Here is a 121,896-nt window from a genome sequence, read left to right on the forward strand (position 1 = left end):
CCTCCTCTAGGAATCAGCAGAGCCTTAGACACCAGGAAGCGGGGTGGTGCCTGTCTTGTTAACTGTATCCCCAGGGCCTGGGACATTGTAGGTTGTCAGTGAATGAGTGAATGTTCTGTGGAATTTCCCTAAACTCCCTATTCTTTTTGGAGAGGGAGGGGTGAGGAGAGAGAGAGAGGGAGGGAAAAGGGGAGGGAGGGGGGGGAGAGAGAGAGAGACATCAATGATGCAATGATGAGCCCCACAGGCATGGCTCAGTGGTTGAGCATTGACCTATGAACCAGGAGGTCCCAGTTAGATTCCAGTCAGGGTACGTGCCCAGGTTGCTGGCTCGTTGGGGCGTGCAGGAGGCAGCCAATCAATGACTCTCATTATTGGTTTCTATCTCTCTCTCTCCCTCTCCCTTTCTCTCTGAAATCAATAAAAATATATTTTTTTAAAAAGAGAAAGAAACATCAATGATGAGAAAGAATCACCAACCGGCTAGAAAGAGAGAGAGAGAGAGAGAGAGTTGTTGTTGCAATTATTTATGCTTCTTTATGTGCCCTGATGGGGAATCAAATCAAACCTTGACCTCATGGTTCATCCGGCCAGTGTGGCTCAAACACTGTGACTCCCTGGCCAGTTACTTACAGAGTTTTTTTTCCTAAAAAGAGGGGTGGGGAGATGAGATTCCTGTTAGAGTCACAGCCTTACTAGGGGCTTAAAAATTATTTTATATCACATGCTAGCCCAGCAGGTCTCAGCCAGGGACAATTTTGCCCTCCAGGAATCATTTTGCAATGTCTGAGGACATCTGTGGTCGTCACAACTGGGAGGGGTGGGGCTGCTACTGGCATCTAGTGGGCGGAGGCCAGGATGCTGCTAACAGGGGATGGCCCCACAATGAAATATTCAGCCCAAATGTCAGTAGAGCCAAGGTTGAGAAACTGCTCTTGGGACTACCCAGAGCATTCATTCAGAGAGAAGGCTCTAGACACCAAAAGGACTTCATTACTTCTCTGCCCGGCCTGAGTTTTCCCAAATCATTGCTATTGATGGAGTTCCCATTTTCCCCAGCTAGTGCCCATGGCTTCTGGTCCTCCCACATTGGACAGGTAGGAGCAGCCAGCATGGACGTCTATGAAAATAAGGCTGAGTGGTGCGTCTGCCATCTGTTGGCCACGCCTGTGGGCCTCGGTTTCTCTGATTTGTGGGCTATGTTGGTTTACCCACTAAAGCCCTTTCCACCCTGGGTATCTAGGAGTTGGCAGCTTATTGCACCCAGGGCCTGAGGGCTGTCAAGACCATGAAAGGGGTTGCTCCTCAGAAATCAGAACTCTGAGGGGACCATTCCTAGCACCAGGGGCAGAAGGCAGGGCTGGGCCAGGTGCTGCACCCCCTGAGTAGGATCCAGTATTACCCCTCATCCCATCACTGCACCTACTCTACTCCTCTCCTGAACACTGGCACTGTTTCTGAGGGCCCCCTGGGCCTCTTGCCTATCTCAGGCAAGCTTCTAGATCTCTCTCAAGGTGAGATAATGCCCTGGCTGGGTAGCTCAGTGGGTTAGAGCATCATTCTGCTACACCAAAGTTGTGGGCTCGATCCCTGGTCAGGGCACATACAAGAATCAACCAATGAATGCATAAATAAGTATAACAACAAATCAATGTTTCTTTCTCCTTCTCTCTCTCTCAAATCAATTAAAAATAAAATAAAAGATGAGATAAAAGCCTTTAAGTGCCTTTTGTCCTGAGGGATTGCTTTGCTGAAAGGGAGTCTTAAAAAGTGCCTTCTCCAGCCTGGCCTGTGTGGCTCGGTGGTTGAGCATCGACCTATGAACCAGGAGGTCAGGGTTCGATTCCTAGTGGGGCACATGCCCGGTTGCAGGCTCAATCTCCGGCGGGGGGCGAGGGGGTTGGGGAAGTGAGGGGGGCGGCAGGAGGCAGCTAACTGATGACTCTCTCTCATCATTGCTGTTTCTCCTTTTCTCTCCCTCTCCTTCCCTCTCTGAAATCAATAAAAATATATTTTTAAAATAGTGTCTTCTCCAATGATTATGAAAGTGCACTGAAGAAAAACAAAAATGCAAAGGCAATAAAAATCACTCTTCTCTTGATATGAAAATGTTATTACCTCTGGAGATTAAGAGGGGGCTCTTTGGTTTTTAAAAATATATTAATTTAAAGAAAAACATTGTAAAAGTGATACATGCTCACTAGAAAAAAAGTAGACAAATATTTACCACGAAGCATGCGTTGTACTAAGAGCTTCAACTGCTCCCATTACTGCTCTAAATTCTAACAACCCTGTAATAACGACCTAACTCACTGCTTCCTTTGAGTAGGCACTCTTCCAGGTGCTTTATGTATATGATTAACTCACGTAATCCTTCCCACAATCCAATGAGTCCATTTTACAGATGAGGAAACTGAGGCCCGACAGCTTGTATGTGACGTGGAAGCCACGGTTATTACTCCATACTTCAGAAAACGAGGGCCCAGTCAGATGAGGGTGGCCACAGGCGGGGTCCACAGATCTACAGGGAGCCTGAAGGTTATTTGGGATCTGGATTAGTAGATGCCTGGAATGTCATGATCGCTGATTCCATTGGTCACAGGAGGCCATTTTGCCTGCCTTCTGGAGCCCGAAAGACCAGGTCTGGAGCCCAGCCTGTCCCTAACCACGTGGCTTTGTGCAGGCCACTCTGAGCTACTCGTTCCTCACCTGTGAAATGGGTGTGATTGCTTAGATTTAGCTGCCAAGCCTGTTAGGAGGGTTAAGTGTGGAACTCATGTATGTATGTGTGAGGTGCTTGGTAAAAACAGAGCTCACAGTTACTAAACCCCAGCTGTGTGGGGGACCCTGGGTTAAAGGGTCACCATGTCCTTGGTCTTGTTACCACATGTGGTGGTGGGGGTGGTGAAGAAGAGGGTCTGCAACTGATCTGAAGTGGGTGGGGTTTGAGAGGGGACTGGTGGTAGAGGGAGGGGCCTACTCTGTTTCCCAAATTGGGTGTCAGGGTGTCAACAAATACTGAGTGCCCACTGTGTGCCCACTGTGTGCCCACTGTGTGCTGTGAGATGTATCGATCACCGCCCCAGAAGTAGAGAGAAATCAGAAAGCAAAGCAGACCAGAATGCTCTTAAGAGCAGTACTGGGAACAGATCAAGCTCTTAGTACAATGCATGCTTTGTGGTCAATATTCATCAAAGGTTAGCCAAGAATGCTCGTCTCCCTTCAGAGGGGCAGTGCAGCAACTTCTAAAGACATGCTTCTTCCTCGAGGAACTTTATCGGGACATGAGCTAAGTCACACTTTGGTTTGGGATGCACCCCGCACCTCCTTCTGTCACCCAGGGCCCCAGACTCATATTTTTGGTGGCTCCCCCATTATTTGTAGCAAAGGAATTGAAAGTCCCGGTATACAGGTGTAACCACTTAAAGTTTACTTTAGTTGCAGTAGGTTAGTTTGTAAGGTATTACATTGAGGGACTCTTCAGTTACATAGGATTTTTAATTGCCCTCTGTCCCCTCACCACTATTCATTTTCTTGTTAATCCTCACCTGAGGGTATTTTTTCCATAGATTTTTAGAGAGAGAGAGAGAGAGAGAGAGAGAGAGAGAGAGAGACGCAAGGTGGGAGAGAGAGAAACATTGATGTGATAGAGACACATCCATTGCAGGATCAAACCTTCAACCCAGGTACATGCCCTTGACCGGGAATCAAGCCGGAGAGCCTCCCATGCACAGTGAATGCTCCAACCACTGAGCACACGGACCAGGGCCACCACTATTCATTTTCTTTCTGTTCTCAACATTTTATCAGGCCCTTAGAAGTTGGTAGGCCTTAGACACTGTGAGAGAGTGTGAGCCAGTGAGTGTGGCTGAGGGTCTGGGTGAAGGAGTTGGGGGTGTGAGATGTGAATCGGTGTGGTTAATGTCTGAATGAGTGAGAGGGCGCATGTGTGAGCCCCAGAGTTCGTGGAGGAAGTGTGAGAATGAGAGCGTGCAGGTTTGTGTGTGTGCACGAGTGTGATTGTGACTCCCAGGGATCCAGGTGGGAGAGTGACAGTGAGTGAAGGGTGGCGGGGAAGTGAGGCAGGGTGTGCCCCTGTGTCCACTGTGATTCCTAGGGGCACACATGAGTGAGGCCTGAGATCCAGGATGGGCACATGAGGGTGAATATTGGGGTGTGTGCATGTGTGATTGTAAATATTGGGGTGTGTGCATGTGTGATTGTAAACGTCAGCGTTGGGAGTGAGGTGGGAAGCTATGCTGGGTGCTTGTGAATGTCGGATGGTGGGGAATGAGCAGGTGAGAATGAGAGCGTGTGTAGGGCTGGCGTGTGAATGCATGTTGGTGCAAGAGTGAGCATGTGAAAAAAGAGAGTGAGCATGTGAAACAATGTATTTAATGTGATGGGTGAGCTTGGCAGGGGGGCTGCGTGTGTGCTGGTGACTGTCGGATGCTGGTGGGCGGGTGGTGGGCGGGCGCGCGCGCGGCCGGGCGTGGGCGGGGGGCGCGTGGGCGGGTGGGCGCGCGTGGGGGGCGCGCGGCGCGGGCCGGGGACACTGCGGCGGCGGCGCGGGTCCAGCCGGCCGCCCTCCGTGGCCGGCGCGTCGCGGGGCGAGTGGGCGCAGCGCGGAGCTCGGGCCCATGGTGCGCCCGTGTCCGTCGGTCGGGCCGCGCGGCCGGCTCCGCGCGTGGCCCGGCGCTCGCGAGCTCGCCCCCTCGCAGCGGGCCCGGCCCGCCCGCTGCCGCCGCCTCCTCCCCCGGGGCGGCGCGGCGCCGGCGGGCGGCGGCGCGGAGGCCGGACCGGGCGGCGGCCCAGGCGGCGCGGGGGGCGCGGCAGGCAAGGCGGGCGGCGCGGGCGACATGACGGACAACATCCCGCTGCAGCCGGTGCGCCAGAAGAAGCGGATGGACAGCAGGCCCCGCACCGGGTGAGCGGGCCGTGCCGCCTTGGCGGGCGCGCGGCGGAGCCTGGCCGGGCCCGACAGCTTGGCCGCGCGCGGCGCCATGAGCCCGCGGCCCGGGAGGCGGGCAGGAGGCGGCCGGGGAGGCGGGCGGCCGGGGCGAGGCTCCTTTCCGCTCCAGCCCGGGTCGGGTCCCCCGCGCGATCCCGTACCCTGGGCCCGAGCGCCGGGCTGTCTCGCGCCCCGGGCACCTTCCTCTAGAAACCCCGAGAGCCGGCCCGCCCGGCGCTGTTTACGGCGCGTGCACTGGGAGCAGCCATGCCTGGGCTGCCTTATTGTTTTCTGGCTTCTCCTCGTCGCCGGGATTGATACGAAACCGTGCTCTGCGCGCGGAGCAGTCCTCGGACCCCGGGGTGTGCTCGGCTGCCTGGGGTGGGGCACGGCTCCTCCCGTGCCCGCCCGGGGTCCCGCGGCAGCGCCTCCGGTTCCAGCTCCAAAACGGCCCCTTTCGGCGCCCGGCCCCAGGTGGACCCGAACCGGCCGCCGCAGGAGGGTGGGAGGGGCTCTAACCGGCCGATTTCGGACCCCTCCCCGCTCCCCACCTTGAGGGAAGGAGCCCCTGGCAGGCGGGGCAGCCACCTGCGGCGCTTTGCGGCAGACAGACCCGGGCGCCCGGGCGCGGGCTTTCCTCCCTTGGAGAGGGGCCGGGGTGATGTTTTGCGCCCTTGGGTCTTCCCCTTGGGAGGCTGGCAATGACCTGTTGAGGTTTTGAGGGACCGTGGCACCAACTGCGACAGATTTACCCAGGGCTGGAGGTTGAGGGGAGCTGGCTAAAATACAGATTTTCAGCTCAGACCCGTCAATCAGTTCTTGGGGGTGCGGCGGGGTCTGGAAATGTGCCCCCCCCTCCCCCCGGCCGCCCAGGTGAGGCCCAGGCCCCTGAAGGCTGAGACCGGCAGCTGGGCGGGGCTGCGCCAGGGACCAGCCCTCCCCCTGGTGTCCTGTCCTGTCCTTTCTGGGCACCTCCCTGTGGCCGTGGTTTACGCAGCGTCAGATGCTTGGTGCAGGGGGTGGGGAGAGTAAACGCCTAGGGTGGCTTCATCAGGTGTACATTGGCGGGGGGGGGGGGGGGGGGGGCGCTGATGCCAGCTGCCATTTTGTGGGGTCTTTGTCCCTGCCTTCCTTGAATCTTCCGGCGAGGAGGCCCCATTGTTGTAACACAGAGGAAACAGTTCAGCCAGGTTGAGGACTGCCGGGAAGATGCAAAGGGAGATGGGGTTAGGGTGGCCTGACCCAGAGACAGACAGCCCTCCACCCCTTCCTTCGCTGTTCCGTGTTTTATTCCTGACCAGTCCCGGCGAAAGAGTGATGTCAACTCGAGCTCTGTGCCTGGCATAGTGCCTGATGCAATATACACCCTTCGTAAATATTTCAGCGAATTTTTACGATCAGTGGGCTCTAAAGTTTAGTTATTAATTCATGCTGCAAACAATTGTGACATTTTGCCTGCTGTGAGCCCGGTCCCTGCCAGGTGACTGGGATGGAGAGTTGAATTAATAAACAAGACGTGCCCAGCAGGTGCAGGTGCCCTGGCCCTGTCTGTGCATGGGAGCCATCTGGGGATGGTCCAGCCCCTGCCCCATTTCAGACTCAGAAATAAGAATCGGCCGTGGGACCCAGGCATGTATTTAATTTTTCAAAGCTCCCAGATGATTTCAACTGCAGTCATAGTTGAGAACCTCTGATTCAGTGCATGAGAGAAAATGCACATGATTATTCAAAAGTGATAGTCTGGAGAAGCCACGGTTGGGGGTTCGATCCCTGTAACCCGGTCAACTAGTGAATGCACAAATGAGTGAAACAACAAATCAGTGTTTCTCTCGCTCTCTCCCTCTGTCTCTCCCTCTCTCTGTCTTTCTCTCTCTCTCAAGTAATAAAAAAATAAAGATAAAAGTGGTAGTTACCAAGAAAGAAATATGCACTGTTACTGTGGGGATCTAGAGGGAGTGGTACAGGCGGTTAAAAAAGATTTCTGTGGGATAGTAGAGTGGAGTGTCACACCTCCTTTAGAATTTGTCACCATGGAATTAATTTATTTCCTAAACAGTGACACAGATTCAGGTTCAAATCATGTATCGGGGAGCCAGGCACTTGGAAATATGGTCTTGTATTCAGTCTACAGCTTTAGAAGCAGCATGTGGAGGCGGGGATCTTGGTGTATAGAAGTACTTTGGAATAACAGCTGGACCGCGAGGCTTCCTGAAATATAACTCGGTGGGGGGCCGGGGGGGGGGGGAGAGTTAAAGGAAGAAGAAACGAATATGTGAGAGGTCAGGCTCTGGCGGGGATTAAATGGTCCTGTTTTAATCCTCACAATGACTGTGAGTTTGGGGAATTAATGTCCCCATTTTATAGACGAGAAAACTGAGATTCACAAGTGTTAAATAATTTGCTGGAGACAATAGAGGTGGTCCTTGGGAGGGGCTGAATTCGAGTCCAGTCAGCTCATTTCCCCCACTGGCTCTCAGCTGTCGGGGTGGTTGGGGGGTTTTGTGGTTAAAAACCCAAAACCATAGGAGCCAGGAGTCCAGGGAGACAGAGCGTCACTCAGCGTTGATGATGTCACGTTGCCGAGAGGTGAAAGTGATTTGCGGAAGGAATCCCGTGGCCCCAGTTCTCATGCTCTCGTGAGAAGGTTCCACATCCTGCCGCTGAAAACACTGTCGCTGAGGTTTTAGAAACAAGGCATTTGCCCTGTGTCACTGGGAGCCAGTTTCTGACGTCATGTGCTTTGCTTCTGGCTGAATGGAGTTCCTTTCTTCTTGGTGAAACAGCAGAGATCGGTTGTGACAAGCGTGGGTTTGGGAATTGAGGAGCTGGGTTCGAGCCCAGCCGCCTCTCCTTACTCGCTGTGTGACTTGGGAAAATTACTTTACTTCTCTGGGTCTCTCAGGTTTTTCATCATAGAGTGGCAGTGACAAGTACACATCCCTTGCAGGGTTGTTCTGAGACTCAGCCCACGTAAAGTTTAGAAGACGAAGCACTCAGTGCACCTTCGTATTGACTGGTGTGGTGGGCAGAATAACGCCCTCCCAGGTGTCCACGGGGCAGAGGGCCTTTCCAGGTGTGATGAAGGTGACCGTGAGGTGGGAGGCTATCCTGGATGACTCGGGTGGGCCCAGTGCAGTCACCAGCGTCCTCGAAAGAGGCCGGAGAGTGAGTCTCAGAGCTGGAGGGAGACTGGAAGATGCCAGGCTGCTGGCCTGGAGGGGAAGGCGGGCGAGGAAAGGAGCCCGGGGTGGGGTGGGGGCGGCGTCAGAAAAGTCCAGCAAACAGATTCTCCCCCAGAGCCTCCGAAGGACCTGGTCCTGCCAGCACCTTGACTTTAGCCCCCCAGGACCACTCAGGACTCCTGGCCTCCAGAACTGTACGAGAGTGCACTTGTGGTGATCTGCTACAGCAGGAAGGGGAGGCCAACGCAGAGGGTGTGTCCCAGAGGCCTGGGGAACTGATTCTCCCACTGGGCTTCCCGTCCCGCCGGGGCGACGGTGGCCACCAGCCTGTGGGTGCAGCAGGGGCATCTCGCGGCTCGAGGGGGCAGAGTTTAAATGGGCGTGCTGCGTGCCTCGTACCCTGACAGCTGAGGAGGATGTTTAGGATCTGCAGTGCTTTGTTCTGACCTAGTGTTTCCTCACTCCTGCTGCAGAGCGGCCCTTGGACATGGGTTTAATTTTTATCCGTGTTTCACTGATAAGGAAACTGAGGCCTGGAAAGAGTAAGCCATTATTTGGGGCCAGAAATGCATGGCCGAAACGGATGAGAACGCAGGTGAGCCTGACGCCAGAAGAGGAGAAGTGGGGAGGGTCTCTTGGAGCAGCTGTGTCCCCCATGCCGTTTCTCAGTGTGTGTGTTTCATGCTCCCTCCAGTAACAGTGCATTAACATTTTGCAAAATGACCGCAGGATAGAGAATGTAGGAGTGGCTGTCAAGGTATATCACATTTTGAAAACTGCTGGGAGAGGAAAGGTAAGAATGTTGTAGGCTATCATTTCATTTATTTACATATTTTATGTATTGATTTTTAGAGAGAGAGGCAGGGAAAAGAAACATCGATCAGTTGCCTCCAGCACATGCCCCGAAGGGGGATCAGACCTGCAACCTGGGATGTTCATGGATTAGGAACGGAACCCACCACCTTCTGGTGTAAGGGACATTTCCTCCCACCAGCGGAGATACACTGACCAGGGCGTAGGCCTTCATTTTTTTAAAAAAAATATATTTTATTGATTTTTTACAGAGAGGAAGGGAGAGGGATAGAGAGTTAGAAACATCGATGAGAGAGAAACATCAATCAGCTGCCTCCTGCACACCTCCTACTGGGGATGTGCCCGCAACCAAGGTACATGCTCTTGGCCGGAATCGAACCTGGGACCCTTCAGTCCGCAGGCCGACGCTTTATCCACTGAGCCAAACCGGTTAGGGCCATAGGCCCTCATTTTACACACCCAGCATGGGATGCTGGCTTCCTGGCTTTGTGGCTAAGTGTTTGGGTTCCAAGGCCACACAGACTTAGGTTCACGTATCAGCGCTGTCATTTTCCTGCTGGTCTGACTCCAGGCCACTGTCCTTTCTCCTCTGGGCTCAGCTTCCTCTTCTGTAAGAGCGCCTGTGTGGTTGGGCATCATCCACACAAAGCAGTCATTGGAGAACATCAGAAACAGTTCTTCTCTCAGTCTGGAGGCTCGGGCGGGGCCCCGTGTGGATGACATCTCTTCTTCCTAGATTTTGTAGAAGGTGTCGGTGAGTAAGAACTTGGCTGGAAAATGCCCACAGGATACTTGTCGCATATCTCAGATTAAGTGTCTAGGGCAGTGATGGCGAACCTATGACACGCGTGTCAGAGGTGACACGCGAACTCCTTTTCTTGGTTGATTTTTCTTTGTTAAATGGCATTTAAATATATAAAATAAATACCAAAAATATAAGTCTTTGTTTTACTATGGTTGTTGCACATATCAAAAAATTTCTATATGTGACTTGGCACCAGAGTTAAGTTAGCGTTTTTCAAAATGCTGACAGGCCAAGCTCAAAAGGTTCGCCATCACTGGCCTAGTGACTGGGCAGCGGCAGGCGTGTGCTTCTCGGTGGCCGCCCTCGGCAACAGGCCAGGGGTGGGGTCTGTGATCTGGATTGCACCGTTTATGGGAGCTAAGAAAATAATGCCACTGTAGGGAGCTCTTCCTGCAGATATACATAATTGAATCTAAAAGTCTGAGCTTTTCATTGAAGCTGCCGCTTCTGATTTGTGGGATTAAAGTGCCCTTTTTCTTCGGAGACGGTGGAGGCCGTATCAGGCATATAGCACCGTTGACCCTTGTCCGTCACAGTGGTTACGTCCTGTGAGGCCCCTGCCAGCCGTGAATCAGCGAGCAGTGACTTCTCGCTCCCAGGGAAGATGCGGAGGTTGGTGCCTGCGAGTAGACAGTGAAAAGGACACGTGTGCTGCCTGAGAGCCCAGAGAAGGCAGGGCGTCACCTTCCCCGGCCCCCGCTGGGAATGTGGGTGGGGCGATTAGAATGTGTTGCACCCTGCACGCCTGTAAGTGGCCACCAGGGTGCTGTGGGTGCTGATTTGGAACTGACCCTTCGAGGCAGAGGGGGAATTCGCAAATACCAAAACCACGATCGATGAGGAATGACTGTATACAGGCGTGTGCGGTTTTCCAGTGTCTTCCCATTGACACGGTGGAGTGGGGTTAGGTTTACAGCGGATAGGGGCGTGCCCGGGGGGGTCCATGGGGAACCCTGCTTGTGGGTCAAGTGCAGAGACCCAGCTCTTCCCCTGACCGAGGGGAACGCACAGTTGCATAAACAGCTCCTCGCTCCCTTGGACGAGAACAGCCAGGACAAGCCTTGGCAGTGGCCCATCTGGAAATGCTCTCTGCGTCCCCTGCCAGCCCAGCTGTGTGTACTTGTGCCATTGTGTCTGGTACAGAACCCCTGCCCTGGGCCCTGCCCTGGGCTGACTGACACAGGCAGTGAGTGACACCAGAGGCAGTAGAATTACAAACCCACGCAGGGATGCGGAAGCGTGTGTATAGGAGCCAGGCTTGCCAGGGCTTCCTGACGAAGGCCAGTGAGGGGTGGCCTGCGTGCCAGTCCCCAAGGCAAGAGGGAGGCCATTTGACCGTGACTTCAGCCAGGCACACAAGTCAGAAGGAGGAGGCCAGGCGTTGAACAATCCCTCTTCAGGCTTTTGTGTGTTCCTTTTCAGAACGTTCTTTCACTACCTTTACCCAGATGCAAATGACGAATACCATTCATTAGGGCTGGCCGCTTCTTATGGCCACCTTTGGAAATGGGCACCGAGTGTCTCTGGCCTCACTCATGACAGTGAGTGGACTGTGGGTTAATTTAGAAAGAAAAAGGGTCGTGGTGAGGATTTTGTCGCTGACTTTCCCCTAAAGAGTTAGAGGGGGTGTTGATTTATTAAGCCGGGTCGGCTTTCTTCCTTTCGTGACCCTTTGAGGGACTGAGACAGGGACTCAAAGGTTGGCCTGTGGGGAAATTCCCCAAAGATCTCTGAACCAGGCTCAGGGCCAAACACTGAAAGGTTAGCAATTATTTTTATGGTTCCTTCTGTTTGTCCCAAGTGATACTTGTTTTCTCCTTGTAGTTCAGGTAGGAAGGTTCCTCTTGTGTAAGTAAAAAGGAGCAGCAACTCAGAGAAAAGCAGGAAGTCAGTAGGAGCTCATGCGGTTTGTGGATGGGCCCCAAGTCACGCCTGATGTTTGGGAAGCGGTGGCCTAGGCTGCAATGATGCTGTCTGCCTAAAAATACAGTATCATTGCTGCGGGAGAATCTGGTGGTGCTAATAGATTGAAACACTTTTATTTTGCCATGTTATCAGAAAAACATGATTTGTAAACAATGATTAGGCCCTGGCCGGGTAGTTCAGTTGGTTAGAGCATCATCCCAATTCGCCAAGGTTGCGGGTTTGATCCCTGATCAGGGCACATACAAGAACCAATCGATGAGTGCATAAATAAGTGGAATAACAAATTGATGTCTCTCTCTCCCTCTCTCTCTCTCTCTCCCTCCCTTCTCCCCCCCCTTCTCCCTTTTTCTCTCAAATCAATAAGTAAAAATTAAAAAAGATACACACTAAAAAAAAAACCAACCTAAAAAACCCCCAATAGTTAGTTTCCCAGGTTGATTGGGGATCTTAATGTTGTTTCTATCATCGGCTAAAGAGTTTGAGGGGATTATGGGAGAGTCCAGTTGGAGGAGTCCCATGGAAAGGAAGGCTTCTGTGGGAATCGGGAGGAGGGGGGCGGGCGCTGGTGCCCCCTCCCAGTGAGATCTCTGTTGGCTGCCCTCCCTGAGGAAGAAGCAGGGTGACGTGTGGACAGTGTCCTCCTCAGGGAGCTGGGCCTGGCAGGGTCTCCCACCTGCACCGGGCAGGCTGCTGATGGGGTGAAGTCAGACTTGGCCTGGTTAGACCTCGGGGATGCGCAGCCTCGGCACTGTGGACGTTTAGGGTTTGATCATTCTGGGTGTGGGGCTGTCCTGCCCCTTGTACGATGTTCAGCAGCATCCCCGGCCTCCACCCACTGGCTGCAGCAGCACCTCCCTCCCGCTGAGACAACACAGATGTCTCCAGGCATCGCCAAGTGTCCCCTGGGTTGGGAGGGAGACATGGGGGGCGAGGAGTGGGCAGTGGGACTTGGCCAGCTCGTACCTGTTAGGAACTACTGGACTGATGGAATGAATGTGCACTGAGTGGCCATGTCCCTTATTGTCTTTTTTTAAAAAAAATAAATCTTTATTGTTGAAAATATTGCATATGTCCCCTCCCCCCCCCCCCCCATTGACTGCTTCTAGCTTGCTCCTGTCCCCCGCCCCAGGCCTTCACCACCCTATTGTCTGTGTCCATGGGTTATGCATATATGTTCTTTGGTTGATCTCTTCCCACCCACCCACCCACACACCTCCGTTTTCTCTCTGAGATTTCGCAGTCTGTTCCATGCTTCTATGTCTCTGGATCTGTTTTGTTCATCAGTTTATTTTTGTTCACTAGATTCCACATATGAGTGAGATCATGTGATACTTGTCTTTCTCTGTCTGAGTTATTTTGCTTAGCATAATACTCTCCAGGTCCCTCCATGCTGTCTCAAAAGGGTAAGAGATCCTTCTTTTTTACTGGTGCATGGTATTCCATGGTGTAAATGTACCATGGCTTTTTTATCCACTCATCTACTGTTGGGCACTTGGGCTGTTTGCAGATGTTAGCTATTGTAAATTGTGCTGCTATGAACATAGGGGTGCATACATTTTTTTCTGATTGTTTTGTTGAGTCTCTTAGGATATATTCCTAGAAATGGCATCACTGGGTAAATGGCAGTTCCATTTAAAAATTTTTTTTTTTTTTTAGTTAATCCTCACCTGAGGATATTTTTTCATTGATTTTTAGGGAGAGTGGAAGAGAGAAAGAGAGAAAGATTGATGTGAGAGAAACACATTGGTTGGTTGCCTCCTGCACATGCCCCGACCAGGGCCAGGCCGGGGAGGAACCTGCAACCAAGGTATATGCCCTTGACTGGAATTGAACCCAGGACCCTTTGGTCCACAGGCCGATGCTCTATCCACTGAGCAAACCAGCTAGAGCCCATTTTTAATTTTTTGAGGAAACTCCATATTGTTTTCCACAGTGGCTGCAGCAGTCTGCATTCCCACCAGCAGTGCACGAGTGTTCCTTTTTCTCCACATCCTCTCCAGCACTTGTCGTTTGTTGATTTGTTGATGGTAGCCAGTCTGACAGGTATGAGGTGATACCTCATTGTCGTATTAATTTGCATCTCTCTGATGATCAATGACTTTGAGCACTTTTTCATGTCTCTTGGCCATCTGTGTGACTGCTTTGGAGAAGTGTCTATTTAGGTCCTTTGCCCATTTTTTAATTGGATTGTTTATCTTCCTTTTTTAAAAAAAATAAATCTTTATTGTTGAAAGTATTACATATATCCTCCTTTTTCGCCCATTGACCCTCTCCAGCCCGACCCCGCCCTCTACCCCAGGCCTTAACCACTCGTTTGTCTTCCTTTTAAGTTATAGGAGTTCCTTATATATTTGGGATATTAACCCTTTATCAGATGTATCATTGCCAAATATGTTCTCCCATATAATGTGCTCCCTTTTCCTTTTGCTGATGGTTTCTTTTGCTGTGCAGAAGCTTTTTATTTTGATGTAGTCCCAGTTGTTTATTTTCTCCTTAACTTCCTTTGCCTAGGTGTATCGGTAAACATATTGCTATGAGAGATGTCTGAGATTTTACTGCCTATGGCTTTTTCTAGGATTTTTATGTTTTCACGACTTACATTTAAGTCTTTTACCCATTTTGAGTTTATTATGTTCTAGAGGCCTGGTGCACAAAAATTCGTGCGGGGGGAGGGGGGGCGGTGTGTCCTTCAGCCCAGCCTATGCCCCTTCACAGTCCGGGAGTCCTCAGGGGATGTCCTACTGATGACTTAGGCCTGCTCCCCACCATAGTCTGGCCTCCCTCTGCGGAAGGCGACCAGGCCGCTGATCAGGGGATGGCATCGCCCCCATCACCCCGCCGCTGCCGCCCAGCCTCCCTCTGCGGGAGGCGACCGGACGGGCCAATCAGGGGACAGTGCCAGCCCCCTGCATTGCCCCTCCGCCGTCACTGGTCGGGCCTCCCCTCTCCCCCCATCGCTGTTCCCTCCCTCTGCCCGCTGGCACACGTCTGGCCTGACGCCGCCTGCTTGCCAGCCCCGCCCCCCGCTGACTGGTCGTTTCACCATTTGGTTGATTTGCATATTATGCTTTTATTATATAGGATGGTGTAAGTTGGTGGTCTAGTCTCCTTTTTTTTACATGTATCTGTCCAATTTCCCCAACAGCACTTATTGAAGAAACTGTCTTGACTCCATTGTATGGTTTTGCCTCCTTTTTCAAATATTAATTGAGCATAATGGCTTAGGTTTATTTCTGGGGTCTCTGTTTTGTTTCATTGATCTCCATATGCCATTCTTGTGCCAGTACCAGGCTGTTTTGATGACAGTGGCTTTGTAGTATAACTTGATATCTGGTATTGTGTGATTCCTCCAACTTTTTTCTTTCTTAAGATTGCTATGGCTATTTGGGGTCTTTTTTGATTCCATATACATCTTTGGAGTATTTGTTCTAGATCTGTGAAATATTCCATTGGTATTTTAATAGGGATTGCATTGAATCTGTAGAATGCTTTGGGTACTATGGACATTGTAATGATGTTAATTCTACCAATCCATGAACACAGTATGTTCTTCCACTTGTTTATTTCTTCCTCTATCTCTTTTTTCAATGTCCTGTAATTTTCCAAGTGTAGGTCTTTTACCTCCTTGGTTAAGTTTATTCCTAAGTATCTTAAATGTTTTATTGCAGTGATAAATGAGATTATTTGTTTAGTTTCTCTTTCTGAGAATTCATTATTGGTGTATAAAAAAGACATAGATTTTTGGGTGTTGATTTTGTATCCTGCTACATTGCCAAATTCCTTTATTAACTCTAGTAGTTTTTTGGTGGAGTCTTTAGGATTTTACAAAATCATGTCCTGTGCAAATAATGAGAGTTTTACTTCCTCCTTTCCAATTTGGATGCCTTTTATTTCTTCTTCTTTTCTGATCACTGTGGCTAGGACTTCCAGTACTATGTTGAATAAGAGTGGTGAAAGTGGGCATCCCTGTCTTGTTCCTGTTCTTAGGGGAAATGCTTTTAGTTTTTGCCATTGAGTATGATGTTGGCTGTAGGTTTGTCATATATGGTCTTTATCATGTTGAGATATGCTCCCTCTATTCCCACTTTGCTGAGAGTTTTTATCAAAAATGGGTGTTGGGCCCTGACCGGTTTGGCTCAGTGGATAGAGCGTTGGACTTCGGACTGCAGGGTCCCCGGTTCGATTCTGGTCAAGGGCATGTACCTTGGTTGTGGGCACATCCCCAGTAGGGGGTGTGCAGGAGGCAGCTGATCGATGTTTCTCTCTCATCTATGTTTCTAACTCTCCATCCCTCTCCCTTCCTCTCTGTAAAAAAATCAATAAAATATATTTCAAAAAAATGGGTGTTGGATTTTGTCGAATGCTTTTCCTGCACCTTTTGACATGATCATGTGATTTTTATCTTTCAATTAGTTTATGGTGATGTATCACATTTATTGATTTGCAAATATTGTATCAGCCTTGCATCCCTGGAATAAATCCCACTTGGTCATGGTGTATGATCTTTTTAACATATTGCTGGATCCGATTTGCTAATATTTTGTTGAGGATTTTAGCATCTATGTCCATCAGGGATATTGGCCTATAGTTTTCTTTCTTTGTAGTGTCTTTCTCTGGTTTTGGAATTAGGATAATGCTGGCCTCACGCAAAGAGCTTGGAAATGTTCCTTCCTCTTGGATTTTTTGGAATAGTTTGAGGAGGATAGGTGTTACGTATTCTTTGAAGGTTTGGTAAAACTCCCCTGTGAAGCCATTCGGACCAGGGCTTTTGTTTGCTGGGAGCTTTTTGATTACTGCTTCTATTTCATCAGTTGTTATTGGCCTATTTAGGTTTTCTGATCCTTCCTGATTCAGTTTTGGAAGATTGTATTCTTTTAGGAATTTGTCCACCTCCTCCACATTGTCCAGCTTGTTGGCATATAGTTGTTCATAGTATTTTCTCACAATCCTCTGTATTTCTGTGGTGTCGGTTGTTACTTCACCACTTTCTTTCTGATTTTATTCATTTGGATCCTGTCTCTTTGTTTCTTGATGGCTAACGGCTCATCAATCTTGTTTATCTTTTCAAAGAACCAGCTCTTGGTTTCATTGATCTTTTGTACTGGTTTTTATCCTCTATGTCATTTATTTCTGCTCTAATCTTTATTATTTCCTTCCTTCTACTTACTCTGGGCTTTTCTTGTTGTTCTGTTCCTTATTGTCTTTTTAAGGTGACTCATCCAGTCTTAAAAAAGGAAAAAAAAAAAAAAGAAAGAAAAACCGGTTGGGCAAGAAATTCATGTTTGGACTCTTGTTCTTATCTATGAGGTCAGCTTTCTGATTTAATAAGGATGGAAGCCTTGAGCTGTTGGAAGAGACCATTCGGGAAGTGGTATGAGCTGACTTGTAACCCCTCTCCCCCCAGGCGCCCCCAATTCAAATGTTGAAGTCCTGACTCCCAGCAGCACCTCAGAACGTGACTGTGTTTGGAGGTAGAGCCTTTGAAGAAAGGGTTACGTTAAAATGAGGCTGTTAGGGTGAGCCCTCATTCAGGAGAAGAGAGATTAAGACACACTGAGGGCAGGGAGAGAGGAAAGACCATCTGAGGACACAGTGGGAAGGAAGCCATCTGCCAGCCCAGGGGAGAGGTGTCAGAAAACCCAGACCTGCCTACACCTTGATCTTGGACTTGCAGAACTTGGAGAAAATAGCGTTCTGTTGGGTAAGCACCCAGCCTGTGCTCTTCGATTGTGGCAGCCACAGAAAGCACCTCATTCGTGGCCACGTCGCAGGTGTGGTCTCGCTTGGTGTTGCTAATAAATCATCATGAGCCCTTCAGCCATTTTCTCTAGGCCAGCGGTTCTCAACCTGTGGGTCGCGACCCCTTTGGCGGTCGAACGACCCTTTCACAGGGGTCGCCTAAGACCATCCTGCATATCAGATATTTACATTACGATTCATAACAGTAGCAACATGACAGTTATGAAGTAGCAACGAAAATAATTTTATGGTTGGGTCATAGCATGAGGAACTGTATTTAAAGGGCCAGAAGGTTGAGAACCACTGCCCTAGACAATCCAGTCTTGAGCGCTCTGTAAGCATCTTGCAAAGTCCTGGGGCTGGGGCTGACCCTCCCCCCGAGCCCCCCCCCCCGCCCCTTAACCTAAAACACTCCACGGGCTGCAGGGGGACGCAGCCCTGGCACAGCCCCCAGGTGCTTCCCTGTGCTCCACGAGCTTACAGCTGTCGCCTTTGCAGCTGCACGTTGTGTGGTGGCTGTTAGCTCTGGACACTTGGACGGTGCAGGTCAAGTATGTCAGACTGGGGCCGGCGGGCCACCCCCGCGAGTGAGACAGGCTTGGGGTAGATGAACTTTGAGCACCGCATCGCCGCTCCGCACTCAGTAGGCGGCCAGCACTGTTCTGAGTTCCATGTGGATCGCCCATTCAGTCCGCCTGGCAGCCCTCCTACCGGTGGCAGCCTGAGGGACAGAGGGTTCTTTCCCCTTTAGAATGGTTTTGCTTTAGAAGGACCAAGACTCATTTCTGTGTTTTAAAAAACTCATTTTCCCTTCAGATGAACGTAGGCAGCAAAGTGCTTTTTGCCACTGGTCTCCACGCCCTTTCCTATGCGAGTTTTCCTGTGCCGTCCGTTCAGAGCAGGCGGTTTTGTTGGGGTTTTTGCAGGCTTCTGTGCTTTGGAGGTAAGTATGTGTGTATTCTGTTATTCGCAGTGAAAGCTGATAATTAGCAGACATTATGATGTGACAGGAAAGTTCTAGAAACTTCAAATTATCCTAGTAAGTATACATTCTTTAGAAACATGGTAATTGTTTTCAGAGTCACTTATTTATCAGTGTTTTTTTTCTCACCCTCTTTGTATGAGACACATTCATGCTGGGGTGGGGGCGGGGTAAGGACAGAACACCTGTTTCTAAAATGTTTGTCCTCACCCTGTAAAAGGAAGTCATTTGAGTCTGATGAATACCTTTTAGCATTTATACAGTCAGTCTCCATAAAAATTCAAATAAAATGTAAAACTGGAGAACTTCACCCCCCCCCTCCCCCCAATCTTCTCTCCTCATTTTCCTACTCCCCAAATGAAAGGCAATTAGAGGCTTTCTTCCAAGGATGACACCCCTGTCCAGGCAAACCAAAGGACCAGGTAGTGAACAGGAAAGACCACTTGTCCCACCTGTGGATTCCGTTCCCTAAATAAGCTGATTTTAAAAAGATTATGCACATGTACTCACATATACATATACATTCACACTCACTAAAGAGCACCACTCATACATGCAGTCAGTGAATTTTCATAACGTGAGCACACTCCTGTAACAGCTGCGGCTAAGGAGACAGGCCACTACTCAGAACGTCCCCTGTACCCCCCTTCGCTACCCCCCCACCCCCCTTAACTAGACCTGACTGCTAACAGCAGAGATTCCTTGGGCCTGATTGTGAACAGATGCATCAAGCAGCAGGTGCTCCCTGGTGGCTGGCTTTACCGGCTCCATGTTCTGTTTGTAAGCTTAGACCGCGTTGCGTGCGTATTACACAGGGTGGGGCCAAAGTCAGTTCACCGTTGTTCATATGGAAAATAATCATCATAATAAAAGGTCAGGAGACGTCACGACCAAAACAACCAAACGACCGGTCACCATGAGGTGCATGGAGCACCTCTCGGGCCCTCCCCCATGGCCCACAGGCTCTGATCGCAGCAAGGCTGGCAGCCGGCGGGCGGTGGGGCGGCGGGCAGGTGTGGCAAGGCAGGCGTGGCTGGGAGCACAGTGGGAAGGTGGGTGGGTGGGCAGGGCCACACGATTCCGAGCGCTGGGCCTCTAGTAAATAAATAATAATAAAAGCATGAACTCTGTATCTAAAAGTGTGCCCACAGCTGTAAACCTACTTTTACCCCACCCTGCAGTTTGCTCGTCCCTGTGGCCACATGTAGCCATTGTATGACATGTCACCTCTCGGTCCATTCTCCTCTTGCTGGACCCTGGGGCTGTCTCCAGGTTTGGCTCTGGCATTAGTGTGCTGTGAACGTATCTTGGAGTCCATGTACTGTGTGGTTTGGCTGGGCCCTGCGGTGTATTTGAGTAAGCTGGAGTAGAAATTGATAATGTTCCAACGTGTTAGTACTCAGTGGTGTGTCCCCATCGGGGACAGTTCCTGTCGCTCCGTATCTTCACCGACACTTGGTATCGTCTGTCTCCTTTCATTTCAGCCGTCCTCGTGGGAACAGAGTAGTATCGCAAGACATGCATTCTTTTCCTTATGATTTATGTGAGAGAGGCTTCCTTTTTCTTGACCTGAGGTTAAGTTTTCTTGTCTTTTTTTTTTTTTTAAATATATTTTATTGATTTTTTACAGAGAGGAAGGGAGAGGGATAGAGAGTTAGAAACATCGATGAGAGAGAAACATCGATCAGCTGCCTCCTGCACATCTCCTACTGGGGATGTGCCCGCAACCAAGGTACATGCCCTTGACTGGAATCGAACCTGGGACCCTTCAGTCTGCAGGCCGATGCTCTATCCACTGAGCCAAACCGGTTAGGGCCTGAGGTTAAGTTTTGAGATACAGGTTAGCCAAATCATGTGAAACCTGAAGGTAAGCCAGGCAAAATAATCACACCTCAGCAGCCAGCACCCTGTCCTTGAGGAGTTTAATTAAAGGGAAACAGTAAAAAACTGTAGTTTATTTATACTCTCAACATTTATATGTGTTTATAGTTCTTAATTATATACAATTTTATGTATCAAATTTTAATGTAATATATATTTTTATATTTATTTGTACTTTATAAGTATAAAATATGAAAGTTACATGTGTGCATGTGTATTAAAGAAAAACTGGAGAACAGAGAAAAGCGCTGAATATAATCCTGGCGTTAACTTTCCCTTCAAAGAAACCACAGCTGCCCTGGCTTGGAGCATCATCCCAATAGACAGAGGTTGTGGTTTGATTTCTGGTCAGGGCACATAAATACGTGGAATAACAAATCGATGTCTCCCCCTCACCCCATCCTTTCCCTCTCTCTCTCTCTCTCTCTCCCCCCCCCCCCCCCCCCCATCAATAATAACAAGCCCTGGCCGGTTTGGCTCAGTGGATAGAGCGTTGGCCTATGGACTGAAGCGTCTAGGGTTCAATTCTGGCCAAGGGCACATGCCCAGGTTGCAGGCTCGATCCCAGTGGGGGGCATGCAGGAGGCAGCTGATCAATGATTCTCTCTCATCATTGATGTTTCTCTCCCTCTCCCTTCCTCTCTGAAATCAATAAAAAAACACATAGATATAGATATAAAAAAAGACAACCACAACTAACACAAACTCTTTAGCGGATGCTGTGTTTCTGGGCCTACATTGTCTTGCGAATGATAACCATGTAGCGTGTGTGTTTTTATTTCCTACCTTTCCCACTTAGCATTGTAATGCAGGGCCTTTTCTGTATCACCAGGTCCTTTGTGAACGACGCTTTAAATGGCAACAGAATATTTCTTTGAAAAGACTTCGCTAATTGACTTAACCCGGGCCCTATAGTTTCACAAATTGATTCCTGTTTTCACTTTTTAAATAATGTTTCCATTCTGAAGGCTGGTCCTCCAAAGCAGAGTCACCCCAAAGACACACAGGGGAATGCAGGCCCAGAGACCCCAGCACGCACCTATTTGGGGTGGGAAGAGCGCCATCTGCAGTGGGACTCTCATCAAACAGGTCCGCTCATGGCTCCGCAGAGCAGCACATAAAAGTAGCGCCTCCCTCTGTCTTGTTTACATGTTCCAGAGCTCGGCACGGATTCTGGCACGTAGTAGGTGCTCAATAAATACTTGAATGATGAAAAATAGGAGCCACAGTTTCAGTCAGGTCTGCCTGCTCCCGGTGCCCTTAGTTTTATTTGAAAACATTAAAATCCCCAAGGGACTCCGTGTTCCTAATTCATGTGGGGTGTGGATGGTGTGCGGGGCACACGGCGAGCTCTCAGTGCAGGTGTGGGCGGAGTGTGGGGGCCAGAAGGCAGAGAAGCAACGGAACAACCTTCTGCACAGAAAGAAAAGGGAGGCCTCTCCCCCCTCCCTCCCTCCCTCCCTCTCCTCCATCCTTCCCCTCCCTCCCCCTTTCTCATGCACTCAGCCTGTTGCTTTAAGGAATTAGCCACAGAAGCAGCTTGTCCCAGGCCTGGGTCACAGATGTCAAATTGATCCCAGATTTGCTGCTTGGCTGTAGCTGCCCCTGTTTCACTCCTCAGGGCTCCCAGCAACTTCTGCTGCATCACCAAGATTTCTAACATCTTTAGGCAGTGGAGACTGGGGCCGGGCCTTTGTCGGGTAGTCAGGAACAACACCCTCAGGAGCAGTGGGCTGTTTTGTGCCAAATGATGGTACCAGCAGCTTGGGGGACCAGGGCAAGCCAGACGACGCCCTGCCAAGCAGAGAGGCCCGGCGTGGCCCAGGAGTGACCCACCCACTCAGAGCGCGCCTGAGTAGTCTCCCCAGCTCCAGGGCCCTGCAGCGACTTTCAAGCTCTAGAGTTTTATTTTTCCACGATGAAAATAATAATTTCTTTTTAAAAGAGTAGTGGTTCCTGTTACAGAAAACTTAAAGATGCAGCAGCTAGAATTATTGAAAGCCCTCTGTCCTCTTGTTAACATTGAGGTATGTTACCTCCTATCTGTATTTTTATCGCATGCCTATGAATGACATGATTTCAGTTCATTTTTGCCATTATAAGTTAGAACTTAGTCTAGAGAAGATTTCTTTTCTTTTTTTTTTTTTTTAATTTTTATTGATTTCAGAGAGGAAGGGAGAGGGAGAGAGAGAGGTAGAAACATCAGTGATGAGAAAGAATCACTGATTGGCTGCTTCCTGCACACCCCACACTGGAGATCAAGCCCGCAACCTGGGTATGCACCCTGACCGGGAATCAAACTGTGACCTCCTGGTTCATAGGTTGACGCTCAACCGCTGAGCCACGCTGGCCGGGCTAGAGAGGATGTCTTGATGCGTGAACTTTATTCCTTTTGAGAATTTTCATATGCTAGACTCTAAGGCCAGTGGGTTAAGTGGACCACGGGCTGTTCTAGGGCTTTCTGCAAGGCCTCCCTCGTTTTACTCCCTGTGAGACCCAGAATCGCCCAACGTACTGGGGTTCGGGTGTGGGCGATGCCCCCACCAGCCATTCTAGTTTTGCTTATGCTCAGTGCATGCCCACAACACTGGGAACATCTGAGAGAGAGAAAGAAGTAAAAACATGTGCTTTCCTTCCTCGGTCCACCACTGGGCTTCCTGCTTATTCATGAGCGAGGTGGTGGGGGTGGAAGACAGCGGCCTGTGGTTGACTGAGGACACAATACATGCTCTGTGGATGGGCCAGGTGACCTTAGCCCCTCGGGGTGGTGTGCGTTGGTAGTTACGCAAGACGTGTTTGAGAGGCTGAGCCTTCTTTGTTGAATGAATAGAAGAAAGTCTGCACGTCGTTTCTCATGATAAAGCTGTGTGCAGACCGCAGGGCCACGAGCAGACTGTCCGCCTTCCCTGCCAAGGGTGTAGGCGGGCAGCACGGCGGTGGGAGCCCAGGGTGGCATCCCCGGCGGCACCAGCATCAGAAAAGGTGGGACCATGCTACCTGGTGAGTGTCCGCCTGTGAGCTGTCATTGCCCAGACCCCCAGCACCTTCCTGGGAAACACCTCCCATGGCTGTCCTGGTCCTGGGGCTGTCTCAGCGCCAAAGCCACACCCGAGGTGGGACACGTGTGGCCCTGGCGCTGCCCCGGTCTCCATGGGAACAGGGAGGAGCCGGATCTGGGAAGGAAAAAGATTACTAACACGGTGGTGGCTCCCCAAGGCCAGGGTAGGCTGCTGCGGCGCTGAGGGGTTGAGAATGTGGATTTAAGCAGGACTGCCAGCCTCTGTTCAAGTACTACCGGCTGTAGGACCCTGGGCATGTGAGTGCACTTCTCTGACGTGGGCATGGTTACGGAGCTCAGCACGTCCAGGACTCGATGAGTTAGTGTGTGTAGAGTGCGGAGATCCCAAAGCCCGTGGCCCATGTGGCCCACGGCCCATGGAGGGCACAGTCGCAGTGTTAGCCGTTGCTAAGGCTACCAGTGGGGTGGGGGGAGGAGCCAGGTGTCCCTGGGACCCTTGCTGTGCCCCTGTCATTGGATTTTCTCTAGGTGGCTGTCTAGGTGATCCAGAGGCGGCTTTCATAGTCTACCGTGGGCTGAGGTCTCCAAAGGCTGTGGGTCAGGCCGCTGGGCCAGCTGTAGGACAGTCTGAGGCGATTTCTCCATCTGTGAGCACCACCTGTAGGACCATTCTTTTTTAAAACAAAGCATTCCTTAAAAAAAATACGTGTGTGTGTGTGTGTGTGTGTGTGTGTGTGTGTATATATTTTTTTTTATCAATCATTGACTGGCTGCCTCCTGCACGCCCCACACTGGGGATCGAGCCCACAACCTGGGCATATGCCCTGACCAGGAATCAAACCCTGACCTTCTGGTTCATAGGTCAATGCTCAACCACTGAGCCACACCAGCGAGTGGAAGGGAGGAAGAAGGGGAAAGAGAGAAACATCGATTGGTTACTTCCCACATGATCCAGGCCGGGGATCGAGGCTGCAAGTGAGGTACGTGCCTTTGCCTGGGAATTGAACCTGAGACCCTGTGGTCCACGCTATAACCATTGAGCCAAACCGGCCAAGGCACATGTAGGCCTACTGTGAGCACCAAAGGAAGTAAGTCACACTGAGAACTTCACCACACCACCAGGCCCACATTGAGTGCTTTAAAGATGTTCTTGCTTATTGTTTTGGTGTCTGAGGAATCACTTAATTCCACTCTCTGGCATTTTGGGGGCTGCTGGTGCTGGCTGGGTGCTGTGGCACCAGACCTGTCTTAGAACCGTGAGCCAGTGACCTCGGTCAACTGTAAATGCATGAGGTAAGGCAGCAGGTCCACGCGTGCTGGGTGCCTGGGGCCTGGGAGAGAGTCATCAGCCCTCCCAGCGTGAATGAGCACCTGCTGTATACCGGGCCTGACCCACGAGCTCACGGCTGGGAGCTGAGGCTGCACACTGAGAGCCGTGTGCTGTTTGGGCGGCGGGGTGGGGGGGTTCGTTTCTAGATTTAAAAGTTAATCAGCACAAAGTCACATAGTTCAGTGTTTAAAAGGTACAGAAGTGTGCACATTGCAGACTCAGTTGCCATCCCATCCCCTCCGTTCAGCTACCCGTGCCCCTCCTGAGGCAACCACGCATCAATTTGAGAAGGTCATTCTAAAGACTTTTAAAGCATTTATTAAAAAAGCCCATGTAGCCCTCGCTGGTGTGGCTCAGTGGATAGAGTGTCAGCCTGTGGACTGAAGGGTCCTAGGTTTGATTCCGATCAGGGGCACATGCCGGGGCTGTGGGCTCCATCCCTAGTGGGGGGCATGCAGGAGGCAGCCGATCAATGATTCTCTCTCATCATTGATGTTTCTATCTATCCCTCCCTTCCTCTCTGAAATCAATTTAAAAAAAAGCCCATGTATTTTAAAAAATGTACTTTATTGTAAAAGTATTACAGATATACCCCCTTTTTTTTTCTCTTTGACGCCCTCCACCCCACTCCCCCATATGGGAATATCTTGAAGAGGACTTATCAGTCAGAGTGAATGTGCATTTATAATTTTGATGTTATCACCAAGTTGCCCTCCCTCAAGGCAGTCCTGAATTAGACACCTCCCAGCTATGAAAGTATCTGTTTGGCTGGACTGACCAGCACAGGTCATACTTTTTGATCTTGGTCATCGTGCTAAATAAAAAATGGTATTTCAGTATGGGTTTTGCTTTGCATTAAATTTAAAAATTGCACCAGTTGCCAAAAAGTGAGTGTTCGCACATCCAAGTTTGTGTTTCGTCTCTGTCTTAAAGAATCAGATGGTCTGTCGTGCTGGGCTGTGTAGGAACATATCCTGGCAGGAGCTGGGGGCGGCCACTTCCTTCCCACAGTGTGCCCCGTCCCACCAGGCCTGGTGTTCATGTTCATTTATTTATTCTTCTATGTTGCTTGCTAGGCTTCTGTACATGCCAGCTTGCCAGTCCTCGTCTAGAGAGAAACCCAGTACAGTGTAGGGGTGCTCAGAGCTGCTTCCTCTTCTCTCTGCGAAGAACGCAGAGTTGGGTTTGGAGGGTAAGTAGGTGGGGGCTTCCCGCAGGAAGTCCGGTGTGACTGATTCTTGCAGAGGGGTTGGGAGTTGGAGAAAGGGACCAGCGAGGGAAGGACTGGGCACCGGCATTCGGAGCTCACCTGCCTTCGCTCAGTTGGTGGCTTGCTAATGGAGGACCTGGGATGCAAAGGTCAAAGGCTTGGACTTGAGCCCGTAATTATTGAGCCATAGTGGGGTGGGGCGCCCTGTGAGTCTTGGTGCACTGCTGGGCAGAAAGAGACGAATAGGGGAAGACATAAGGCAGGAGAAGTAGGGAAAGGGGACAGTTCCCACCATCCATGCCTGCCCCCTTTGCCCAGGAGAACCAGAGATAACCACCTAGGTTGTGTATTTGCTTCCCAGTATTTTTCCCAGGCATAGGTATATTAGCATGTACTTTTAATTAAAATATCTCTCTATATAAAAGGCTAATATGTTAAGTGTCCTTCCCTCTGTCCGGTAATGACATCATGTGGCAATGCCCGGCTTCCTCTCCCTAGTGATGACTAGCCTCCTTGCAGTTTCTTCAGCCCAGGAACATGACTTGCTTTATAGCCAGGTGGAAACATTTCACACTTTAACCAAAGGTCTGTGAAGCGTTTTCCAGTGCCTCATCTCTTTTGATTCTCACAGAAGTCCTGGTGTAGGTAGATAGGAGACTCGGTGGAATCTTATTTTCTTTTCATTAGCCAGAAAACGGAGATTTAGAAAGCTTAGAATCTTGACCCGACTGAAAAGAAGTAAGAAATGGTAGACCTTGAAAATGACTTCAGGTTTTCTCACTGCACAGAATATAGTCAAACACTGTTGCAGTTAAATATTGTACCCTTTGTTCTCCCTTCTTGATCTACAATAATCATCTGCTTCATGTTGATATTTACTGCTGTGTTGCTGACAGTTACCTGTAAGAGAAGTTGGTGTGCTTCACTGGGCTAGAAAAAGTTTAGCTAAATCAGAAAGCAGTCTAATTAAGCAAGTTTATTTTATATATATATATATATATATATATATGGCTAGGTTGACTCACGCATGTGCAATACATATAAAGCTCTTGTTGGTGCCAATCACATGTGTGTGTTTCCATCTGTCATTGTCGATGGTGAATTTAGTTGACACTGTTATGCCCAGATTTCAAGATCCCCAGCAGACCAACAGGGAGCCAGCCAGTCCGATGCAAAAGCATAAGAGTCTGTATTTCAAACCCGGGTTTGGCTCCCCTACTCTCCTTACTGACTCAACGGCAAGCCAAGTGGCAGAGAGAGCGAGAACTCTGTGTGGAGGGGTTTTATAGGGGGTTGGAGTAAGGGGAGGAGAAAGGGCTGTGACCTTGCCGATTGGCCAGGCGCAAGTTGGTGTCTTGTTCCTGGGTGTGGCTAGCAGAGGCTTAGACTTCCGGGAAGAAGCTCCTTGCCAGGCACATGGCCAAGATAAGATGGAGGGCGTAGCACTTACCCTGGGGCAAGATGGAGGGCGTAGCCCTCGCCCTTTCAGACACTTCTATTATAGAGAAAGAGTGAATAGCGATATTAAAATATTTCTTCTAATTAATTTCCTTTCAGTGTGCACAAATTTGTGCACCGGGCCGCTAGTAGCATACTAAATTGCATATCTTTAGCTTTATGTTTTCTCCCTTCCACTTCATCACTTGGATCTGGACCTGCCAGTGTGTGACCTCATTCTTTTATTGCCACAGGTTCCGACATCTGGGCCTCTCCAGGTTTTGCTCCCTCAGTGCTGCTGTGAGCATCCTTGTGCGTTTCCTGTTGCTTACCAATCCCTGTAGTTGCCTAGGATACATCCCTCCAGGTGGATGTGCTAGGTCAGAAGATCTGAGCTCTCCATTTAAAGAGAAATCGCTACCTTGACTTTTTTCATGGATATAGTCCCATTTCTCCTCTAGCCAGTAGCATCCTGTGGCCAGAGACATGGTTGACATCAGTGACCTAGCTTCCTCCTTTGCATTCTTTCTAACTTGAGATTTGCATTCTCCTGCTTAAATAAACCACACCTAGCCACTTAGATGTTTATAGAACAAAGAAGTAAAAGTTTGGCTTTGTACCTCCCTTCCTCTTTCTCCAGCATCCTTCTCTTCTCCCCTCCGGGCACCTGTGCTTAGCAATTTGGGTTACATCCTTCTAGAACAGCGGTTCTCAACCTTCCTGATGCCGCGACCCTTTAATACAGTTCCTCATGTTGTGGTGACCCCCAACCATAAAATTATCTTTGTTGCTACTTCATAACTGTAATTTTGCTACTGTTATGAATCGTAATGTAAATATCTGAAATGCAGGATGTATTTTCATTGTTACAAATTGAACATAATTAAAGCATAGTGATTAATCACAAAAACAATATGTAATTATATATGTGTTTTCCGATGGTCTTAGGCGACCCCTGTGAAAGGGTCGTTCGATCACCAAAGGGGTCGCGACCCACAGGTTGAGAACCGCTGTTCTAGAACTGCAGTCAATGTGGTGCACTGGTTATATGTGGCTATTTAAATTGAGGGAATAACATTTAAATTTTACATTTTGAGTACTCAGTAGTCTCATGTGGCTAAGTGGCTGCTTTCTGACAAGGCAGATATAGAACATTTCCATCATTGCAGACATGCGTGGAGGATGCTGCTCTGGGCCAGGGTCTCAAATCGGGGTGATTGACATTTGGGGCTGGATCATCCTCTGTGTGGTGCTGCCTTGTGTGTCGGAGGATGTTTAGCAGCATCCCTGGCCTCCACCCACTAGATGCCAGTAGTATCTCCCTTTCCTGCACCTGCATTTGGGACAACCAAACAGCCCTCTAGACATTGCCAACTGTCCCTGGGGGTCAGAATTTATCCTCAGGTGGTGGGGCCGGGGGAGGGGAGGAACACCCTCTTCCCCCCCAACCCCCAATGCTGTAGACTATTTTATCCATATTGCTCTCAATTTTTCTTCCTGGGTCTTCCCAGTGTCAACATTGAGACGGTCACTTCCTGGACCCTGGCTTCCAGCAAGGTTGGTGCGTCATGCGGCAGCTCAGCAAATATTTACTGAGTGGGTGCCGATCGCCGGCACCGAGAGCAGGCGGGATCCTTCTCCCGAGGCCGGCTCCTGGCTGCAGTAGTCATCTTTCCAGAAACACGGTTGCCTGGGCACTTCCCCCTGTAATATTTGCTTTTCCCTTGCTGTCGGCCCGGCCGTGTGCAACCACTGCACATCAGTGGTCATAACCTTTGTTTGTTCTAGAGTCAATTTATAAGAAAAATCTACTTTGGCTTTTCTTTGTTTAAATGGTCTAAGCTGGAAGCAGTGCAGACTAAGTTATCTCTAGCCTTACATCTTTTAAATTTTTATTTTGTTATATTTTTATTGATTTCAGAGGAAGGGAGAGGAAGAGGGAGATAGAAACATCAATGATGAGAGAGAATCATGGATCGGCTGCCTCCTGCATGCCCCACACGGGGGATTGAGCCCGCAACCCGGGCATGAGCCCTGACCGGAAATGGAACGGTGACCTCCTGGTTCATAGGTCGATGCTGAGCCCGGGCCTAGCCTTACATCTTAACCTAATTGAATAGCTGTTGATACTAACAGGTGAGAAAATTGTTTCATGTTTTGTTTTTTTTAAATCTAGAAAAATAACTAGAGAAGTAATATCTACTGTTTTAAAAAATATATTGATTGATTGATTTTAGAGAGAGGGAGAGAGAGAAACATTGATTTGTTCCACTTTTTTTTTTATGCCTTCATTGGTTGATTCTTGTATGTGCCCTGACCAGGGATCCAACCTGCAACCTTTTGGGCTGATGCTCCAACCAATTGAGCTACCTGGCCAGGGCTCAATATCTACTATTAATTGAATGCCTGTTATGTGCTAGGTCCTGTCCTATCCCTTTTCTGTATAAAATCTTTATCCTCATAGTAATTCAGCAAGGCAGGCCGTATCTTTTTACAGGGAGGGAAAGTGGGCTCACAGATGAGTAGCTGGAAGGCACACAGCCGGTGTGGAGCAGGGCTGGGATGTGTTCCTAGCGTGTTCCTAACGCTGTCCATGTGGTCCTGCTGTGTTGAAACAGTGGCTCTCGCCTGTCACTGCTTTTTCAGCCTCTCCATTAATTCTCCCTCTTAGGGATTCTGCGGTGCAGCCATGTCCCCAGGCTGCCTGGGGTGTGGGGTGGGAGTTACTTTGCCCTGGCATGTGACAGACAGCTCCCTTTGGTATTAGGAAATAGCAGTAGCAATCCACGACACCAGGTGACAGCTGTCACAACATAGCTCTGGGCGCCTTCCTCCCAGACCTTGGAGGGGGAGGGGCCTGAAGTCCACCTACTAGGCAGACGGGGTCTGGCAGCGGCCTGGAGGGGAAGAGCTAGAGCTTTGCAGGTTATAAATCCAGAAGTTGAGAAGGAGCCTCGCTACCACCTCTTCTGTTTGGACGGGCCAAGGGAAACTTGGTCACTTGTAAGTTTGCCACCACGCCCAAGGCTTCTGCTGTAGGACATTGGTTCCCAAGATATGTTTCCAGACACTGCAGTGATAGTCAGAGTAATTCAGGGACAGGAGCTAAATCACATTGAGACATGTAGGAAGACACTCACTTCCTTTTCCAGTTTTCCGTCAGTATTGCTCACCCTGGCAGGGCCCCCTTTTTAACAGCAGACCCTGCTGGTGTCTCCGTGCTACAGGGAGGAGAAGCAGCCCCCGGGCCGCCGCTCAGGCATAGCCGCTGTGTCCAGGGGGAATCTAGCAGGACTTGTTAGCTTCTCATTGCTTTGATCATTGCATTGATTTTGGTATTTGCCTTCTTTGACAAAGTGTGATGCTGGTTTTCCATTTATGACAGTGACATGAAGTTACCTCTTAAAATACATTTATGTAAATGGAGTTCTGACCTGGGCACCGCTGACATTTGGGGCCTGGCCATCCTCTGTCGTGGGGCCCGTCCTGTAAGTTGGAGGACGTTGAGCAGCATCCTGGCCTGCTCTGCCTACTACCTACCAGTGGCTCACCTCCACCCCTGGTTGAGAATCACTGATGTAAGGTGTGCAAAATCATGAATTTTGACAATAGAGGTAGTTGGATGTCGCAGAAATCCTGTGTATGAAAATGGCTAAAGTTTGGGAATCTGCTTAGGAAATTTCCTTCAATGCCCTCGTCTGTCTTCTTTGGCACTGACATCAGTTCAGTAGTCAGGTGGACGGCCTGGCCGGTGTGGCTCAGTTGGTTGGAGCATCGTCCCACGGACCACAGGTTTGATTCTCCGTCAGGACACATACCTAGGTTGTCGGTTCGATCTTTGGTTGGGGCGCGTTCGAGAGGCAGCCGATCGGTGTTTCTCTCTCACATCTATGTTTTTCTCTCTCCCCTTTCCTCCCTTTCTAAAAATAAAAAAGAAAAAAGTCAGGTGGGGAGGTGTCTTGAAAGGGGAGAGAGAAAGCAGCGCTGTCCAGGAGAACTTCCTGTCATGCTGGAATGCTCTGTGTGCTGCTATGAACATAGGGGTGCATACATTCTTTCTGATTGGTGCTTTGGGTTTCTTAGGATATATTCCTAGAAGTGGGATCACTGGGTCAAATGGCAGTTCCCTATTTAATTTTTTGAGGAAACTCCATACTGTTTTCCACAGTGGCCGCACCAGTCTGCATTCCCACCAGCAGTGCACGAGGGTTCCCTTTTCTCCGCATCCTCGCCCAGCGGGAACTCTTAAGAAGCTTAGATCTCAGACACATAAATCCATTGGGGATACATCTTTAAGGAGGGCCCGGCCATGTGGCAGACAGGACCGTCAGATGGGAGGTTTGGCAGAGTGGTTAACAGATGCCCAACTGGCTTGAGCAAAGTAAAATAAAACAAAATGAATTCACTGGTTCCTAAGACAGAGAGCCCAGGGAATGGACAGACCACCAAGGAGATTTTCTGCCTGTGTAAGTCTGTATCTACATCCCTCTCAGCTCCTTCCTTTTCTTTTTTTTTTAAAAAATATGTTTTTATTGATTTTAGAGAGAGGAAGGGAGAGCTGCCTCCTGTCTGCCCCCTACTGGGGATGGAGCCCGAAACCCAGGCTTGTGCCCTGACCGGGAATCGAACCAGCAACCTCTCAGTGCTTGAGATAACGTTCATCCAACTGAGTCACACAGGCCGGGGCTCCTGGCTTTTCAATTTAGTGTATCTCTCAGTAGGGCCACCCGGCCCATGCAGCTCTCGGTCTTCAAAGACTGTTGGGATTCCATTTTGTGGACATTCCCTGTTCATTTAACAGCCAGGTTTGATGACCGGTCAGGTTTGACCACTGGTTAGGTTGATGACTGGTCAGGTTTGATGAGCGGCCAGATTTGACGACTGGTCAGGTTTACTTCCAGTCTTTTGCCTCCACAGTGCAGGCCACACGGACTGTCCTGCTGCTTTGGGCACGTGCACGCCCCTGCCAGTGAAGTAACAAGCAGTTTAACCTGGCAGCTTGCTGTCCGAACCTTCTGCTAAAACATAACAGACAAAACTTCTTTAAACAGCCAGCCTGACTGTATGTGAGTCCCTTAAATTCATTCTTTAGCTTTCAGTACAAACAGACAGCGGTGGGACCCATCATTACAGGGTTATTGTAGGATGGGGAGAGAATTTCCGGTTCTGCAAGTGGAAGGGTGTGCTTCCTATGAAATGAACCCACCCTCCGTCCCTCCGCCCCTCCCTCATTCATTCAGCACTTAGAGTGCCCACGGATGGCCAGCGTGGGTACGTCACACCCAAGAGCAGGAATGGGGTGGGACTCCTTGAGGCTTCTGTGTGTCTCTGGCCGATGGACGACTTGGGGGCGCCAACACAGATGAGTTGCTGGGAGCGAAGCCGTCCTTATCAGAGCCACACTGTACCGGGCAGCAGTTCCCTGGAGCGAGGAGGCTATTTTTAAGCAGCAGCGTCGTGTTTCAGCGTGGAAATTCTGAACATCCGAGCAGGCAGCTTGCTGACTTGCTAATCTTTGGGGTCCTGATGCCAGGGACTGTGTTTGCTCAGCCCTGGACCCCAGCACTGCACCAGGGCCTGCTTGGCCTGCAGGACGAGCAGAGAAGGGAGTTCCTCCGGGACAAGTAATTATGTGAGTCCCGTCCGGCTGGTTTCACTTCTGCTGGATGTCTCTCGGGGCCGGCCGGGCTGGGTTCCTCCCGCCAGCCTGTGTGTTCGGGGCTGTGAGGGGCCGTGGGGTGTTCCTGTTGCAGTGCTCACAGGGCTTGTAGCTCTCCGGAAAGACACACTGACTTTTGGGGGGTGTCTCCGAGTGGCTTTGTTTTGCCAGAGCCGGCCACGTTCCCAGGCCTTCCCTTAGCTTGTGCGCGGGTGGCCGGGCCGCCAGGTGGGGTGGCACTCGGGCCATCCACCTCCAGCTTGTACGCTGGCCGGTGTCCAGGTCACGCCAGGCGAGTCTCCGTCTTTCTGCATCGCCGAAGGGAGCGCTGGGGGAGGTAGACTCAGCCCCTTCTCCTTTCCACAGTGAGCGCGGTGTAGGCAGCAACCTGAGCAGCAGGGCTGTTGGACGAGACGGACACGGGTCAGAGCCAGACCGGCTGTCTCGCACATCTCGAACCTGGGGGCTGCACCCACTGTCCTGAGCTTTCTTCCCTCATCTGTACAATGCAAAAGTACTAACCATCTTGCCAGTGGAAAGTTGAATTCTGTTTTTTGAAATAAATAATTTGGGCTTGGGGGCAAAGCACCTTTGATTGCGACCCCAGCTTCTTAGGAGCCCCAGTTCTGTTCCCCATCTCCCCCGAGGATGCGCCCCACAGGTGCCCCGTGCCGAAGCTCTCGAGGAAAACGTGGTGAGGAGGGCGTGGCCTTGATGCTGTGGGCCTGTCTTTCCCGCAGGTGCTGTGAGTGGCTGAGATGCTGCGGTGGGGGAGAGCCCAGGCCCCGCACGGTCTGGCTGGGGCACCCCGAGAAGAGGGACCAGAGGTACCCCCGAAATGTCATCAACAATCAGAAGTACAACTTCTTCACCTTTCTTCCTGGGGTACGTATGGGCAGGGACCACATCCGTTTTTTCTTCCCACACCAAATGCATGCAGTGGAGCCAGCCTTAGAGGTCTGAGGTCCCCGTGGCAGGTTTTGTGAACACGCGCTTGTCTTTTCCACACCCCCTGACCGCTGGCCGTGGCTGCTGTCTGTCTGCACAGCTGTGAGGCCACCTGATCAGTTAGGTCAACTTCACATTTATTACTTACTTAGTGTGTTGTGCGGAAGAGAGAAAAAGATATTACGGGGACCTAGCATTATAACCGGAAAACCGCAGTGCTTAAATTTCCCCCCATCGTCACGAAACACATATTTAGCTGTAGGAAAGTTGGGGGATAAGAGTATAGAGAAATAAAAAAAATATATATAAGATGCATTTTAATCCTTTTACCCAAAGAATTTCTGTGAACATTTTTTGCTCTGCTAACATTTTTGCTGATGACTTTCTGGTTTGCTTGGTGTGATACTCTGCAGCCATAGCCCTTCCCATTAACTTATCCAAATACATGGACAGGGTCTCCTCCAACCTTCCCCCGACGCACGTAAATCAAACTCCGATTTTTATCCACCGTGGCCTCCAGACACTGATCGACTATAGAAGCCGCAGCAGCAGCCAGTTCCAATGCTGGAAAGGAAAAAAACGTTACTATCTTTGATTTATTGCGAGATAATACGGAAACACACATACATTATACTGTAGCTTAAGGTCCCTTCGAATGCTTTTTTTCTTTTATACCTTTATTCACAAGGCTCTTTGACCTCTGAATAGGCTAACGATGGAATCCCATTACCTTTTCTTGGTAGTCTACAGTTGCTACCTTCTTAATGTTTTAATTACATAGTTTCAGTTTTTCTTTTTAAAAATTATCTGTATTGTTGAAAGTATTACAGATGTCCCTTTTTCCCCATTGACCCCTTCCACCCTGCACACACCCTGAATGATTTTTTAAGGATGATTTTGACTACATTCATTGCTCACTGCCTCAGCCCTCCCCACCCTTCCCCCAGATCTCAGTAACTTAACTCAAGACAAACTTTATTTCTGGTTCCTGGGAATTCTGATGCAGACATAGCCACTCTCTTCCCTCTGGGAGCTACGCCTTCTGGAATTCTGGCCTCCAGCGTCCCCGTGGCTGGGCCAGAGCAGTGGCCCAGCGATCACTCTTAACCGCCTTAGCCTTGGAGAGACTCGTCATTTTCTTTTCTTTTCTTTTTTAAATATATTTTTATTGATTGCAGAGAGGAAGGGAGAGGGAGAGAGAGATAGAAACATCAGTGATGAGAGAGAATCATTGGTCGGCTGCCTCCTGCACACCCCACACTGGGGATCGAGGCTGCAACCTGGGCATATACCCTGACTGGGAATCGAACTGTGGCCTCTTGGTTCATAGGTCGACACTCATCCACTGAGCCACGCCGGCCGCGCAAGACTCCTCATTTTCATTCATTGCCCATCGGCCGAGTCGCGTGGTATCAGTCTTCCTGCCGGGGCACCTGGGAGCAGTCAGAGCCGCCAGAACCCGCCGCCACCGGGATGGGGTTCTTCTGGATGTATTTTATGGCATTGCGATCACATCGTGGAAATGACAATTTATCTTACTTTAAATTTATAAAAAAACATCTTTTTAAATATCCTGCTTTTTGGATCAATCTTACAGCATAAGCATTTCCCACTAATACTTATTCTTAAAAAGCAACATGTTGCGGGGCTTGCCTATACTTACAGAATAGATGGTTTAAGATAGAAAACAGAGCAGACAGTGGAAGCCCTCAGCGTGCCCTCCCCACCCCAGGGGTAACCACGCTCTTGAATTTGGTGTTTACAGTTTCCACATGTATTGCTATTTACATTTTTACTTAAGAAATTTTTTTTTTATTGTACAGAGAACTATTTAAACTTTATGGGAAAGATATCATGTTGTGTTCTTTTGTAGGAAAGTTTTTTTTCTTAATCTTTACCTGAGGACATGTTTTTTAAAAATTGATTTAGAGAGAGAGGAGGGGGGAGGGAGAAAGAGAAAGAGAGAGAGAGAGACAGACAGACATCGATGTGAGAGAGAAACATTCATCTGTTGTGTCCCGTATGTGCCCTGACTGGGTATCGAACCTGAAACCTTTTGTTGTACGCGATGACGCTCCAACCAACTGAGCCACCGCCAGGGCTGTAGGAAAGTTTTAAAACATTATTCACCTCCCACTCACCCTGCCCAGTCCTATCAGATAAGCCTTGAATGTCTCCTCTCTCTTCTCTCCACATTCCAGGTGCTGTTCAACCAGTTCAAGTACTTTTTCAACCTCTATTTCTTACTCCTCGCCTGCTCGCAGTTTGTACCTGAAATGAGACTCGGTGCGCTCTACACCTACTGGGTCCCGCTGGTGAGTAACGCGCCCTGTTTGCTCAGTGGCCGCAGAGCTTGGGGACAGACAGCTCTTTGTCTCTCTCGCTGTAGCATGTGGAATGGGAGAGTAGCCCTTTCAGGGAGAGGGCACCCTCACGCTAGCACATTGGGCGCCCCCAAGATTATAAGGTTGCAGCTCCATTGCCTACATCAGCAGGGTCAGACGATAGTGAGTTCTGAGCCATTCCTTCCTTCTGTCACTCTGCTCCTCCGTCATTCATCGTCTCAGCAAACAGAGTGGCAAACGAGGGAGACCAAGCCCGGGTCTCTGTGGACTGTGCTGTTTGAATTGTTTTCTGAGACCCCATGTTCTACTTACTCTGTGTATACTATTTAGGGGGAGGGTTTAAAAAAGTAACAGATTCTGTGCTTTCTGTGTACCAATGTGAGAGAACTGACCAGATTGCCCCTCCATTCCTTCCCTTGCCTGCTTTTCTTTCTTCTTTTCCTTTGCCAAATGGTAATTGAGCACCTACTATGCGCCAGGCACTATGCTGTGTGCTGGGGGTGCAGCGATGAACAAAACATATAAATTCCTGCCCTCATGGAGTTGATTTTCAGAGGGATAGACAATAAACAGATTAATAAAGTTGTTTCAAATTGTGGGAAGGTCTGTGAGGGTAACAGAATAAGGTCGTAGGACAGGCAGGGTATCCCAGGCTCCTGGAGTGTTTGCTGAATGGATGAAGTGGGGGCTGGGAGCTGTGGAGGGGCAGACTAGCCAGGATGTTCATGAAAGCCTCTTGAGAAGGTGATGGGAAGGAGAATAGGAGGGTGGGAGGACTCTGGGCAGACAGCAGCCGTGCAAAGGCCCTGTGGTAGACAGGAGCTCAGAGGACTTGGAGAACAGAAAGCGGCTCAGCATGACTGGCATTTGAGAGGGCAGACCTGATGTCTTTTTCTCCAGAGACATTATGAAATGTAATTGCTGCCTGTTTCTCTCTAAGCTGGACTCGGGGGGAACACTTAGATTTTCTTTTCACAAACATGGTTAAATTTTTTTTAAAATATATTTTTTATTGATTTCAGACAGGAAGGGAGAGGAGAGAGAGATAGAAACATCAATGGTGAGAGAGAATCATTGATCGGCTGCTTCCTGCATGCCTCCTACTGGTAATTGAGCCTGCAGGCCGGGTATGTGCCCTTGACCGCAGTCAAACCCAGGACTCTTCAGTCTGCGGTCTAATGCTCTATCCAAATTGAGCCAAACCGGCTAGGGCTAAATTTTTAATTGGAAGAAGATTTGTTTTAAAATTGATATTTAGAGAGAGAGAGGGGTAAGGAGAGAGAGGAACTTCAATTTGTTGTTCTACATATAAGAAACAACCAATGAATGCATAAATAAGTGGAACAACAAATGTATGTTTCTCTCTCTCTCTCCCTTCCTCTAAAAATTAATAAAGAAATTTAAAAAAAAGATATACACAGTTCTGAGTAATTTTTCTTTCTAATCTTCAGCATCTCTTCTTCTTGACTTTTGAACATTGACAACTCACTAAAGCAATGTGAGAGCACTGTGTGAATTGGACACGCTCTGCCTGGTGCTCCGCTAGAAGTTGTAGGAGTTCCTTAGGACCTCGGGTGGGTGGCTTTGTGCTCAGGGCACCCCACTGGGGCGTGGAATGCTCCAGACCCTACCTCTCAAGTCTGTGTATTGGTTTCTTTGCAAACCCAGATGTGCTGCTCTCTACTGCCTCCCAAGGGGCTTCTGTTCATTTTTCTTTTCCTTTTTCAATTACGAAGGGACTCTTCCTTATTGGAAAAAAATTTGAAGAACAAGTGGGGGAAACTCCCCCACACAAATGCCCCTGTGCTGCCGCCCCCGAGATACCCCATTTATGTTTCTGGTCGATTTCCTTTTCGTCTCTTACACGTGCCTGTGTTTTGTGCGCACTCTAACATACAGTGTAGTAAATTCTGTATGTTATGTAAATGCATATGTTTTGTAAGTTGGGATCCCAAGTGCTCACGAAGATAGCTAGCTGTGTGTCTCCCCTCCTCCCTGCCTCTTGCACCTCAAGCGTGATATCTGACCTGGCACGTGTCCTCGTTCTTCACGGTACCCGTCTGCCCAGCCTGTGGTATAAACCCATCATCGACAGGTTCTGGGGTACAGATCTGTTCACACCCCCACTACCTCGTCTACCTTATCTTGGCATCTATGGTGGGGAGGGGACGTCAGCCACATTGGGAATAAGCTTTTCATTCTCTTAACCAGAGTCATGTAGATACGACTAAGGGTGGGGGATGGATTTAACAGGAATTCACACGCCTGAGAAAGTTGGTGGGAATGAGATCAGCTCTGTTGAATTCTCCCAAAGGTGGTCAGCAAGGGTCCTGTGGGCTGGAGGCGGAGCGTGCTGCTGGGGGAAAGGATTCCCCGCTTGATAAGGGAGAACTGAGGGGCCAAGGAGACTGGGGAAGTCGCTTGAGGTTGTGGTCGGATGTGAAGGGTTTCGGTCTTACAGAGACGGAGCTCCCTCCTTTTCTCTGAGGAAAGGTCTTGGGATGTCAGAAGGGCTCTGGGCTGCACAGGAGGCCGTGTGTACAGGGAGATTCTTTGCGGCTTGCTACGTATAATGAAAAATTGGAAACAAACACTTGTCCCTTGGTAGTTACCCACATGCTGGTGGAGCTGAGCTCCGGGGTGCTGCCCAGGAGTGAGAAGCCGGGAAGTCACTCCGCGGGTGCTGACCCGGGAGGGTGTGACTCATGTTTTTCTTGACGTGGATAAAGCAAGTTGCAGAACATCATGGACCATATGCTTCCATTTTTATGACCCTCTCCCTCCCCCCCAACAAATACAGGGGTGGGCAAAAGTAGGTTTACCGTTGTGAGTACCCAAAACAGAGTTTATTCTTGTGTTATTATTTATTAATTAGTGTATATTTATTTGTATTGCAACTGGGGTGAGGCCAGAGGGCTGGGGGAGTGGAGGGGGCTGGGGTGACCTGGCGGGCTCCCACCCCTTCCAGTCCTGTCTCCTCGCTGAAATGTCCCTGGGATTTTCCAGGAGAAGCCGGAGACCTGATTTTCAGTGTAAGCCACTGACCCCTGGTTTTCCTGGGACCCGGCCTCAGCTAGAAGCCGGCAGATTGACAGCAGCCTCGGGCCATCCTGAGGTTTCTTACTGCATCAGGGCCCCTGGGACGGTTCAGGACGCAGAGGGGATGTTTGTCTTGTAGAAGTCCTGGCTTTCTTTCCGGGGCCTGCAGAGCAGGGAGTTTGGGGTCGAAGATGAATTGGACACCATCTATTTCTAGGTGACTGTAGCTGACTTCCCCAAAAGGCCCTAGATGTTTGTGCAGGGAATCATCGTGCAGTTCTTGGCTAGAACACATTTTGAAATGTCTCTGACCATCCTGAAAGTCCCGGCATTTCAAACCCAGGTAGGAGCGCGTGGCTGAGTGCAGGCCTTGGCCGCACTTTGACGAGAAGTTGTGTCATCTGAACAAACTGCTGAGCCTCAGTTTCCACATCTGTAAAACGGGTGATCAGGTCTATTTCCTTGGCTTGTTGGGAGGATTACGTGAAATAACAACATGGAAAATGCTTCCGATAGCTCCTGGCATATAGAAAATAGTCTCATTTTAATTTTTAAAACCTGCGCTAGTGACACTGTTGTTCACTGTCTGGATTAAGTTTTAGTTTTTAATACTTTTTTCTTGGTACTGATATAGTAGAGGAAGAATTTCTTCAGGAGATAGCAGGAATAGCCCATAACATTGTATGAAGTCCAAGTAATAAATCTAGATTTTTTTGTTATTAAGATATAATTTATACACCATAAAATGCACAGACACGGCCCAGCTGGCGTAGCTCAGTGGTTGAGCGTGGACCTATGAATCAGGAGGTCACGGTTCAATTCCCGGTCAAGGCACGTGCCCGGGTTGTGGGCTGGATCCCCAGTGTGGGGCGTGCAGAAGGCAGCCGATTCATGATTCTCTCTCATCATTGATGTTTCTCTCTCTCTCTCTCTTCTCCCTTCCTCTCTGAAATCAATAAAAAAATATATAGACACACATATGTTAAAAAAAATGCACAGATACGGAGTTTCTGATTCGGCGAGTGTTGACCTTCATCAGCACCCGTGTAAACGCCACCTCAGTAAGACAAGAACACTTCCATCGCTCCGGAAAGTTCCCAGTGCCCCTTTCCCGCCAACCCCTCCCCCGCCAGAGGCAGCTGCTCTTCTGAATTCTATCTCTTTCAGGCAGTTTTGTTTTCGCAGATCGACTTTTGATGTTCAGCATCACCACAGAGCCTTATCGACACCTTCCCAGTGGCTCTCTCTGCGCTGCCATGGCCCGCGTTTCTCTACAAGCTCAGCGTGGGCCCGACAGCCCGGGCCCACTTTCAGACCTCTTTCTAGATGTCTGTGGATGTGCAGGGCCTCCGAAGGTGGACAGCGGGAGTTTATTTCTGGACCACATTTGCATCTCGTTGTAAATAAATTTCTAGCCCAGGGAATGGCGTGTCCTCCGGAATTAATGAGAACTGTGTGTTTGGGGGCGGGGAAGGGTAGGTCGGATGAACTTGGGAGGCCGTGTTCACTGGCAGCGGGGAGGCTGCAGCTTCTGTCTTTACTTACTTATTTTTTTAATCCTCGCCCGAGGATGTTTTTCTGTTGATTTTTAGAGAGTGTGGAAAGGAGGGGAAGAGACAGAGAGAGAGATACATCGATGTGAGAGAGACACGTCGATTGGGTGCCTCCTGCATGTGCTCCGATCAGGGCCGGGGATCCAGCCGCAACCCGCACACGCCCTTGCCTGGAATTGAACCCAGGACCCTTCAGTCCGAAGGCTGATGCTTCTCTCCACTGAGTCAAACTGGCTAGGGCGCAGCTTCTGTCTCTGCATGAGCTCACACTCCCACTGTCATCCGTGGGACTCAGCCAGGCCCATGCAGGGCACAGAGAAACCAGAACATTTGAAGAAAACAAACAACAACAAAAACCTGGCCTCTGGCCCAGAACAACAAAACTGCAGCGTGAGTCCGGGGAGGAGGGAGGGGAGGAGGGGGGGAGGGGCTCTGCAGACCGGGCCTGTGGTGCCGGAACAAGCTTCCTCTCCTCCGTACGAGGTCTGCAGGTCTGCGTATGCTTTTGTTCTGAAATGGGCCCGTTCTTCACATCCGATTGGCAGCAGGAGGCAGGAGGAGTCCTGTGATTGTGAAATATCTGGGGTTTTGGAGGAGGTCCACAAAGCAGCGCCTCTCTGGCTAGATTTACATAAGGATCTGAATCAAAGTTAATGTATTTCACAGGGTCAACAGCATGAAAATGAAGTCAGCAAGCAATCCCTACTGCTACCCTCCGTGGGAAGCTTGCTGTCTGTGTTTTTAAAAAGTGATTTTAAAAGGAGGGATGATAAGGGCATCTCGTAAGAAAAATGAATGAGGCCCTGGCCGGGTAGCTCAGCTGGTTAGAGCGTCGTCCTGATACTCCGAGGTTTTGGGTTTGGTCCCGGGTCAGGGCACACACAAGAAGCAGCCAGTGAATGCATCAATAAGTGGAACAGCAGACCCTTGTTTCTTTCCCGCTCCTTTCTCTGTACCTCTCTCTCTAAAAAAAAAAAAAAAATCAATAAAATAAAAAAAATATATTTAAAAGAAAAAAGAAAAATGGATGAAGGTTCTTGCCTTTGTGGATTCAAGAGGAAAACTGGATGGAAATAGGTCCATGCTGTGGACGACACACACCTGTCTCCCCCAGAGTGTGTGAGTTGGGGTGCCTGGCTCAGGAAGATCAGACAGGTTTACATTTCCTTTTTATTAGCTGGTACTTGCACTGTGAATGCTTCATAATGTTTCTTTATAAAAATTTAGGACATTACAGACATCCTGCAGTCCAGCCCACTCCATCCGTGTCCCTCTTAGCAGAGGAATCTAACCAATAGTTAAGGAAATGGGAAAGTCTTTCTTTTAAAAAAAAAAGTTTTTATTGATTTTTTGGAGAGAGAGGAAGGGAGAGGGGGAGAGAGAAACATCAATCGGTTGCCTCCCATACATACCCCGACTGAGGGTTGAACTTGCAGCCTGGGTATGTGCCCTGACCAGGAATTGAACCAGCAACTTTTCAGTGCATGGGATGATGCCCAACCAGCTGAGCCACACCGGCCAGGGCAGAAAGTCTTTCCCAGTGTATGGAATCTTTGTTATTTCTGTGAACGGTGTTCCATTTTATGTTCTGAAAGATTGGTTTCCCCGCTGACCCCGCCCATGCAAGCAGCAGGTATCTCACTCTTTTTAGCTCCTGCTCGAGGTCCATCTCCTTGGCTCCGCCCACTGGAGTTTCTCTAGATGCAGAACAATCTGGCTGTTAAGATCTCAAGCCAGATTTCCTGTGTTAAAAATTTCTGCTTATCTATAATAATACAAGGTAATATGCTAATTAGACCAGGTGTCTTCCGGACGTCCTTCCTGACAAAGCCGGGGCCAGAGGGAAGCCAGCCAGGTCCCAGGTGCTTGCCAGCGGCTGGAGGAGGGAAGCCCGGGTTCCAGGTGCTGGAGAGAAGCTGGAGCTGGCAGCCAGAGGAAGGAAGGCCTACTCTTGCATGAATTTTCGTGCATCGGGCCTCTAGTATATCTCTCTATATAAAAGCCTAAGCAACCATTACAATTGGACAACCAGCCGGTAGCTATGATGCACACTGACCACCAGGGGGCAGACGCTCAACGCAGGAGCTACCCCCTGGTAGTCAGTGCACTCCCATAGCCAACCTCCTGTGGCCAGCCAATTTCCCGCAATCCCTCCCCCCATCTGGCCGACCCTATGGGGACTGGGCGAGACAGCTCAGTTGGCCCGATCGCCGGCCAAACCAAGGGACCCCACCCATGCATGATTTCATGCACCAAGCCTCTAGTGTATGTGTGTGTGTGTGTGTGTGTGTGTGTCTGTGTGTGTGTGTGTGTGTGTGTGTATAGTATATAAAATTCCTAAGAATTTTATTATTCAACCTCTTTGTGCCTCAGTTTCCTGATCTGTAGCACAGCGATCTCGTATGGTGAATCTGTACATAGGGTGGTTGTGAGGGTGGAATGCACTAATGGGAGGAAAGCACTTCAAGGGAGCCCAGCACATGGCGAGCGAGATTCAGATGTTAGTGGTCACCCTCCTTCAGCCATTGTCTGTGGATGGACAGTGTGGGTGTTTTGACATTTCTTACTCTCAGGAACCCTGAGACTAGGAGGTGGTGAATAGGGCTGTCTTTGTGCCCGCGTGTTGACGAGTGTTCCCCCAGGGTATGTGTGTAGGAGACCCTCGGAGAAGCGGGTTTGCTGGGCATGTGCATTTGGGACCCTTAGCAGGCCCTGCCCTGCTGCCCTCCAGCCTTTTCTGTCCCCGGCCCCAGGAGAGGAAGGTGGGTTTCAGCAGGGCTCACTCTGTCCTCTCTCTCTGCAGGGCTTCGTGCTGGCCGTCACCATCATCCGAGAGGCGGTGGAGGAAATCCGATGCTACCTGCGGGACAAGGAAGTCAACTCCCAGGTCTACAGCCGGCTCACAGTGAGAGGTCAGCTGGGGCTCCCCTGGGGCCGCCTCCTGCTGCCCGGCCTGGGCTGCAGGGCTGCAGCTCAATCATTGGTCGCTGACAGTCAGGGAGCAGAGTTCAAGGCCTGGGGCTGGCGGGAGTGTGGGCGCCGCGTGGCAGGACAGCCACTCGGTTGCTGGTACCAGGGAGGCCAGCATGTCCCCCGGGGCTTGGGGAGATGTGGGCTGCATCCCCAGGTGGCCAGGCTCTCTTAGAGGTGGTCCTGTGGGCTAACTTGCGCATCCTTAACCTGGAATTGAATTCTGTGCGTTTGGCATCCTCAGCCTGCTAGTTCCTTACCCTAATGGGGTCTGGCTGCAGAGGGCAGCTGGGAACTTGGCCCTACATCCGTTTCCAAAGGAGCCACAGCTTTAAAAGCCACTCTTTTAACACCACAAAACCAATGTCACAACTGTGCAGCATTGGTTTCTGTTAATCTGTTTATTTGTATACTTTTACATTGACTGTTTGTGGACATACAAGATGAGCCACATTCGTTTTTTTTAAAAGGCACCAGAGTTACATAAATACTGCATCTGTGAAGACTTCTTTACTGGCATCTCCTCAGTCCTTAGAACTGAAGGGGGAAGAGCCTGTAGTCTGACCCAGAGAGAACGGGAGCTAGCCTTCAGTCGTTAGCCCCGGGCCAGACACGAGCGTGTTAAATGGTGGGATTTAAAACCCACCCCAAGCCCCACAAAACTACCCGCCAAGGTTACTTCCGCTTCCCACTCCCCGTCCTAGAGTAGATTTCCTGTGAGGCTGTGTTCAGAAAGGAGGGAAAGTTACTGTCTGCAGTCCCCTAAGAGGACCGATCCCATTCAGGGATTAATACTGTTTTAGGAGAGGCTGGAGGCAGTGGGAGTTGTGCCTCGCCTGCAGGAAAGGGGGAATTCTGAAAGAGAGACCAGACAGGTGCTGGAGGAGCTGGTCCCCGGGCCTGGCGTGAACTGCTGTTGTTCAGCGCTTTAGTCTTCCCGGGTTTTCAGTAGAATTTTCCTTTTGGGAAAAATGTCAGAGGAATATATTTTGGCCTTCTCCCCACACCCCCGCCCCCCCTGCCCCGCTCCCCCCCCCAAAAAAAACATTGAAATGTTGACAAAATTCCTTGAGGGCATGGAAGTGTGTTTGTTTTAGTGCATTGAATAGATTTTCATAGTTGGTGGTCTTAAAAATTTGCAAGTCTCTGGGAGAAGGGGGACTTTAGAGCGGGTATAGAAATACGTGCTTTGTTATTGCTAAACCACTGCATTTAGGACATTTTGCAAACTAAAGAATAAGAACCCTGTATAATCTTTGCAAAGGCAGGTGGCTTGGGGGTTCCACGTGGGTAATCAGAAGACCCCTCTGGGGAGGCGTTTTGTGTGGTTTGTGTATATGAAACCCTCCCTTAATAACATATTCTGACGATGACATTTGCAATGCTTGGCAACCGACAAAAGCCCTGGCCGGCAGAGAGGGCCGCTGGGTCTGTTTAGAGGAGGGGCTTTGGGAGGCTTTCCATTCATCTGTCCAGCTCCCGCCCGCCCTTCTTTGGTTCTTTTCATATTGCAATTGCTTTTCCTGGCGTGGTTTTCGTGCCCTCCCCTGCAGGCCCCTCTCAGCTGCTGCTACCATCCCCTCCGTCCTTGCAAAGGCCCTAAAGAGAATTGGCAGATGGCTCCAGCAGTAAAAACTTGTCTTCCTTTGTCGGCCTCCTTTTGGGACCCACGGTACCCATTGTCATGCCAATTCGACAGGCGAGGCCCAGGAGCCCAGCTCTGAATATTAACCCAGGCCCTCGCCCTGCGTTTTGTTTTGAAAGCCCCAAAACGGGCGACCAAAAAACTGTCAGCCAGGGTCGTGATGGAGGTGAGTTTAGTTATTTGATCCACTTTGAGGGGGAAGGGCCAGAGAGAAAAGCCCAAGCAGAAGGCTTCAGAGGGAGGAAGAGAAAGAAGCCTTTTTTGACCTTACCGCACTATTTAATGACTCAATAATATTTTCTGGAGTGAGACATTTCACCAAGAATTCAATGAAGCTCAAAAGCGAGATGAAGCAAATAGGGACTTGTATGTCCGCGCAGGACTGTTTTCTTTTTTTGATCACAGGACATCTTAAAATGGACTTTTCAACACTACTTCTGGAGTTCAGAAATGCTTAGAAACCAGAATATCAAGTCCGCGACCACTAGATGGTAGGCCATGAGCTTTCCCTGCGTTCAACATCATCTCCTGGCTAAGAAAGCAGTGCTTGGACTAAATAAGATAGTTAAACATTTGGGGGTAATAATCTCTAACTAGCAAAAAGCCTGTCACCCCGGCTCCTCAGTGGTCAGCGTGTTGCTAGTCTCTCTCTGTCTTAGCCACTAGAGATTAAGGTGAGGGTATCATTCCTTTTGCCCCTGAACACTTCAGTGTTTAATTCCTAAGAGGACAGTTCTCTTACATAACACAGTCCAGTGGGCCAAATCAGAAAATTTAACATTGAGGCATTACTATTAATCAGATCTAGAATCCTTTCTCAGAATTGGCCATTTGTCCCTGAAATGTCCTTTAGTAGCATTTAAAAAAAATTGATTTTAGAGAGGAAGGGAGAGAGAGAGAGAGAGAGAGAGAGAGAGAGAGAGAAACATCGATTTGTTGTTTATACACTCATTGGTTGATTCTTGTATGTGCCCTGACTGGGGATCAAACCCGTAACCTTGGCATATTGGGGTGACACTCATCAGCTGAGCTACCCGGCCGGGGCTGCAGCATTTTTTTCTTGGTCCAGGAACCAATCCAGAGTTGCCCGTTGCGTTTAGCTGCCCTCTCTCTCTCCTTCATCCCTCCAACCTGGCATAGCTCTGTGACGGCGTTTTTGAAAAGGACAGGCCAGTTTTAGGCCAGTTACTTCGCAGCTTGTCCCTCAACTTGTGTTTGCCTGATGTCTCAACGTTAGATTCACGGCGTGCATTTTGGCAGGAATTAATATAGTTTTAAGAATGTCAGTGGCACAGACTCTAAGTCAGGATGTTGCCAAAGTTTTAGAGGCATTATGTTAATCAAACTGAAAAACTTGAAAACTTTGAGGAAAAAGAATTCTATTTTGAACAGCTGAACTAAAAGCCCTGATAATAATGAGGAGTTCTCCATCAGAGGGAAGTTACTTTAAAAAAAAAAATTTTTTTTTTATTGATTTCAGAGAGGAATGGAAGGGTAGAGAGAGAGATAGAAACATCAATGATGAGAGCGAATCATTGATTGGCTGCCTCCTGCATGCCCCACACTGGGGATCAAGCCCGCAACCTGGGCATGTGCCCTTCACCAGAATTGAACCTGGGACCCTTTAGTCTGTAGGTCAGCGCTCTATCCACTGAGCCAAACCAGAAACAGTGGAAGTTACTTTTTTTTTTTTTTTAATAGTTGCTTCCAACACTATTTTTTTCCAGACTATATATGGCTAATTTGCAGAGTGTCCCCAAGGGAGTTTGACTGGGAGACTGGGAGTTCTGTCGCTCGTTATGACGTATGCTGACCACCAGGGGGTGGTGCAGAGCGAAGGAAGGCCCTGGCTGGCAGCTGGAAGGCCCTGATTGGCCCTGATGGCAGCCAGGCCTAGGGACCATACCCGTGCATGCATTTCGTGCACCCAGCCTCTAGTATTCCTATAAAACAACAAAAAGTTTATAAAAATACCTGAAGTATATGAAAAGTCACAGAAAAAATATACAAATGGTGAATATACATATGAAAGGATCTCAGGCTGCTTCCATTTTAGATTCTCGTATTTCATTCAATGTGTACCTAAAACAACAGACCAGTTGGATTCATTTTTAATGTAATTGTCATGGTCTAATGAGTATTTGAAGTATTTTATTAATATAATTAGCCATATAAAAGGGAGTGACCTTTTATTCATTCTTTTAAGAATATTTGAGACTCCATTTTGTCCAAAATCTACAATAGGTTTCTGTTTTATTATGAAAATTGGAGAGCTTTTATTAGTTGCTGCAGTGGTTTGGATTGTTTATTCACTTATGAATTCCATTACTTTTTTGGGGGAAAAAATAGTGAGATTTGATGGAATTTTCTCTCTGCTGTATAAAGCATCTCTAAAGATTAACTATTGGGATTTTAATTTATGTTCCTTAACTTTAATATACGATAATCTACAATAGATTTCTGTTTTACAAAGATAAACATAAGGGCTGGGCTTAGAGAATTCATGGTCCAGTGAGGTATCCAGGCACGTAAGTAGATAACTTTAAGAAGCTAACTAAAAAGAACTTATATGCTTATATGCATTGCCCATGAATACAGACAGTAGGGTAGTGAAGGCCTGGGGCTGGGTGGGTACCAGGTGGTGGGTGGGGGGAAAGGAGGCAAAAAAGGGAGAGACATTTATAATACCCTCAACAATAAAGATAAAATAAAATAAAAAAGCTAACTAATAATTAATTATGCTTTATGGGCATGAATGTGGGGCCCTTATGAGGAAGGTCCCCTTATGACCACTGCACTCCTGGTTCTGAGCTTGTACTGGATTCAGAACTCGGCGTCCACCTCCTCCCCGCTGTGTGGGCAGATCCCTTAACCTGCCAGTAATTGGAGGTGATAGTAGTACCTCCTGCCTAAGAGTTGCTTAAATGTAACTCCTACATGGGAAGAACGTAGGACTGTGCCTGCGATTGGATGTGTGCTCAAGAAAGGCAGTGCTGGTGGTATTACAGCCAGGGCTCATTAAGTGTTGGTGGATGAATCAATGGAGACATTAGCCGAGGGTGATGGGAGGTTGTGGGAGCCCATCAGAGAGGAGTTGATGATGTCTTCCAAAAGAGATAACCTTCATCCTGAGTCTCACAGGATGGGAGAGAGCAGGACTGGCTACATTAAAAAATGAACCTGTGACGAGGCCCTTGTTCAAAAATTATTAAGATTTTCAAAATGGTGACAGTAGATCACTAAACCAAGTAAGGGGCCCTTAGGATCAGTCCTGGGATCACATGCCCATGACGTTGCCCTGATAAGAGCTCCCCAAACGTCCCGTCATGATTCTAGGAGTGCGACGGAGAGAGCCCTAGGGCCTGGCTCCATCTTGCTCTTCCCGATGAGGCTGCCTCCCCGAGCCTCTCCCTCCTGGGAGAACAGAAGAAAAGACCACGTAGGCCCGTGAGGACCGAGACTCTGGGAAAGTGGGAAGTTGACTCTCTGATCCAGGAATCTGTACAAGGCCTGCTACAGGGCGACGGGCACAGTGGAGCTGTTGGGAAAATGCTGCCCACATTGGAAAGCAGGAGGACAGGAAAACGAGGAAAGGTGACTCACCGTAGCCAGCAGCTGTGGGAGGTCAGGCCTGTCATTTTTAAACGGCCCCGTGCAGGGAGCTTTTCCGGGGAACTGGGGCGCAGAGAGGGAACGCACCCCGTCTGAGTGGTGCGGCTAGCTAGGGACTAGAACCCCTGCCTGTCTGAATGTCAGCCCTTCGTCTGTAAGTCCAGGCACCTACCATGTGCTAGGAGCTAGTGCAGCACTTTGCCGTAGACGATCTCAATGATCGCCAGAGTGTTCCTCCTAAATACAAATGCTGCAGGACTTCTAAGATTTAAGTCTTTTTAAAACACATTTGTATTTTTTAAGTTGATTTGAGAGAGAAACAGACATCGATTATTTGTTGTTCCATTTATTTATGCATTTGTTGGTTGATTCTTTTTTTAAAAAATATTTTTATTGATTTCAGAGAGGAAGGGAGAAGGATAGAGAGATAGAAACATCAATAATGAGAATCATTGATCAGCTGCCTACTGCACCGAGCCCACAACCCGGGCATGTGCCCTTGACCAGAATTGAACCTGGGACCCTTCAATCTGTAGTCTGACACTCTAGCCACTGAGCCAAACCAGCTAGGGCTGTTGGTTGATTCTTGTATGTGCCCTGCCTGGGGATGGAACCCAAAACCTTGGGGTATCGGGATGACGCTTTAACCAACTGAGCGCCCCCCTGCCTCCCCCCCCCCCCCCCCCCCCTCGCCGTCCACGGCCTATTTCTCAGTCCAAGAAACTTCTCAATCCAGCTTTCTCATTCTGAGGTGGGCAGACTGTTGAAAGCCACGTCAGGATAATGCTCTCAGATAAAGGAAAGCCCCTCTTTCCTCCTGCCTGAAGTCCACATTTCCACGGGATCAGAGACTTAAGAGAGATTCCTAGACTTTTATGAGTTTTATGGCTCTAATGATGGAGCCGTCTCCCCAGAGTAACACCATTCAGCGACCCTGGAAACCCCAAAGGCCATGAGGAGAGGTTCTTGAAGTTGGAACAGACTCGGCAACACTTAGTTTACTTGAAAGATTTGGGTGGGGTCAGGAAGAAAGAATGAGTCCATGAGTAATTTCTCATTATGCTTATCTTCCCCAAACCAAAAGTTTAATTCTGGAGAGGGGTCCCTCCGCCTTGATTATCACAGGAGGCGGGCCAATGGGATTTGCATTTTCACAGGATGAATTCCAGGTCTTCATACCAGGAATGTTTTCCCAGACTGACTTGTGATCAGGGGCTAAAGGAAGCCAGCAGATAATTAGCCTTGAAAGAAACTGCAAACAGAGCACAATTAACACGATGCTGATGTGTCTTTCCTGCTGGGGACATCTGGGCACCCCGGGAACCATAAGCCATAAACCAGAGGTCTACAGCAAAAGGCAGGGCGTCTCTCCCATCTTGAGCTTTTCAGTCCATATGTGGTGTGAAAACCAGGTCTCCCCTCTCCCCCAGCTCTTCCCAGATAGCTCTGCAGTTACAGAATAACCCCAAGGATCTCATCCCCACTTGAGAGTGATACCTTTCTTTTCAATTCAGTTCAAAATCCACATCGAACCATTACTTAGGATTGCAATTAATGCGACCGTTGAGGTCAAAGGTCATATGTGTGTTTCTTTTGGGGAATTATATTTTGCTGGAGTTCATCAGAAGGTTGGATAGTGTAGGGAAGATGCGTTTATTAATGGGGAGTAGTTTAGCTGCTAGTTAATGAACAAAACTCTGTTCCTAAACAGAAGTACCATTTATGTTTTCAAAGTATAAGCTCTGTTCAGACACGGGAGGACACTAAGATATGCTTTCTGCGTTTTTAGAGAAGAGAACCACAGTGCTGGTCTTTTTTATATTATTGCAAAAAAAGAGTCCTTTCCTAAGGATTGCAAATACAGTTGGGTGAGCAAAGACCTCCTCTTCCTGAGCTCCTCTGGTTAAGATTTTCAGAGCATCTGCTTTTCCGAGTTTTATTTAGAACAGATTTGGCCAAACACTTTCTCGTTCTCTGACACTTGCAAGTTGTTATTTCAGAGCCCTAAGGTTCTTTTTTTTTCTTCCAAAGTACTCAATTTCACTTCATTACAAATATTGGTGAACTAATCTATTGTTTAATTTAAAAAAAAAACCTCACATGCAAATTGTACTGTTATCTTTCCCAGAAGGTATCCCCTCCACCCCCCTACCCCCCACCGCTGGGGTGTTGGTCTATTTCATCATTATTGGGCACCAGAAGCAACGAGAACCATTTATATATTTATTTTAAAAGCCTCTGTTGGGTATAAACTTGTCACGTAGAAACTTCAGCCTTTTGTTTTTTAAGTTCCCACTATTTTAAACAAAAGCCCCAGGAAGTGGCCGTGGAATTTCCAATAATTCTGTTTAACCCTTTGCCTATTTTCAAATCACAGTCTTTTTCTTAGGCTTTGGGGAGCGCAGACGGCTGGATGAGAATGTGAAAATTTCAACTTTAAACCCTCCGTGTGCACGCTGCTGGGTCTGCAGAGGCGTTTTAGCGTCCACCCCAGGAAGTGTACACAAGCCGCAGAATTTACAACTCATCACTGTCACAGGCGGATTAGAGTGTGAGCTAAAGAGTAAAACATTAGCCAGGGTCAGCGCACGGGGATCGCGGTTTGAGATCTACAAAGCAATCTGTACCCTGCGTGCACCGTGAAAAATAGAGTATTCTAGTAGCTGGCGGGGCTCGGGGTCAAAAAAATAGGCCCACACATACTAGTGCCCAGAATTTATTTAAAAAAATTTTTTTTTTTCAGGCTGTTCTGCATTTTGACTGAATTGTCATTTGCTTGTTTCCACTCCAGGGAAACATCTGGTTTCTGCCCCCAGTGTAGACAAACTGCTCTTATTCCGAAGCTGTCACCCATGAAAAGCATGGTTTGGGCTCGATGGGTTTGCTTATGAAAGGCTCGGGGTCCATCTCTACAGAAATAAACAGCGGTCAGTCGGTAGTAATTGGAAGTTTGCTCCCTGTTAGAAACCCCGGCTCAGAGGCGGCTTGGGCGAAGTGGCGAAAGCTGAAAGGATTAAATTTACTTTATAGAAAGCGTTTAGTGGTGGCGGATGTGGCCGGTGGAGCATGTTCCATTTAACCTTTGTGGAAATCCCTCAGCCAGCTTCTGTCGAGGTTCTGCCAATGCATTTAAAATGCCCAGCGCCGAGGGGCCGGAGATGGGTTTTGGAGGGGCCACACGGGAGAGAGCTCTGGGAGGAAGTCAGGGTCCTGAGGATTCTGCTCTCAGAACCAGGCCAAATTTCCCTGTGCACTTGGCAAAGGTGAGGTTACTGGGTGTTTTTATGTCTGTTCAGCACCAGCTACGTAATCCTTGGGACCCAGTGCAAATGAAACCGTGGGAGGCCTTGTTCAGAAGTGATTAAGAATTGGAAAAAAAAAAAAAAAAGGTTATTAGGAGTTGTAATAAATATGTTAGCAATTGGTCATCCACCCAAGGTTTGGGGGGTGGGGGCTGTGGGTACACAGGTCGCACTTCTGTTTCAGGGATATCTGGGCAGGGGAGGGAAAAGGAAACTTGGGAGGTATGACTGCTAGCTTCTCGGGGGGTGGGGGTGCGGGGGGGAGCCAGGGAAGATCACTGTGCTGTTTTATTTCCCATGTTTCTGTGTTAGGAAGACAGGGAGCTTTGCCCGGGGGCATCTGCATTTTCTAGTTTCTGTGAGAACGATGGTGGAAAACTCAGGACAGTGGTTACATTAAGATTGGAAATCGTGTTCTGGGTCCTTTCCACCACTGAAGGGCTTTCTGCCCTGAGTTAGTCCCAGCCACTGAGTGCTGGGCTCTTCACCGAACTCTGGGCCTCTCCCCTTCCCCCTCCTCCTCCCACCTCGCCAGGCCTTTCCCTCCACTCTGAGCCCCTGCACAGGGACAATTTACTCGGCTGAGCTGGGAAACCATAGATGTTGGAACATACGTACCAGTGCCTGCTTTCCCTCCTCGCCTCTTCCTGCTGCGTTTTCTCCTTTTCGTTCTTTTGGTTTTATTTGTTTCTCATTCAGACACACGCTAAACACCGGCCCCACATACAGGCCTGAACTGCCCATTTTCTGATCGCGAGTGTGACAGCAAGGGGCAAGGAAGTCGCATTCATGGTCAGGAGCCGCGTGGGAGCTCAGCAGAGTGGGAGGGCTGAGGGTCTCCCTTTGTTGAGGCTGCGAAGTCGAGGTTCACCCCCTCTCCACCCCCAAATACCAGCACGCTCCTGGGGCAACCTTGGTGAAGAAGCACAAGTGACCTCTTGATGGCGTGGCCCCCGTGGCTCCTGTGCCCACTATGGCCCCCGTGGCCCTCCTCCTGAGAGGGAGCGGGCTGTTGGCTGCCCGTCCCCCAGCAGGAGTGCCCGTCCCCCAGGAGGAGGGCCCGTCCCCCAGGAAGAGTGCCCATTTGCGGGTCGGCCTGCTGGGGTAGCACAGACTGCCCTGCAGCCCAGCGGATTAAAGGGGTTTTTGTTGAGGCAGAGCAGATGGACAGAGAGCGGCAGAGTTCACATTAACCTGTCATAAATCAGGATGCCCAGTAGGAAGGGAAAAATCTGGCAGGGGGTCAATGGGAGAAAAAGGGACATTTGTAATACTTTCAACAATAAAGATAAAAAAAAAAAAGAAATCTGAGCCTGGTCACTTCGACGTTTGAGCTAATTTAATTTATTATTTTTTCCTTATTAGAAAAGCACCTCATGCTTATTTTAAAAAAACCGATGTGAAGAATTTAAAAAGTGTGTGTGCCAGACAGAAAGATAAACCCCACGTCCCCAGAAAGAATTGCTGTCACCCCTTTCAGTCGAATCCTTCTGGTTTTGCCCTGTCTCCTGCTAACACACACACACACACACACCATTATTATTTAATAAGAATAACGTACTCTTTCACCTACATGTTGGAAGAAGGTGGGAACCAGGCCTCGAAGACCAGAACACCAGCGTGATAGTTTGGGTCAGGCCACCAGCATCAATTTGAGTAATAAAACCAAAGACAACGTGTAAATTTATGTTTGGGAAAGTTGGGGCAAGTCCAGGGAAGGAGAAGTGCATTGGCGAGGAGGGCCGGCCGAATTTCCGATCTTCCTTCCAGGAACGCCTCGGGGAGCTCCCCAGAAAGAACTGCGAGTCTGTGTGCGGTGGTCCTGTCGCCCCCTAGTGGTTCGAGGAGAACTGTTCGGGCAGGAAAAGAATTCTGCGCATTGGACCCTCTCTGGGCCCATTTCTAATGGTCTGTTTGGATCAATGGCTGTTCTTTAGCCCCCCTGTCAATATATTTACCAAAGCCCAAGACAGGATCAATGCCTGAGCCTAGTAGGTCTCCGGCACGTCGGGGCTCAGGTCATTGGACTGAATGTTAGCGCCGTGTTTTATGACAGTGGGACACTATGAAATGCTCACCTCGTGGGGTGAGAGACACATTCCTGGAGAGGCACTAAGGTGGGTTGGCCCTTCACCATCTGCGACGTGCTTTCTAGAAGTCATTAGTGTTCGTGGACAGTTCTTTTAGTGCCAGTTCTACTTACTATGACAAAATCTAATTAAATATAAAAATTAGCGAAAACCCAACCCAATGGAACCTAATACAGTTGTTTCAATAGAAATAATTGGAATGCTTTAAGTCTCCAAGGTGCTGACTTACTAAAAAGACACCAGAGGTGAAATATGTGAAATATTGTGAAAAATGGTAAAAATCTAGAGTTGTGCACTCAGATTATTCCTGTTAGTGTCTTTAAGTTATTTTCAGTGCTGAAGGAACAGAAGCTAGGAATCCTCATTGGTGTTGAATGAATGATGGAGTCATTATTACTCTTTCTTTCCTCTCTCTTGTGAGTTAAATGGGCTTGTTACAAGATGCCAATAACATAAAGATTTTATGGTGTTGCTCCCTCGTGCGAGAATTGGACCCGTCTGGACACAGGCCCTGACCAGCCAGTTCCACCTTCATCTCTCTGTTCCCTGCCTTCATGCCATGTTTTTGTACTTGCTAAAGGAGCACACATGTGTCCTACTCACGTGCTCTCTCACCTCTGTGCCTGCCTGCCTTCTACTGCGGGCAACCAGGATCCTTCGTCTGGTCAGTTCTGGCCTCACCTCTCCTGTGAAGCATTGGTCCGCACCTCTCTGCCCCCCACCCCTCCACTCATTATTTGATTCTCGCCTCCACTCGAAGGTGAGTTCCATGGATCCCCGCCCTACTGTCTGGCATACAGCAGGCGTCCAGTGCATGGTGCTGGAATGTTGATTGGATAGTCAGTGCCTTCTGTGTGCTGAGCACTGTTCTAGATCCTTCTTCAAAGGGGGACTTCCCCTCCTTCCTGGTCCCTCACTCAGCTCACTGACTCACTCCCATCATTTCACACACTGTTTTGCACCAGCAGCATCTGTCTGGCTGTCTTTCCTACCAGCTCATGGGTTAGTGAACTACAGCTGGTGGGCAAAGTCAGCCCACTGCCTTTTGTTTTATTACTAGAGGCCCGGTGCACAAAATTCATGCACTACACGGGGGGGTGGGGGAGGTTGCGGGGGGTCCCTCAGCCTGGCTTGCGCCCTCTTGCAGTCTGGGAGCCCTTGGGGGTGTCCTAAGCCGCGGTTGGACATCCTTAGCGCTGCCACAGAGGCGGGAGAGGCTCCTGCCACTGCTGCTGTGCTCGCCAGTCATGAGCCCGGCTTCTGGCTGAGCAGAGCTTCCCCTGTGGGGGTGCACTGACCACCAGGGGGCAGCTCCTGCATTGAGTGTCTGCCTCCTGGTGGTTAGTACGCGTCATAGCGACTGGTTGTTTCACTGTTCGGTTGATTTGCATATTAGCCTTTTATTATATAGGGTTTTTTTTGTATGGCTTGGGAGCTGAGGATGGTTTTTCACTTTGAAATATGAAATACAGACCAAAGACTATTAGCCTTTGGCAGGGAGACCGTGGTTGGGAGAATTGCAAACATTGTCTCTTGGCCAGGACACACCACACTATTTACTGTCTGGCCCTTTATGGCACACCCTTGCTGACTCCTGCCTGAGGCACGGTTTTAGGATATGGGGACCCACTTCAGTCTCTGAATTCCTAGGGTGCAGCACTCAATAGGAGTTTTTTGAGTTGAACTGAGCTCACTGTTTGTCATTCCTTCCTCTGGAGTCGGATGTGGATTTGAATACCTGTGAGACAAGGGATCTCTGAGCCTTTGTCCTCCTTTGAAGACGAGATTATCATGCCTTCTCCTGGTGGCTGCCCCGAGGAGTAAACAGAGCCATCCACATGCCAATACCTATTCAGTGTTTAGCACAGAATTAGCATTTAAAATTTTTTATTTTAATCCTCACCGAAGGATATGTTTTTTTAAATTGATTTTTAGAGAGTAAAGAAGGGAGAGAGAGAGAAACATCCACGTGAGAGAGAGATATCGATTGGTTGCCTCCTGTACACACCTGGACTGGGCATCGAACCCAAAACCTTTAGGTGTGCGGGATGATGCTCCAACCTACTGAGCCACCCGGCGAGGGCAGCGCAGAATCAGCGTTTAATGTTAGCTGTTCCTTTTTTGTTAAGATAAACATCCAGCAAAAGTAACCTGATCATAACCATATAAACCAAACTGTATAGCAGTTGCAAATTAAAAAAATAAAATAATTAGTCCTTTTCGGTTAGCTTCTTTCTTTTTGAAAATTAAGAGCTGCCCTTCTGCCCTTTTCTCTCTCTTCCCCATTCTGTGTGGGTTTTCTTTTTCTTTTTTCGTTTGAGGCTGAATGAGTTTCTTAAGGTGCGGACGGAGGAAAGTTTCCAAGGCACCATTAGGACAGAAGATGGTGTGGACACTTGAGGGGTGTGGGCACTTCCCAGAGCTCCGTCAGGGGGTAGTTTCTGGAGCCGTTTCTGCCCCAGGCGCACCTTTCCCAGGGGGGTAGGAGGTGATGCGGGGCGGGGGGCGGGGGCTCATCCTTCTGCTGTACGCATGGCTTTGAAGGCGCCGGGCACTCTGTAAAGACGCATGGAACTGGAACGAGTTCAGACGGGTGTGTCTTGGACCTGTTTCTTTGCAGGGACCGTGAAGGTGAAGAGTGCCAACATCCAAGTGGGAGACCTGATCATCGTCGAAAAGGTGAGGGGGTCTCAGCTGTGTGTGAAATGGGGAGTCCCTGCTCTCACATCACGATGCTGGCGTGCAGTCGGTGGCTCTGATTGAATGTACGCTGTTTGCAGTTCCATCCAGCAGCTCTGCTGGGGAGAAAAGTCTCTCTCTTTCCTGAGGGGCACCAAGTATTTTTTTAAGTTTACATGTGTCGGTTAGCTAGAAATCCTACACAAGTTTTGATTTCCTGTTTGATGTGTTCATTGTTCTTTTTGGGGTCTTTTTATTTATTTTTTTACTTACCATGAAGTCTTTCTTAGAAGTCTGTTAACTACATACACATTTTTGTCATTTACCTTTTGAGCAATTTTAGCTTGCATTTAAAATAATTAAATATATGTCTATATTTTATTGATTTTTAGAGGGGAAGGGGTAGGGAGAGAGAGAGAGAGAATCATCTATCGACTGCTTCCTGCAAGCCCCCTACTGGGGATCGAGCCTGCAAACCGGCCATGTGGCCTGACCAGGAATCGAACCGATAACTTTTTGGTTCACGGGACATTGCCCAACCAACTGAGCCGCATTGGCCAAGCCTTAGCTTGCATTTTTTGACCTAAACATCATGCTTTTCAATCATGTTATGGGGAGTAGAGGTTACTATGAGAACAGTAAAAAGGCAAAAAACACATTTTTAAAAATAGCACTGCTGATTTGCTCCTTACTTCAGCGGATACTCACATCTCTTACTGTGTTATTTGGAAGGCATTGGATTTTGAGGCTGGTTCTGGACAGTCTCGGGATAATATTTGCTTTGAAAGGAGTGTGTCTGGACTGGGTTCTGTAGGAAGTGAACTGTGCTCTTTTAAAAGGATTAAACCCAACAACTCCAAGTTGATTTGCGGGAAAGTGAAGCCCTTCTGTGCTGCTCTGCACAGTCATCTCTGTTCACAATTAAATGAGGCTGCTGTCGGCTTCTCGCTCTCCTTTTGAGAATGGCTTTTGTTCCTTCCTGTGACTTGACTTCCTTATTAGAATCCCACTGGAAGCCAAACCTCCAGCCGGGAAAGGGTAGAAGCGGAGAGCGTGAGCAGGGGGCACGTATCTTTCCTTTCAGCAGACAGCCTGGACTAAAGCCAGCGAGGGTCGCGGGCGTGAGGCTGGGGGTCCCTGGCTGGAATTTCGGGAGGTAATGGTTGGATTCGCCAGGAAGCTAGAAGCTCTCTTTTGGAGATGTGATTTCAACAGGGGATTAGGCACGTCACAGCAGCATGCAAGGGTTTTCAGATTCAGAACAAAATAAACCCTCCGTCTGTCTTGGACAAAGGCAGACACTGAAAAGACGCCATGGGTTTCGATGGCTGCCCTGCACCGAGGGGCGGGTGCGGGGGTGGGGGTGGGGGGGGGGCGGAAACCCACCCGGGATGGCCCACAGTAACAGCCCTTCTTTTCGTAACAGAACCAGCGGGTGCCTGCTGACATGATCTTCCTGAGGACATCAGAAAAGAACGGTAAACAGCTGGGATCGATTTGGAAAATAACCATTAACCTTTCAGTGGCAATTTGGCAAAGTAATCATTCGAAAATGTAACTGAAGTAGATGATCATCTTGGAGCCACGGAGGCGAATCCAAACAGCCCTTTTAATGGAGCAAACCTAAAACAATGTTTTCGGTGCTTGCAGGGCAATAGATTGTGATCATTACAAAGATACAGCTAGTTGGACCCCTGCTGAGTCTCCGCTGGTGAAGTCTCATATGTACACGCGCACACACACACACGCACACACATGCACACACATGCAGGCATGCTCGCACGTGCTGCTTCCCCTCCCCGGGCTGCGTGAGGCTCAGCTTCAGGCGTTGGCAGGAGGAGGAAGAGTGTCTGACAAACAGAAATTCCCTCTCTTCTGAGAAAATACCAGGAGGTGTGTGATGAGGCGGGCAGTGGGGCCGGGGAGAGAGGTAGGTGTCCCTTTGGGCCCTGAGTCACGAGTGGCGGGGCCAGGCCCACCCTTGCCCGTCAGTTTGTCTGTTGTTCCAGCCCATTGGGGCTGAGTACCGCTCCCCGCCTTTCCAAGCCCCTCTCACTGCGGGCTCCCCGCGTGGCTGCCACCGCCTGCCCGCCCCGCCCGTTGGCTCACGTCTCCTTTCTCTTTATTTTTGATATTTTAGCTGCTCTGAGGAAACAAGGCTGTTTCTCTCTGGCCTATCAGGCACAATCAGAGATCTTGGAACCCCCGAAAGATTCACACTTGTATTCCTTTGAGGTTCCTGCAGCCTATTTTATTACAAATTGAATAAAAGCACGGGTGAAATCTTACACTAATAATATATGAAGTAATGCAGAGAGGGGGGTGGAAGGCATGATGAAAGCAGCCTTCTTTTAAAAATTGTGGCTTTGTCCTCAAATCGGTTCTGTGTCCTGGTCCATGAGTGTTGGGGATTAGGTTCCCTGAAGGGCTCTCTCTTTCTAAAACACACCCCCCCCCCAAAAGATAGGAAGTTCCCAGGAGCCTTCGCTGCAGCGCCGGCGAGTTCCGCGCACTCTCTGTCTGATGAGAGACACGGCCGACCTATGGCTTGGACTTGCATGTCAGACCCACATACTCGCTCACACAGAGTGCGTGTCGGTGATTACGGCCGACCTACCTGGCGCTCTCGGCTTGGCATGGACCAGCGCTTTAGCTTTCACAGTCTGAGCTCGGTGCTGTTAGTGAGTGTCAGAGCCCGGACTTGAACCCAGGAGGTCTGGTTCCTGAGAAGGTGCTTGTAACCCCTGCCCAGAACAGACTAGAATGCTGGCTCTTTCAGGCCGCCTCCACGGCGGGGCTTCTGTCACCACTGAGTCCTGACAGTAAGCTTGGGAGGTGTGTGTTTCTTCCCGTTTTATGGCAAGGACACACCGAGGGTTAGCAAGGTGGAGAAGCTGGTGCCGGCTCCCACTGTGAGTGAGTGGGGGAGGGAGCATTTGCACCCAGATCTTTCAACCCTAGAGCTTAAGGAGGAAGTGGGAAACAGGGTATTTTCCTTCCCTTTTGGTGGTTGGCCATTTGTTGGCTGTTTTTACAAGGACCAGGGCGGGGGCTGCCCCGAGTGGCCACCAAAAGGCTTCGTGAGCTGCTGGTGAACAGAAGGCACCGGCTTCCTTCACAGGGTCTTGCTTCCTGCGGACGGACCAGCTGGACGGGGAGACGGACTGGAAGCTGCGGCTCCCGGTGGCCTGCACGCAGAGGCTCCCCACAGCCGCCGTGAGTAGCTCTCCCTGCAGAGGCACAAACAGCCACTGTCCCGGCAGAGCTCGCAAACTCGGGCGCCCTCCGGGCCAGGCAGGGGTGTCAGAGGTGAAGTGGCTGGTGGAGTGTTTTGGGGCCCTGGGAGCCTTGAGTGCCGGTTGGTTCCACGTACCGTGGCCACGCGAAATGCAGACTCGGCATGTGGGATGGAGCTCTTCTGAGGGGAGCGCAGAACCTTAGGAAACCGTGACTGGGACCGAGTGTAAAAGTAAAGGTAGGCCAAGCATGTCTTCCTCTGCTCAGAACTCCGGAGGCTTCTCAGCTCTGAGAACCCGTCCCACAGGCCTCGCTGGCACCTTTCAGCCCCGTGTCATCCGTACACTCTCTGCGGAGGCCCTGACTCGGCTTCGGGCCCTCCCCTCTCCCCACAGTGCAGCCACACTGACCTCCCCGTCAGGCATGCGTCTGCCTCCCAGCATCTGTCCTGGCCGTGTCTCCACCGGAACAGTCAGACCCTGTTGTCTGCTGGCTGGGCACCTGCATCGTATCCTTAGGTCTTGTACACCCGTCTCCTAACGGAGAGGCGTTTTCTGGCCACCTTCTCCCTGCATTCCCACGCCACTCACTTCAAGGCGGTATCTTTGAGAGTAGGGTTCTGCCCGGTATATTCACTGCTGATTTCCTGGTGCATGGAACAGCATTTAGAACAGTGCATGGAACAGTGTATGCTCAGTGTGTGGAACAGCATCTAGAACAGTGCATGGAACAGCATAAAGCAGTGATGGCGAACCTATGACACGTGTGTCAGAGGTGACACGCAAACTCATTTTTTTGGTTGATTTTTCTTTGTTAAATGGCATTTAAATATATAAAATAAATATCAAAAATATAAGTCTTTGTTTTACTATGGTTGCAAATATCAAAAAATTTCTATATGTGACACAGACCAGAGTTAAGTTAGGGTTTTTCAAAATGCTGACATGCCGAGCTCAAAAGGTTCGCCATCACTGGCGTATAGGCAGTGCGTGGAGGAGGGTGTAGAACAGTGCATGGAACAGTGTATGCCCAGTGTGTGGAACAGCATTTAGAACAGTGTGGAGTAGCACATGGACTCTCTCTAAGAAGGTGTGGTCTCAGTAGTTGTAACCAACAGGTGCTCAAAGCTTCCCAGGACCCTGTAGTTCCCTATATCACACCACGATTTGTAGAGTGAGGGAGGGAGAAGGTAGCCAAAGTGTAAGTTTAAACACAAGTCACACAGGTTGGAAGTGGCCTGTGGACTAGGTTACAAAATCACAGAATGTAATTCAAATGCCTGGAGACTGGCATAGGCCCCGTGCGTGGTCTGAAAGGGTTAAGCTGCACACGTCAGCTTTTCCTGGGTTGGCGGTCATATCGGTTGATGCCATGCCTTTTCTCGCCCTGTAAGGAAGGAAGAAGTTATGTGTCTCTGTGGAGTTAGCATAACAGTAAGCGTGCCCATGGTACATATGATTGTTCATTGCCAAGAACACGTGAAATGGTGCTGCTGTTATTACTGCTTTTTAAAGCAGGAATTCTAGAGCCGAGAGTCTCTAACTGGCCGGGAGCCCCTGGGAATCTGTAGAAGGCGCCATTGCGCCCCTGAGAGGGTCTGGTCTGATAGGGAGCTCTGACTTTATCCGTATGGCGTGTTCTACCTTCTGGTAAAGTTTCTGCAAAGAAAGGTTCTGACCCTCAGAATGATTGAAGGACTCCCCTTAAGAGCGAGTCAGGAGCCTGGAGTCGTGAAGACACCTAAATGTGTGGAAGGTTTGCCCTTTCCCCACCTGCCCCATCATCTCAGGGCCTGTTTGCTTTAGAAAAAGAGCGGCTGCCTCCCTGTGGAACTCTCTCTGATCATAAGCCGCCTTTTTCTAACTCCAAATGTCACCTCTGTCGCGCAGGATCTTCTTCAGATTCGATCGTATATCTACGCGGAAGAGCCGAGCATCGACATCCACAATTTTGTGGGAACATTTACCAGGGTACGTAGCTCAGTCTTAGAGTCTTAGAGTGTGGATTCTCGATGGGAGCCCGCAGACACGCGTCTGAGGGTCTTTGTCAGGAAGTATCTCTATGGGGGTGGGAGGGGGAGGAGAGGGGAGATGGGATGGAAAGGGGAGGGGGCGGGGGTTGGGCTGGGAGGGGGATTCCCTTAGGGAGGCACCGCCTGACCCCTGACACATTGTCTCTCAGTAGGGGCCACACAACTGCAGGTTCTTCAGCCTCTGAACAGCTGGGACTGCCTGACAGTTTTGCCACGCGTTGTTCTAATTCATGTTAACAAGATGCTCAAGTTACTCTTCTCCCTCTGATGGGACGACATCCTCTATTGTTTAGATAAGCCCTGCCTGCCATTGTTATATATATATATTTTTAATCCTCACCCAAAGATATGTTTATTTATTTTTTTAATTTTGGAGAGAGAGAGGAAGGTAGAGAGACAAATCTCAATGAGAGAGAGAAACATCGATTGGTTGCCTCCCATAGGCACCCAGACTGGGAAGTGAACGCCCACCACCTTGTGGTGTATGGGATGATGCTCCAGTTGACTGAGCCACCTGGCCAGGACCACTGTTGTTTACATATATTTGGTTAATCCTCCCCCAAGGATATTTTCCTATTGATTTTTAGAGAGAGTGGAAGGGACGGGGAGAGACAGAGAGATAGAAACATCGATGCGAGAGAGAGAGAGAGAGAGAGAGAGAGACATTGATTGGTTACGTGCACCTCCCCCCCCCCCCCACTACCACCGTAGGCACCCTGACTGGAGCTGGGGATCAAGCATGCAACTGAGGAACTTGCCTTTGTCTGGATTTGAACCCAGAACCCTTCAGTCTGAGGGGTTCTATCCACTGATGCTCTATCCACTGAGCAAAACTGGCCAGGGCAGTTATACTTAAAAAAAAAAAGTTTTTATTGATTTCAGAGAAGTAAGGGAGAGGGAGAGAGAGAGAGAAACATCAATGATGCGAGGGAATCATTGATTGGCTGCCTCCTGCACACCCCGCACCGGGAATTGGGCCGAAACCTGAGCACGTGCCCTGACCGGGAATCAGGTTGATAACACACTGGCCGGGCTGGGCAGTTATACTTTTTAAGCCACTTCTCAACTCTTCGGAATAGAAATTAAATTTGGATTTAAGTTACTTTAGGAATCTGGGACAGGAGGGTTATAGACCCCAAATTAAACTGTTGGTGTTGTCTTTCTATGAGCCACACGACTGCCCTGTTTGATTGTTAGCTCTCACCTTGAAAACACTCCGTCCATATTCCAGGCTTGTCCTCAAGTCAGGAGCCAGCCTTTCCAGGTATTTCCATGGGGGTGGACACCCCACGGACAGTAGTCGATGAGTGTGGCCCCTCTCTCCTGACTGAGCTGTGGGCTTCTCACCAGGGGTCGCCCGTCTCTACCTGTCTTGTGGGTTTTTTCAAAACCTCGCTCCATAGCCCTGGCTGGTATTTCTCAGTGGTTAGAGCATTGGCCTGCACTCCCAAGGGTTGTGGGTTCGATTCACGGTCAAGGCCATGTACCTGGGTTGCGGATTTGATCCCCACCCCCCTGTCGGGGCACTTGCTGGAGGCAACCAATCAACGTGTCTCTCTCATATAGATATTTCTCTCTCATTCTCTTTCTCTCTCCCTCTCCCTCCCTCTCTTTTACTCTCTAAAAATCAATGCAAACATATCCTTGGGTGAGGATTAACAAGAACCCCCATGAAAACCAACAACAAGAAGCCTTTCTGATAAGTGTGTGTCTGTCTGGCCTCTTGCAGGAGGACAGCGACCCTTCGATCAGCGAGAGCCTGAGCATCGAGAACGCGCTCTGGGCGGGCACCGTCATCGCCTCAGGTGAGGGGCCTGCCCTCTCCCAGGAATGTGGTAGCAATTTGAAGAGGGAAGAAAATCCTCCTGAGTAATTAGAATAATCATCTGTCAGTTGGGAAAATTAGTCCGCGGTCAAATGGTGTTTTCCACTTGTCTCAGCACCTCCAGGGGATTCTGCTGGCATCTAATTGCCCCTCAGACACTTAGAGCAGAGAAGCCGCTCTGGCCTGCGTACTCTGCAGCGCCCACTCCGCGAATAGCCCTTAATTGCCGCTGCAGATGGACGTTCTAATCTGTCCCAGAGGTTGGCTCAGCCTGCACGTTCGGCTGCAGGTCGTGTCTGTGAGGCTGCTGGTCCTGTGGGTCAGGGGCTCCGTGCACAGGAAAGGGCGGAGCCTTGACATTGAAAACACCGAGGTGATGCGGAAATCCGTGCCTTTCAGTTTTGAGCATGGGGTGCAGCTGAACAGAAGGGACCCAAGGGGTTGAGCTGGCCTGCAGCAGCCCTGTTGATATCTGTGGGGTCCCGCCCGTCTTTCATGCAGTGTGACGAGCCCTTCACACATTTCACTTGACCCTCCCAAAGGTGCCATGAAGGTAGGTGCTAGTGTTGTCCCCATTCTGCAGATGAGGAAACTGAGGCTTTGTGGGGTTAAGTAACTTGCCCAAGCTCACACAGCAGGGAAAAGGTGAATTGGGACTTGAACCCAGGCACTTTGCTTGAGAAGCAGAACTCATTGTACCAGCCGCTGTTAGTATGTAATAACTTATACTAATAACGTGTAATTCTGCTGCTGGCAACTCTCTGTATTATTGGAGGAATCCATTTCTTTCCCCTCTTCAAGAGTGATAGCTCCCTCCTATCAACCCTTTTTCCTCTGCTTGTTGGTTCTCTGTGGCTCATAGGAGAGCAGGCACTCAATCCAGATACTCTATGACAAGCATGTCAAACTCAAAGGCTAACACGGGCCAAATAAACGAGGCATGCGGCCCGTGGGCCACGAGTTTGACATGCTTGCTCTATGACAAGGGGAGGGAGGGACTGGCACAAGTGAGAGCCCAGGCCGCCTGGCGTCTCTGCCCACAGAGATGAGCTGTCCCTGGGGTTCTTGCCAGGTTTCTTCTCTCCTGGCTCTGTGGATTGGCAGCGTCATCTGGTTGTCTCTCAGTTCCCCTGATGACTAAAGGAGTGAGAAATTGGTCCTTACGATTCTGCACAGCCACTGCCTGGCCACCCCTTGGCTTCTAATAACCTGAATGTGTTTAATTCTGCACTTGATTTGATAATATTAATATTTCAGTGATAAGTATCTGTGCCTGTGTCTGTTTGGTTTTCATTCTGGTGATTGTCTCTCCTTCCTTCCTGCTTTCCTTCTTCCTGTGAAGCAAACCTTGATTGAACATCTATAGTCAATCATGCCACGCTCCATTGCTAGGTCCTGGTGCTGCTTGGCGTGCCAGGAAACCCTGGTCTCCACTCTCCTGGGATTTACAGTTTGCTATATGTTTAATGTAAGTTAAAGAGGAGAGGGGAGGAGACAGGAGAGAGAGTTCTAGAAATTTCCTCTGAAACCACTAAAAAGGCAAATGGTTTAGGTGAAGATGCATCGAATTCTGAGGTGGAGGGAGTGAGATTGTAAAAGTCTTGTTGTCCACTTTAATCTCAGAGGTTAACAATAGTCTTATTTACCAGGCACTTTTTATTTACAAAGTGCTTTGCTGCCATTCTCTTGTTTTGGTTTCATGTCATAAAATGAGGACATTTAATGGAATGCAGAATGGAGACTCAGAGAGGTTAAGCAACGTGCCTAAGGTCACACAGCCTTGGAGCGGTCCTCTCTTGGGAGGAGGAGAGTGGAAGGCGAATTGGGATCTTGAAGATGGGGAAGAGATTTCACAGCAGTTCGTGGGGAATGCATTGTGGAGTCGGTACATGCGCTTTTTTTTCAGTTGTTTGAATTAATGTCTTTGGGCTTGGTGATGTGGGAAGAGAGAGCAGGGTTCAAGGGCTCCATTGCCTGCCATCCCCTTCAGCGGGTGTATGCTTTGGAGCGAGTCAGGAGCTGGGCACCCAGCATGTCTGCAGCTGGCCTCAGTTTCCCCGACTTCTCACTGCACCTGATTCTCATGCAAACACGGAGTGAAACACAAGCAGCGGCCACCAAGAGTAACCTTACCCGCATGACATGTGGCCTCTGTGTTCCCTTCAGAATCTAACTCCTGTGTCGTGGTCACTCCGCTCTTATTAGTTGGAAGTTTAAGAAACAATAAAGCTTCCCCTGGTTGGTGTGGCTCAGTTAGCTGGGCATCGTCTTGTGCAGGGAAAGGTTGCCGATTCAACTCACTGTCAGGGCACATGCCTGGGCTGCGGCTCGATCCCCGGTAGGGGTCGTGTAGGAGGCGGCTGATCATTGTTCGCTCTCATATTGAGGTTTCTCTCTCTCCTTCTCCCTCTCCCTCTCCATTCCTTCCTCTCTCTCTCTCTTTTCTTTAAAAAATGTTTTTATTGATTTCAGAGAGAGAAAGGGAGAGGGAGAGAGAGAAATAGAAACATCAATGATGAGAGAAAAAAATCATTAATCAGCTGCCTCATGCATGCCCCCCACTGGGGATCGAGCCCACAATCCCGGCATGTGCCCTAACCAGGAATTAAATATGACCTCCTGGTCGAAACGCAACCACCAAGCCACACTGTCTGGGCTTCCCCTTTCTCTTAAAAAAATAAAAAAAAAGCTTGCTAGGGTAGGTGCTGGGGGTCCAGCATTGATACAGTTGCCATGGTAACAACACAGTGCTGCTGGGTGAGGAGTCACCAGGGCGGTAAGAGGGAAGGGTAGGGGGAGGCTTGGCAGAGAAGGTGGCCTAGATGTGACAGAGCCCAGGTGTTCTAGTCCAGTTCTTCCAGGACTCAGTGGTGAGAGACCAGTTTGTTGGTCTCCCCCAAACGCCCCCCCCCCCCAAATCTGTAGCGGATGGATCAGTGTCCTGCCGGGAGTGGCCAGCGGGCAGGTCACGCCATGTGCACCTTGCCACACGAGTTTGATAACGTCCCCTGCTCGGCGGGGCTTGTCCTGTGACCGCACGCTCGGCGTCACAGGGTGCCTAATTGCCGTAAACATTTCTGAACGCTGGCTCTCTGGGGCTCAGCATTTATCTTGTTGCTGACAGGGAACACAGGGGTCGCAGTGAGGTCTGACCTGGGACCACACTGCTGTGCGGGGTTAGGAAGAACTTCATGAAATGCTGACCACGGTAGCCTGGCTCCTTGGAGAAAGCGGCTGGGGGCCAGCTGGCAGGATGGAGAGGATTCGTGGTCTGCGGGCTGCAGAGGGTGAGGGACAGCAGAGGGGACAGCGTGGGAGGTGGGGTCCGAGGCCTGGGTCGCGTGAGCAACGTGGACCCAGCGTCACCAGATCTCCCAGTTTTCCAGGAGAACGCAGAAGTTGTCATTGTTAAATGAAAGCTCCCGTCATGAAAAGTGGCCAGCGAATTCAACACCTTGAAGCGCTGTGCAGACCAAACCAGCGCCCCGCTGCGGCCGGTGTGTGCGCTCTGTCTGGGCGGTGAGGCCGGTTCGGATCTGGTGGTGACCGTTTTGGTCTTGAGCACAGGGAGATGTTGCAAGGAAGGCCATTTCAGCAGCATCAGGCACTGAGGTTGGCTGGTGCCCGTGGGGGACCCTTCCTTGGGGAGCCCCTGATATGAACACAGGTTATAGGAGAGGCGGAGGAAACAGAATTCTGTGCATTTCCTGTGAAACCTCATGCACCTGGACTTTGGACATCGAGGCCAGCGTGGAGCAAGTGAGCTCAGCCCAGGCTCGGCTCCCGCTGCCCACCATCTGCTGTGGCCGCACCTGTGTGCCCGGGAGCCTGCCACCTGCTGGGAGCGGCCAGCGAGCTCCCCAGCCTACCATCTGCTGGCAGCCTCTTTGCCAGGAACCGCCTCGTGCAGAGAACACTGTGTGCTAAACTGGAGGGACTTCCGTGCCTCCTCCCCGGGCTCTTTGTCCAGGAGACACGGCCTCGCACTGCATCTGGGTCAGCTCTTTCCCTGAGGCTGTGCTTGAGTCTCTGAGTTTTTGTACATTCCTCCGCCAGTATTTTTCTGAGGAGAGAAGGTTAGGTGTTTGCTTTTTCCAGTGGAGAGAATCACTGACTGGCTGCCTCCTGCACACCCCTTACTGGGGATCGAGCCTGCAACCCAGGCATATGCCCTGACTGGGAATCGAACCAAGACCTCCTGGTTCATAGGTGTGCACTCAGCCACTGAGCCACACAGGCCAGGGTCTTCACCACCATATTGTCTGTGCATATATACATATAAGGTCTTTGTTTCATCTCTTTCCAACCCCTGAACCCCTTCCCTCTGAGAATCTTCAATCTGTTCCATTTCCATGCCTCTGATTCTATTTTATTCACCGGTTTATTCTGTTCATTAGATTCCTTATTCCTTTATTTTGATTTTTAGATTCAATTTTTGATAGATATGTCTTTGTTGCCGCTTTATTGTTCATATTTTTGTTCCTTTGCTGCTTCTTCTTCCTCTTCTTAAATAATACCCTTCAATATTTCATGTAATACTGGTTTGGTGGTGATGAACTCCTTTAACTTTTTCTTGTCTGTGAAGCTCTTTATCTGACCTTCAATTCTAAATGATAGCTTTGCTGGGTAGAGTAATCTTGGTTGTAGGTCCTTGCTATTCATCACTTTGAATATTTCTTGCCACTCCCTTCTGGCCTGCATGGTTTCTGTTGAGAAATCAGCTGACAGTCATATGGGCACTCCCTTGTAGGTAACTAACTGCTTTTCTCTTGCTGCTTTTAAGATTCTCTCTTTGTCTTTAGCCCTTGGCATTTTAATTATGTGTCTTGGTGTGTTCCTCTTTGGGTTCTTCTTGTTTGGGACTCTCTGTGCTTCTTGGACTTGTAAGTCTTTCTTTCACCCGGTAGGGGAAGTTTTCTGTCATTATTTCTTCAAACAGGTTTTCAAATTTTTGCTCTCTCTCTCTCTTCTCCTTCTGCACCTCCATGATTGAAATGTTGGTTTGCTTGAAGTTGTCCCAGAGGCTCCTTATACTATCTCATATTTTATAATTCTTTTTCCTTTTTGCTCTTCTGATTGGGTGTTTTTTGCTTCCTCATATTTCAAATCGTTGTTTTGATTCTCAGAATCCTCTACTCTACTGTTGAATCCCTGTAAGTTATTCTTTATTTCAGTTAGTGTATGCTTAATTTCTGACTGCTCCTTGTCCATGTTTTTGGCATTCTTACCAAGATCCTTGAAAGTCTCACTAAGTCCCTTGAAGATCCTTGAGTACCTTGTAACTATGGTTTTGAACTCTGTACCCAGTAGTTCACTTTTTTCCATTTGTGACATGTTTCTTTGTCTCCAAAATTTGCCTGCTTCCCTGTGTTTGTTTCTATGTATTGGGTAGCTGCTATGTCTCCTGGAGTGGGTAGTGTGGCCTTGTGTAATAGGTGTTCTATAGGGCCCAGTGGCTTAGCCTCCGCAGTTACCTGAGCTGCACACTCTAGGTGTGTCCCTTTGTGGGTTGTGTGCACAGTCTTGTTGTAGTTGAGCCTTGATTGCTGTTGGTGTCACTGGGAGGAATTGACCTTCAGGCCTATTGGCTGTGAGGACCAGCTGCGACTGTAGTGGGAGAACTGCTGTGCGGCAACATCCCTATGGAGCTGGACTTGTTTCAGTAGGGCTATGGTGTTCACTGAGTCTGCCTCTTGAGTGTGTTGCTTGCGGATGTGAAGTGTTGTAATCTGGTATGGTCTGAAGCTGTCCACTGGCTGCACTGGCTCTTGGGTCACCAGGGAGGTGCAAAGTTAGCCATTGCCTGCGACCACCTGGCAGGGGCTACAGAGAGATCTGCAGCTTCCTCATATTTGTGTTGGGTTTGGAAGTGCCTGTTTATATCGGGTTTGGGCCTCAGGCGAGGCCCAGCTGAGAAGCAAGGCAGGCTGGTGCTAGTGCCAGGTCTCAGGCCTTTTTTTTGATAGGTTTGGGGCACACCGGCACCAGCTACAGCTTATTTGAGAAATTTTAGCAAAGTTGGAAGCCTGACGGGCCATTCATATGGAAGAGCTGCTGCAAACAGCTTGGGTGGAGTTGCAAATTGGGTGAGGTGGAGCCTCAGGGAATCACCAGGGTGGAACAAATGGTGTGCTCCAGGCTGATGGGGACTCAGATATGGCTGCCAGTCAGCCCTGTGACTGGGGAGGTCCCAGGACAGGAACAATGACTCCTGTGAGCACCTCCATCTGGTAGAAATCTGCCCCCAAGTTCTTGCCCTGATGCCAGACAATCCAGTTCCTCCTCGTATGTGTCTGGTTTCCCCAATGCCTCCTAGTGCTGGAGCTCAGAGGAAGCGAGTCCGGGTAAGTTCATGCCTGGCGCTTTAAGAGGGACACCTGTGTCTCCAACAGCCTCCGTGTTCCACAGCCACAATCCCCACTGGTTTTCACAGCCTGAAGTTACGGGGATTTCTCTCCCCAGCTCTGAGTGGGGCCCTGAGTGGGGAGTCTGGTGAGGGGCTTGTCCTCATGGGGACCTCAGCAGGCACAATCTCCCCCTGGATTAAAAAAAAATGGCCCACGTATGTTGGCCCAGCCCGTTCTGCGCCTTCACCCCTCCTACCAGTCTCAACGTGCTTTCTTCTTCTCTAGTTGTAGGACTTCCCTTCAGCCATCTCTCAGGAGGTTCTGAATGATGTTGGTTTTGTATTTTAGCTGTAATTTTGATGTGGTTGTGGGAGGCGGCGAGTACCGGCATTTACCTACGCCACCATTTTGGTTCTCCTGTCTATTGGATTTCATTTTAATTGAATTTAAATTGCTGCCCGTGACTAGCAGCTTCCATGCTGGTCAGTGTGGCCATGGGCCGTTGGCTGGCCCCGACGTGAACACACTGACACTCCTCCCGTGTGGGTGTGGGATTGGAAGACGTCCTCGCAGGCAGCCCAGGCTCTGGTGTTTGTAAGCCCGTCTGTCCGCACTAACAGTTCTTTGTGTCGTGTTTTTCTCTTCTAGGAACTGTTGTGGGTGTTGTTCTTTACACGGGCAGAGAACTCCGGAGTGTCATGAATACCTCAAATCCCCGAAGTAAGGTGTGTGCAGTCACGAGAAGCGTCTCCTTGTCAGACCTTTCGACCGGATGGACTTTGATGATTGGTGTTGGGGGTGAGGAGCTAGAGTTAAAAGCTGGAACTCTGCCCTAGCTGGCTTGGCTCAGTGGATAGAGCGTCGGCCTGTGGACTGAGGGGTCCCAGGTTCGATTCCGGTCAAGGGCACATGCCTGGGTTGTGGGCTTGATCCCCAGTGTGGGGCCTGCAGGAGGCAGCCGATCAATGATTCTCTCTCATCATTGATGTTTCTATCTCTCTCCTTCTCCCTTCCTCTCTGAAATCAATAAAGAAATATGTTAAAAAAAAAAAAAAAAGCTGGAACTCCTGACAGTATTATCTCATTTACACAAACCTACTGTCTTATCATATATATATCTGTAGGTATATATACATATATGTAGATATGCACACATTTAATAGATAAGTAGCTATTCATATATATACACAAATACATAAAATTAAAACACTTTTTTATTATTTTTTAAATTAAAAAAATTTTTTATGACCAGAACATTTTAAAATTCCCCTTCTTTTTGTTGCTGTTAATCCTCACCTGAGGATATTTGTTTCCATTCATTTTTAGAGAGTGGAAGGGAGGGAGGGGGAGAGAGAGAGAAACATCAGGGTGCGAGAGACACATTGATTGATTGCCTCCCGAATGCACCCTGACCTATGGCTGGGGAATGAACCTGCAACCCAGGAACATGCCCTTGACGGGGAATCAAACCAGAGACCCTTCAATGTGTGATCTGAGCCACACCGGTCAGGGTGTATTCCCATTTTTTAATACATCGCATTTTAAAAGCTTTTAAGTTAAAGCAAACTGTTGTTTGCTCTGTGATGCAGTGTCCTTCACACGCATCTCATCTCATCTCATCCTCTGAGCAGATCTTCCCTGGCCTCCCCTCCTGGAGGAGAAGTGGCCTCGCACCTGTCACGCTGTGCCCCGGGGGTAGGTCTGTCAAACTCGGCTGACGGCAGACAGGGTCAGATCTGCTGTCTGCTCTGTTAGTGCTCATTTCCACCGTGACCCTCCCTCCCAGCCCCACCCCTCCTCCAGTCTTTAAGTTAGAATATTGCAGGATGATTTCCTTTGTCAATTCCACGAACAATTGCTGTTTCCCAAACTCCAGTCATTTTCACCCCACCACTACACCTATAAATGACATTTATTTGATGTTTTTGTCTCCTCTTAGGCCACATTTCAGCGAAGTTATGGGTCTGTTTTGCTAGTTACATTGAAAAAATACACTGAAATAAATGCGTAATTATTAAACGAACAATGTTAATTAATGCAGCACCTGAAAATCAGGTGCCACCAGAGGTGTGTGCCCCAAACTTGCAGGCACATCCGACTCAGTGTGTGGGACGATGCTGGGAGTGTAGACTGTCATTTACAGGTCGCTGTGTAGGATGGTGGAGACCATGCAGTGTGCAGCCCCACCAAGGGCAGCAGTAACCTGCATATGTGTTTCCAATCTGAATCTTAAGTCTGAAAAACGCTGAAAGCAGAATTCTCTGAGGCTCCTGAGATGCCTGTTCTGGCCTGCAGCCCAGGGCGCCCAGTGCTCTCAGCCAAAGCCGTGGGTGCTGAAGGGTCCCAGTGTCCCCCCTGGGTGCAGGGGTTCATGGCTGTGGGTTGCACCAGCTGATCCTGAGCCCCCCTTTGTGCCTTGTCCCCAGATTGGCCTGTTTGACCTGGAAGTGAACTGTCTGACGAAGATCCTCTTTGGTGCTCTGGTGGTGGTGTCACTGGTCATGGTGGCCCTTCAGCACTTCGCTGGACGCTGGTACCTGCAGATCATCCGCTTCCTCCTCCTGTTTTCCAACATCATTCCCATCAGGTGAGCAGAGAATGAGCTTGCGTTTGGGTGCCGTGAAATTTCTTCTCTTTACCAGCTGGGCCCTTGGCTGAGTGATGACCAGGAACAGTCAGGATCCTCCGGAGTGTGAGCCCTGGTTTGTGACGGTAGCATTGGAAGGGTGCATGCCTCCAGGACCCATCCTTTTTTTTTCATTTTTTAAAAATAGGTTTTTATTGATTTTAGAGAGAGAGGAAGTGGGGGAGAGAAACATCGATCTGCTGTCTCTTGAACGCCCCCTACTGGGGAGCGAACCCACAGCCTGGGCATGCGCTGTGACAAGGAATCGAACAGGTGACCTCTTGGTGGACGGGATGATGCTCAAGCAACTGAGCCACACCAGCCAGGGCTGATCCATCCTTTCTTAAGAGACTTTCTGCTCAAAAGGTCTTGCCTTGCCCAGTCTGTGATAGGGAAGCCAGTTAGAGCTCATCTCATCTGCCAGTTCCAAGGTGTTGGTAGTGTCTGTGTTGAGAAGGATTCTGAGCCTGAGTCTGGGCTCAGCAGGAGATAATTTTGAGATTGATTAGCAATGGAAGCTGGATGGCACATGCCAGTTGTCTGCTTTCCTCATTTGGAGCCTGAATAAATGGTTTAAAAGTGATACCAGTAATAAGTTATCATAGTAGGAAAAAACCAAAGATTCACAGTAGCAAAAGATTAAAATAAAAGTCACTTCTAATCTCACAACTGAATGATAATTGCTGTTAATATTTTGGGATGTATCTTTTTATAGACTGCTTTCTATTTTAGGAAAAAGAGTCTCTGCTCTACACAAAATCTGTCCCCTCTTTTTAACAGCAGTGCATTGCAAATAACTTCTCACATCAAATATACTTGGAAACCCGTCATTTTTTAGAACTGCTCTAGTAGATAGTCTGGGTTTAACAATTTACTCTGTTCCCCTATTATTGGGTATTTGTTTCTACTTTTTCCATAGTAAATAATAATAGTTTTTTATTGATTGATTTGAGAGAGAAAGAGAGAGAGAGAGAAAGTAAGAGAGAGAGAAACATTGATTTGTTATTCCACTTGTTTATGCATTAGTTGCTTGATTCTTCTTTTTGTCGTTTTGTTAATCCTCAGGATATTTGGATATTTTTTTCATTGATTTTTAGAGAGTGGAAGGGAGTGAAGGAGGGAGGAATGGAGGAAGAGAGAGAAAGAAAGAAGCATCAATGTGAGAGAGACACATTGATTGGTTGTCTCCCACATACTCCCTGACCAGGGCTGGGGATTGAACCTGCAACCCAGTTATGTGCCTGTGCCCTTAACCAGGAATCAAACCCGAGACCCTTCGGTGCATGGGCTGACGCTCTAACCAATGAGCTACACCGGCCAGGGCTCATTGGTTGATTCTTCTTTTTTAAAATTCTTTATTGTTTAAAGTATTACATACAGTATTACATATTTCTCCCTTTTCCCCATTGACCTCTCTCCAGCCACCCCCACCCCCTAGCACATGCCCTCACACCCCTAATGTCTGTGTCCATTGGTTATGCTCATATGCAAGCATACAAGTCCTTTAGTTGATCTCTTCCCCCCACTCACATACACCCTCCCCTACTTTCCCTCTGCAGTTTGACTGTCTGTTCGATGCTTCTCTGTCTCTGAATCTATTTTTGTTCACCAGTTTATGTTGTTCATTATATTCCACAAATGAGTGAGATCATGTGATATTTATCTTTCTCCGACTGGCTTATTTTGCTTAGCATAATGCTCTCCATGTCCATCCATGCTGTTGCTAATGGTAAGAGTTCTTTCTTTTTTACAGCAGCATAGTATTCCATCGTGTAGATGTACCCCAGTGGTTGATTCTTGTATGTGCCCTGACTGAGGATCGAACCCGTAACCTTGGCGTATTGGGATAACGCTCTAACCAACTGAGCTACCCTGCCAGGGCAATCAGTAGATAATTATTAAAGTAAGCCATATCTTTTAGTGCTTCTCATCGCTATTTTACACTTGATATGTTGTCTTTCCTTTTGCATAATTATATCATCCTAGCTAGAATTTGTCTTTTTCTGAAGACAAGTTTGTCGTTCTGCTACAACAGCATGACCAGTACAGGGGGATCGAACCCCTCACCAAGGTGCTCTGGGTAATGGTTTCCAAGAATAACAAGTCTACCTTGTTTCCAGCAAAAAAGTGTTTGTGGTGTAATATTAAGTAAAATTGTGGTCTTTAAAGTTCTATCTACGACATGATTGAAAATTACTGAATTTAATCTTCATACGGTCCAGGTAGCCAGTAAAATAGTGAGCAGTTTGGTTAGTTTAAAGGACTATGAGTGAATTTAAAGATTTTTAAAAATTTTTCTTTTGCAATAAAATATTTTAAAGTGAGTAGAATACACACAATGGAATATTATTTAGCCTTAAAAAGCAAGGAAATTCTGACCTGCTGCAACATAGATGAACCCTGAAGATGTGCTGCGTGAAATAAGCTAGTCACAGAAGGAAAAATACTGTATGATTCCCCTTATGTGAGGTGCCCAGAAAGAAAGTCCTAGAAACTGAAAGTAGAATGGTGGTTTCCAGGGGAGGGGGTAGTGGGGGATTATTGCTTGATGGGTGAGAATTTCAGTTTGGGAAGATGAAAAAGTGGTGGCATGGATGGTGCTGGTGCTGCACAACAGTGTGAAGGTGTTCAATGCCACAGGACTGTCCACTTAAACTGGTTTAAGCGTTGTGTATATTTTACCACAATTTTCATAAATGACTAGAGTATCAAAAGTCTGTTAGTTCAGAGGACCAGTAATTAAAAAAAAAAGTAAGACTAAAACAACTACCCTTTCGGTATTTTAAGTGACCTTGGTCCATGATAGAATAACTTCATCTAATCTGATGGTGGTGTTGACTCCTGTTGTATCTGGGGATTGAGCCCCCACAGTGGCTTCTGTGGGGAGTGACTCCAGATGTTGTGGCACAAATGATGAGTAGTCGGAGTCCTTGCTGTTTGCAAAAGAGACACAGGGCCTTGCGTGCATCCTGTTAACGTCGGCTCTGTTTTCCTGGCCAGTTTGCGTGTGAACCTGGACATGGGCAAGATCGTGTACAGCTGGGTGATTCGAAGGGATTCAAAAATCCCGGGCACGGTGGTTCGCTCCAGCACAATCCCTGAGCAGCTGGGGAGGATCTCTTACCTGCTCACGGACAAGACAGGTGAGCTTCCTGCCCAGGGTGCAGGCGAGAGAGGTGCCCGGAGCCTCCTGCTGCTCTTGATTTCCTTCATCTTTTGATGAAGACTGAGTATTTGTGATGAGATGATGATAATAGCAACAGAGCTGTACATATACTTCTTAAGTTTTGGATGTTTACATTGTTTATAGGTAGTTAGTTATTCCTCATCCTAACCTTGTATTTTTGCAGGTGAACAAATGAAACCCAAGTTAAGTGACTTGTCAGAGCACATGGGGGCAGAAGTAGGCTTCGAGCCCAGGCAGTCTGACTTTGAGTCCTGACCTCGTAAACACACCCCAGATTCCTGCTCTGCTGTTCAGTATCCTAGTGGTGAAGAGCGAGGGCTGGGAGAGGGGAGATGTGGGTTTAAGCTTCCTCTCTACCTCTTAGTGCCCACAGGATGAAAGGGGATCTGTTGCAGAGGTCGGAGTGGCTCACTCCATCAGAGAAACTGGGTTTTGGGGAGGAGAGGAGCCGGGGAAGTCCCGGAGGTGTCAGCATCAGGACCCCTGGGTCGTCTCTGTAGGGTCTGCCACTGGGTGGCCGGACTCCACTCATCTTCCGCCCACGCCTCTGTCTGCTCATAGTTTAGGCTCCTTCAGAATAGAATCTGATTGGACTGGTGTAAGTCATGTGCCACCCTCTTGGCCAGTGAAGTGAGACAGGCACCCTGATTGGCACTCCCTGTGGACCATCCCAGGAAACGAGGGGGGTGGTTTCCCCATGGAAACCTTGGATGCCATTTTCAAAAGAAAGGGAGTTGGATTCCAGGCCAGCAAAACAGCACAGCAAAAGCAGGGGCGGAGCTAAAACCAGTGTATGACGTGTAGTAAACACTCAAAAATAGCAGCTGTCGTTACTGCTTGGACTGATAAAAGCTCTCGTTTGCCTGCGTTCCAGGAACTCTTACCCAGAATGAGATGGTTTTCAAGCGGCTCCATCTGGGCACAGTGGCCTACGGCCTCGACTCCATGGACGAAGTGCAGAGCCACATCTTCAGCATCTACACCCAGGTAACGCTTTCCCTTTCCTTCTTTTTTAAAAAATATATTTTTTATTTATTTCAGAGAGGAAGGGAGAGGGAGAGAGAGATAGAAACATCAATGATGAGAGAGAATCATTGGTCGGCTGCCTCCTGCAGGCCCCCTCCTGGGGATTGAGCAGTAACCCAGGTATGTGCCCTTGACCAGAATCGAACCCAGGACCCTTCAGTCCGCAGGCTGACGGTCTATCCACTGAGCCAAACCAGCGTTGCTTTACCTTCCGATACCCCAATCGGTTCTTTACGTGGATGAACACCTATATTGAGATGTAACTTTTAATGCCGAGTGACTCACCCTGTGCTGTCCAGCTCCCTCTCGGGGACTGAGACTTCTGTCCGGAGGGTTCACTGTGTGGATTGTCACGCTTGCCAGTGCCGGGCTGAGCACCCCTCGGCCCCTTCTCAGCCATGCAGGCCTGCCGATGACTGTATGAACCAGCCTCATGGTCGTGGTGTGTCCCCCCGGCCCGTTTTGGGTACTTTAAGAGCCCGTGGAACTTACAGAAGCCATACCTTCTCAGTTATTTGTGCAGTTCAGCTTTTATGGTCCGTTTTTGGTTTAGTACAGGTAACACTCTTTGTAAAGTGTTAAAAGTCAGAAAACAACATTTCTGACCTTGCACTTTAACTCCTAACCCTTCCTTAGGAGAAGCTCAAAAATGGATTTGTCCGTATCCTGGCCTTGGGTTTAAAATAGCTAAGTGTTGAAGGGTTAGGTCATCTCGAGGTTGGTGTGAGCTCAGAATTATAGTACCCCCCCCCCCCCCCCCCCCCCCAGTGTGCATGTTCGTCCTTCTCTCATGACATCTAAAAATCCTGCAGTAAACGCATGAACACTTTTGTGGTGAGAGGTATGAAGGCTTTCCCGTGTTTTCTTTTTCACAGCTTTATTGAGGCATACCTTGCATGCCATAAAACTCAGCTCTATGTTAATTTGCAATACGATTCTTTTTTAGTCGGTTACTGAGTTATGGACCCAGGAGCACTGGAGAAAGATTCCCTGGAGCCCATGCCATCATTCACCTGAGCTTTAGAGTTATGACTGGGACTTTATAACAGTTTTTTGTAAAGCACGGTATTTGGAACATTGGGGTCAGATCACGTGGGACCGTCAGAATCTCTAGACCCAGTCTCAGCAGGTGGACCAGGTGGTTCCAAAGTGCAGCAGTTTGAGAACCTGTGCCATGAACTCGAGCATATATATATATGCCTGGAACCTCTTTCATTCTTTAGGGGTGGGGGGCCCAAACATCTCTATTTCTTAAAATTATTAAAGTGTTTACTGGTTATTTTGAGAAGCATTTCTGGTTAAGAACCACTGTTAGAATAACACTACCCAACTTCCTGTTTTCACTCCTGTCAATGAGTCTCATAATTTTAATGGTTTTACAATAGGGCCAGGACAACGAGGGTAAGAAGAGTGGGGTATGCACCTTGAGAGCAAAGCTTAATGGGATGAACCTCCCCACCCCCCCCAAGCCTCAGTAATCAAAATTCGTGGGAAAACCCATGATGAACAGTACTGACATGTTAAACGGACGGGACCCCGCCTGTGCAGTTCGGTGTCTGCCACTCCCTGGCCCTGGCTTCCTAGCGTCGCCGGCCTAATGTGGTTTTCAGCCGCGGGAATGCACAGTGCGCTGGATGAGGCTGTGTTGTGAGGGCCGTCCTGTGTTTCGTTCTAGGATTTTAGCAGCGTCTCTGCCCTCTACCATCAGGTTGTCTGTAGTACACGTTCCCTCCTCTGCCCCCAGTGGTGACAACCCCAATATCTCTAGAGATTGCCAGATGGTAGCCCAAAGCACCCCAGTTGAGAACCGCTGTGCTGTCTGGGGTTCGATGTCACGGAATTGAAGTCTGCAGTTCAACAGTGAGCGCTGTACTTACTCACCACCAGCCTGTAACTCCGTGGGTTCGTTTGGAAGTAGCAGCCCCGAGCCTGCCTCTGAGGGGGTGCCCCTTGGAGGCTGATGCGTGACCAGCTTTGGGCTTTACTTAGGGAGTGAAGTGGGACAATCGAAACAGGAGTTCCTTCTCCTCAATCGTGTGATTTTACCTATTGCAACCCATCCACGCTGTCCGTTAACATTACGAATGCCCATGAGGTGGTGGTGAAGTTTTAATTGCATTTAGAAAGAATGCTTCTGTCCACGGTGGCTCAGTATTTAATTTTTGTGCTGCTGTTTCCTGTCACACAAACTGGAGTTCTCGTTGGGAAAGCCCTGCCGTGGGTCAGTAATGAGAAGCAGGGGCCTGTTTCTCACGGATCCTCGTGTCTCATTGAGGGTGGGACGCTGTAGGGTGACTCGGAAGCATTGGGTGGTGCGAGGACCCCACCCCAGGGCCCACGTCTGGGGCCTCTGCACATGGAGGTCTTGATTCCTCTCCCAACTCCTGACCTCGCGGGAGCGGCGTTGGCCTCTCTCTCCCCTCCCTGGGAGGACCAGTGGCTCCCCCAGGGCAGCAAGACTGGGAACCTGCCTCTGTGTCCACATCTGTTTTGATTTTCCCCTGGTATTTTTTAAGTAAGAAGAAATGGGTGTAGGTTAAAGGGCCTGTGGGCAGGAGACTAGAGAGAAACACTGTACAATGTGAAACTCTTCCATATGGGGAATGTGAGGATGTTTGAAGACGGGGCCCAGTACTAACACTGGCAGAGCCCCCGGTAATTACCAGGGTCTAAGGATACACGTGGATCACCATTTGGTGTGCGAACGAGCCTTTTACTTGAAAATTAAGAGAATTGCAGAACCAGTGGTTTTGACCCCTCCTCCCTGAAGCACCGTAGTCGTAGGGAAGGGAAATACGTGCTGATGTCAGAGAGAAATCAATGAGCCTGGAGACTTAAACCAGCCGCCTGCTGGTGGGGGCCGGGCACCCTCATCTTCTGATTTGTTGTCAAATGGTCCCGTCCTGAAAGTGGGGTCCTTGCGGAGACCAGGGCTGCCTGGCTTGTCCCCCATTGGGATGTCAGTGGGAGAGTTTGTCTTCTGGGGGAGACATGAAATCAGGTTGCTTACAGAATCCTAAGGTTTGTGGCGGTCCTTCACGCGGCCTTTCCTTCTAACCCACTGTTACTGAAACTTGCCAGCAGAAGCAATTGCTCTGTCAGAGGTCTTGCTCTTGCCCTTCGCTCTCAATCATAATTTGGTCCAGGTGCTGAGGAACATGGGCAACCGCGAGGACGTGCGTCCATGCCTGGGACAGACATCACAGAACGCAGGGAACCGCGTTCCTGGCGGAGTGTGTCCCACGGAGAGCCGTTCTGTAAACCCACGGGCCTTGGTGTCATGTTGGAGTTAAAGTCTTTCTCGTCAAAAGCACTCGGCAAATAATGATTCATTTAAACTGCAGTTCTGATTCATTACTCTAATTATCGTTACCATGCAGTGCCCTCTGGCCTGGAAGTGAAACTCGTGTCCTCTTGACACCAGAGGTTAACAGAGCAGGAAGCCAGGGCGGTGTGCGCGCCTGCATGACAAGAATAATTTAGTAATTGTCTAATTACCCGAGGAGTCCAAAGCCGCTGCTAAAAATAGTATTAAAAAATTAAACGAAAGTCATTTTCTTGTTTCGTGTAGCCCATCTGTTCTCTATTTTGGGCATGTGTTCACAGGCACAAAACACATTTCACTCTCAGAGACCAGCTTGCTTCTCTCTCCTCTGTTGGGCAAAATATGTTTCTAATGGAATGTAGCTTCCAGTATGTCCACCAGCATCTCAGGCTCCCGGACGCTGCTGTGGAGGCAGGAAGACCACGATAGGTCCGTTGTCCAAAACTGTGGTTTAAAATCTGGACCTGATGTGGGTCCATTTGACATTTATTTCTTCTTGGAGATGGAAAAAAATTCATGTCAAGTCAGGACCCCCACCATCACCTTAGGAGCAGTAAATCATTCATTTGTTCAGCATGAATCTCCTGCTTTAGATACTAGGGATGCAGCAGACAGCTGTCCTCATGGTCGGCCAGGAGAATCATCAGGTCAACAAGCCAGTTGTAGACAATGAGGACGATAACCCCCCGGGAAGTATGACTTCCAGTGGGAGGGCAGGCGGGGTAATAGGATTTAGGGCAGCAGTCACCAATCGATGGTCCTCGGACCACTGGTAGTCTGTGAGGTCTGAAAGGTTGGCGACCGCTGAGTTAGGGGGCTCAGAGAAGCCCTCGTTGAGGAGGTAACATTTGAACTTAGACCTCCGTGATGAGATAGAGTGAGCTGGCCCTGCAGAGATCCAGGAAATGGTATTCTAGGCAGAGGGTACAGCAAGTGCACAGGCCCTGTGGCAGGAAGCAGCGTGGCAGTGTTCAAAGAACGGAAGAGGTCAGCGTGGCCGGAGCAGAGTAAATAGGAGGTTGCAGAGATGGGCAGGGGCTAATCAGATGGGCCCCGTGGGCCATGGGAGGGCATCTGAGACATAAACTGTTAACAAGTGATCATTGCCTGGTGGTCTTAATTTTTTAAATTACATTTCAAGGTAGTAGAAACCCTTTTTTCCAAGAAAGGTCTTCATGGCACCCGATGTGTAATTCAACAGATAGGAATGGGCTGCTTGCCTTGCACTTTGGGGATGCTGAGCAGGTGGCTTGGGATTCCTGCTACTCGGGTGTGGACCCCACTCCCCTACCCCACTCCCCTCATTTGCAGAGGGCAGATGTGGCTGGCTTAAAGTCGCACAGCTTTTCAGAGCCCATCCAGGAATAAAGCTCAGGGTGGTTAACCTTTAATACTGTTTTTACCATGTTGCTTGAAGCCACTTTCCCCAAGACTTACCCCATGCAGGAGGCTCAGCCATGTGTCGAAAGGTCTGAACAAGAGGGTGGAAAAGCTTTTTCCACAAGTGAAGGATCTGAAGTCAGCGTAGAAAGCAAAAATTGAGCACACATAAAATTAGTCTCTTTTTAAAGAACGTATTTATTTATTTATCTTTAAATTGCTCTTGGAAACCTACCTTAAGTGCAGTGCTAGGTTCCAGGTGTTCAGTACGCTCATCTAGGAGTGTCATTCCTGTTACTGTCCCAGGCCCTGCCCCGAGTTACGTGTCACTGATGGTCGTTACGCCTGTAGAGCGACAGTCGCCGTTGCTATCTTTTACGTGAACCCAAAGAGTGCACATTAAAAACAGTGGTTCTGAACCAGGGATGGGCTTGGTCTCCCTGGGACTTTTGGCAGCATCCGTTGAGACTGCTAGGAGAGAGGTGCTTCTGGGATCTAGGAGGTGAGGCTGGAGGTGCAGCTGAACATCCTACAAGGCACAGGATTGTCCCAGCCACAGACAGCGTTTGCCCCCGAATGCCAGCAGTGCCGCGGTGGAGAAGCCCTGGTCTGAGCACCAGGACCGCTGGCAGCATGGCGGGACCTCACTCTGTTGGAGGCTCCCCGACACCCCCAAAGGAAGACAGGTTCACACGTTAGCAGGCAGAATCACCCCCAGTCACTACATTACTATTTTTCCTATTTATTTTGTGTGGTTTTTGTTGCTGTGCTGAGCGTCAATGACTGGATCCCTGAAAACCACACGCCATTTATTGCAGCGTCGCCATAGCTAGCCTGGGAGTTACCGTTAGCCGGTAGTAAGGAACGCCGACTCCGCGTGGCTGTACTTACACACGTTGGAGACCTTCTGTGCCTGTGGTCACCTTCCTTGTCGTTCCCTCCTCACAGCAATCCCAGGACCCGCCTGCTCAGAAGGGCCCCACCATCACCACCAAAGTCCGGCGGACCATGAGCAGCCGCGTGCACGAGGCCGTGAAGGCCATTGCGCTCTGCCACAACGTGACCCCCGTGTACGAGTCCAACGGCGTGACCGACCAGGCCGAGGCCGAGAAGCAGTATGAAGACTCCTGCCGTGTGTACCAGGCGTCCAGCCCAGACGAGGTAAACCGTGGGCAGGTGTGGCTCCCATGGATCCAGCTATCAGGGCAGGCAGGAGCCAGGGAGGGGCAGGGCAGTGAGGCAGGTACCATATTTTTCCATGTATAAGATGCTATGTTTTCTAAAATCATTAGACTGAAAATCGAGAGGGGCATCTTATACATGGAAGTCAGCTGAGGAGAGAGGCCACGTGTGTGTGTAGCTGCCCATATCTTGTCAAACAGGCTTCCTTCAATCACGAGCCTTATTGTTACTGACATCAGCTTATTGGAGGTGGAGGTGGAGAGTGTGCAGATGCAGCAGGGACCGGAGCGTTGAGCCCATACAGATGTCAAAAAATAAAAAGATAAACACCGGTAAGCGATTGTCTTACTCTGCAAAATTCAAACTGAATGTAATCAGCTATGCAAAGAGCATGGAAATAGAGCTGCAGAGAGACAGTTTGGACCTCCTTCCACTGAGTATATGATCAGACAGTGGAGAAAACAGGAAGAACAACTCCTTAAGATGCCAAATAAAGAGGAAGGCCTTAAGAGGAAAACCAGAAAAATGTTTAAAATACTGATTTCTTAATTTGGGGTTGGAAAAGTGGGGGGCATCTTATACATGGGGGCGTCATACATGGAAAATACAGTACCTTTCAAGTTCGTGCAGGACTTGATCTTCCCTAGGGGTAGTCACGGACTTGAGATGTGTCCTGAGTTAGGAAGGAGCAGGAGGTCTTATCTGTAATTCAGGTGGCTAGCCCAAAAGGGAGACAAGATCCCATTGAATCCGCATCCTCTTGAAAAACACAACCACCAAAACACAGCTTTATTAAGATAAAATTCACATACCCTACAGCCACCCATTAACATGTAGCGGTCAGTGGTTTTTTTAGTGTATTCACAGAGTTACACAACCATGACCACAATAAACTTTGGAACCTTTTCATCACCCCAAAGGAAGTACTCCATGCCATTATCCCTGTAGACTCCCCCGGCCCCCAGCCCTGGCAACCACTAACCTACTTCCTGTCTGTGCAGAATTGCCCTTTCTGGGCATTTCATACAAATGGAAACATACAATATGTAACCTTTTGTGTCTGGTTCTTTCCCTTAGCATACGTTCTCAAGATTCATTCGTGTTGTAGCCTGTCAGGACTTCATGACTTTTATGGATGAATAATATTCCATTGTATGGACAACACTACATTTTGTTTATCCATTCATTGGTTGATGGATATTTAGATTGTATGTATTTTGTGTGTTTGTTTGTTTACTATTATGGATAATCTGCTATGAACATTTGCGTACATGTTTTTTGTTTTTTTAAGAAAGATTTTTAAATTGATTTTTAGAGGGAGAGGCAGGGAGAGGGAGAGAGAAACGTGGATGTGAGAGCGTAACATCGATCGGCATGCCTCCTGCACGCTCCCTACTAGGGATTGAGCCTGAAACCTGGGCATGTACACTGACTGGGAATCGAACTGGCGACCCCTAGGTACACGGGATGACACCCAACCAACTGAACCACTCGGGCCAGGGCTGTGTACAAGTTTTTGAGTGGACATATGTTTCTCTTGGTGTATGTCTAGGAATGGATTGCTGGGGCACATGGTAACTCTATGTTTAACCTTCTGAGGAGCTGCACCATTTTACGTTCCCATCAGCAGGGTGTGAGGGTTCCCGTTTCTCCACCTCTTAGCCATCACTTGTCGTTGTCGGTCCTTTTGGCCATCCGAGTGAGTGTGAAGTGGAATCTCATTGTGGTTTTGATTTGCGTATCCCTGATGGCTAATAATATTGGGCATCTTTCCATGTGCTTACTGGTTATTGGTGCATCTTCTTTGGAGAAATGTCTGTCCATATCCTTTGCCCACTACTAATTGTGTTATGTGTCTTTTTACTGTTGAGTTGTAAAAATTCCTTATATATCTCATATAAGTCTTTTATCGTATTTGTAAATATTTTCTCCCATTCTGAAGGCTTTTTAAAAAAATTATATACACATATATATGTATATATATATTTATACATATATATATGTGTGTGTGTGTATATATATACATATATATATACATACATATATATATGTATTTTTTTTGTGTGTGTGTGTGTGTATTTATTTCAGAGAGGAAGGCAGAGGGATAGAGAGATAGAAACATCAATGATGAGAGAGAATCACTGATCGACTGCCTCCTGCACACCCCCTACTGGGGATTGAGCCTGCAACCCAGGCATGTGCCCTTGACCAGAATTGAGTCTGGGACCCCTCAGTCCACAGGCTGACGCTCTATCCACTGAGCCAAACCAGCTAGGGCTGAAGGCTTTTTCTTGATGGTATCCTTTGAAACACAAAAATTTCTAATTTTTAAGAAAATGTGTATTTTATTGATTTCAGAGAGGAAGAGGGAGAGAGAGATAGAAACATCGATAGTGAGAGAGAATCATTGATCAGCTGCCTCCTGCATGCCCCTTACTGGGGCTCGAGCCCACAACCTGGGCATGTGCCCTGACCGGAATTGAACCGTGACCTCCTTCCTGGTTCATAGGACAATGCTCAACCATTGAGCCACACCGGCCAAAAGTCTCTAATTTGATGAAGTCCAATAAGCCACACATTTTAAAGTTGCTGTTCATATCTAAGCATATTCTTTTGCTAAGCCCAAAAGGGATTCATTTGATTCCATGTTCAAGAGCGTTACCCCTTTAATGTTTTCTGTAACAGGACCCAGTTGCTTTCCCTTTTAGGGTGTCGTATGATAGGAGCCCCCTCTGTGTATGTTTAGGCAGAGGACTTGCCCAGCATCATACCCTTTGTCCCCCTCCCCTGAGTGTAATTCACACACAGGCCCGTGTTTTCCCAAACTGTTAGCATTTTGGTCTTTTCTCCTTCCAGTTATTTTACTTCTTTTCTTAAAGAAAACTTGCGTTCTGATTATTAAAGCAATGTTTTTTAGTGTAGAAAATTTGGAAATTCCAGAAGACCGTAAAGAAGAAAGTGGGTCAGTTGCAACCCCAGCCGTACAGAACCACAGGAACTTCCCTGGAACATGTGGTTGGCATCGGGTCCCGTTTGAAGAACGTTCCCTGTATTACCTCATTTTTTTGTTTTTTTGTTCATCCTCACCTGAGGGTATTTTTTCCATTGCTTTTCAGAGAGAGTGGGAGGGAGGGAGGGAGGGGGAGAGAGATAGAGAGAGAAACATCAATGTGAGAGAGACACATTGATTGGTTGCCTCCCACAGGCTCCCTGACCAGGGGTGGGGAGCAAACCCACAAACCAGGTATGTGTTCTTGACCAGGAATCGAACCCACAACCCTTCGGTCTGAGGGCGGATGTTCTAACCACCTACCCACACCAGCCAGGGCTCAACCATTTTTTTTCCAGAAGCCACTAAGAACATTTTGATAGATAGCCTTCCAATATTTTATATATTTTTTTCTTTTTTTTTTTTTTTAGTTTATCTTTATTGTTGAAAGTATTACAGATGTCTCTTTTGTTTTTTTTCCCATTGACTCCCTCCACCCGGCACCCACCCCTCCCAAGCTATCACCACACTGTTGTCCATGGGCTATGCATATATGTATATAAGTTCCCCAGTTAATTCCCCACCCCCCGCCTTCCCTCTGAAATTCGTCAGTTCCATGGATCTATGTCTCTGGATCTATTTTGTTCATTAGATTTTCACGTGTGAGGGAGAGCATGTGATACTTATCTTTCTCTGATCTTCCAGTGGCTTATATATGTTTTTTCTTAAAACAATGGGAATTTTAATAAGCTATGGTTTTGTATCCTCTTTTTTCACTTAATATTTTATCATGCCTGTTTTCGGTTCTCCTGGATATTATTAAAAAAACAGTTCTTCAGCATTATTGCCTATGTTCTCATAGGACTGGAACTCAGGTTATTTCTAATTTTTGGCAATCATATTTATAAACATTGCAGTGAGCATTGTTACACCCAGCATTTCTAGAAATGGGGAGGTTGGGTTCATATTTGAGTGCCTGCGATGGGCTAGGTCCGTGGTCGGCAAACCGTGGCTCGCGAGCCACATGCGGCTCTTTGGTCCCTTCAGTGTGGCTCTTCCACAAAATACCATGTGCGGGCGCGCACGTACAGTGCGATTGGAACTTCGTGGCCCATGCGCAGAAGTCGGTATTTTGTGGAAGAGCCACACTGAAGGGGCCAAAGAGCCTCACGTGGCTCGTGAGCTGCGGTTTGCCGAGCCGCAGTTTGCCAACCACGGGGCTAGGTGACGTCAGCGTGGGACAGGACTGCAGCCAGGCCCCAAGGAGGCAGCAGGAGTGAGGCAGTTGAGCACCCAAGTCTTGGGACTCAGACCAGCCACGTATCCTCGTCCTGCCTCCGTGTGTCTGTGACATGGGCCCACGAGAGGGGGTGGTGAGGCGCTTGGCAGGCCCGGTAAGTCCTGCGGGTCAGGCTGGATGAGTATTTCAGGCCCGTGATGTAAATTACCAGGAACAGACATTTAAACCGTTGTGTTCTTCCACCAACGTTACCAGGACTCCCGACGGTTGTTTTGTTCACTGTAAGGAGCAGGGGCTTCCCTGGTAGGGGACGTGTTTAACGGTGCGGACTAGCCTCCGGATGTCAGCGAGCCCTGGTTGGTGGCAGCCGGGAACAGCGCAGAGAGAGCCTTCCCCAAAACTCAGACGTGGAAGGGCTCCTCGATGGGCCTTTCCCTCTCGTTACTTCTTTCTCTTTCTCTGGGCAAAGGAGTGTGTCCCCAGGAGACTCCTCCTTCCAGCCTGCGTGGTGGTTGCAGAACAGCTGTGAGGCTCGACCAGTGACGCCCGAACCAGGCTTCCTAAGGGTGAACAATGTTGCCCGTGGCCGAATTCCGATATGGGATTGTGTGCTGAACGAGAGAAGAGGAGGGAGAGGAGGGATGGCTGATGCTGCGGACCTACGTGGACTCGGGCCCTGGTAACCAACGCTGCAGGTTGTCCTCGTTGCCTCACCAGGCTTAGTCGGTTTGCTCTCCGTTTCCCGTTTTGGGCGTGAGGACGATCCACTGAATGGTGGGCGGGAGGAGGGACCAGCCTCCTGGTGGTTTGGACTGGGAACGGCAGCGTCCGGTACTTGTGGAGTTGGAACACGTTCCGGATGTTGGGGATCTGATCAGTTCGCACTCTGCCCCTGAGCTCGAACACTCCCATTGGCTAGAGATGGGTATGAGGGGTCTTTACGGGGGTCTCTCATGCCTGCCCCATGCCCCTCTGCTCCCACTGAACTCTGAGGTATTTGTTTTATGGCTGGGCAAGGGTTTTCCCACGAGGGCAAATCTTTCATGGACTGCTCTGTGCTTCTTAGCTCCTTTTTCTTGAAGTGCATAATTCTTCATCTCTGCTGTCCATTAATTGCACTGGGATTCAGATTTGTCCTGCTTTTCTAAGATTCTGAATAATGATTACAAAACAAGTATTTTTCTTCGGGCCTTTTGGTATCTTCACAGAGGTCTTACTGGTAATCCGCCCCCCCCCCCCCCCCCACACACAATGTTATTATTTGTATTGCACCACTGTCCTGTGTTTCTGGTGGAATATGTGAAAATACAGATAAGAAAATAAACAAACCACAATCCTACTAACAAAAGCTACAACCACTGTGAGTAGTTTACTGACCATCCTTCTAATCTAGACGATCTCAAAAGCTGTGTGCCGCAAACTACAAATCTGCGTGCAAAGACGCACCATGCGATGGAGAGCAGGCGCAATCTCCTCACGGCGAAATCTACTGAAAACTGTGCCGTTTCCAGGTCCCCGTGGGACTCCACGTGGCCGTGGCCGCATCTAGAACCCTCCCTTTGAAATGCTATATCAGTAAAACATTGCTGGTCAAGGCAAGGTCAGCTTAGGAACACATGCAGGAGCCAGCATTCTCTTCACCGCGGAGCTGCCGGGGTAATTCCTACCGGTTGGGGTGGTGTTCGTTTCCTGTAACAGAAGCGGGGCTTCCTAAATTTGTTTCCTGTGCACATTCCGCTTGGGAAGCCTTGAAGGGTCTTTATCCAGCTGTTGATTGCAGCCCGAGGGGCGCTCCGAACAGGAGCTCCCAGAGGAGGGGAAGGGCCTCTCACCTGGCAGAGAGGGGCTCATGGAGAGACCGCGGCCGAGACGCCGCTTTTCATGCATCTGTTTCTTGGTGTGAGCCGTCAGGAGGCGCCCTCCTGCGAGCAGGTAGACGCAGCCCATGGCTCACTTATTTGTCTTTTCCACGAATCCTGTCATAGTAACAAAAAATTACTTAATTTTTAAAAATCACAATTACTAATGTTCTCCCTAGAAAAAAGCAGACATTGTAGAGTCAAAAAGAAGTTGATAAACATAACCTGTAATGCTTATCACCTGGCGATATCTGCTGTTTATGTTCTGATGTAGATTTTCCCAGAGTTTCCCTAAATTTGTGCATATATATGTGTGTGTGTGTGTGTGTATAATTTTATGTTTCTGTAATACAGAATCGCACTGCGGTGCACATCACTAAGCAGGAAGGAAAGTGAAGCGAAGGAAGTAACATCCTTTAGAAAGCCATACGGTTTCATGGTGTGTGTGCGCGTGTTTGTGTGCTGAGTATATGTGTTTGTATATATATGCACATGGGTGTGGATACATATGTGCTTGTGGTGTGTGTGCACATGTGTGCCGTGTGTGGGGACGTGCGTGGGTGTTTGTACAGGGTGTGCATATATGTGAGAGGATCAGTGAAAGTTTCTTCATTTGGCTAGGCCTTGGCTAGCTCAGTAATTTCAGAGCCACTAATTACAAGTTGTCCGTCACGTGTAGAATGCTGTGTGGCTGCCCCATGCTCGTGGCCCAGTGAGACGGCTGTCTCTCTCCCACCGATGACCTCCGTTCTCGAAGTCTCTGCGTTGGTCCTCCTCGCCCGACCTCTTCCTCTGAGCCACCGCTGTCATCACTGTCCGCGCCCTGCAGATATCATCTGTAGATACTGGAATCTTCCTCACCCTTTAACTAATAGTGAAAGAGTTTTAAAAGCAAGTTATAAATTATAGGTACAGTTTTGCACCTTGCTTTCAGTAATCCGTCTTCTTAAAGAGTGTTGGGCCTTGGCTGGTTTGCTCAATGGTTAGAGTTTCAGCCTGCAGGCCAAAGGGTCTCAAGTTCGATTCCTGATCAAGGGCATGTACCTGGGTTGCAGGTTTGATCCACAGCCCAGTCAGGGTGTGTGCATCCAGGAGGCAACCAATTGATGTTTCCCTCCCGCCCTCCCTCCCTCGCTCCCTCCCTCCCTCCCTTCTCTCTAAAAAAAAAAAAAAAAAAAAAGTCAATGGAAAAAATATGCTCAGGTGAGGATTAACAAACAAACAACAAAAAGCGTGGGGGTAATGGAACGCCGTTGCTCTGTGACGTCAGCAGAGGGCTGGGTCTCAGGAAGACATTGGGTTGCTCTGTGTTCCTGTGGTCGGTTGAGTGCATCAATGAACGTCTGCCTTTCCAGACCCCCCTTCCCACTAATTCCACGAATGACGAGGGCATCGCATCGGCGCCTCACCCTCCCTTCCATGCTCTCTGGATGAGCTGTGTGATTTCAGGCAAATTCTTAAACTTCAATAATACTCACTGAGCTCGGCCTCCTGAAGGTGTCAGGGCCGAGCTCACAGCCCTTAGAGAGTGAGGTCAGCAGTGGTCCCGACAGCAGCAAGAAATGGCCCCTGCTGAGCCCCTGCTCTGTGCCTGCACCAGGCCCTCAGCATTCCTTGCAACCCAGTTGTTATGATTGTGCCATTTTGCCAGCGATGTGGTTGGCAAGGCCACACGGCTGGCAGGATGACAGCCAGGCAACTCATATCAAGTTTGGATCTGATCCATCCATCCACCTAACGAGGTTTCTTTTTCTCTTGCTGCTCTGACCTCCTGGCATTCTGACCCAAGACCCCCTGAGGCCCCAACTCTGGCTGTTAAGGACAGTGAGACACAAGACCCTGGAATCTTCATACTTTGACGATTCTTTTGAAGGGAGGCTTGGACCTGCCCGAATGGGAAGTAGCCTGCTTTTACATCACCTTGTTCTGTGAAGGAGTGTGGCGGTCTGTCCTCACCCCTGAGGTGTTTGTCCCTGCCACAGTGGAGAGGGTTAATGAGCACCCGATTCTATGCTGAGATTCTACGCCTGTCTCTGCTCAGTGGGACCTGGGCGGGCGCGGGTGGGGTGGGGGTTGTGTGAGCTCTGTGTTCTGTTAGGAAGTAGCTTTAAATTAAGGCTGACAAAGTCGAAGTGAGAGAGTGGAAGGTAAAAATGAACGACCCCCCGCAGGGCTCATATCCTGTTGGAATCAGCCCCCGAGGAGCCAGTGAGGTTTTGATTAGGACGAGGGACCCAAGGGGCGGGGGCAGGGGGGAGGGAGGACAGGCATAGTCTTATGTAGGCCCCTTAGCTCTGTTGAGATTCGCTGTAGGATAAAGCTCGGTTAAACAATGTTTACCTCCAGTTGCAATTCATCCCTCATCGGGAGCATTTGCCAGTGTTGATCATTTCAAATTTATAGTCGGCGTCTCCTCTAACAAGGCCTGTGGGGTCCACGGCGTGGGGGCTGGGCTGGGCCAAAAGTCCGTTGTGGTCCTGGAGTTAGAGATTCTTTCTCCATTGAAGTTAGGAACAGGCTTTGGGGAATTAGCAGGTCTCCCCGAAGCCCAATAGCACAGACTTTTCCCATCTTTTCAGAACAGTAAAGTTGGGTTTGAACCAGCTGTTTGAATCAAGAGTGAAAAAATTCTTTTAATAACAATCATGTTTGAAATTCGAAAAAGGATCTTCTCACATAAAATTGGTACGTAGAGGATGTAAATTTAGCTAAGCTTTTTTGGGTTTGTGTGTATCTAGGTATTTGTATTCTGTTGGGATATTTTATTTACTTAATTAAAAATAAAAGAAATGCATGTACATGCTTAAAATACGTCAGCAGTGTGGAAAGATGCAAGTGAAAGCTAGATGTATTTCTCTTCATGTGTCACCCCAGAAACATTTTGTACACAGATGGGACTACTTTGTATATACGGGTCTTTACTGATTTATTAATTTTTAAAATTTTTAAAATTTTTATTGATTTCAAAGAGGAAGGGAGAGGGAGAGAGAGATAGAAACATCAATGATGAGAATCACTGATTGGCTGTCTCCTGCACACTTCACACTGGGGATGGAGCCCGCAACCCAGCCATGTGCCCTGACGGGGATTCGAGCCGTGACCTCCTGGTTCATAGGTCGATGCTCAACCACTGAGCAACACCAGCCGGGCTGGTTTTAAACTTTGAAAGAAGATTGTTAGCAGGTAGGCCAGGGATATTGAAGGTCAGGGTCATTGAATTAAATAAACAAATATATTTACAGAGACTTAAGCAGGTTAATAGCAAAAACAAAGCAAACATCATTACTGGACTGGCCTTTGCTTTGGGGGTAGGGTGGGGTGGGGGTGGGGGGGAGTAGTGTGACCGTGGCTTCCCCTGGCAGATTGGAAGCTAGCTCCCTTCACCATGGCTGGCTTGCTGTGACATGATTACCACAGGGTGGAGTTTTCTGTTCTCGAAGAAGAACTTTCTAATGTGAATTCCGTTAATATCAGCAACAGAAGCCTATTAGGTCTCTGAGCACAGCACCCACCACAGTTGTATAGACACAACCGTGACAGTGGGAATAGAAATGAGGCCTGGTCTACTGTGGCCCGGATTTCAGAGGCCCTGGAAGGGGGTGGGGCGGGTTTGAGCTCCAGTCTGACCCCCCCACCTTCAGGTGTCGCACTTCAGCCGCAGTGATGCCTGGGGTGCCAAGCTGGGGGCGGCTTCCTTGCGGCTTTTGCAGTCTCTTGGGGAAAGGAATGGGGACTCAGGGCGAACCCCGATAAAATAGAGGTGCTGTTGGTGGCTGATGCTACTAGGTTTCCTGGAAAAGCGACTCTTTATCTACCACCCCCTCGATGAGAAGAATAACCATAACCATTATGAAACATCTCAGACATGCAGACAGTTATAGAGGGTAATGTAGTGCACGCCATATACTCACCACCAGGCTTAACGACGATAAAGCATTTCAGACAGATGCCTCTCGTATGCCAACTTCGTCAGCTTCCCTCCCTCCTCAAGTCGACACTCTCCTAAAATCCACCCCCTTATCTTTCCCTAAAGATCGTTTCATAGGGAGAAAGGAAGGAGGGTGCCTTTTCTTGTTTCTTCTGTAGACACCATGACCTTGAACTTGGATCGAATAAAACGGCAGCTTGTTTGGCATCAAACCCGGCGCCTCCTATACTGTTTCCTATCGCTGCTGTAGCAAATCGCTGCACATCTGGAGTTCAGAACAACACGGGTTTACTGTTACAGTCCTGTGGGTCAGGGGTCTGACACGGGTCTTGCCAGGCTATGATCAGGGACAGTCTGTGTCCTTGTGTGCCCAGCTCTGTGGCCCTTCCTCCGGCTTCAACGTCACCTGTCTGACCCTCCTCCTGTCCTCACATTTCTCTCTGGCCACAGCCAGGAAGATCCTCCCATTTCAGGGCCCTCGGCCTTCATCACATCTGCAGAGTCCATTTTGCCTTGTAAGGTGACAGTCACAGGTTCTGGGGATCAGGACGTGGGCATCGTTGGCGACTGTTAAACCTCCTACCACTTCTCCCATCAACTTTCTGGTGGTGACTGTGTGTCAAGGGGGACGCCTGACAAATCATGCCTCCAGGGGTGCCGGGCCCACTGCTGGGGGCCCGCCTTGCAGGTGCCCGCCTGGCCTGGCCTCTGTCCCTTCCTCGTCTGTGTGACTAGTGTTGTCAACCTCGGCAGGACTGACATCTGGGGATAATTTTCTGTTGTGTTTGGCAGCATCCCTGGCCTCCACCCACTGGATGCCAGTAGCACACTCCCATCCCCCAGTTGTGACAACCAAAAATGTCCCCAGACATTCAAATGCCCTTTGGGGGGCAGTATTGCCCAGTCGAGAACTGCTGTAAACACCCACCTGGGTGAGTATCCATGAGACCTAAACAGGAGCCTGATAGTCAAGCCACCCCATCCGCCCTGATAATTGTTTGCCGTGGCACAAACTCTCCCAGAAGTGATCGGTGATAACTTTGGTCTGTGGTGAAGCGGTCTGTAGTCACTCCTAACCCTGTGCGTGCTCTGCCTGGGCTCTGGCATGGCCAGCCGTGGGGCCAGGAAGAGAAGGCGAGTCGTGCCTTTAGGGGCAGCTGTGAGTGCAGAGCCCCCAGGGGCCCAGGGGAGCCGATGCCGTCACTGACTTGGCACAGTCTTCCCAGGGACACAGTGGCTGCTTGCATTTCACCTGTCTGCCCCCCTCCCACCGTTGTGTTCCTGTGGTTGACCTGTGAACCAGGACCCTCAGCCGTGTCTGACCTTCAACCCCATGTTACCTGCAGGTGGCCCTGGTACAGTGGACCGAAAGTGTGGGCTTAACCCTGGTGGGCCGAGACCAGTCTTCCATGCAGCTGAGGACCCCTGGCGACCAGATCCTGAACTTCACCATCTTGCAGATCTTCCCTTTCACCTACGAGAGCAAGCGCATGGGCATCATCGTGAGGGTGAGTCCTCTCTGTTTATGACGGGGAATAGTTCAGAACCCCCAAGGACACCGTGAATGTCCCCGTGGCTTGACCTTCTTTCTACCCCTTTTCATTATGTCCTCCGTTGCCCACACTAACAAAGGAACGCGAGTCCCTAAGCAAGTGGTTCTCAACCTTCTGGCCCTTTAAATACAGTTCCTCATGTGGTGACCCAACCATGAAATTATTTTCGTTGCTACTTCATAACTGTAATGTTGCTACTGTTATGAATCGTAATGTAAATATCTGATATGCAGGATGGTCTTAGGCGACCCCTGTGAAAGGGTCGTTTGACCGCCAAAGAGGTCTCGACCCACAGGTTGAGAACCGGCCTAAGCAGAAAGAAAAGTAGTTCATTCATCAGAAAGAACCTCCGACAGCTGGTCAGCTCCTTGTTAACCCCGTTCTAGAGCAGTGGTTCCCAACCTTGGCTGCACATTAGAATCACCTGGGAATCTTTTTAAAATCCTGATTTCTGGGCCTTATCCTCCGGAAATTCTGTTTCTTTGTTATGGGCTGGGGCCATAACATTACTAACAAAGAAACATAATTTCTGGAGGATGAGGCCCAGAAATCAGGATTTTAAAAAGATTCCCAGGTGATTCTAATGTGCAGCCAAGGTTGAGAACCACTGGTCTAAGGCAGTGGTCGGCAAACTGTGGCCCCTTGAGTGTGGCTCTTCCACAAAATACCACATGCGGGCTCGTATGTACAGTGCGATTAAAACTTCGTGGCCACACTCAAGGGGCCAAAGAGCCGCATGTGGCTCAAGAGCCGCAGTTTGCCGACCACTGGTCTAAGGAATATAGACTGGGCACTTCTTGGTAAGAATATACTTCCATTGTATGCTTTTTTGTTTAATTAAATGTATATCTTTTATTGAGGTGAAGTTCATTTAACATGAATGAGCCATTTTAAATGTATAAGTCAGTGGCATTTAGAATATTCACAATGCTGTGCACCCTTTTGTCAAGTTTCAGAATGTTTTTATCATCCCAAAGGGAACTTGTACCCACTAAGCAGCCACTCCCTGTCTCTTCTTCCCCCTACTCCCTGGCAGTCACTAACCTGCTTTCTGTCTCGATGGATTTACCTGTTCTGGGCATTTCATACATTAAGTGGAATCACACAACACGTGGCCTTTTGTGTCTGGTTCCATTCACTTAGCATAATGTTCTCGAGGTTCATCCGTGTCGTAACAGGTATCAGTACTTCATTCCTTTTTATGGCTGGATAATATTCCACATTGCTATCCATTCATCCATTGATGGGCAGTTGGGTTGTTTGCACCTTTTGGCTGTTGTGTCTAATGCTGCCAGGACATGTATGTACAAGAATTATAATACCTGTTTTCAGTTCTTCAGGGTGGAATTGCTGGGTCATGCTCGGTCAGTTACTCAATTGCTGGGTAATTCTATTTTTGAACTTATGAGGAATGTCTAAATTCTTTCTGCAATGCTGCCCAATTTTACATTCCAGCCGGCAGTATACGAAGGTTCCAGTTCTTCCACATCCTCATCAGCACTGTTATTTTCCATGTTTTAAATTACAGCCATCCTAGTGGTTGTGAAGTGGCATTTCATTGTGGTTTTGATTTGTATTTTCCTAATGACTGATGGCAGGGAACATTTTCATTTGCTTATTGGCCACTTGTATATCTTTCATGGAGAAATGTCTATTCAAGGCCTTTGCCCACTTTTTAATTGGGTTGTTTGTCTTTTTGTTGTTTGTTGTATATAGTCTGGTTACTAGAGCTTTATCCAAGATATGATATGCAAATGGTTTCTCTCATTCTATAGGTTGTCTTTTACTTTATTGATAAAATTCCTTTCATGCACAGAAGTTACTAATTTCAAATAAGTCCAGCTTGTCAGTTTTTTCTTTTGTTGATCTTGACTAGGTATCATATCTAAGAGTTCATTGGTAAATCCAAGGACATTAATTTACTCCTATATTTCCTTCTAAGAGTGTTGTAGGTTTTGCTTTTTAGGCCATTGATCCCTTTGGGGTTAGTTTTTGTATATGGTGTGAGGTAGGGGTTCAACTTCATTCTTTTGCATGTGGAGCTCCAGTTGCCCCAGGACCATTTATTGAAGACACTATTGTTTCCCCATTGAATAGTCTTGACACCCTTGTTGTAATTAAATATTTTTAATGGGTTTTCATTTGTGTAATCACAACATTATTGAAGAAATGTTTACTCAGCATCATTTGCCATATTTATTTTAGAACTTCTTTTTATGCTTTTGAAACTTTATTGAACTACAGCATACACAGAGAAAAGCACAAACATCTGAAATGTGTACACCTCAAGTGCTTACAAAGTTAACACACCCATGCAGCCAGCCTCCAGAGCAAGGAACAGAAGTCCCCCACCATCACCCTTAGCTCCCTCATGCCCCATTTCTGCTCACTACATCCCCCTCCCTGTAAGGATATAACCACTGTCCCACTTCTGTCATTGATTAATTTTGTCTCTTGTTGAACTTTATGTAAAGGAAATTGTACAGTAGATACCCTTTTGAATTTGAATTCATTTGCTCAAATTTTTATTTCTAAGATTCACCCATATTTTTGCATGGATTGTAGCTCAGAAATTTTCTTAAAGAAATAGAACATGCATTCAATCGAAGTCTCCCCATCTGCCACTCCTAGAAGTGTCTCCTGCACCAAGTTCCTCATTCTTAGGAATTTTAAAATACTGTTATCAGACATGTTGAGTATAAGTAATGTATATCATGGAGTTACCTATTTTTATTCTTTCTCTAAGAGGCATTGTATCATTTTTGCACTTCCTGTTTTTTGTTTAACACTAACTAAACTTAATGCTAAATTTACACCCACTTCATTAAGCTTAGCTGACTTTTGATACTGCATTTTGTGACTATGCCCCTCTTCCTTCTGTCTTTTGCGGTTCTCTCTTGATAGACACTAGTTAGCTGCCACTAGCAAGAGCACAGCTCTGCGTAGCCTTGTCTGCTAGAGGCTCCATTGTATGGATGTCGGTTTCTCTATGCAGTTCTCCCAGAGGGAGAGTTGCTGGGTTGTAGAATATGCACATCTTTAACTCCGCCAGGCATCCTCGGCTCTTTCTCTTGCCCTAGGGATCCAAGTTGTAGATTCTATTACAGTCATTAGTAATAGTAGTATTAGGAATTGGGAATAGTAGTAATAGCCTGCAACCTGGTCCTGTGCCCTGACTGGGAATTGAACCGTGACTTCCTGGTTCATAGGCCGATACTCAACCACTGAGCCACGCTGGCTGGGCCCAGCAGGTGCTTTTACACTCCATGGGGCGTGTGTCCTTGGCACTGGGGGGCTGGAGGGAGCTCCCCTCCCACATACCTGCTGCTTTTCTCGCTGGTCTCAGCCTCCATGACCCAGGGCCTCCGCATCGGCAGCACACATCTGATGTTAGGAGCATCCGTGGCCTCGGAGCCACAGCGTAAATCCTGGGGAATTAGAGCCGTTATCTCCTGTGGAATCACTTTAACTTCGCTCCAGCCTTTATTTTTCCAAGTGTGAGGCCATGGGCTCTGCTAACGTCATTTCAGGGTTGAATCATCAGGACTGGCCCCCGTATCAGCCATCCTAGAACAAGTGGGCAGCGTGCACCCGCCCTTCCTCTAGTGGGAAGGGACTCTCATTCCCAGACACTTTGTCAGGTGTGGCCCCGCGTCTTCCCACAGCAAGAACAGGACTCATGCCTGGAAGTGGGATCCTGTTGGGTGGGCAAATGCATCATCTGAAAACAGCACTCCCTCCTACCCAGGTTATAAAAAAGTCAGCATTCAGTTGACATTTGGAACAAATAATTATATAAAGAAGAAGATCAAAACTACTTGTCTTTATTTTTCCACCAAAGGCGGCTGCTGTAACCTTCTCGGAGAATTTCCCGTCAGTTTTTTCCAAGCGTATGAGTGTGCATATCTGTGACCATTTTTATAAAGTTGGCATTGAACTCCACAGGAGGCTTCCTAAACTGCTCCTCTCCAGTGAGCTATGCATGGTGCTCCTATTGTTAAAACATGATTTTTAAAAAATTTTTTAATATATATTTTATTGATTTTTTACAGAGAGGAAGGGAGAGGGATAGAGAGTTAGAAACATCGATGAAAGAGAAACATCCATCAGCTGCCTCCTGCACGCCCCCTACTGGGGATGTGCCCACAACCAAGGTACATGCCCTTGACTGGATTCAAACCCGGGACCCTTCAGTCCACAGGCCGACGCTGTATCCACTGAGCCAAACCGGTCGGGGCAAAACATGATTTTTTAACATGACTTTTAATGTGTGCATGGTGTTTTGTTGGGAAAAAGTGTACCATTATTTAATCGAATATATATATTTTTGGGTGCTTAGGTTGTTTTTCATTTCTCGCTACTGAAGGTACATGTATGAGCAGCCATCTTTGGTTGGCTGTCTTGGATGTGATGTGTATTATTTTGCTAATTTTTCTTGGTTTCTGACCTGTCTTCCTCTTTCTCGTTGCTTTGATGGCTGGAAGTCAGCACCCAGGGCGTTTGGACCAGTTTTGCATTTTGCATGACTCTCACTCAGGTTCTCATGCTGGGGCCACCTTGCCCGCAGGGGACGTCTGCAACTACCTGGTGACAGTGTTGGTTGTCACAGCTCCAAGGGTGGCATCTGGTGGGTGGAGGCCAGGACAGCCTCCTCAGAAAGAATCCAGCGCCACTGTTCACTGTGGCGGGGCCGGGAACTGAGTGGGAACGTGTCCAGGTATCCTGTCTGTTATTTGAGAGTAACCTTCCGTTACCTGATGTGACGACGTCTCAGTCGGTGATAGAAGCTGTTGGTTTATTTCGTGATGGTTGAGTTGGGGTTTGCTCTCGCCTGGTTCATCAGTCCTCTCAAATGTGTGGGCTCCTGGGCAGGACGTGGTGGTACCGTCTGGCGCTCACAGAGCGAGGTCGGGTCTGCGTGAGTCTCTCTCCTCAGAAGGTGGGTACGGCTCAGAGGAACCAGCTTCTTCGGGGCTCGTGTGCTTGTCCTTTTGAAGGGATGAGCCTGCCCTGCTTTTCTTCTGCACAAGATGTCCCACGGCCTCCCCACGTGGAGCGATGCAGTCGGCTGTTGGCGTAGATCATCCCCTTGTCATTGTTTGAACAGAAGAGCCTTTGAACAGGTGCCAGCACCAGACCACAGTGGAAAAAGACGAGGCCCCCAAACAATGCCACACACCCGGCCGATCTCTGTAAATTTATAGCGTCATCTTGCCATAATATGGGAACGAAGTAACCTGGTGATGAACTTGGTGGGAGGAAATGACTAAGGGGAGGAGACAGTCAACACAGTATTTACATTGGACGGGAGGCTGAGCTCTCTCGAGTCCCTGCTGGAGGAGAGGAAGCTGGGGAGGGGCCTCATTTCCTACCGCTCTCTTGTTCAGCACCATTTGGGTGAAGGGGAAGGAAAAAAAACAAAACTCCGAGACTTTCATGTTCAGACCCCACAGCTCTCCTTGGCCTGAGTCACCCGCGAGCATGGGCGCGATCTGTCGGCGATAAGGCACACTGCCCGGAGCTTTCAGACGCAGGGGGCGCTGTGTGGCGGGCGGTGCTCTTCTGAGTAATCATGTTGTTCTAAAAAGATCGTCAGTGATTAGAGGGCTTTGAAAGTTATTTTAAAAGAGGAAGCTGTACCACTGATTTGGCGTTGTGCTCTTCCTTTGTGTGAAGCGTTAACAGGCACGCATTCTGGGCGTCCGGGCAGTAAAATTTAGGCCCCGGGAGGCGGGGGGTGGGGGGTGGTGGTGGTGGTGGTGGTGATGGCCACGCTCAGTTCCCTTGCCCATCTCCCTGCCTCCAGCTCCAGCCTCCCCATGATGGGCATCATCGAGGAAAGAGTCGTGTAAGGGGCAAGAACCAGCGATCTCCCCATCATCCCTCAGAGCCAGCAGTCCTCAGCCTTGGCGCTATGGGCGTTTGAGGCTGGGTGGTTCTTGGTTGTGAGTCTGTCCTGTGCACTGTAGGATGTTCAGCAGCCTCCCTGGTCTGTACCCACTGGACTCCGGCAGCACCCCCCCCCCCCCCCCCCAACCAAAAATGTCTCCAGACATTGCCCCATGTCTCTGGGCAGGGGGCGGGGGGGAATTACCCCCATTGAGGACCTCTGTGCTGATAAGCCTCCTTCTCCACATACGGAATGACTGAGGGCTATAGAGTTACTGCCACTCAAGCGGAAAGGGGTGCCGGGGGTGGCATTTCCTGTGTGTCTGGCCTTTTGCTACGTGCTCTCCGTAGATGGTCTCGTTTAAGCCTCTGCAGTAAGAGTTGTTAGGGTCCCTATTTTACAGGTGAGGAAACCGAGGGTTAGAGAAAAGATGTAGCTTGTCCCGTGGGGGATCGGCTGGGGCTGGTACCAGGTTGGAGCATTTGATGGCTGTACAGTGGGCTACCCACTCCCCAGAAAGCCTGGCCAGGCGGACTGAAACTCCCTAGCCCAGTGCCCCGCTACATGTCGGGGTGGGGGCGGGGGGTGGTGGCATCATCTAGGTCAGTGGTTTTCAGTGGAGGTTTTGCCTCCCAGGGGACATGTGTTCATGTCTGGAGACATTTTGTGGGTCTCCCTGGGGTGCTGCTGGTGTCTGGTGGTGCAGGGCCAGGGATGCTGCTGGAGACCCTGCCCGCCCTGCAGGGAGTTCTCCAGGCGAGTGTCGTGGTGCCAGGGCTGAGCAGCCTGGTCCAGGGGATTGTCTCTGGTCTGCGGCGGGGTGGGGGTGGGGGGGTGGTGGTGGGGGGAGTGGCGGGGGGGAGGCGGGGGGGGGGGGGCGTGGTGACACTGGCAGGCCAGTGTGTAAACGGAGTTATCTTACAGCGTGGGAGCTGTTCCTGCTGGAATGGTAGTTTCTTAAAAAAAAAAAAAATACAAACAAACAAAGTTCTGACATCCTTTTGATCTCGCTTTCATCATTTAATAATTTTTCAAATGCTCTGAGTTTTCTGCTATTTTCTGTGGCCTTTGCCCCAAAGCGAGGCCCCCTCTGGCTTTTTATCTCTGGCCAAGTGGAAAACATGGGCGTCTGCTGAGCACACGGGGCGCACCAGCTGTCAGGGGAAGCGGGCACTGGAGCGGCGGGCGGGCGTTCCCCCCGCCCCGCTCACTCCTGCCTTCCGGCCCCTCTAGGATGAATCAACGGGGGAAATTACCTTCTACATCAAGGGAGCCGACGTCGTCATGGCTGGCATCGTGCAGTACAACGACTGGCTGGAGGAAGAGGTGAGCGTGATGTGGGCGTGGGAACCGGCCTTGCCGGCACCTCTGGAGGCCTGCCCTCACAGGGGGTCAGGAGGGGGTCTCTGTATTCGTTCTCCACGTAGCACATCACCCCCAAATGCTGCAGCTTCGCATAGCACATTCAATTCTCGCCGTTTCTATGGGTCAAGCATGCGGGCACAGCTTGGCTGGGTCCTCCACCGGGTCTCTCACAGGCTGCAGTCAAGGGGTCGGTTGGGGCTGGGGTCTCATCTGAAGCCTCAGCCGGGGCAGGACCCCTGTCCAGACTCAGTGGTCATGGGCAGGAGTCCGCTCTTTGGTGGCTGTTGGCCGGAGCTGCCATGTTCCTTGCCACATGGACCTTTCCATGGGACACCTCCCAACGTGCAGTTGGCTTTGTCAGCGGGGGAAGCGAGGGAGCAGGACAGGGTGGGGAGAGGACGTCACCTGCCCTCGGTAGGGACCTCCCCTCACTTCGCTACACTCTTTGCCGGGAACAGGCCACTGGGTCCAGCACACACTCATGGGAAGTGACTATACGAGGGTGTGGCTATTACATCTTCGATTGGGTGGTTTGCAAACACAAATGCCCACAGGGCCAAGCAAGTAACGCAAACAGAACTGGCCGGGCCATGTTTCCCTACCAGGGGCACGTTTTGTGTGTGAATGGCACGGGCATGTTGTCAGCTCGACACCGGCTTTCCTGCAGCCCATGGAAGCGGCCGCATGTCACCATCAGCTGCTGCGGTTACTTGGGAACATGTGCTCAGTGTGTCACAGGTTCCGTTTTCCCAACAAGCTGGAAATCCAGAGTTTCCTGTGCAGTGTTACACCCTTGACTTAAATTTCGGAACAAACGGTGCCCATCACAGCAACTGTAGGTCGTGTGGCCTGTGGGTCATGCCATGACGTCCCCTTAGAAGGTTCACCCAGGGAAACGACTTTGGAGAAGGCAGGGTCTGGTGGCGGTGCGCTGTCCCCACGGGAGGGGCCTGTCCCCTTCAGCGCCTGGCCCTCCTCAGTGAGCGTCAGGGCCGGGGGCGGAGCCTCCGGGTGGCCCCGCTGACCGCCCTCTGCTTCACAGTGTGGGAACATGGCCCGAGAGGGGCTGCGGGTGCTCGTGGTGGCGAAGAAGTCTCTAGCCGAGGAGCAGTATCAGGACTTCGAGGTAAGTGGTTCTGTGACGGTTGGTTATTCTCAGCCCTGCCCACCTGCCGGTCACATCTCCTCCCAGCTGCCCCTCGCTCCTCCTGCTCTTGCCGTCCTCCTGTCACTTCTGAGCACAGTTAGCTTCACTCCTGTCCCCGGCCTTTGCACTTGCTCTCTGAGTGCACAGAACTCTCTTTCCTCCTGTTGCTCCGCGGCCCACTCCCTCACTTCCTTTGGCTCTCAGCTCAAATGCCGCCGCCTCTGAGAAGTCCTCCTGGACTCCCCATCTAAAGCAGCCCCACCTCAACACTCGCCACCCTTCACCCCATTGAACTTTCTTCATTGTGCTTATCAACATCTGGAATGACCATCCATATAAACATTAACATCTCTTCTTTGGAATAAAGTCTTTTTGAGAGCACTTTGTCACTCTGCTTGGCTCTTATATCCCCAACGTTTAGGCTGGTCATTGGCACATAGCACACCTCCTGGAAAATTTGGAATGAGGCCCTAGTTTTTTAAAGCTGTAAAAAATATTAATGTTGAACCAGATCATTGACTTGCACAGCCAAGGGTTCCAGCACAAATTTGTCATCTTGTCCCGTAGATTGTGTGTCCCTCGAAGGGAAGTGTCTTTGTTAGGTCCCCAGTCCTGGCATAAAGCCAAGCGCGCACACCCATGCAAGACGGGAAGGGAGGGCGGGGCTGGGGGACAGGCTCTGGGCCCTTGTCCTGTTCCACCCAGAGAAGCTGTGCTTGTCTCTGTCTCTTTTATGTGTGAGTTCTCCGTACAGTTTTAATTAACAAGAGGCCTAGCCCTGATCAAGTCCACCTCCCTTTCCATTTTAAAGGCATCAGTTTTGAGTCGGCCCATGAGGGGCCTTTGATTTTCCTCTAGGTCTTTGCCAGCACTGGAAAGAGGGGAGAAGCAGAAGGGTTGGGTCGATGGTCTTCTGAAGTGGGACTTCGTCAAGGACGCTTGGTTACAAAGTGTGCTTTGTGCCGGAGAACCTACTGCTTTTCTGAGCTCTTGAGTTGTGCCAATCCTTGTAACAACCCAGTGAGGTTGGGGCTGTTATTGCTGCTTCTGGGTGGAAACAATAGAGGCTCAGAGAAGTTAAGCAACTTGCTGGAAGTTGCACAGCAGGTGGGTGTAGAGCCAAGGGTGGAACTCAGGTCTGTCCAACTCCCGTGTCTGGACTGTGAACTTGGAAGGGACTGAAGCCTCCGTGTCATCCCTCTGAGGGCTACACCAGGTGCTGCAGTGGGATCAGCATGCCGTCCCACTCGGCCTCGGACAGCCTTGCACCTCCCCACCCTAAGCGTGTCCCCTGCTGTGTCCCAGGCTCGCTACGTGCAGGCCAAGCTGAGCGTGCACGACCGCTCTCTCAAAGTGGCCACGGTGATCGAGAGCCTGGAGATGGAGATGGAGCTGCTGTGCCTGACGGGGGTGGAAGACCAGCTGCAGGCGGACGTGAGGCCCACGCTGGAGACGCTGCGGAATGCCGGCATCAAGGTAGGCGGCCTGCTGAATGACCGCCCCGGGAAATGGGCTCCGGAATTATACAGCTATCCCTTGAGCGGAGTGCGAAGGTGGGAGATGGGAGGGGGGGACGTGTGACAGGGAGCCAGGCGTGCAGGGACTCCAGCCCTGTCTCAGGGGGGCATCTCGTCACCTCCCGCCCTGTCAGCCCTGCGCGTTTGCTTTCCTGGCTGGCCTTCCTGACGCAGGCAGGACCGCACGCGGCTCCTCATCCCTCAGTGCCAAGTGTGTCCACTATATCCCTGTGAGTGGCCAGCCAGCCAGCCATCTGTCGGTGCGTCTGGGTGGATGGGTGACCACCCAACAGAGTGACCGCCTGCCCCAGCAAACTGCCACGTTTACGTTTTGTACTCCACTCTTTGGGGCCCCCAAATGTCCAATAGTTTGATCAGGAGAGGCCAGTAGAGGGCGTCTGAGGAGCCTGCAAAGGATCAGCCAACTTCCTGGCTCAGCGCCTCTGAGAACACGTATGTGTTTGCCACCCGCCTCCGCCCCAAAGCAGCTCTGGGCTGCGTCCTCGGGCCTGCATTCGGCAGAAGCGCCTGCGAGCTGGGCCATGCAAGCTTGCGGCTTAAGATCGGCCGCAGGGTGCTCTGGGCACGTCCGTGCCCACCTGGGGCTCCCGTGTGTGCGCGAGCGTGGATTTTTGTAAACCAAACACTGTCACATACCTTTGGCTCATAGGAAACTGACGGCGAGATCCCAATTTTGAAAAAAACGGCCTGATGTCAGAGGGCACGTTTCTACTGCGTTGTGGTGTTTAAACTTTGTCCCTGGGCCATTTCCAGGACCTCCCTATTGGGACCTCGCTGTGCTGCTTTGGGGCAAGTCACCTCTCTGCCCCCACAGCAGTGAGGCATCTGTTCCGAGGTTGGAACCTGGAGGTCCACCACCAGCGTTTTGTAGTCAGGGTTAACCCCACGGGATTCCTGACCGGCATCCGACCAGGTAGAAAGACCATGTGTCCGTGACAAGTCCGTGTTTCCTGTGGGACCCGGAAGTGACCCCTCCCCATACAGGCTCCCCTTTCTTAGAGATCAGTTATGACTTTAAGAAAAATTCCCCGAAGAGGGATTGTGAGGCCAGAGGCCGGGCTTCGCGATGTCTCCTGAAGCGTGTGGCCCAGCGGGTCTCCGAGTACCACACCGGCGTCTGCTGCCACCAGGGGTGGTCGCGCCGCGTCCTGACGGCCTTGAACGGGGCGTTTCCTGTCACGTGTGGGGCCCCCGTGAGCCTCGAGGAGGTAAACGGGACACACTAAGTTCAGCTTGATGTTCCGGGAAACTCGGCCGACGCAGGCGACAGGCCGCCTCTAGCAACACTAACCGCGGGGACCTCTTTCATGCGGTGACTCCAGGTTTGGATGCTGACGGGGGACAAGCTGGAGACGGCCACATGCACAGCGAAGAACGCGCATCTGGTGACCAGAAACCAAGACATCCACGTGTTTCGGCTGGTAAAGCTTCTCTGCGGGGGGCCTCCTGGGGGTGTGGCTGCAGTTTGCCTGTAACCTCGTGACCTCATAACCTCATGACCTCATAACCTCGAGGGGGCCCCTGAGAGGGGAGCACATTAACCTGCTGGGCGAGGGCTTCCACGGTCGGTTTGGGAGGAATCACTGATGAGCCAGTGAGGCCGGAGGCTCCTTCCGGTGGCGTCTCCGGAGCACCCCGTCCCGTCCCGGCCTGTGTGGACGTGTGGCCTTAACCTGGGGGGGTGGTGGGCGCTTTGAGAGGCTGCTGGAAGTGAGGCAGGTGGCGTGAAGGATGCAGATAAGCGCATGCATGTGGAATTGTCCCTAGGAGTCCAGGGTTTCACCAAGTCCCTGAAGGCCAGTCCTGGGGTAAGAAATAACATCCAGATCACAGGTATTGGCCTGAAGGAACACCTGGGAGCCTTCAGAAGGAGGTGTGTTGGTTGGGCACGGGAGAAGTGGCCCCAAACAAGCAGGCATTAGGAGCCCCAAGGCTGGAGGCCAGGGGCTGTGCCCGGCCTTACTGAGTGGGAGGTGAGGAGCAGGGTCCCTCTGGGGCAGGGTCCCACTCATCTGAAATCGGAGCCTCCATACCAACAGCTGCAGGGACCTAGATGTTTGGGGGTCTCCCTCTCACCCCGGCCTGTGGTCCGTAGCACGTAGAAGCTCCAAGAAAGCCAGCTATTTGGGGACCAGCACACAGTGTTGCTTAGAGGTAGATGTGGTGGATCCTCATTGTTCACGGGATCTGCTGACAAACCCGCCTACTTGCTAAAATCGATCTGTGACCCGAAAAGCAGTGCTCAGGTGCTTTCCAAGTCGCTGGGGTCAGGTGTGCGCGGCGCAGTCTGAGTCGTGCACGTCCGCTGAGGACGAACAGGGTGGGTCCGCCGCCTCGTTTCAGCGCTCACGCTGCACACGCTGTCCTTTTCACGGTCCCTGTAGGGCCACTGTTTTGCATTTTTGTGCTTTTTGTTAGCGGTTTCACTGTGTGAAACGGCCCCAGCACAGTGGTGAGGGATGGCCACTGTTCCGAAGCACAGGAGGGCTGTATGTGCCTCACGGAGGAAATGCGTGGCTTAGCAAACCTCTCCAATGCTGTTGGCCATGAGTTCAGTGTTAACGAATCAACAAATATGTGTTTTAAACAATGTCTTTAAGCAGAAGCACAGATAACACGAGGTTATGTATTGATCTGGTGGCAAGAAATACTGTGAGCTCAGGCTGGCAGGAGCCATGCCTGTGCTTCCTGGGGCCTGGTCCGTGTTGCTGACTCAGCGTTCAGGGCGGGGCTGTACAGAGCGTAACTATCACAGCTCATGAGAATCCACTGCATGTCCTAGAATTCAGGGCCTGCAGACCATGGCTCTGGTGCTAGCTCCCTGTTCTGGGAAACAGTTTTTATCTAAATGCAGATACACCCATTCTTTCCATAACTGTCGGAGGCTGCTTTGTGGCCCATGGAGCCCACAGGAGTTCACATCTGGTCCTTCATGGAAAGCCGGCCTCCCCTTCCAGGTGCGCACACGGGGCGTTCTCGCTGTGTGTTTCAGGCAGGCTAACACACATGCTCTGCTTCAGTTTCCTTATGTGTAAGGGAGCGTGGCATCCTGTGAGAAATGCGTGGGAAAACACAGGAGTGCGGGGCAGGCCTGCACAGGAGGAACCTGCAGTCCTTCATGTCTTGTTTTAGTTTTTTACGTGGTCACAGCTGTCCTGGGGAAATGCAAGGTGACAGACAGGCTCTCCGGTCCCCACAGAATCATGACGAACAGGATTTAATTTGGCTCTGGGTCCGGTGGCAGGGGAGGGGCAGGGGTCCTTGGCCAAGTGGCCATTGTCTTCACGCGGCTCCAGGAAGCCACTGTTTGTTGTTCTGCGGTCTCCAAAGAGCGAGGCCGCCTCACCCCTCGTTCCCTTCCAGGTGACCAACCGCGGCGAGGCCCACCTCGAGCTGAATGCCTTCCGCAGGAAACACGACTGTGCCCTGGTCATCTCTGGAGACTCCCTGGAGGTAGGACGGCCTGGCGCCCCTTCCTGCTGCCGTGAGGGAAGTGACCTTGCTGACCCCCCTCCCTCCCCAACAGATCTGCCTCAAGTACTACGAGTACGAGTTCATGGAGCTGGCCTGCCAGTGCCCGGCCGTCGTCTGCTGTCGCTGCGCCCCCACGCAGAAGGCCCAGATCGTGCGTCTGCTGCAGGAGCGCACTGGGAAGCTCACCTGTGCAGTAGGTAGGCTAGTTACCTGTGCAGTAGGTAGGCTAGTTACCTGTGCAGTAGGTAGGCATGCTCATCTGGGCAGTAGGTAGGATAGCTCACCTGGGCAGTAGGTAGGCATGCTCATCTGGGCAGTAGGTAGGATAGCTCACCTGGGCGGTAGGTAGGCATGCTCACCTGGGCGGTAGGTAGGGTAGCTCACCTGGGCGGTAGGTAGGGTAGCTCACCTGGGCGGTAGGTAGGATAGCTCACCTGGGCGGTAGGTATGGTAGCTCACCTGGGTAGTAGGTAGGGTAGCTCACCTGGGCGGTAGGTAGGGTAGCTCACCTGGGTAGTAGGTAGGGTAGCTCACCTGGGCGGTAGGTAGGGTAGCTCACCTGGGCGGTAGGTAGGGTAGCTCACCTGGGCGGTAGGTAGGCATGCTCACCTGGGCGGTAGGTAGGGTAGCTCACCTGGGTGGTAGGTAGGGTAGCTCACCTGGGCTGTAGGTAGGCATGCTCACCTGGGCGGTAGGTAGGGTAGCTCACCTGGGCGGTAGGTAGGGTAGCTCACCTGGGCGGGTAGGCTGCAGCCTGAGCCTGTCCCGCTGGCACGCTGGGTCCATTTTCTGGCGGGATAATTGGATCCTGCAGCCGTGTTCTGCACACTCCTCAGGCCACTTTGCTCAGGTCTTGACATTTTCCTCCACGGACTTGGCTCTATTTTGTTATAATTATGATTTTACTCTTTCCCTTTGAGGAAGAGTAGATCAGTGTGCCTGAGGGCTTCGCTCCTTAGCGGGCACTTTCTTGGCCAGCGACCTGAGGCGCAGCATTGCTGAGGGTGAAGACCACACAGGGTGCTGGATCTGGGTCCTGCTCTAAGCGGGTGTTTACTGGCTGGGTGCCCGGTGGCTCCCTTCAGCTGCTGAGCCTGTCTGCTTATTGGTCAGGTGGGAGAACCACAGCGCTCTTCTCCAGCGGAGCTGACGAGGTCAGATGGGGTAACTTTAAATACTTGCCACGATAGCACCCGTCAGAGGCAGGCCGGTGGTGGTCGTAAATGTGCATGGACACAGACCCCCTGCTGCTGCTGAGCCGCACGGACCTTCAGCCAGTCACCGGTCCCTCTGACACCCACTGTCAAACAGGAACCCCATACCGCAGGTTGTTGGTGTGGTTATGGGAAGTAACCAAGTTTCTTGCCTCTCGCAACTTCTGACTTTTCTCCGATCGGTGTGACCATAGGTGACGGCGGCAATGACGTCAGTATGATTCAGGAGTCTGACTGTGGCGTGGGCGTCGAGGGGAAGGTGAGCGGGTGCCGGGTGCCGGGTGGCGTGTCGTTGGCTGGAGCAGCTCTGTCCATGAGCTGGAGTTCTCTCTCCTCGGAGGCACAGGGTCAGTGCTTCTGGGAATCGCACATTAGGAATGTGCTGTAAGGAACCCTGCATCCTGACGACCTCGCCTTACCCCCTGGGGTCAGAATTCGGATCACTACATCCTGCAGACAAATGCTGATTTTTTGCTTGCGAAAACCTAAGTTAAAAACAAAAGAAGGTTTTTGCCATCATCTTAGGGTACGCTGGATGTGCTTCCGACTTTTCCTTGGGGTGGTGGTGTCAGTTGGAGCCCGAGTTGTCACACTGTGTGCGGAATGTGGGAGAACGGGGAGTGGCGGGCGCGTTGCTAAAAGGCCTGGGGCCTGCAGTTCTTTCGAGTGTTTGTTACAACAGTTTTCCATCTCTTTCCTTGTCGGCTGTGTGCTGCCTCCCATAGTTGGCTCTGCCCTCTCTAATTTGTGCCGCTCAGTGACTCTCTGCAAGAATACTAGCCACCAGCTGCCAGAACCGGGTGCAAAATACGAGTGCAGAGGCCCTGGGTGAGGGCCGGGGGCTCCCCTTACATTTTGGTCCGTATCCTCATGAATTTGGCTCATCCTTCATTTCCTTTTTCACCCTTTCTGGTTAAGTGATCCTTGAATGAAATGTTACGTCTGAACTCTGTATGGACTCCTTTGTTGCAGGTTTTAGGAAGACACTTGAGTTTAATAGATAGAATTCTTTACACGTGTCTATGTGGAGCCAAAACATTTCCCCTTAAAATTATACTCTGATACCTTTGTTTTTGGAGAATGAAAGGAAGAAATGGTCACTGTAAAAAATTAAAAGAACTTAGAAATGGATGAAGTGTCTTTTAGATAGCCTCATCTAAGTGGCAACATTGTTTATTATTCAGAACTTTTGTCTATGTGTATATTGCTGGTTATGAATATGTATGTATGTATGTATATATTGTATACACATACGTATGTTCATGCATACACATATCTTACACATGTATGTATATCATTTTCAGGTATAGTTTTAAATTAGAAACATTATGCATTTAAAAAAAATACATATTTTTATTGATTCAGAGAGGAAGGGAGAGGGAGAGAGAGATATATAGAAACATCAGTGAAGGGAGATATTCATTGGTTGGCTGTCTCCTGCATGCCTCACACTGGGGATCAAGGCTGCAATCGGGCATGTCCCCTGACCGGGAATCGAACCGTGACCTCCTGGTTCATAGGCCGATGCTCAACCACTGAGCCACGCTTAGCTGAGCAACATTATGCATTTTTAATGCAACTTGATGACATCTGTTATATCTTGGATTTGTTTCTACATCAGAACATGTAGATCCGTTCTTTTTTTTTTTTTTTTACCTTCCCTCAAACTTTTTATTTTGAAAATGTCACCCCTTCAGAAAAGTTGAAATAGAGCAGTGAGCACCCATCTATTCTTCACTTCAGTTGACCAGTTGTTAACATTTGCCTCATTCTCTCTCTCCTCCCCCAGTCCCCACCCAGATCAGTGGAAAGTCAGTTGCAGATATAATGTGTTACCCCTAACTACTTTAGCACGGACCTCTTAAGAAAAAGAACATTCTGTTACATACTCAGAATAACATTATATACCCCCCCCCCCCCCCGTGAATGCCACGTTGAGATAACATTATATAATTTTCATAGTTCACCCTCCCCTGTCGTCCTCAAAATGTTTAATGAAAGTATCTCCAGGAACCAACGAAGGGACAGTTGTGGATTCTCCCTGATACCTGTGGGTGAGGTTGATTTGATTCGCATTCTGTGTTTTTTGGTGTGAGTAGCACCTAAGGGGAATTTGCATCCCCTGTTGCATCCAATCAGTTTGTCCCACAAGTGGCATCCGTCATGGACCTTTTAAAATGATAAAATTCCACAAATGGTTGCACTGTAAATTATCTCCACTTCTATAAATGTGCAAAGCTGCTGTGTATGTTCAGGAATGTTCCATTTAATATTGTTAGTAGCATCTGATTCCTTCCCCCTCCCCATTTTTAACTCTTAAGGGAACCGAGTGTTATAAAAGGCCTGTCTTTGAGCGATTCTTTGCTTCTGATGCACATTACGGCGTGGGCCTTACCCCCAAGGCTTAATGCTACATCCATTTGACCTCCAAATTATAACTATCTGTGATTTGGAATGTTTTTTGTTTAAATAAATTCCTCTTTTTAAATCAAATTTAGACTTGGACCACCAACTGTGTATAGCTTGAAACCAAAGAATCTCTTTATTGAAGTTCTTGGAAGATCTCCTTACAGTGTCTTGCTTTTTCAATTAAAACAAATGTGTTCGCTTTGACCTCTTGTGCATCTGACGGTGCCCAATTTCATCGGGTTTCAGGAAGGAAAACAGGCTTCGCTGGCGGCAGACTTCTCCATCACTCAGTTCAAGCACCTCGGCCGCTTGCTCATGGTGCACGGCCGGAACAGCTACAAGCGCTCGGCCGCCCTCAGCCAGTTCGTGATCCACAGGAGCCTGTGCATCAGCACCATGCAGGTGGGTGGGGGGCAGCCGCACATCCGCGCAGGTGCGCGTGGCTGTCCTGGAGAGAGCGGGGAACCAGGCTGTGCCTTGGAGCTGCTACCCACTCCAGGCCACATGGCAGCCGATAGACCTCAGATTGCCCGGATCCTTCCTGTTAGGTGTGAAGGCCATTCTTGGGGTGTCGTATAGACCGGAGTTGTTATAACTGGTTTGCTGGAAGGAAAAATGCCGAGTTAAATGCTAAGTGGGTACTGAGTTTTCCACATGCAGAGATAAGGGCCAAATCGAGAATAACTTGCTGTTCTGGAGCGCTACCTATACACTGGGCATCGGGCTAAGTGTTCACAGTGCAGTGTCTCACTCAATCCTCACAGTAGCACCCATTTCACAGATGGGGAGTCTGAGGCTGGTGGCGGGGGGAGGGAACAGAGTTTGTGTAGTGTCTCTCAGGGTTAGTGTGCTCAGACAGGGGACTCCAAGCCTGTGCTCTTAATCAAGGTCTCTGCCTCGGTGCCCTCCATACATAAGGGCTATAGCAGCTAACTGCATACTAGGGAGAAGACCAAAGGGGAGGAAAAAAAACATTTTGGGTGTTGAAAAACTGTCTACTGATTTTCCTCCGTGGGCATTTAGGTGAAAATACTCCCAGTTAAGTGGGGGAGAACATGGGGATGATATATCTCAGAACCCATGGTTTTTTTCTGACCAAATCACTAAGTATAGCAGGTCCTCAAATAATGTCGATTTGTTTAAGATAATTTCATTATAACATTGGCGACATGTTCTTTTAAAAATCAATTAGCCTATGGTAAACATTGTTTTCATTATACATCATGTTGCTTAAAGTCACAGAACCTATCCACAGTATTAAGTGAGGACTTACTCTATTTATGATACCTTGAGCAAGTCACTTCACCACTCTGGGCCTCAGTCTTTCCACCTGTAAAATGGGGACAATAAGATCTGCCTTGTCTCTCAGACAGGGCTTCTTTGAAAAGTAGAGCATTTTATAAGGGAACAAGTGCTAAAGGCATCCTTTCCATTATTAATAAAACAAAAGAGGATAATGTGTAAAATAAGAGGACATTTAAATTTGTAGAAAAGGTGATTAATCATACATGAAAGGCACAAGGCGTCCTGCCTTTCCGAGCGAGTCGGGTGGTGCTGCTCTGTGTTGATGAGAATTCGCCCGTCACCGGCCTCCTCCGTGCATGCCTTTCGGCGTGAATGTATGTTTTTAATATCTATGCACTTATGAGTGTAGGAGCCTTAAAGTGATTTTCATCAACATGCTCTAAACCCAAACAGCTGGTACGGTTCATCAGACCACATCTGTACTTTTAACTTATGTTCGCTCCTCAATTGAACTGGATAGGACGTTGGTTTTAATCACCGGGAGATCAGTCAGCCCGTCCCCGGGCAGGCACACAAAAGCGGGCCTGGGTGAGCTCACTTCTGTAAGGCTCACATGCTACCATGAACATTGCTTCAGAAAACATGGTCGCTGGGAATCGTTCTCTGTGCTAGGAGAGTGCCCTTGACCCTGTCCACCGTGCTGAAAGTGGGCCAGCCCGTGTTAGAACTGGACCTGGGCGGGGGTCTCTTTGATAGAGGTGTAGTGTCTTGTGTCCCCCTTCCCCCCCCCCCCCCCCCCCCCCAGTGCTCTTTTCAAGATGAGGTCTTTGTGGTCAGCTCGGGGCTTTTGGAGAAGGAGGCTCCCCATGGTGATCTGCAAAACGAAACACCAGATTTTTGACATTTTTACAACCACAGCCCAGCCTGGGCGAGAAGCTCCTTGAAAAGTGGCTTTTACCTTTCAATTCTGAAATCACGACCAGGGTGCCACCAGGGCTTCCTGCCAGTGACCGTGGCCTTAGGTGACCCCGTGTCCTGAGCTGTGCCAGGTGAACAGGCATGGCAGGGGCTGCAGGGAGGTATCTGGGGTTAGACCTCTTCCTGGTCACGAGGCTGGCTCAGCCTTTCTCCCGTGTCCGTCCTTGGAAAGCCTTAGGGAGCAGCTGTCCCTGCTTCCTTTGGTTTTATACTCAGGAGTGAGCTTCGCAGCCACTTTCCTTCTGTGAGCCCATAGAAGTCAGGAGAAGGAGGTCACAGCATCAGGCCTGCTTTGAGCTCTCTGGCTTATTTCTTCACCGCCCGTAGCTAATAGTTTCCAAACGAGGAAGCAGAAGTTTCGGGAAGGGGTTCGTAAATATCTTTATTCCTCTTGTCTAATTGCAATTTGTAAAATTTTAAAAAATATTAAGACCTATAGTATAAGAAGTAAGGCCTTCTCTCCAACCCCACCCTCCAGGGTAATTGCTTGTGTCCTCCTGGCAGAGGTTGTGTTTTCATATCAGTTCCCACACATATGCCCACTTGTTGACGGTTGCACATCCAGGGGGGCGGTGATGCTGAGCTGTTAGGAGCGTGGGCTCTGAGACAGGTGGGCTAGAGTCCCGAAGTGCCATTTACCTGCCCAGTTTCCCCTCCTGTAATATTCAGGTGACGTTAGGACTCGACCTCTTGAGTGGTTCTGGGGAGTCACTGAGCCCATCTATCTACACAGTGTTCCAGCTTATGTTCACAGGGGGTCTGAGAGTGGACTCTGGAGCTAACAAATGCCTTGGGTATGATTCCTGGCTCTGTCACTTGTGAGCTGTGTGATCTCGGGCAAGTCACTTAACCTCTCTGTGCCTTCTCTCATTGGTAATGTGGGGATGATGATCACAGTACCTACTCCATAGGGTTGAGTGAGCATTAAGCGAGCTAATACACTTAAAGCACTTATGACTGTTGGTGTGAAGTAAGTGCTTTGTAAGAGTGGGTGCTGTTTTTATAAACATAAACATCGGGGCTTTGGCGATGGTTTTACTAATGTCCCCCTTTCTCCTTTCACAGGCTGTCTTCTCCTCTGTGTTTTACTTTGCCTCCGTTCCTCTGTACCAAGGATTCCTCATCATTGGGTAAGGAAATCCAGGCAAGGTATTAATTTTTTATGAAACCACCCTGAAATGCCACAAAAGAAAGAAGGAACATTATATAAAGAAGCATTATACAAAGTCCCCAAGTGGCCAGCCAAGCCAGGTTAGACTTTTTTGGGAATTACTGAGTTTTTGAACTGCTAAGCCCGTAACCAGGCCGAGGAAGTGGAGTCCGGTTGGCTTGTGTCCATGGCACTTGGTCGTTTGTACCTGGGGAGGGAAAACCGCCGGCCCCCGAGGGCCCGAGGTTATTGGCTGATTGGCCACCAAAGCAAGAGTGAAGGCTCGCAGACCAACGATACCATGGGGGGTCTTAGGAGAAGAGAAGAGCGGGGTCAGTGCAGCACCCCCCTATGCGGCTGACCCCAGTGGGACGGCCTGCTGTTGGGTGTGCAAGGCGGGCGAGTCTTGGCGGACCCCTGTGTGCCTCTGACCCATTAGACAGGGTGTCACTTAGACATTTGCTGCCACCAGCTCACCCCCACTCCTCACCTGAATTCATGACGTACCTTTTGACCTTTTCAGAGGGGTGCTCAGCCTTTGACTTACCCAGGTGGGTGGAGTCTAGTTACCACCCGCCCTAGAGAGAGGCGCACAGGTGCGCTCCTGGCTCGGAGAAGATGCAGGAAGGCGCTGGCCCCAGGGGCGGTCTGACAGAGTGGGCCTCCCATCCTTCTGTGTTTTGCCCGGTCAGCCTGAGAGTAGGCACTGGACTTCTAATTGGAAAAATGGACTGTCCTTTGTCAGGTCCTGGAAGAGTAAAGCAAACAGGCCTGAATATAGCAGGGGCTTCCGTGTTCCACGTGGCCTTCCAGGAACTGGTGCCCGATTCCCTCTCGGTTCTCATCTCCTCCTCTCTCCACCCCTCAGCTCCAGCCGCACTGGCTGCCTCGCTGGTCTTCAAACAGAACGGACACATTGCTACCTCAGGGCCTTTGCACTCACTCTGCTGCCTGCCTGGGGTGCTCTTCGCTGCCCCTCACGTCTTGTGGATGTTTACCAATGTCACCTCCCTTGGCGGCCTTCTCAAACTGCACCCCCACCCTGTGCCATAGTCCCCTTCTCTATTACACTTTCCTCCAACACATGGTGTAGTTTACTGGAGTGTTTATTGACTCACGTTTTGTCTGTTTTTCATCTTGAATCTCCAGTGCTTCGTTAGAACTGGCCCTGGCACATGGGAGGCACTCCGTACATGGTTGTCGATGGATGAATGGGAACGGGCCAGGCCTTACCGGCAATCTTTCTCTCCTAGGTACTCCACCATCTACACCATGTTCCCTGTGTTTTCTCTGGTCCTGGACAAAGATGTCAAGTCAGAAGTTGCCATGCTGTATCCTGAGCTCTACAAGGATCTCCTCAAGGTTCACCGAGCTCCTTCGCCTTCCCCTTCCTCCCTCCTTCCTTCCTTCCTTCCTTCCTTCCTCCCTCCCTCCCTCCCTCCCTCCCTCCCTCCCTCCCTCCCTCCCTCCCTCCCTCCCTCCCTTCCTTCCTTCCTTCCTTCCTTCCTTCCTTCCTTCCTTCCTTCCTTTTCCTCCCTCTTCCCTCCCTCCCTCCCTTTCTTTCCCTCCCCTTCTTCCTTCCTTCCTCCATCCCCCCTTTTTCTATATTTCATATAAAAGATACCTGATTTGAACACACTTGAACTGGTGGCTTTGAGGAGAAAGGCATGGTAGTTTTTTCCCCCTTAAAAAAGTAACATATGCACATGTAAAGCATATTAAACAGTACAGTAATATATAAATGGAAACAAGCCAACTAACAACTTTTTTAGAAGCTCTGGACAGTCTTGTATCTGCTCCTAGAGATGTTTATGTACACATCTGAAAAGTGCGTGCGTGTGTGGAGTGTGTGTGTGTAATTTCATTTGTTCTCGAGGGGTTTTTACTAAAGGGCAGACTTATTCCTATCTAATGTCAATTCTCTTTAAAAAACTTAATTTATTTGATGTATTCAGATATGTGTAAGCCATTTCCTTCGATGAAGACAGGCAGGTGGCCTTGCCTTGTTTGGGGAGGAGTTGTGTGAAGGCAGCGGGCGCCCTGGCTGAGCCCCGCACGGTAACCTCTTCTGTCTTTCTCTCCTGTAGGGACGGCCGTTGTCCTACAAGACATTCTTAATATGGGTTTTGATTAGCATCTATCAAGGTAAGAAAGGTGAACCCACCGCTTGCCTTCGGCTCTGGCCTGGACCCCAGGTCAGCTTTATGTTCTGTTGTGTAGGATGGAGAAGCTGCAATCCTAGGATAGCAGGGGGGAGCGTGTCAGCCTGCCCCTGGGGGACCCTCTCCGTGTGTCCTAAGGACTAGAATATGCAGCACTCGGAAGTCCCATATGTGAGATGCTGCTGTCAGCTCAATGCCATGAAGTCAGAGAAAAAAATGACTCACACTAATCAAAACCTGCCGAGGTGTTAGAGCCATTGTACCCAAAAGCGATTACTTTCTGGAACGTTCTGCTGCTTTTCCTGAGGTCAAGTTGCAGCGTTTGAAACGCATATTTATTCCAGTGGCCTCCGGGGAGGGTCCCTGAGGCCGTGGAGGCTTTGTGAGACCTTAGCGAAGTCCGAGGAGGGAGCATCAAAGCCTCTATTTGTTTTTATTTTTCCTCGCTCTTTCCAGAAGGTCTATTTAAAGGATGTTGGATAAGCCACATCATATACAGTGGTCCTAATACCTCCCTCCATCAGCTCATATAGAATTTACAAATATACAAGGGATATGGGGGTTCGTTTTTAATGCTTTCTACTGATGGGGTGCACAAAGAGTGTGGAGACCGTGGAATTTGTTAGCAGGGGCCTAAATGGTCATTACAAAATGCAGGGGGTATTTTAAAGGAGTATATCAAGGCATAATATACGCATCTGGTTCAAGAAAGCCAGCCCGGCAGGGGAGTTCAGGTGGGAAGCAGTGGGCTGCGTTCCACGCCCTCCACTCAACCGGTTACAACGGGCCGCCACTCAGCGGGTCCCACTCGACGGGTCCCACTCAGCGGGTCCCACTGGGCGGGTCCAAGGGTTTCCCCGGGCCCTGCCTCGGAGCGTTATTCCTGTGCCGCTAGCAGTTTTGATCGGTGTGAGACGTATCCGTCCAGCCCCTGCCTTGCTGGCTAAAACCTCATCGACACCCTCCCCTCTCCCCTCTCTCTCCTCAGTAGCAGTTGAGTGACCTTCCTGGTCACCTCTATCATTTCGTATAATGTTTACCGTCTTAACTCTTGGGAAGGGTACCGTTCGGCAGTGTCCAGTCTATTGGCGCCGCGACAGGTCTCCAGAACTTTTCCATCTGGCAGGACGGAAACTTTGTATCCATTCGACCACAGACTCCTCTTTCACCTCCTGGCAGCCCCTGGGAGCCTCGGGACCGCCAGCCGGCTTTCTGTGTCTGTGAATTCGACTCGTTTAGAGAACTCCTTCATATAAGGGGAATCCTACGGGTTTTCCTTTCATGTCTACTTGCCTCGGTCATTTTAAATAATACATTTAAATTTCTATTTCTATTTCTTGTTCCATCTGCTTCATAGTTAACCTCTCTCCATCTCCCGCCCTCTTCCCCCCACCCCACCCCACCCCCGCAGTGATAGACTCTTGATTATTACGTAAGGTCAGAAGGGGAAATCGGAAAACTAGACAAAACTGGAAGGTGATGCTTCTTTAAAACTTGCATAAAGCACCATTCATTCAGCAAGTGGTACTTTTCAGGTCTTAATGGAAAAACAAATGAAAAAAAAGGCTTCTGATGTGAGTGAGCCGTGAGCCTTTGGGGGAGCGTGGAGAGGCGTCACGGGGGAGGTGGGAGCGTGGGGGTTTGCACTCCCACCACCGCCAGGGGCACAGCGGCCCTCCCCACCCGCACTGTCCTCTCTCCAGGGAGCACCATCATGTACGGGGCGCTGCTGCTCTTCGAGTCGGAGTTCGTGCACATTGTGGCCATTTCCTTCACGTCGCTGATCCTCACGGAGCTGCTGATGGTGGCCCTGACCATCCAGACCTGGCACTGGCTTATGACGGTGGCCGAGCTGCTCAGCCTGGCCTGCTACATCGCCTCCCTGGTGTTCCTACACGAATTCATCGGTGAGACCCCCGCCTCCGCCCCCCCTGCATGGGAAGCCTGTCTGTCTCCTCCAGAGGTCTCCCAGCTTGAGAAGGAAGGCAGCCCCCGGCACTGGGGTCCTTGGCCCTCGACTGCCCCACTGACGGCTGTTCCCATGGGCAGTGTGCATCAGCCATCCGGGCCGGGCGCTTGGGCAGGGTCTCAGCAGAGAGCTTCCTTTTGGAACTGGATGTGCTGACAGGCTCCGGAGAGGATTTTGTGTCATTCAACAAGGGCCTGGTGGGTTCCCAGGGAGCGACTGCTGTGCTGGGCTCTGTGTCGGATGGAGATGCCTAGTGGCCAGGTCTTGTTGGTGAATGAACGACAGTGGGCAGGATTTAGCATTATTCCCTTGGGAAACTGAATGACCAGGACAGCGCCTCTGATCACGTCTCTGTGCCTTAGCAAACACTCCTTACAAAGGTCTTGGTAAAGATAAAGGAGCATCTGTGTGAAAAGTCTTAGAACGATTTCACACTTGTCCCCAAAAGTTCAAATGGGTTTTGTCAGCACCTACTATGCACTCAATGGCTTGAGACTGGGGGATGTGGGTGCTCCCAGGGGCTTAGAAAAGCTGTGGTTGGTCCCCTTAAATGTGCACCTACCATAGGACTGGGTGAGCAGCATACAGTGGGCCTTAGGGCTGGCACGTAGTAGGTGCTTAATCAACGCCAGCTGTGTTTTCCCCATCCTGTGCTTGGGCAGTGGGGGCATGTTTACTGTGCCCTCCATTCCGTGCACTGTTGAAGTCACCAGCTGTCGCTCCCCTAGCACCTAAGGGTGTGCCTGTCCTTAGATCAAAGCCCCAAGCTTACCCTGTTTCCGACCAGGGGGCCCAGCTGCCTTGTGCCACCCCCAGACCCATCCCCTGTCTTCCTGTGACCATCACGCAGACAAAGGGGAAATCGGTGGGGAAGCAGGCACGTGTGTTTGAGGGTCACTTTCTGCTCTCCGGCGGCTGTGCTTAAAAAACTTCAACTTTCAGAGCCCAAATCAAAAACACCTGTAAGAATTGGTTTTCGTCTGCAGTTTCCGTTTCCTAGTTGTTGAAAAGAGCAGTTCACCGAGGACCAGGAATACAGAAGCAGGTCAGAGAGAGGGGAGCGCGAGGCAGGTCGGGCTGACAGCCTTATGGGCTACTAGCTGCTGGCACGTCTGCCCCTGAAAGATGGAGTGGAGGGAAGGAGCACGCCAGGAGGCCGTGTGTGTGTGTGTGTGTGTGACGGGTGGTAGCTGTGGTGGCCGTTTCTGGACCACAGGTGCCTTCCGGAACATTCCCGCCCACTCACGCTGTCTTCCCGTTTGCTTGCAGATGTGTACTTCATCGCCACCCTGTCCTTCCTGTGGAAAGTCTCCGTTATCACCCTGGTCAGCTGCCTGCCCCTCTACATCCTCAAGTACCTGCGCAGGCGGTTCTCCCCGCCCAGCTACTCCAAGCTCACCTCGTAGGCTGTGTGCGCGGTGGCGGGAGTCCGGTCCCTGCTCTCCTGCCGGACAGAGTTCAGTCCCGTTCGTCCTGACCGCCCGAGGGCTCTGCAGGAGGGGCTGCACGTGCGGCGTGGACCGGAAGAGGCTCTGCCTGGAGTCCTGCCCGAGTCCACGGGAGGGAGGCCCGAAGGAGCCCGCGGCCCGTGTGAACCCCGGTGGTTCCGCCTGGAGTGAATGTGAATGTTGTCCCCGTGGGTGGCTCCGCCAAGAGATTGATACGCGGGTCACTGTGCAAGCGTCCTTATGACTTGAATTTTGTTGTCATGTGATAAAGTTTCTGTCTAGTTGGAGATTGTAGAGGACTTTTGGTTGGTTTGTTTTTTTCAACAGTCCTAACGTGTGTGCACTCTTTATGTCTTTCCTGCTCCTAAAAACCGGTTTCAGAGAAACGTAAAGCTCTTGGTGGAGGTTTGGGGGGAAAGACGGTGCATTTGGTTAAAAGTTACCCGGACACCAACCTCAGTTTGGAAACGCCAGGTGTCCCCTCTGCGCAGCCCTGCTATTAAAGCCGGGCTTCCTAGGATCACAGGAAGGCAAATGAGAGGCGAGGGAGAATGAGCTGCAAATCCAGGTTTCCCGCATCTCACTCAGCCCCCACGTACTGGAGTCACGACCCCGCCACCTCGTAAAGGAATGTCAAAGGTGCCACTCTGCTTCGTGCGGACCTGGGAACAATCATGAAGCCCGTGGCCATCTGGGACACCCGCGACATCCTCTGGGAGTTATTTTCGCAGGAAATGTGCCACCGAACAGCCCCTTAATATGTCAACAGGGTGAAAAGAGGTACAACTAATTCTTTAGACAATGGCGCTCACTCGGCTAGGACCCTGGTCCAGAGCAGGGAGGTCAGGACTGGGCCCTTCACCCGCACTGAGATCTGTTTCCTGTTGGGAGGAATGATGGAGGACGGAAGGACAGAGGCGGCGGCTTCTTACCACGTTGCCACGCTCTGTGGCAGCTTCGAGCAGGGAGCCCCGTGGGAGGAGGCCTGGCTGTGGCATGGGCATGGGGCTGGGCTCTGCTCCACGGCCAGCAGCCTTCACGGGGGGTTGAGGGG

The 121,896-nt window shown here is 49.7% G+C and overlaps 1 protein-coding gene across 3 annotated transcripts; it reads left to right on the forward strand.

The window, feature by feature from the left end:
• The first annotated feature begins 4,805 nt into the window (after positions 1-4,805).
• ATP9A (ATPase phospholipid transporting 9A (putative)) lies at positions 4,806-121,136 on the forward strand. 3 transcript variants are annotated; one of them, XM_070419755.1, is made up of 28 exons: positions 4,806-4,927; positions 33,675-33,819; positions 36,084-36,197; positions 43,623-43,731; positions 57,059-57,117; positions 58,544-58,595; positions 60,239-60,333; positions 62,244-62,324; positions 64,116-64,191; positions 71,207-71,283; positions 72,985-73,145; positions 76,185-76,327; positions 77,246-77,358; positions 83,051-83,263; positions 94,647-94,808; positions 101,977-102,069; positions 103,151-103,234; positions 104,561-104,731; positions 106,116-106,214; positions 108,157-108,246; positions 108,320-108,464; positions 109,676-109,740; positions 112,137-112,292; positions 115,179-115,243; positions 116,517-116,625; positions 117,351-117,408; positions 119,129-119,332; positions 120,664-121,136. In XM_070419755.1, the coding sequence occupies exons 1-28, from the start codon at positions 4,860-4,862 to the stop codon at positions 120,798-120,800; spliced, it is 3,144 nt and encodes a 1,047-aa protein (XP_070275856.1). In that variant the 5' UTR covers positions 4,806-4,859; the 3' UTR covers positions 120,801-121,136. The 3 variants fall into 3 exon arrangements, with proteins under 3 accessions (XP_070275856.1, XP_070275857.1, XP_070275858.1); XM_070419756.1 differs by lacking the exon at positions 4,806-4,927 and adding an exon at positions 23,576-23,595; XM_070419757.1 differs by lacking the exon at positions 4,806-4,927 and adding an exon at positions 32,891-32,907.
• Positions 121,137-121,896: the final 760 nt, after the last annotated feature.

Source organism: Myotis yumanensis, unplaced genomic scaffold (genome assembly GCF_028538775.1).
Source record: "Myotis yumanensis isolate MYYU_CA2020_CCGP unplaced genomic scaffold, mMyoYum1.0.hap1 SCAF_7, whole genome shotgun sequence".
In the NCBI taxonomy this organism is placed as follows: Eukaryota; Metazoa; Chordata; class Mammalia; order Chiroptera; family Vespertilionidae; genus Myotis; species Myotis yumanensis.

What these genes read in the sequence shown, in the direction of transcription:
- ATP9A (XM_070419755.1), top strand. Translation starts at nt 4,860, where the DNA reads ATGACGGACAACATCCCGCTGCAGCCGGTGCGCCAGAAGAAGCGGATG. An exon ending in GAAGCTCACCTGTGCAGTAG is followed by an intron (nt 108,465 to 109,675) that starts GTAGGCTAGTTA and finishes GTGTGACCATAG; the next exon opens with GTGACGGCGGCAATGACGTC. An exon ending in GCGTGGGCGTCGAGGGGAAG is followed by an intron (nt 109,741 to 112,136) that starts GTGAGCGGGTGC and finishes ATCGGGTTTCAG; the next exon opens with GAAGGAAAACAGGCTTCGCT.